Source organism: Anomaloglossus baeobatrachus, chromosome 6, assembly GCF_048569485.1.
Source record: "Anomaloglossus baeobatrachus isolate aAnoBae1 chromosome 6, aAnoBae1.hap1, whole genome shotgun sequence".
Taxonomy (NCBI): domain Eukaryota; kingdom Metazoa; phylum Chordata; class Amphibia; order Anura; family Aromobatidae; genus Anomaloglossus; species Anomaloglossus baeobatrachus.
Genome location: NC_134358.1, coordinates 399,207,085 through 399,351,263, shown reverse-complemented (window position 1 = coordinate 399,351,263; position 144,179 = coordinate 399,207,085). Strand labels below are relative to the sequence as shown.

The 144,179-nt window shown below is 45.2% G+C and overlaps 1 protein-coding gene across 1 annotated transcript; it reads left to right on the top strand.

Moving 5' to 3' along the window:
* Positions 1-25,410: 25,410 nt before the first annotated feature.
* On the top strand, positions 25,411-129,806 carry EPDR1 (ependymin related 1). The gene is made up of 3 exons (XM_075315125.1): positions 25,411-25,710; positions 83,970-84,178; positions 122,113-129,806. Exons 1-3 carry the CDS (start codon positions 25,448-25,450, stop codon positions 122,301-122,303), a joined length of 663 nt encoding a protein of 220 aa, XP_075171240.1. The 5' UTR covers positions 25,411-25,447; the 3' UTR covers positions 122,304-129,806.
* Positions 129,807-144,179: the final 14,373 nt, after the last annotated feature.

Here is a 144,179-nt window from a genome sequence, read left to right as displayed (position 1 = left end):
TGGTGACAGGTTCCCTTTAAAGTGAACCTGTCAGGTGCAATATGCACTCAGAGCCAGGAGCAGTTCTGGGTGTATATTGCTAATCCCTGCCTAACCATCCCTGTATACACTAGCATAGATAAAGAGATCAAGAACAAATATTTTTAAAGATCTTATATCTTATGCTAATGAGCGCGGGGACTAGTCACAAGGGCGTTACTTCACTTGGCTAGTCGGCTCGCATAGCATGTTAGCATGTTATTACGCCCCTGTGTGAGTACTAACACGCTATATGAGCCGACTAGCCAAGTGAAGTAACGCCCTTGGGACTAGTCCCCGCGCTAATTAGCATAAGATATAAGCTCTTTAAAAATACTTTTTCTATAGATGCCTTTATCTATGCTAGTGTATACAGGGACAGTTAGGGAGGGATTAGCAATATACACCCAGAACTGCTCCTGGCTCTGAGTGCATATTGCACCTGATAGGTTCCCTTTAAAGGGAAACTGTCACCAGAAATTTAGCAAAAAAAATAAAAGATTCACCTCTGCAGCTCCTGGGATGAATTCTGGAAAGGTTCCTGTTGCTATTGTGCCCCCTTTGAGACCTAAAATAATACTTTATGAAGTCTTACCTTTTTGTATGCAAATCTGTTTTTATGGTCACGGGGGCGGGCTGCCTGGCGTCCGTTATTCCCCCTCCTGCCGTTGTACGCCGTCCCCCATTGCTCATTTCCATACATGAGGATGCCTTCCTCATGTAACTGTCCTCCTGAAGTTTTATGCATGCCCAGTGCCACTCTCGCGGGAGTAAGCACTGTGCAAAGTGTGAACGCTTTTGAGGTGATTGCGCAGGCGCGAGATTATGGGCGGCGCTGTGATTGTCATCAGCAGCGTCATCCAAGTACCCGCCCATAATCTCGTGCCCGCGCTTCTCACTCTGCCTCCACCGTTATGCGCAAGCACTGGCCATATGAACCACGTTACCTATTACCATGGGCGCGAGATTATGGGCGGCGCTGTGATTGTCATCAGCAGCGTCATCCAAGTACCTGCCCATAATCTCGTGCCCGCGCTTCTCACTCTGCCTCCACCGTTATGCGCAAGCACTGGCCATATGAACCACGTTACCTATTACCATGGGCGCGAGATTATGGGCGGCGCTGTGATTGTCATCAGCAGAGTCATCCAAGTACCTGCCCATAATCTCGTGCCCGCGCTTCTCACTCTGCCTCCACCGTTATGCGCAAGCACTGGCCATATGAACCACGTTACCTATTACCATGGGCGCGAGATTATGGGCGGCGCTGTGATTGTCATCAGCAGAGTCATCCAAGTACCTGCCCATAATCTCGTGCCCGCGCTTCTCACTCTGCCTCCACCGTTATGCGCAAGCACTGGCCATATGAACCACGTTACCTATTACCATGGGCGCGAGATTATGGGCGGCGCTGTGATTGTCATCAGCAAAGTTATCCAAGTACCCGCCCATAATCTCGTGCAAGCAGTAATAGGTAACATGGTTCATATGGCCAGCACTTGCGCATAACGGTGGAGTCAGAGGGAAAAGTGCGGGCACGAGATTATGGGCGGGTACTTGGTTAAAGCTGCTGATGACAATCACAGCGCCGCCCATAATCTCGTGCAAGCAGTAATAGGTAACATGGTTCATATGGCCAGCACTTGCGCATAACGGTGGAGTCAGAGGGAAAAGTGCGGGCACGAGATTATGGGCGGGTACTTGGATAACACTGCTGATGACAATCACAGCGCCGCCCATAATCTCGTGCCTGCGCAATCACCTGAAAAAGCGTTCACATGCGCAAAACTTCGGGAGGACAGTTACATGAGGAAGGCGTCCTTGTGTATGTAAATGAGCAATGGGGGACTGCGTAAAGCGGCAGGAGGGGGAATAACGGACGCCAGACAGCCCGCCCCCGTGACCATAAAAACACATTTTCATACAAAAAGGTAAGACTTCATAAAGTATTTTTGTAGGTCTCAAAGGGGGCACAATAACAACAGGAACCTTTCTAGAAGCAGCCCAGGAGCTGCAGAGGGGAATCTTTTATTTTTATTGTGAAATTTCTGCTGACATGTTCCCTTTAACTGGTAGAGGAGCCAGGATAAAGCAGAGCTGAAGCTGTTGGGAAGCTAGGACCCAGCAGCTCTGCTCCACAGGCAGGAGACCACTGATCGGTAAGCTAATAGAAGCCTGCAGATGTCACTCTGCATAGGTTATTGTCACTGCTATCTGCAGGAGAGAGAAGTGCTGATTGCACGGTCTCCTCAGCTTCCTGACTCCCCGCGTGTCTGCAGCAGTGAGAAGCCGCACACGGGGAACAGAGAACAGCTGCAGACAAACGCAGGCTCCGGGACTGGGGGGGTCGGCTCTGGTGCAGGGAGGGGGGGCTCTGCTGCAGGGGGGGTCGCTCTGCTGCAGGGGGGTCGCTCTGCTGCAGGGGGTGATTCATACCTCAGCAGCAGTCACAGGAGTAGGTGCGCGCTCGGCTCTGTAATGAATAGTAGAAGGGAGAAACAGCGAGGCGGGGCTACAGTGGGTGGGTGGAGCCGGGACAAACAGCCTCACGGGCGGGACCCGGGATCAAAGGCTCAGAAGAGGGACTGTCCCGCTGTATCCGGGACGGTTGGGAGGTATGTCCTTGACTACTGGCTGCCTGATTACATTGACATTCTCTGTTGCAGGGTGCAGCTGTAGCCATGTAATGTCCTCTGCACTGTCAGTGTCTGGTGTCACAGTGTGGACCTGTTTATGCTGTTTGCTTGTTTCCAGCCTGCAGACATCTGAGAAATGATTCTTCTTGCCATATAACCTGCAGGTTTCACCATATGCTGCACACTTGGTCTTGTCTCTCTCATGTCTCTTACCACAATATTTGCAGTGGATCGTGCTTATAGGGGAGCTTGGTCTCGTCTTTACTTTCACAGATACTGCATGTACGGTACCTCATCATCATTATTATCACTGGTGCCTGACATCATCTTCAGGTTGTGCTTTGTCAGCTCCGCAGCCCTGCAGATTTGCATGCATTTCATTAAGCTCAGCTCTTCCTCTCTGAGTAATCTTTCTCTGAGCCGAGTGTCTTTTATGCCACATACAATTCTGTCTCTTATGAGGCTATCTCTGATTTCCCCAAAGCCACACATTGCAACCAATGTCCTCAGCTCTGTCACATATCTATCTACATGTTCATCATCCTTCTGCGGTCTTGTAAAAAACTTGTATCTCTCCACAGTTTCATGTCTCTTTGGGTCACAATGCTTATCAAATGCCTCCACAATGTCTGCTAGGACTAGGTGGTCTGTGTCTGGCAGTAAGGTCTGGGCTAGTTCTCTGCATTTTTCCCCAATTAAGTAATAAAACAGCTTTACTTTACGTTTGTCATCACTGGGGGCCACTGTCAGATCCACATACAGAGTAAACTCCTCTTTCAAGTGTCTCCATGTTTGGGATAGATTACATGATGAGACCTCCAGTTTCTGAGGGGGCTTAAGACCAGTCTCCATCTTGTAGTAATGACAGGAAATCTGTACTCACAGTTGCTATGATGTTCTGTACACTCCCAGTCTCACACACAAGTTCTGAGGATTTGCAGGTGTGTTACATAAAGGTTCTGTGCCCAGCTGCCACCATGTTCTGTTGTTGTGTCTCTCAGTAATCACACTCAGTGGAGATCTTCAGGCTATTTATTAGGTGGTATTGTCAGCCATTACATCTCCCTCTGCTGCCTGCATTCTGTCTGCAGTACCAGCGAGTTCCCACTTGCTTGTGGTGAATACATACAAGTAGTGAGACCCCTAGAGGCCCCTAGAGGCCATACAACATATACATATTGCTACATACCCCATAGCCCTGGGGTGAGTCATACTGTAGGTATAGTTTGAGAGCACGTATATGTGAATCAACCACATCTTCAACAAGAAGCTTTATTTTCTATGGTCTTGATGGCAACAGCTGATGTGCATATAAGTTTCTTACAATGAAAATCTGTGTTTACGGTATTACTGGGGACTCATAGATGTTAGTTATATCTAGTGGTGGGTATAGCAAGACTATATGATGCCTCAGCCTCCAAGACTTCTATCATTCAATCTCCTACATCACGGTTTCCCTTTCTGCAGATTACCACCATGCTACACCAATAAAAACAGTTGAGACTGATTTCTGGAAAAGAGTCTTCAGAAGACTGAGCTGCACATGACCCTCTGGGGAGTGTACCCTGGCAATCAGGGTTATAAATTGCAGAATACCACCAATGCAATACAGGTGGATGTGTAGCTCCGCACAGGGCAGGTGTTTTAATCTACTCGTTACCAGGCCAGGGTTGCAGAATCTCTGCATTGTCACGGGGAGGTCTGGCCCGGTTCCGTTACCCCGAGGCGTACAGGAAGGAGGATTGGAAGGTGGCAGGGAGGATGGAGATAGTAGTCGGAGGTTTAGGAAAGTCTTTAAGGTGATCGTGATGCCATCTATGGTATGCAGCCAGGGATAGGGGCCGCCGCTGCAAAGTCTCTCGCTGGCGCAGATGTTAAGTGCAGCCAGGATGGTGTCGCTCCCCACAGGCAGAGTGGGATTACCCCGGGGAGGATGGCGGGGTGGTGGTAGTCCCCGTTGGCTCCGCAGCGCTGAGAGTCGGCACTGGTAAAGGAGAGGGAGAGACAGGGGCTGGTGTTCCAAGTCCTTTTACTCACAGGTTGTTTAGGCGCTGCCCCAGAGTACCATTCTCTGCTACAATGGGGGGCTCCAGTCGATCCCGGATCGGTCGGCGGTTACCGCCGGTGCCCATGAAAGTCTGTTAGTGAAGTGTCCTCTGTAGCTATCTGGAACCCGGGCCGAACCTCCTGCTCCAAGCCACGGGCCCACGAAGAGAGATAAACACTAACTGCAGTTGTCAGTGCTAGATATCTCTGCTTTCTGAAGTGTAATGTCTGCTCCCCTCTGCTGCTGTTGAATTCAATTTCCTGGTATATATCTCTGCTTGCTGAAGTGTAATGTCTGCTCCCCTCTGCTGCTGTTGAATTCACTTTCCTGGTATATATCTCTGCTTGCTGAAGTGTAATGTCTGCTCCCCTCTGCTGCTGTTGAATTCCATTTCCTGGTATATATCTCTGCTTGCTGAAGTGTAATGTCTGCTCCCCTCTGCTGCTGTTGAATTCACTTTCCTGGTATATATCTCTGCTTGCTGTGACATATGCTATATCATTTTTACATTATGTTTAATACTTACTGATGTATGACTGTATCTTCCTCTTTGTAAATCTGATGGTGGAAGGTGTGAATCTGTGTAGACTAGAGTCCGGGCAGGGGTCAAATGTTCTGTTTCCTTTGATTCCTTAATCATTCCCTGGTGTGATCAGCATTTGTTAATTTTCCTTAACAAGCTGAGCTCCCATAATCTCCCTCACCTACTCCTCTAGTCTGCCCTATATATCTGGGGCTGTTCTAAGGGGTGCATGTGTGCGGGTGTATGCCATCTTATGCAAAGTGCCAACGTTGCTAAGTGCTGGGCAGTTATTTCAATGGCAGTTAGTCAGGGCAGGAGTCAGGTAAACTAATCTTTGATACTCTGTTTCCACCATGACTATTATTTCCATCTCTATCATCCTATGTGCCTTTACTGTCCACTTTCACCGCCCTATCCCCCCTCCATCACCACTCATCCACATCAATCCCTCTCTCCTCCCTTCTCCTATGTACAGCTCCCAGGCCCTTTTCACCTATCTGAATAACCTCAATCCTTCATGCTCCAGGGTATCACACAAAAAGACATGCCACACGTCCAAAAACCATCTGATCTTTCTCCTTCTACTCCTACTTCTATCAGGTGATTTCTCCTAATCCCGGTCCACCCCATGCTAACTTTACCCCCTCCCCCACCTCCCATAGAAACCCTGATAATCTTATTAACATTAGTTGTACACCCTCACTTCCCTCTTTCTGCCCTCTGGAATCCACGGTCCATATGTAACAAGCTTCCTTACATCCACAACCTCTTTCTCAATAACTCTCTTAACCTACTAGCCCATACTGAAACCTGGATTCAGGATTCTGACACTGCTTCCCCTGCTGCAATTTCTCATGGTGGTTTACACTTTACCCATTCACCAAGACCTGGAAACAGACATGGTGGTGGAGTCGGCTTACTCCTGTCTCCACAATGCACTTTCCAAGTCATCCCCCCAGCTCCATCACTCTCATTCCCATCCTTTGAGGTCCACACCATCAGGCTCTTCCATCCCCTTCCCCTCAGAGTAGCTGTCATATACCGTCCACCAGGCTCACCCACCCAGTTCCTTGACCACTTTTCAGCCTGGCTGCCACACTTCATGTCCTCTGAATTGCCAACTCTCATCCTAGGAGACTTCAATATCCCCATGAACAGCCCCTCCTCCCCATCTGTATCCCAGCTTCTATCTCTAACCACCTCCCTTGGCCTCTCACAGCTCTCATCCACTGAGACACATGAAGATGGTAACACCCTTGACCTGGTCTTTTTCCGCTTCTGCTCAATCTCTCACTTTGACAACTCACCTCATCCCCTTTCTGACCACAACATCCTCTCCTTCAAGCTCACAAACCCTCGTCCGCCCCAGCACACTACCACCTATCACACATTCAGAAACCTACAGGCCATTGACTCTCAGACACTTACAGACTCTCTACACTTATCACTATCCCCTATCTCCTCACTTTCCTGTCCAAATCTGGCTGTAAAGCACTACAATGACACACTCAGAAGCACCCTGGACCAAGTAGCACCCCTCACCCTCAGAACCTCCAAACCCCTAGTAAAACAGCCTTGGCTCACATCATAAACTCTATTTCTCTAGCGATGCTCTAGGAGTGCCGAACGCTTATGGAGGAAATCCCGCACACCAGAAAACTTCATCCACTACAAGTTAATGTTAAGGACCTACAACTCTTCCCTTCAACTTGCCAAACAGACCTACTTCACCACCTTTATCTCCTCACTATCCAACAATCCAAAAAAGCTCTTTGACACCTTTCACTCCCTCCTCAGTCCCAAAGCACAGACCCCTATCACAGACCTTCATGCTGATGACCTGGCCTCGTATTTCACAGAGAAAATAGAAAACATCCACCAAGAGATCAGCTGCCAGCCACCAAGCTTTGTGAATACCATCCCTCCCCATATCCCATCAAGCTCACTTTCAACATTTGACCCAGTCACAGAGCAGGAAGTCTCCAGGCTCCTCTCTTCTTCTCATCCTACCACTTGCCCTACTGATCCCTTCCCCTCACACCTTCTCCAGTCCCTCTCTCCAGTTGTCACTACTCACCTAACTAAAATCTTCAATCTCTCTCTTCTGGTATCTTTCCTTCCTCCCTCAAACATTCTATCATAACTCCATTATTAAAAAACCTTCTCTTGATCCGTCCTGCACAAGCAACTACAGACCAGTCTCCAATCTCTCCTTCATCGCTAAACTCTTGGAGCGCCTGATGTACTCTCGCCTCACCTGCTACCTCTCCTCTCACTCTCTTCTAGATCCTTTACAGTCTGGCTTCCGCCCTTTACACTCAACAGAAACTGCCCTTGTCAAAGTGACCAATGACCTATTGACAGCAAAACGTAACGGTGACCACTCTCTGCTTATTCTTCTTGACCTTTCTGCCGCCTTCGACACTGTTGACCACCATCTCTTTCTCTCTATGCTCCATTCTATCGACCTAAAGGACACTGTTCTTTCCTGGTTCTCTTCCTATCTTTCTGGCCGCTCATTCAGCGTATCATTTGCTGGCTCCACATCTTCTCCTCTTCCTCTCACTGTTGGGGTCCCTCAAGGTTCAGTCCTTGGCCCTCTTCTTTTCTCCCTGCACACTGCCCCAATTGGAATGACCATCAGCAGATTTGGCTTCCAGTACCATCTTTATGCTGATGACACACAGCTATACACCTCATCCCCTGAGCTCACCCCCGCTGTACTACAGAACACAAGTGACTGCCTGACTGCAGTTTGCAACATCATGTCTGCTCTCTATCTGAAACTTAACCTTTCCAAAACTGAACTTCTGCTTTTCCCTGCATCTCCCAACCTTCCTAAACCTGACATCTCCCTCTCTGTGTGTGGCACAACAATAAGTCCTAGGCAGCAAGCCCGCTGCCTGGGGGTTATACTTGACACTGATCTCTCCTTCACCTCCCACATACAATCTCTTGCCCGCTCCTGCCGCTTGCACCTCAAGAACATCTCTAGAATCTGCCCCTTTCTGACAATGGAAACGACAAAAACCCTCACCGTGGCCCTGATCCACTCTCGTCTTGACTACTGTAACTCTCTATTAATTGGTCTACCCCTAATTAGACTTTCTCCTCTACAGTCCATCCTTAATGCAGCAGCCATGGTCACCTATCTGGCTAACCGCTACTCGGATGCCTCTGCTCTGTGCCAGTCATTGCACTGGCTGCCCATATATCACAGGATCCAATTCAAGCTGCTTGTTCTCACCCACAAAGCTCTCCATAGTGCAGCACCCCCCTACATCTCCACCCTCCTCTCTGTCTATCATCCCACCTGTTCTCTATGCTCTGCAAATGACTTTCGACTAACATCCACACTAATTCGAACCCCCAACTCCTGAATCCAAGACTTCTTCCGAGCTGCACCAAACCTCTGGAACGCTCTACCCCAAGAAGTTAGGACAAATCACAACTTACTCAGCTTCAGACGCTCCCTAAAAACGCATCTTTTTAGGGCGGCCTATCACACTCCCTAGCCAAACTAATTTCACCTAATCCCTTTACAACTTCTCAGAACATAACCCCACGTCAAACTCCATGGCACCCAAATGCATCTCAAGGCTCTGGCCAACTGGTCCAGGAAGCCATTATCTATCCCCCATTTCCTTGAGATGGCTGGATTGTCATTGTAAATAAGCACTTGTACCTTGCCCACCCCCCATCTCATTGTAGATTGTAAGCTCTCATGAGCAGGGTTGCCTTTTTTTCCCTTTAAATATTGTATCTTCTATAATTGTTGCTTGTTTGTATATGTTTATGTATATGATATGTATATGTATATGTATATGAGCCTCCTGAATTGTAAAGCGCTGCGGAATATGTTGGCGCTATAGAAATAAAGATTATTATTATAAATAAAGATTATTATTATGTTATCCCAAGCTGTGCCCAGGAAGGTACTCTCTAAAGTGCGAAGGTTGTGCCTACTTCTACCCCATGTGGTGCCCGTCCCAGTGGTCGTCCTAGCGACTGGGGAAGTCCCATGCTTCGTGATGGCTGGCTCCTATGTCTGCCCTAGTCCAACCCCCTGTGAGTAAGCACCTGCTGTTGTTTGTATGTGTTTTGTGAAGGCACCTGCAGGTTAACCCCATCCTAACCCGGGATAGATATTACCCCTGAAAAGTGGTGTAATGCCCTGTGGCGCCTGAAGCCCAGGGGCGCCATAGATGCGGCCACAGTTAATATAGCCAGAGCTTCTGGCATTCTGCCAAGCTAACTTTGGGACTATGATGACCCTAATAGGGACATGGATCTATAGCTTTTAGTGACCATTTCATGAAAGCTTGGTTCTGCAACTCGCATTTGTGTAGTAAGCTAGGTTCTGGTACCATATCTATACAGTAAGCTTGATTGTGTTCCTGCTTCTATATAGTAAGCTCTGTTCTGTACTCATCTCTATATACTAAGCTTGGTTCTGCTCTCATATCTGTGTAGTAATCTTGGTTCTGATAACCTGTCTATACAGTATCCCTGATTCCGTTGCCATTCTATGCAGTAAGCTCGTTTCTGGTACGGCATCTATATAGTAAGGTCAGTTCTGTTCCTGTGTCTATGTAGCAAGCTCGGTTCTGTTCCCATCTCTACGTAGTAAGCTTAGTTCTGCATCTGTATCTCTGTAGTAAGCTAGGTTCTGTTTCCACCTCTATGTAGTAAGCTTAGTTCTGCACCTGTATCTCTGTAGTTGTAGCTTGGTTTTGGTACCATATCTATGCAGTAATCTTAATTCTGTTCAGTATAGTTTTTTATCATTTAATTAGTTAAAAAAATTCAGAAGTTTGTCAAAAAAATAATTTCACTTTTGTCGCCATTTTCCGAGACCCATAACATTTTTATTTTTCAGGATTTGGTGCTAAATGACTGCTTATTTTTTGCGTCCTGAGCTGACATTTTTAACTGTAGCCTTTTTGGGTAGATGCTATGTTTTGATTGCCTAATATTGCATTTTGTTGCAATGTTGTGCTGACCACAAAAAAAAATGTAATTTGGTGCTTTGAATTTTTTTATTTTCAGTTACGCAGTTTAACGATATTATTAATTTATTTTATATATTGATAGATCGGACATTTCTAAATGCAGCAATACCAAATATGTGTATATATTTTTTTTTATTATTGTTTTATTTTCAATGGGACAAAATGGGGGGGTGATTTGAACTTTTGCTTTTTTTTTTTACTTATTTATTTATTTTTTTTGTACATATTTTTAACCCTTCAAACCCGGACGATTTTCCATTTTTCGTTTTCATCTTTTGCTCCCCTTCTTCTGAGAGCCCAACATTTTTATTTTTCTGTAAATCTTCTCATATGAGGGCTTATTTTTTGAGGAACGAGTTGTACTTTTGAATGAAACCATTAGTTTTACCATATAGTGTACTGGAAAATGGGGAGAAAAATCCTAGTGCGGTAAAATTGTAAAAAAAATGCAAGTGCACGATTGGTTTTGGGGTATTTTTTTTCTACCGTGTTCATTATATAGTAAAACTGATGTGTCTGTGTAATGTATAGGTTTATCTAAGGGGTTAAAAGAATCAGAGGTTTGTCCCGAAAAATAGTAGCTCTTTTGGCAAAACTTTCTGAGACCCATAAGGTTCTCATTTTTCGGGATCTGGAGATCAGTAGTGGCTTATTTTCTGTGTCTTGAGCTGATGTTTTTATTTTTTCCATTTTTGTGGGGATCCTACTTTTTTATCGCCTGTTATTGCATTTTCAACACATTTTGCTGCGACCAAAAAACATATTTTTGGCATTTGGAATCTTTTTCTCGGCTTGTCATGTACCAATCAGATTAACTGATTTTAGATTTTGAAAGATAGGACATTTCTGAACGCAGCAAGTAGATGTTTTACTTTTTAACTGTTTTATTATCAACGGGGTGAATGGGGAGTGATTTGAACTTTTAGGTTTTTTATTTTGTCATATTTTTTAAAACTTTTTTTACATTTTTTATTCTACTATTCCCCCTAGGAAACTTTATGGAGCAGCAGACTGATCGCTTGTGCATTTCTGTGATCAAAGCTGCACAGGTCCGATCAGCAAAAATGCACTATTCCTTTAAGAGCTCTAACAGGAAGTATGTTATGATTGCGTCAGGGTTCATCACATGACCCCGAGTTACCTTGACTGCCTTTTGCTACCTGTGGTCACATCACGGGACCTCCAGTGGCGACAGGGAATGACATGATGACCTCCGTGGCCATTTAAATTACACTGTGACATTTTGACAGCGTGATCTAAGTGGCAAGTAGGAGCCGTTGGATCACAGATCCACTCACACCTGTTAGCCCCACATGTCTGCTGTTCAAATCAGCAGACTTGTGTGGGGATCACCTCCAGCTCACTTCAACAGCCGGCGGTAATTACCGCAATCTGATCGATGATGTATGTCATTGGTGGTGAAGGGGTTAAAACCTTTTTTTTTAAAAAAAATTTTATTGATTTTACTAGTCTATAGATATAGCTAGGTAACCCAGCACAAAAATAACGCCTAAAAATTAACTTTTAATAAATATAGTTAAAATACCAAACAAACGTAAAGTGTTACCCTTTAGTATTATAAGGCAGATCAAACCACAGAACACCACTATTAGAAAAAACTACAGCGAATCTTACACAGGTCAGTAATTATCCCATATAAGCAAAAAATGGAACAATCTCTCCAGTCTTCAGTGGACATGATAATGTGTCCCTTTTCACTGTCAGACAAATTCGGCAGATCCCCCGGTCCTCCCAGGTATTAATTTAGGATTTAGTATAATTGTCAACTAGACAATTTACGTCTGGATTCCACTCTCGAAGCGTTTTCTCATCTTCACGAGAGCGATTAACGGTGTGTCTGAATATACATTTACTGTCCAAGATAGGACCGACACATACCGTGTGATCCCAACATCATGAGCGCATACATGTATGCGCACCTGATGTCGGGATCTCACAGCATGTGTCGGTCCTGTCTTGGACAGTAAATGTATATTCAGACACACCGTTATATGGGATAAATCCATTTTTTGCTTATATGGGATAAATACTGACCTGTGTAAGATTCGCTGTAGTTTTTTTCTAATAGTGGTGTTCTGTGGTTTGATATGCCTTATAATACTATAGGGTAACACTAAGGATAACACCACATTACTTGTGGCGCATGCTGCGCATGTTTGTTTGTTTGGTATTTTAACTATATTTATTAAAGTTAATTTTTAGGCGTTATTTTTGGGCTGGGTTACCTAGCTATATCTATAATTTAATACCTGTATACCCTATCCAGTGGCTATTTGTTTATTGATTTTACTAGTCCTCTTTGCGGACAATGTTTTCTGTACTGTCCAATGCTTCAGCATCCTTCTGAACAGCAGACAATGCTGATCTCCTGTGAATACTGGTGCTCAGCCGGCATTCATAGGAACTCCATCTTGACAGTAGCAGGGGTCATCAGCTGATCCCTGACTGTCATGACAACCCATCCGCACTCCATGATCATGTATTGGGGCTGCTGATGGGCACGGGGAATGGTGTGCTCCCCGCTGGCACGTGTTAGATCACGCTGTCAAACCCTTCACTAGTAATCAGGCTTGGATGGATTTCCAATTCACCTGTGAGTGTTAGTTGATCAGATCAGCCATCATGTGCAGGGAAATTTGTGAGCTCAGCACATCAGTTTCCTCAAAGTAAGGGACATGACAAAAGCCATACTGGTGATAGTGTGGAGGAAGGGGCTGAGGGGAATGAGATGGAGGAGCAACAGGAGATGGTTGCCTGTGCTACAGAGGGTACTACCAACATCAGCTCCTCATCTGTTCATCATAGTTGGTCTGAAAAGGAGGAGCGGAGGAGGAGAGGGAGGAGGAGAAAGAGATGGAGAGTCATCCATTTGGTGATGACAGGGAAGTCTTGCCTGTTGGGACTCTTGCCTGTTGGGAGTCTGGCAGACTTTATGTCCCCCTGTCTGTCTTGTGACTATCACGTTATATGCATTTTGGCTAACACCGATTACTGGTTGTACACCCTTCTCGACCCATGTTTCAAGGAGAATTTTCCTCTCTGCTTCTTGCAGCGCACGGGGCTACTAAAATATCAGTAGAAGTAGTAGTAGTTGAAGAATTAGTCAACAAATTTCCATCTGACAAACCTGGTGGCAGAGTTCAGAGTTCTTTGGACAACCAAGAAGGAGAGAGGAGGGAGACACACTGCAGGACCAACAGAGCCAGGGGAACACAATCAAAGTTCTAGGACAGTTTCATTAGATCCTCCCATCACACGGTCCCTGATTCACGACTTACTCTTAAGAGGAGGGAAAATCTTATGAAGAGAGAGAAGAATTACCTAGTCCCCGTCCATCCGTTCTCCATGAGTCTTCTATGTCCTACAACGATTGGACATCGAAACTGGATACGTGGCATGATCTGTCCTTCTATGCCTTAGATCCTCTCTCATAATTTTTCAAGGGTTTCTATGATGCCCTAATACATAATTTGTAGAGGCCTACCTCAAATAATCTCTTACATTGATATACATGTATATTCTTCCCAGGTGTACATGTTTTTCAGCCCTTGCACTTAGTGCATCAGCTTTACCTGTGTAGGAGTTCCACTCCTTCCCAATTATAAAAGAAATGTTTTCTGAGACCTTTATATTAGTCTCTTCCAGGGTGTATCAGTGGCTCCTTCTAATTTTTGTCAGCCTTTGCACATAGTGCATCAGGTTTAACAGTCTAGGAGTTCCAATCCTTAATAATTGGAAAAAAAAATATTTTCTGAGGCCCTCCTATACGTCTATTACAGAGTGTATTGGAGTGTCACCCTATAGTTTTTGGCAGCCCTTGCACATAGTGAATATGCTTTAATAGTTTAGGAGTCTAACTCCTTACAAATGAGGAAAATATGCATTCTGGGTCCCTCCTCTATATCTCTTCCAGGGCGTACTGCAATGGCACCTTGTAACTTTAGCTAGGCCTTGCACTGAGTGGATAGGCTTAACCAGTTTTGGAGTCAAAATGTTTTTAAAATTGTAACAGAATTGAATCACAGTCCCTTCTCTACATATCTTCCAGGATCTACTGCAATGCCTCCTTGTACACCATGTGCAGAATTATTAGGCAAGTTGTATTTTAGAGGATTTTTTTTATTATTAATCAACAACTATGTTCTCAATCAACATAAAAAGACAAATAAATATCAAAGCTTACTATTTTTGGAAGTTGGAGTGTTTTTTTTTAGATTTGGCTATCTTAAGAGGATATCTCTTTGTGCAGGTAACTATAAGGCTATGACCGCACTTTGCGTTGTGCTACTTGCAGTTCAGAACGCACGTTTTTGCCTTAATTGATTTAGCCAAAGTTGCCTTTTCCAGAAATTTAGCGCTAAAAACGCATGCGTATTTACCGCGTTTTCGATGCGTTTTCAGCCCTTTTTACATGCTTTTTCACCTGCGCTTTGACAGATGCATTTTGAACATCAAGACACTGCTAAATAAAGTTTACACAGTCAAACAGAATGAAAAAAGAGAAAAAAAACCAATACATTTATAATTTGTGAATTAATAAAGAAAAAAGTAATATATCATGAAATTATAGCGGTTTTATAATATTTAATGCTAAAATAGCAATAAAATCAATATTTTCTTTAATTTAATTGTCGGACAATGTTTGTGTGTAAAGGGACATATTATTCCATTATTTTAATGTCAGAAAAGCATGCGTTTTTGAAGACCAAAACGCATGTTTTCTGCACCTAAAAAGCAGGTAAAATGCAGGAAGTTTGAAGTTTCTTGGTTTTTGCCATTTCTTATTGACTTCAATGTTAGCAAAATGCACCCAAAATGGCAAAAACAATTGACATGCTGCTTCTTTGAACACATGGTTTTTGCCACAAATTATGCAAATTAAACACAGCATTTTAAAACGCAAAGTGCGGTCTAGAAATCTACATTTTCCATACACTATTATGGAAAAGCAAAACGCATGCCTTTTGGCATGAAAACGCTGCAGTTCAAAACGGACCTAAAAAGCAGCTGAAACGCAGGTGGAAACGCAAATTGCGGTCATACCCTTACAGTGCAGAATTATTAGGCAACTTAATAAAAACCAAATATATTCCCATCTAACTTGTTTATTTTCATCAGGTAAACCAATATAACTAAAATACCATAGCAATCCATTAGGCACAAAACATAATCTCAATTGGAGAAAACCACGGAAAAAGCAATGAGAATAAACCGTGGAAGGAGATGCACACCACAGGCAGCATTCAAAAACAGGAGGACAAAAAGTGGCTAATATGCAAAAGGTAACAAGTATTTATTAATAAATACTTGTATTTATTAATACCTTTACAGACACGCGGCACAGGCCGCGCCCATCGCAGTGCCGCGTGTCTGTAAATAAAAACGATCTTTAAAAATAAAAAAGTTATGTGTGAGAATGAAGCGGAGCAGCTCGAGTATAAGTTCACAGAAATGGCCATCCCGGTTGGTGTTGCCCAGGAAGAAGCGGACCGCTTCCAGGCCGTCCTCGTGATTAATGCTCGTATACAAGGCCTCGATGTCTGCTGTCACCAAAAGGGTATCAGTATCCACAAAAATCCCGTCGACCCTATTCAGGACGTCCGTCGTGTCCTTGGCATAAGATGGTAAGGTCTCAACAAGTGGCTTTAAGTAATAGTCTATAAATCGACATACTGGATCACAAAGACCATCAATGCCAGACACGATCGGACGCCCCGGCGGGTTTTCGGGATTTTTGTGGATTTTGGGCAGAAGATAAAATGTCGGAATCTTTGGAAAGGTTACAACTAAGCCATCAAAGACTTTTTTAGTAATAATACCATCCTCGAAAGCTCCAAGCAGTATCCGGTGGAGTAGATCGGAATAGGGGACCAGAGGGCTCGACTCCAATCTAGAATAGGTTCGTCTATCGCGTAACTGGCGATATACCTCTTTCTCATATAGGCTATTAGGCCAGACCACAATGTTGCCTCCCTTGTCCGCCGGTTTTATCTGGACGTCATCCAGATTTTGCAAGTCACGAAGTGCTCTCCTCTGTGCATGGTTAAGATTGTCAAATCTACGTCTTGTTGATAGGACTTTGAATTCATCAGAAACAAGTCTGGTAAAAATCTCAACAGAGGAACAGAGGGACAAGGGAGGAAACCGTGTGGATCGTGGTAAGATAGAAGGTGGAAAACCACCTTGTTGGTCTACCTGTTGTTCAATCAGGAGGTCTTCCAAAGCCTGGAGAGCTTCCTTTTCTGCCCGGTCGATAGGGTTGTAAGACAAAGGGTTTTTAGAATGTAACTTTTTCAACAAGACCTTGCGAGAGAAAATATGGAGATCTTTCAGAGCTGTAAAGAAATTAAATGAATTAGTGGGAGAGAAACTAAGGCCTTTAGATAGTAATTCAATCTGGGTTTGAGAAAGTGAATGTGAAGACAGGTTAATTACCTGTAAAGTATTTTTATGTTGTTGTCTGGTCATAGGAGGATCAGTTAAAGGTCTAGGCGTATCTGCCTGCTTCTTCTTATATTTCCTTTGGGGTATAAGCATCCTATTACCGGATGTAGAGGGATCATATGCCTCTATGGAAGATTCCTCACCTGAGGTGTACGACCGTGTTGAGGTAGATCTGGAGCGTGATCGGTTATGGTTAAATCGTCTAAACGGTCTAGATCGGTCGGATGACATCCTCCATTTATAGACCCTGTTGGATTGCAAATCTAATTCGTCTCGATGAAATTTTTTTATTTTACTATCCTTAACTTCTTTCTCTGTTGTTGCCCGGCGGGTATCATCTATGTTTATATACTTAGCACATTATTTTCAGCTGTTACCTTCCCGACGTGGATGGTGTGTTTGTGCGCATGCGTGGTCCGCGCTTGGCGTCCTGGCTTGCCCGACGGCGTCTCCCAGGTAACGGCGTGCAGGATTGGGAGCCATGTCTCCTCTCGTGCGCGCCCTGCCTGACGCCGTGCGCGCATCCCCGGCCGCCTGCGCCGACCGCGCATGCGCCGACTTCTTCACCATTCATTGGCTAGTAAAGATCATGTGACTGGTCACCCGGCCTATTTAGCACTTCCGGTAATGGAGAAAACCATATCCCTCACGGTCTGATGAAGCGTGTTACTCCTTACACGCGAAACGCGCGTTACCCTTCCTAGGGGGTATCCAGACCTCTGTCCTCTGCACCACTGGCACTTTATTTTTCTACTCCTGGTTAAATTGGCTGTACTGGGTATGTTCTCTAGACTGACCATGTATTTATGCTGTTATTGTATTGCATTTTACCATTCCAGCCATTTGTGCAGTATTTTGTATTAATTGTGATATTATCTACTGTGCCAGTTTGATGTCATGCCTTCCCATCTTCTCCACGATATTTTCTTGTAATGAATTGCTTACTATTTAATAAATACTTGTTACCTTTTGCATATTAGCCACTTTTTGTCCTCCTGTTTTTGAAACCAATATAACTGCACAAAATTTACAAATAAACATTTCTGACATGCAAAAACAAAACCCAAAAAAATGAGTGACCAATATAGCCATCTTTCTTTATAATGACACTCAACAGCCTACCATCCAAAGATTCTGTCAGTTGCTTGATCTGTTTACGATCAACATTGCATGCATCAGCCACCACAGCCTCCCAGACACTGTTCCGAGAGGGGTACTGTTTTCCCTCCCTGTAAATCTCACATTATATGAGGGAACACAGGTTCTCTATGGGGTTCAGATCAGGTGAACAAGGGGGCAATGTCATTATTTTTTCATCTTTTAGACCTTTACTGGCCAGCCACGCTGTGGAGTAGTGGGATGCATGTGTTGGAACATTTGCCTGCATGAAAATCATGTTTTTCTTGAACGATACTGACTTCTTCCTGTACCAGTGCTTGAAGAAGTTGTCTTCCAGAAACTGGCAGTAGGTCTGGGAGTTGAGCTTCACTCCATCCTCACCCCAGAAAAGGTCCCACAAGTTAATCTTTGATTATACCAGCCCATACCAGTACCCCACCTCCACCTTGCTGGCATCTGAGTCGGAGTGGAGCTCTCTGCCCTTTACTGATCCAGCCTCTGGCCCATCCATCTGGCCCATCAAGAGTCACTCTCATTTCATCAGCCCATAAAACCTTTGAAAAATCAGTCTTAATATATTTGTTTGCCCAGTCCTGACGTTTTATCTTATGTTTCTTGTTCAAAGGTGGTTGTTTTTCAGCCTTCCTTACCTTGGCCATGTCCCTGAGTATGGCACAACTTGTGATTTTTGATACTCCAGTAACGTTGCAGCTCTGAAATATGGCCAAACTGGTGGCAAATGGCATCTTGGCAGCTTCATGCTTGATTTTCCTCAATTCTTGGGCAGTTATTTTGCGCCTTTTTTGCCCAACATGCTTCTTGCGACCCTGTTGGCTATTTGCCATGAAACGCTTGATTGTTCGGTGATCACGCTTCAAAAGTTTAGCAATTTCAAGGCTGCTGCATCCCTCTGCAAGACATCTCACAATTTTGGACTTTTCAGAGCCCGTCAAAACTCTCTTCTGACCCATTTTGCCAAAGGAAAGGAAGTTGCCTAATAATTAAGCACAACTTATATAGGGTGTTGATGTCATTACACCCCACCCCTCCTCATTACAGAGATGCACATCACCTGATTTACTTAATTGGTAGTTGGCTCTGGAGTAGGACAACATGCATAAAAAGTATCATGTGATCAAAATACTCATTTGCCTAATAATTCTGCACACAGTGTAGTTTTAGATAGGTCTCGTACTAAGTTTGGTATAGGATGTATTTAAACTGTGTCCCGTTCAATATTTAATATAGCACTAGCAGTTTATCTTTTACATCAGTTAATGAATTGTTTGTTACATTAAGACTTTCTATTTAATAAATATTTATATTTGGGCAAAACATACTTAGTTCATGGTTTTTTTTTCATGTCATACATTTTTCTATGGAACACAGTACATATACAGTATGTATACAATACAGTGTTGGAGTTGAGTGCCAAGGTTCCACTAGTAACATCAATTCCGGGGGCCCACTATTCAGCTACCAGAAAATATTACATTACCCTTATTCTCAAATGTATATAATAATAGACTTAGAAGTTTGTTGAATGATGCAATGCTGCCTTTGTATGTATATAGAAAATAAAGTGGGAGGCCCAATCATGCACAGGGGCCTACTGAGGGATTTACCGTTTCCACTTTGGGTCAGACAGAGCCTGTACCTAGAGTGCTCCGCATAAATGACTACACCCCAATAGATTTGTTAGAAAACCTTTTGTTTCCTTGCAGAATCTACATTTTTGATGGGAAACCATCCCACAAAATACTCCCACAAATATGAAGCGTTGATTGCAAGCAAGATTTGTTATATTGCATTCTCAGAAAAGTAATTTTCCTAACAACTTCATTTGAGACCATTCAAATTTCATGCTGCGAGGCAGCGGGATGGGTATATGAGAAATTACACAGGTAGTAAACAAGTATACTACTTAGTTGAGGCGGACTACAGCCATCTCATCAGCTATCACCAAAAAAGGGAGAACAGTACAGAACATCAAAAGTACACTTTGCTACACTATGCTACAGTCTGACTGGTCTCCACTATTGGAACCGCTTGACTACTTTGTTTACTCACAGTACTATCATGAGAAATCATCTCACTCCAGAGACAGCAAGGTTCGTAGGCGCGCACTTGTCCAGGCAAGACAAGAGGGAACTTTTCTTCTTTTCCGGCATGGGGCGGTTGGGCTACTCCATGCGACGTCTTCTCTTCTTATGGGTAGTGGCCTGGCTGAAGTTTGGGTTCTCTTATGGTACAACTCGCAGAAGTCTCGCAGCTGGCACCGTACAGTCAGGGCCAGAAATATTTGGATAGTGACACAAGTTTTGTTATTTTAGCTGTTTACAAAAACATGTTCAGAAATACAATTATATATATATATAATATGGACTGAAAGTGCACACTCCCAGCTGCAATATGAGAGTTTTCACATCCAAATCGGAGAAAGGGTTTAGGAATCATAGCTCTGTAATGCATAGCCTCCTCTTTTTCAAGGGACCAAAAGCAATTGGACAAGGGACTCTAAGGGCTGCAATTAACTCTGAAGGCGTCTCCCTCGTTAACCTGTAATCAATGAAGTAGTTAAAAGGTCTGGGGTTGATTACAGGTGTGTGGTTTTGCATTTGGAAGCTGTTGCTGTGACCAGACAGCATGCGGTCTAAGGAACTCTCAATTGAGGTGAAGCAGAACATCCTGAGGCTGAAAAAAAAGAAAAAATCCATCAGAGAGATAGCAGACTGCTTGGAGTAGCAAAATCAACAGTCGGGTACATTCTGAGAAAAAAGGAATTGACTGGTGAGCTTGGGAACTCAAAGAGGCCTGGGCGTCCACGGATGACAACAGTGGTGGATGATCACCGCATACTTTCTTTGGTGAAGAAGAACCCGTTCACAACATCAACTGAAGTCCAGAACACTCTCAGTGAAGTAGGTGTATCTGTCTCTAAGTCAACAGTAAAGAGAAGACTCCATGAAAGTAAATACAAAGGGTTCACATCTAGATGCAAACCATTCATCAATTCCAAAAATAGACAGGCCAGAGTTAAATTTGCTGAAAAACACCTCATGAAGCCAGCTCAGTTCTGGAAAAGTATTCTATGGACAGATGAGACAAAGATCAACCAGTACCAGAATGATGGGAAGAAAAAAGTTTGGAGAAGAAAGGGAACGGCACATGATCCAAGGCACACCACATCCTCTGTAAAACATGGTGGAGGCAACGTGATGGCATGGGCATGCATGGCTTTCAATGGCACTGGGTCACTTGTGTTTATTGATGATATAACAGCAGACAAGAGTAGCCGGATGAATTCTGAAGTGTACCGGGATATACTTTCAGCCCAGATTCAGCCAAATGCCGCAAAGTTGATCGGACGGCACTTCATAGTACAGATGGACAATGACCCCAAGCATACAGCCAAAGCTACCCAGGAGTTCATGAGTGCAAAAAAGAAGAACATTCTGCAATGGCCAAGTCAATCACCAGATCTTAACCCAATTGAGCATGCATTTCACTTGCTCAAATCCAGACTTAAGACGGAAAGACCCACAAACAAGCAAGACCTGAAGGCTGCGGCTGTAAAGGCCTGGCAAAGCATTAAGAAGGAGGAAACCCAGCGTTTGGTGATGTCCATGGGTTCCAGACTTAAGGCAGTGATTGCCTCCAAAGGATTTGCAACAAAATATTGAAAATAAAAATATTTTGTTTGGGTTTGGTTTATTTGTCCAATTACTTTTGACCTCCTAAAATGTGGAGTGTTTGTAAAGAAATGTGTACAGTTCCTACAATTTCTATCAGATATTTTTGTTCAAACCTTCAAATTAAACGTTACAATCTGCACTTGAATTCTGTTGTAGAGGTTTCATTTCAAATCCAATGTGGTGGCATGCAGAGCCCAACTCGCGAAAATTGTGTCACTGTCCAAATATTTCTGGACCTAACTGTATATCTTCTCACTCCATGCTTATTGATGATGAAGCCAGGCTAGCTGGTATCATGAGTCAGGTTCCTCTCCTCCCATAGTTACATTTTTGTCTTTCTCTCCTTGATGTGTAACTGCCTACATGCGGTTTCTACTCCCTGGTCTCTGCCCTATTGCATAAGTGTTTGGGTTTATTCTATTGTGGGCTTTGGTGTGGGTTGTAATTTTCAGACTTTTTAATCTAAATTCATGTAATCCCCCTCTGGGGGGTTTTGTTCATGTATTACTGTTTTGTATTTCATATATAATGTGCATGCCGGTCTATACTTAAATACGTCTTGCATTAGGGGTCTGATTACAGGTTATTACCTCAGCTCTATTATGGGAACACATGGGTAGGATTTTTTGTGTTTTTTCTGATATATATGAGCTATTTGCTCTTGTGACAGTTTATAAAAGCTTTTAATACTGTGTCTTATGTGAGTTGTCACTTCTTAATAAATATGATTGCACTTTCAGCAGTCTCAGTCCTTGCCTTTATTGCATTTACTACCTAAGGTTATTTTGGTGCCTTATATGTACCTGTCTTCCTCCATTTTTTGTGCATGTTCTTTATGTATATGGCACAAAAAATAAATTTATCTTAACATGGTGCGTTCCTATTTTGTTATTGCGGATTCTTTTCAGCCAGCACCCCACAAGATCTAACCATGTCCAAAGTACAACCACTCATAAACGTCCTCAGTCTGGTCTCTCTCCTCACAGACTCTTTCCCACACTTTTTCTGCCGAGTTAAACCCCACACAGTCCAGAGGAGGGGGGGAGTCAGCCAGTCCAACACACACCTTTAACAGGAGGTACTGTTCCCTTAGTTACCAAACTGTAATGCCTGCCTGGATCCACAGACTCACACGGGCTGTAATGGACAGGCTAGAGGGAAGCCACTCACCAAGCAGGACCCCTAGAACCTGAAACCCTTTAACCCCTATACAGGGATTTGGAATTACACAGGACCCTGGAGATCACTACCAGTGGTAGGCTGCAGTCCGATGAGAGTAGTAGCCAGGCAGGGTCAAACCAGGAAATGCAAAACCGGGACAGAATCATGCAGGCAAGGACGTAATCAGAAAACAAAGCAGAAGTCAAATCCGGATCGGGCAGCGAGGTACATAAACGGCAGGCAGGAGGGTAGTCAGGAAACAAGCAGAAGTCAAAACACCAAAATCACAAAACAGAATAGAGCGGGACAGGAACAAGGAATACAGAACTATCTCTGGCAGTGGTCAGCAGACAGGAGGGGAAATAAGAAGGGTGTGGTGTCTTCCCATTGGTTGTAGCTGAATGATGGTAACTTCAGCTGAAAGATACACACCACCTACAGTCAGCTAGTGGTACTGCAAATCCCAAGGAAACCCAGCTCAGTGGATGAGCGGAGCCTGCGCCCATCAGCGCCGCTAGCATTGACTCCTCTCCCATCCCCAGCACTATCCACGGCAGGAACAAGGCGTCGCCTGGTGATCAAAGCAGAAGTCGCTGGAGTGGAATCCGGTGGCGACGTAACAAAAACATGTGGATCATTATCGTGTGCAAAAATGAACATCTACTAAGAGAATGGAGCATCTTCTCTTTTAATCTAGAGCAGAATATCTGGGAATTCATTATACCATCAATGAAATGTAGCTCTCAACACCAGCAGCAGTCATGCAGCCCCACTTAAAAACACTGCCCCCACCATGTTTCACTGTAGGCATCAGGCAATTTTCTTTGTACTCTATCCTCACATTTGCGATGCCATGCAATTTTAAAGCCATGAGTTCCAAAATCATTTATCTTGATCTCATCACTGCACAGTATAGAGTTCCAGTAGTTTTCATATTTTTCAGCATGACACCTGCAAAATTATAGGATGGCTATTTTGTGTATGGGCTATATCCTTTATGGATGACACCCTTGTGTGCCATTCCTCTGCAGTCTCTGCTGTATCGTGTATGTTATGTCATGGGTTTTTACTTCCTTAGGCCCGTTTAACATGTCAGTGAAAAACACAGACGTTCTTCACTGACGTGTAAAACACGCACATGTCCCTCCGTGTGCTGTGATTCACAGCACACGTGGGTTGTCTAAGTGCAATCCGGGCTCCGTTCTCCGTGGTCCGTGATTGCACATAGAGATTAACTCTCCTGTGCCCGCTCCCGCTCTCCTTGGTGCTGAACGCTCCCGCGGTGCAGCATCCGGCTGGCGCTGACCCCCGCAGCAGCTGCTTCCGGGTCGGCTGTGTCGTGCATTCATGAATATGCATGACAGTAATGAGCCGGCTCAGAAGCAGCCGGCAGAACAGGCTGCAGAGAGCGCCGCTGAAGCCAGGTGAGTAAAAATGATTTTTATTTTATATGAACTTTTTTTCTGGCACGTGTTTCACGGATCACACCACTGCGTGGTCCGTGGGACATCAGTGATGCCAGAAAAAAATGGACATGTCTCCGTGCGGCAATCACGGACACGCGGGTACGCCGCACGGAGACACGTTCAGTGAAAAATCACTGATGTGTGAGCAGACCCATTGATTATAATGGGTCTGCATATGTCAGTGATTCTGGTACGTAGAAAAAAAAGCACAAACGTACCAGAATCACTGACGTCTGAAACAGGCCTTAGCTAGCTGCATTAAACTTGCATGTCAATTTTTTTCAACTCTTCTCATCAGATCACACTTCTGTGTAGGTGTTAACTTCTGTGGTGGGCCTGGACGTCTCTGAGATGGTTACAGTTCAACCTTTGTTACATTTTTGTATCATTTTTGCTACAATATTCTGACTGATAAGTAAAGCTTTGCTGATCTTCGGACACTGTTGCATTTCTGAAAAACGGGATGAAAGTTATTCAGTGGCCAAGTGTGTCTGCTGATCTGAACCTAATCAAACATCTATGGGCAATTCTGAAAAGACAAGTTAAGCATAACTCTCCATCCATAATCCAGGCTCTAAAAGAGATCGTTCTTGAAGAATGGAAGAAGATAAATGTTGCAATATGTCACCATCTTGTTCATTTCTTGCCTTGAAGGCTCAATGCTGTCCTTAAAAATCATCGAGACCATACAAAATACTTGATGCAGTAGTTTTTGATGTGGGCTATATTCATATTTGCATCAACTAATTTGAGTAAAACAGAAGATTTTATAATGATACATTATTAATCTTAATTCGTGGTTTTGGTTAAAAAATGTAGTTAGAGACTCCATTATGTTAAATATTAAGCTAAATCTGGGTCTTTCTTCCACCTAGGTGAAGCATCATGTTTTTTGCTTGGACGCCTTGTGTACTTCATCCATTTTTGCTATTTTATATATCCAGATGTAATTTTTGGATACTGCCCTAGCAGTGATTGCACCACTGACATATTCTTTTTCCTCTTTAAATCTATAGAATATATTCTAGAATATATTCTTCAATGTGCAGATGAAGAGTAACTTCATCTTAATCAGTTATAATAAAGTATATATATAGTCTGCACATTCTTAAGAAGCAGGTTTCCATGTAAGTTTACTATTCTAACCTACACATAAATAGATACAATTGATGCTCTGTTCTCTTCTAGCCCGTGATCAGGGCGTATTACATCACTGTATCCACTCTGCGCCCCTCCTCTTGCAGATAGTCTGTAAAACCCAAGGAGGGAGGGGGAGGGTAAATCAGCTGACTGGAAGAGGTACTGATGGAGAACAGACAAGTGCACCGCTCTTGCAGCTTCATAATGCAGGCCCTTCTGCTGCTCATAGCAATCATCCATGTAAATACTAAAGGCATATCTGTATCAGTACCCACTATTCCATGCAAGGCACCCCTACAGTGGGAGGGCAGGACAGTAGTGTATGACCACAACACTGGTAGAAACACCAGGGCCATTGTCAGTTATGATGCCCAAATGCAACGTATCCGGATCTTGGAGGAGAGAAAGAGCTTGGTGCCCTGCAAAAGGTAGGTCTTATTAGAATATAACCTTCAACAGCCCCAGTTTTGTTGCAGCTATTGTTATGGCTATCTTATCATCCCACAAGTTCTGTTCATGACTCTGTTACTCAGCAGTTTATTACGAATTACAGCGCGTATTCCAACCAGTTCACACAATGTTCTATTTGCATATTAAGTATTAATACTTATAATGTTCTAATCTTTGTATTTATTAAACATGTTGACAAGATATATTTATATAATAGGGGAAAAAATATAATTGGTGCAACTTATGCATCTGAACAGGGACCCAGGAAGCCGGGGCGCCCACTTCCACCTCCAAAGCAGGCGGAATATTGTATTATGATGAGTTATTGCACTGCAAAAGGCCCATTTACTGTTCTGGCACAGGGGTGCTTTTCAGTGATGTAACTAAAGTCTGATGATTCCCAGTGAAACATTCTGGACCTGGGGGTCCCCTTCTCTAAAAATATATGTTTTGCCCTCCACCCCCACTATATAGTAATGTGCCCTATCCTGTACTAATTTACGCCATCCTGGGTCACTTTCATGTGTGTGTGTATATATATAATATATATATATATATATATATATATATATATATATATATATATATATATATATATATATATAAAAATATATATATATATATGTTCCCTTCCTTTCATATATGTCCCCCATCCTGATATATATGTCCCCCATCTTGGTATATACAGTTGTGCTCAAAAGTTTACATACCACAACAAATTTTTTTGCTTTCTTGGCCTTTTTTCAGAGAGTATGCATGATAACACAAAATCTTTTTTCCACTCATGGTTAGAGGTTGGGTAAAGCTATTTATTGTCAAGCTACTGTTTTCTCTTTTTAAATCATAATGACAACTACTGGCTTCTGTATGGCCAGAGGAATGTATTGTGCCTTTTGAACTCCTATCCAGCTGAAGTTGGTTCTGGGGTTTGAAGGTCCCCCTCCAGCGACCGCGATAATTAGGCCTTGGTCCTTTTCTGTCTTAAGACTTGGCATCAAACTTATTAAAAGTGGTTTCTGGGTTAAAAAAAAATATTTGACAAGAAAAGCACCACCTATTGTTGAGCGATATCACTCTGGTGCTTCTCTTTGGTCTGTTTTTGACTGTGCTGCAGTGAGACAAGCAAAGTGGCATATGGACAGTCATGGGCTAAAGTGTTGGCACCCTTGAAATTGTTTTAGAAAATGAAGTATTTCTCCCAGAAAATTATTGCAGTTACACATTTATTTCCTTTGTTTGTATTGGAATCACACACACAAAAAAAAACCCCAAAAATAGAGGAAAAAAGCTATATTGGACACACAGTAATTTAACAGAAAACCCTTAAAATGAGCCAGATAAACATAACATTTGGTGGCACATCCTTTAAAATAAATAACTGCAGTCAATTACAGCAACTGGAATTTTGGACCACTCTTCTTTTGCAAACTGCTCCAGGTTTCTCCACAAGCATTCAATGGGATATAGATCAAGACTCACTGCTGCCACTTCAGAACTCTCCAGCGCTTTGTTTTCATCCATTTCTGGGTGCTTCTTGAAGTATGTTTAGGCCCATTGTCCTGCTGAAAAACCCATGACCTAGGACGCAAACCCAGCTTTCTGACACTGGACACTACACTGCAAATCTTCAGATTTGATGATGCTTTGCACACACTTAAGGCACCCAGAATCAGAGGCAGCAAAACAACCTCAAAACATCTTTGACCCTCCACCATATTTGACTGAAGGTGCTGTTTTCTTTTCTTAGTAGACCTAATTCCATTTTTGGTAAACAGTAGATTGATGTGCTTTACCAAAAAGCTCTATTTTGGTCTCATCTATCCACAAGACTCTTTCCCAGCAGGATTTTGGCTTACTCACATACATTTTGGCCATCGGCAGTCTATTTTTTTTTTAAGTGGGATCCTACTGGGTCTGCTGCCATAGGGTTTAATGTCATTTTAATGCCGACAGATAGTTTATGCTAACACTGATGCATTCTGAGCCTGCAGGACAGCTTGAATTTCTTTGGGTCTTGATTGGGACAGTTTTTCCATCATTCAGACTAACCTGCATTGCAACCTTTTATTATTTTTTAACTATCATCCACGTCCAGAGAGATTAGTTGCCATGGTTTGTAAACATTGTCATAATGTTGTGCATCGTGGACAAAGGAACATCAAGATCTATGGAGATAAACTTGAAACCTCAAGTTGCTATTTCTCAACAATTTTAGTTCTCAAGGCCTCAGATAGTTCTTTCCTCCACTTTCTGTTCTCCTTGCTTACAGGGGCACACAAAGACAACAATGTAAGGACTGGGTCAACGTCACCCCTTTTCATCTGGTGTAAGCAGGTATTGTCATAGTACCCACACCTGATACTTGACAGAGATGACATTGAATGAATATCATATGCTTGAAAGAAAGTTGTGAGAAAAAAAAATTGAAATGTAACCTCCCACCCATTTTTGAGGTTTTGTGTGAAATTAGGTCCAATTTGCCTATTTTTTTTCAGGGGGTTTTGTGTGTTGTTCCAATACAAACAAAGGATATTTTCTGGGAGAATAAACTTCATTTTCTGGAACAATTTCAAGGGTACCAACACTTCTGACCATGACTGTATTGGCTAAAAGTCCATATCACATAGAGATCCCTTCAACCTGACAGCAGCATGATGTAGGGGCAGAAACTTTGATTTTAGCAATGTATTATGTATTGGGTTGCTTGCTGCATTATTGACAAAATCACTGTTTTATCTTCTGAGTTTTTGAGTGCTGAGCTCTGTATAACCCCTCCAACACCAGCTGTCTGTATACACTGTGCAAGGCTTGAGTTATACTTATCTCATGAGTATGAAAAACTACATCACTACAGGCAGGCCCGGCGTTAACACCCGGCAAACCTGGTCAAATGCCGGGGCTCTGAGCTGCCGGGGGGGGCCCACTCACGGTGGCAGGGTGGCCAGGTGCCCGCGCTGTCACCGGCTTCCCCCCCCCGCCGAGGATCGCACAACTGCATCGCAGTTGCCGATACAATTGAAAGCAATGGTGAAAGACGGAGCGGTCACTCCCTCTGTCACCATTCTCCCCACTGTGTCTGACACTGTCGGCGTTCTGAGCCTCTGACAGCTCAGCAGCAGAGAGCGGTGATGTCATCACTGCGCGCGGACAGCGGTGAACAGCCATGCCGAGGAGATTGGAGCCGCGGGGGAACGTGGAATAGTGACTATTTATGTAATAGTGGTGGCCAGACGACCATGGAGCTGCAATAAATGATATGGGGCTGTGTACTACATGGAGGTGCCTAATGCTATCAGGATCTGCACTGTGCTATATAGGTGCTGTATACTACATGGAGGTGCCTAATGCTATTGTGGCGCCCCTGAGGCTTCCGTCGCCACAGGAACATTGCACCCCATCCAGCGGTGTGATGTCCCATTCTGGGTAAGGAAAGGAGTGAACGCCGGTCTGCAGGCAAATCTGCACTACACCCATTGTTAAGTACACATAGGGACCAGGGACAGTGGCAGCAACCCTCCCATGCTGCATGCTGGGAGGGGCCGTAAGACCCATCCCTGCTCCCACAGGGTGGTAGCTTAGCAACTGGGTGGGTGGGAGAAGCCAGCCAAGTGTAGAGTAGAAAGGAAGGTCAGAGTTTAGTCAGTCTGTCAGAAGGAAGGAGTGTGAGGAGGTCTGCGGGAGGCAGAGGAGAAGGAGAGACAGTAGGAAAGAGCTCTAGTCAGTCAGGAGCAAAAGAAGAAAGTGACGCTTCCTTGTGAAGACCCTGGGACTCAGAGGGTCCAGGTGACACCAAGTAGAGAAAAGAAGGGATTCCAGGGCCACAGATAGCTTTCAGGCTCGTGGCCTGTTCCACAGGAACATCGGTGGAGGGATCAAGCTGCACACAGGGGACGGTCCCTAGAAACTGGAGGAGGAAAAGTCATCTCCAAAAGTAAAAACCGAGGCCCAGGGAAAGCAGCAAGCTCCCCGGGCCACAGCCCACAGCAGAACCTCTGGAAAGGGGGTAAATTACCGACAGGCAAGCCCCTGGCCCGGAGGCTGTAGTGGAGGCCGAGCCAGGTTCAGCCAACAAGAGCATGGCTTAAGGAGTCAGCTGAAGAAAGGAACACATAGAGGGGTGCACCGGCTTTCATTTCAGGATCTACTCAGGATCGGCGGAGGTCCCTGACAGTGGGTTCCAGCAGTCCAAAGGCACCAGTGTGCTGCAGCCCAGGAACTGTGAGTAAACATCTTGAAATTGCACCCCCTGGTGTTGTCTCCGTTATTCCGCCTGCACTATTCCATCACTGCATAGACACTTACAAGCACCAAAAGTTGCCCCGGGGCACCGCTCCACCTGTGGGGAGCAGGACCATCCAAGCTGCCATTCCACCAGCCCCGGAGGCCTCATACAGCAGCGGCGGCTTAATAGCCACAAACCACAGGTGGAGTCACGAATAATACAAACTTTAATCACCCCCAAGTCACCAGCCATATTAATTGACCCCACCAGGGTACGGAGTCGGGCCCAGCCACCACTGACGTCCCCCGGACTAGTCCGGCCCGGCACCGGGTGTCCCATAGCCCTGGGGTGGGCGAGTTACTATCAGGGTCTGCACTGTGCTATATAGGGGCTGTATACTACATGAGGATGCCTAATGCTATCTGGGACTGCACTGTGCTATATGGCAGCTGTACACTACATGAGGGTGATTAATGCTATCTGGGTCTGCACTGTGCTATATACGGGCTGTATACTACATGAGGGAGTCTAATGCTATCTGGGTCTGCACTGTGCTATATGGTGGCTGTATACTACATGAGGGTGCCTAATGCTATCTGGGTCTGCATTGTGCTATATGCAGCCTGTATACTACATGAAGGTGCATAATGCTATCTGGGTCAGCACTGTGCTATATGGCGGCTGTATACTACATGAAGGTGCCCAATGCTATGTGGGTCTGCACTGTGCTATATGGCAGTTGTATACTACATGAGGGTGCCTAATGCTATCTAGGTCTGCATTGTGCTGTATGGCGGCTGTATACTACATGAGCGTGCCTAATGCTATGTGGGTCTGCATTGTGCTATATGTGACCCGCCCACCCCAGGGCTATGGGACACCTGGTGCCGGGCCGGACTAGTCCGGGGGTCGTCAGTGGTGGCGGGGCCCGACTCCGTGGCCCTGGTGGGTGTCAGTTAAAATGGCTGGTGACTTGGGAGTAATTAAAGTTTTTATTTCGTGACGCCACCTGTGGTTTGCAGCTATTAAGCCGCCGCTGCTGTGTGAGGCCTCCGGGGTGATGTTATGGCAGCAATGGTGGTACTGCTCCCCACAGGTGAAGCGGTGCCCCGGGGACACTGTTGGTGCTCGTGAGAGTCTATGGTGTTGTGTGGATAACACGGTGCAGGGCCGACAGGCAACGAAAGAAACAGGCACAAACAACAGTCTCTTTACCTTCTCCTCTTTTACTTCACAAACGGTTAGTCCTGGGAGACCGTTACAGGTGGTAGAGGGCTCCGGCCGGCCTGGAAGTAACTGAGATGTCGTTTTGGCCAGATGAGTATGAGGCCTACTCCTGTTCTTTTCCTTACTGTGATAGGACCCTGCTCTGTGAATTTAGCAATGGCCCTCTTGCTGCTGGGACCGGTGGTACGTCCATTTCCCTCTGTGGTAGGCCGCGCAGGCCCTCTTTGGTGCTTCTCTGCTGGAGTCCACACCGGGCCCTGTTGATGCAGCTGTACCTTCGGGCTGTTTATGGGCCAGGTGCTTGCAGCTCTCCTGCCCTTCGAATTCGGCTACCAGGGAGTATTTTAGGCCCTGGTGGCCACAGACTCCGATGTCCGAGTCTCTTCTGTGCCTCTCTGCTCCTCCTGCTTCGATGGGCCAAGCTGCTCCAGCTCTAGGCCCCAGTTCCCCAGGACAGCACTACTCTGCGTCTGCTTGCTCTGACTTCTCTCTACAGACTGACCACTAACCCCTCCCTCAGGTCAGGCTTAAGGAATGCTCCCTGGAATTCCAGGTTCAGAGCTCCCCCTGCTGGCCTGAGGGAGGAACTGCGTTGGATGTTAAACTTACTGGCCAATAGACCTCCCAATTACCTCCAGGCTCAGCATTAACCCTTTGGAGGGGCAATGCTGTTGTGGCGACCAGGTCCTGGGGCGCCACACTCCCCCTTAGTTAAACTCAGTTCTCCCGGACTGAAGAAAACAAAACAGGACATAACATGTTACAACCTTAAACAACTATAAGAGTCCAGTGTGGCTCCCTGCCGGGTGTCCATTACACTGCTCCATGGGGGACCCGCCGCGATAAAACCCCCAACGTAGGCTCTGGGCGTGCGTCAGAGCATTGCTGACCCCACTCTATGCACGCCGGACGGGTTTTTCTTCAGGGGTGCTGAGCACACTGGTGCTAACTATGTACAATTAGAGTGTTGGCCATAGTCCAGTGGCCCAATTGTCCATTTACTTAATCACCTAAAACAAAACATTACATACAATTCATTTTCCCATAACTATATACATTCTAATAGGTACTTTTTCTTTTTACTCTCTACACCTTGGAGGGGGCTGTCCCCGAGTGCTGCGTTGGGACCTGCGTAACTCTGGTGTTAGTCCCTGTCTATTTGGAGCGTTTGCTACCTCAGCACTACGGGTAGGCCTAACCCTGATAGGTATGCGTGATGATTGCCTACGTGGTCTGAGAGTCGCCAAGGGTACGACAGGTTCACCACTGACAGGGAGTTGATTCTCCTGTTCCACTGCTGGCGTGTCATCTTGTGTTGGGGCGGACAGTTCCTTAGATGGATCTGGAACCTCTTCTGTCTCTGGCTCGACCAACTGCGGGAACGTCAAGACTGGTACCACTATGGCATTATTTATTCGGGTCCAAGTTTTGGGGAATTTGCCAAGGATTGTTTGTATCATCTCTTCCTCTTTTTCTTGAATTTCTTCCACTTCTTTTTGGATTTTGCACCGCTCAGGGCATGCTTTCAGGCGGTCTCTGGACACTGTTTGATAAGTCTTGCCTTCATCTTTGCTTATGAGGCATACCTTACTATTGTCAAAGTTGGAGGGAATAATGGTGTAGGGTTCATTCTCCCACTGATCATCTAATTTATGCGCCCTCCGCTTTTTCTTGAGGACCTGTTCTCCAGGTGCTAAGGGAGTTGCTGGGGCTGTTTGATTGTAGTTCTGCTCTTGTCTCGTTCTTGCTTGGGACAGGCTCTTTTCTACGCATTCCTGGACTTTGCGGTACTGCTGTTGTCGCTCTGTATCCCAATCTTCTATCTCTTGAACCGCTTCAGGTGACACAGTTCCCATCTCAAAGTCTACAGGTAACTTGCCAGGTCTTGCTCGCATCAAGTAAGCAGGGCTGCAGTTGGTCGAGTTTACTGGGATATGGTTATACAGGTCTACCAGATCTGGTAACTTCTCTGGCCATTGGTTTCTTTCTTCCAGAGGTAGAGTCTTGAGCATATCAATAACCACATGGTTCATCTTCTCACACAATCCATTGGTTTGGGGGTGGTACGGTGTTGTTCTGATTTTCTTACAGCCGTACATGTTACAGAACTCTCGGAACACTTCTGCCCCGAATGCAGGACCTTGATCAGTCAGTACCCTTTCCGGATAACCGTGAGGTCGACAAAAGTATGCCTTAAATGCTCTAGCTACCAGGAAACGAGAGTAATGGTCCACAATGGTACACATAGCCTGACCGGCTTGGTGTTAACTTCACGTGGTCCAGCGCCACCAACTCCAGGGGCTGCTTCGTGACAATTGGCTGTAGGGGAGCCTTCATCATCCTTCCGCCTCAGGTTACACGGACCACAGTCTCGGCACCACTTCTCGACTGTCTTTCTCATGTGCACCCAGTAGAACCGATCGCGGAGTAGGGTCTCCAACTTCTCCCACCCGAAGTGTCCTGCTTTATCATGGTAAGCTGCTAGGATCATTGGAGCATCCCTCTGTGGTACCACTATCTGCCAGACGAGTTCATTCGTTCGCCAGTTGACATATGTCTTGCAGAGCTTGCCTTGGTAGGTGAACAGTCGTCCACTCCCCTCTCCTTCCACAGCTGCTGGGCTTCTTGTGGAGCGTCTGGACCGAGATGGGTCTCAGCTTGTGCTAGCTTTTCTTTGACCAATTGCACGGACGGGTCAACGTTCTGTGTCTCTTCCCAATTATGGTGGAGTAATGGGTTGACCGAGACCTCGTGCTGGCTCGAGCGCTTCACTCCTACAGCATGCTCACACTGGGAAACACCTTGGTGATGGAAAGCCGGTAACTCTATCTCTTCGAGTTCATCCAGGTCTTCTCCAGACTCGGGTAAGTGAGGCATTCTGGACAGCGCATCAGCGTTGTTATTCTTCTTGCCAGCCCGGTACTTGATGGTAAAGTCAAAGTTAGACAGCCGGGCCATACATCGCTGCTCCAACGCACCTAACTTGGCTGTTGCCAGATGTGTCAACGGGTTGTTGTCCGTGAAGATGGTGAACTTGGCCGATGCCAGATAGTGCTTGAAGCGTTCAGTCACTGCCCAAACAATAGCGAGGAACTCCAGCTTGAAGGAACTGTAGTTTTCTGGATTCCTTTCTGTGGGATGAAGCTTCCTACTGGCGTAAGCTATCACCTTCTCTCTGCCTCCCTGCACCTGGGACAGAACTGCTCCCAGTCCCACGTTGCTGGCGTCTGTGTATAGTACACACGGCTGGCTGTAGTCAGGGTAGCCCAGAATTTCTTCCCCCGTGAGAGCCCCTTTCAGCCGGACAAAAGATGTTTCTATTTGGCTGTTCCATTCAAATGGAGGGCTTTGCTTCTTAGCCTTCTTTGGCTGGCCCACCAGGGGATCTTGAAGAGGCGCTGCTATCTTGGTGAAACCATCAATGAACCTTCGGTAGTAGCCCACCAGCCCAAGGAACTGCCGCACCTCCTTTACCGTGGTGGGTCTTGGCCAGTCCTTGATTACGGTGACTTTCTCCGGATAAGGTGCCACACCTTCTGCGCTGACCACATGACCCAGGTACTGTACCTTTGGCTTCAAGAGGTGACATTTGGACGGCTTTATCTTCAGGCCATACTCCGGCAAGGACTCGAACACTTCTGCTAAGTGCCTCAGGTGGTATTCGTAGGTCTTGGAGTAGACTATGACGTGATCCAGGTACAATAGCACGGTTTCAAAGTTGTGATGGCCCAAGCAGCACTCCATCAATCTCTGAAATGTCCCTGGGGCATTGCAGAGCCCGAACGGCATACAATTGAACTCGCAGAGACCCATTGGTGTCGTGAATGCAGTCTTCTCCTTGTCCGCCTCTGCCACGGGAACCTGCCAATACCCACTGGTGAGATCCAGGGTGGAGAAATAATTAGCTGATTTTAAGGCTGTTAGTGACTCTTCTATTCTGGGTAGTGGATAAGCATCTTTATGTGTAATGTGGTTAATTTGTCTGTAATCTACGCACATTCTCATTGTACCATCTTTTTTCTTTACGAGCACTAGTGGAGCTGCCCAGGGGCTACAACTATCTCTGATAACCCCAGCCTCCTTCATTTCCCGTAACATTTCTTTGGCACGCTGATACTGTGCTGGGGGTACAGGGCGGTATCTCTCTTTAATGGGATGATTATCACCCGTGGGGATTTGATGTTTAACCCCTTTTACCTGCCCAAAATCTAGGGGGTGTTTGCTGAAGACCCGCTCGTACTCCTGTACCACCCGGTAAACCCCATGCTTTTGGTGTGAGGGGGTGGAGTCGGTGCCCACATGTAATTTTTGGCACCAGTCTTCCAGCTGTCCCTTGGAGCCATTGTCTTCCGCCTGGTCGGACGGGATCAAGGGTTCCACTGCTTTGATGGTATTGTTACTGACAGTGTACAGTTTTGCTACAGTGGCGTACCGGGGCAATTTGGCTCCTCCTCCCCACAATTCAGGACACGGACGGGCACTTTTCCCTTGCGGACGTCTGCTACCCCTCTGGCTATCAGGACTCCAGGCCTGCTGTCTGAATACACCGGTTCTACCAAGGTCTGGTAATCTTGACCCTTGAGGCCTATTGCTGCCCGACACCATATCAACATTTCACTTCTTGGGGGTATTGCAATGGGGAGGAGGTCACTTACCCTCACACTGCCAATTTCTCCTCCGGCCAGCTCTACCTGCTGCCTCCTCATCAGGGCTCGGATTTTGCTGCAACAAAATTATCACTTCGGCAATACAGTTTTCCATCACATTTGTACCAATGGTTAGAGTGGGTTAGATTCTTTGCGATCAATATCTACAATTATCATCCCCTGACATGGCAATTCTACCCGCCCCACTTTAATGGTTACTTCCTTGTACCCAATTTGAGGCAAGGGCTGACCATTACTGGCCACAATTGTTAAATCATCATCTGGGCCATGGTCAATGTCTGAATCAGCCCAATATCTTTTGTACAGTTTATAAGGGATGGTTGTTACCTGGGACCCCGTATCCAGGAGGGCATTCAAAGGGATGCGTCCTCCCACATACTTGCTGCGACTGGGGTTTGAGCCGGGCTTCCTTACACCTGGGGATTGGCTCCTGGCCCCAGGTTCGGCCCATTTAAAGGACAGTGTCTTGCAATATGGCCCGCCTGGCTGCAGCAGCTGCAGATTGGTTGTCCCGTTGAATAATACCGGTCTGTGTCTTTTCCTCGGGTCGGCGGAATCCTCCTCTGTCGCATCCATGGGACGTCATCTGGGCTGGAGGCCAACTCGATTCTTGCAGGCGATGGGGTCACTTGTAGAGACTGCACGGTCTTGGCAAGGGCAGCTACAGTCTTGGTCAGCTCCTGGACCTCCTGTCTGAGCTCTGCAGTGGTATCCTTATCCAGGGACTGCGCCTCAGCCCCTGTAGCGGCTCGTGTTGCAGGCACCACCCCTGGGTACATGATAGCAAGAGGCCGGAGGGGTACTGGGTCATTCGGTGTAGATTCTCTCAGTACCCGGATGGCCTGGTCCTTAAACTTTGCAAAGTCCAGAGCAGGGTTCTGCAGGACCATGATACGCAGCTGGGTCCTGTGGGCATCTGACAGGAGCCCTTCTATGAACTGCTCAGTTAGGAGTTTGTCTTCTTCACATACACTCTCGGGGTCCACCTGTTTAATTGCTTTCAGGGCCTCCTGCAAGTTTAAGGCATAGTCCCTTATGCTGTCTGTGGCCCGTTGTTTGCACCCAAAGAATCTCATCTTTATTTCTGCTGCGGTGCGGGTGTCAAAAGTACTCTTTAACTTGGCCAGTATCTGGGTTGCTGTCCCTTTATCTGTATCAGGCCAGGACTTCACTTCACGCTGGTCCGCGCCAGCTAGCTGCCCCATTAATATGCCCACCTTCTGGCTCTCAGTCAGCGGATACACTCTAAACAAGCTGTGCAGCCTTTCTCTGAAGTCGCTCAGGGTATGTAACTCCCCGGAGTACTGCGGCAGCCATTCTGCTCCCGGGATGTACGGCATTGTGATCGGCATTACCGGCGCTACAGCGGGGGCTGGGGCGACGGCGACTGGGATTACATCGGCCGGTGCTGCTTCGTCTTGAGCTACTACAGCCACCTGCTCTCCCTCTGTGTCGGACATCTTCCTCCCCCTTAGTGGACCTTACCAGGCTCCGCTTTCTTTTTAAAATCTCTTCCGTGTAGCGCGGGGTTAACGACCCTCCGCTCTGATGGCGCGCTCCCTTCGCGCTCTTTTTCGGGCATGCCCCCCTTCTTCCTGCGCTCAGCGAGGCTAATGGCGGCGGCAGTTGTCAAACAGTAACACAGTCTTTTAAGCCCAGTTTCTGCAGGCGCACAGTACCCAGTGGGACCGGGCATGAAATCCTGTTTGTGATGCCAAAATTGACTCGCCCACCCCAGGGCTATGGGACACCTGGTGCCGGGCCGGACTAGTCCGGGGGTCGTCAGTGGTGGCGGGGCCCGACTCCGTGGCCCTGGTGGGTGTCAGTTAAAATGGCTGGTGACTTGGGAGTAATTAAAGTTTTTATTTCGTGACGCCACCTGTGGTTTGTGGCTATTAAGCCGCCGCTGCTGTGTGAGGCCTCCGGGGTGATGTTATGGCAGCAATGGTGGTACTGCTCCCCACAGGTGGAGCGGTGCCCCGGGGACACTGTTGGTGCTCGTGAGAGTCTATGGTGTTGTGTGGATAACACGGTGCAGGGCCGACAGGCAACGAAAGAAACAGGCACAAACAACAGTCTCTTTACCTTCTCCTCTTTTACTTCACAAACGGTTAGTCCTGGGAGACCGTTACAGGTGGTAGAGGGCTCCGGCCGGCCTGGAAGTAACTGAGATGTCGTTTTGGCCAGATGAGTATGAGGCCTACTCCTGTTCTTTTCCTTGCTGTGATAGGACCCTGCTCTCTGGATTTAGCAATGGCCCTCTTGCTGCTGGGACCGGTGGTACGTCCCTTTCCCTCTGTGGTAGGCCGCGCAGGCCCTCTCTGGTGCTTCTCTGCTGGAGTCCACACCGGGCCCTGTTGATGCAGCTGTACCTTCGGGCTGTTTATGGGCCAGGTGCTTGCAGCTCTCCTGCCCTTCGGATTCGGCTACCAGGGAGTATTTTAAGCCCTGGTGGCCACAGACTCCGATGTCCGAGTCTCTTCTGTGCCTCTCTGCTCCTCCTGCTTCACTGGGCCAAGCTGCTCCAGCTCTAGGCCCCAGTTCCCCAGGACAGCACTACTCTGCGTCTGCTTGCTCTGACTTCTCTCTACAGACTGACCACTAACCCCTCCCTCAAGTCAGGCTTAAGGAATGCTCCCTGGAATTCCAGGTTCAGAGCTCCCCCTGCTGGCCTAAGGGAGGAACTGCGTTGGATGTTAAACTTACTGGCCAATAGACCTCCCAATTACCTCCAGGCTCAGCATTAACCCTTTGGAGGGGCAATGCTGTTGTGGCGACCAGGTCCTGGGGCGCCACATATGCAGCCTGTATACTACATGAAGATGCCTAATGCTATATGGGTCTGCATTGTGCTATATGGTGGCTGCTTAATGTTATATGGGGGTTGCATAGTGCCATGTGGGGGCTGCATAGAGAACTATGGTGGCTTCATAACACTATATGGAGGAATATGGGGGCTGCATACTACTATACCCCCAGAGTTGTATGTCACCTCCAACCCAGTGCTGTATACCCACTCAGAGCTGTGTATACTCCCAGAGCTGCATGTCACCTCCCCACCTCAGAGCTGTTTGTCCCCCCACCCCAGAGCCACTGCCCCCCTCTAGAGCTGTATACCCTCCCCCTCTGGAGCTGTATGGCCCCCATTGCTGTATATCCCTTTCCTGAGTAATATGTATGCCCCCAAGTAATGCGTATGTCCCCAGCCTCTCTTGTGATGTATATACAGCAGTCTTAGTGTTCTCTATGTGTGGCCATGTCTGTTAGTGACGACCACTAACCAGCGTGGCACAGACACATGCCCAGGAGAAGCTGGATGGAGACAAGCGGGGAGATGAATGAGGCTGTTGCTGGCTTCCCAATATTAGAAATCTCTCTAATGTGTCTGTGTGTGCATGTATGATGTGTATCTATGTATGTCAGTGTATACGACTGTGTCTAGATTTTTGTCTATTTATATCTGTTTTTGTGAATTTCCCTTTAAATATATATGTGTACGTATGTGTGTATGTGTATATATCTGCGCATGTCTATGTGTGGTGGGGCCCACTGAGACGCTTTCGCCCAGGGCCTACAAAAACCTGGAGCCAGCCCTGACTATAGGTTTACTACTTATCTATTGATAATTTCCTGCTGATAAAAAAGGGATTTTATGAAAGCTACCCGAAGCTGCCCAGTAAGTGACACCGCTGAAATCAGGATATCTGCCCCTACAGTATGCTGCTCTCAGATTAGGCGATACATTCCTCATAATATATTCTCTTTAAATCATGCCACAATCTATTACTCTTGGACAAAAGTAAGAGGCATAGAAGTTACAGTACAGTTGACAGAATACTATGCCACCTTTTTATTGATCATATTATACAGTTCTGTGCAGAAGACCTTTCATTTGATCTATGAGACTATGAGGCAAGAGACAGTTGATAAAGTTGTTCTTTTTACACCTCTGTTATTGTGCCTGATGATCTCCAGTGGCAGCTGGATGTATACAGGGTACAGAGAGCAGTGCCACAGCTCCATACACTGTTTAGTGCTACAGTTGGTGACCGCAGTTAGCTGCACATTGCAGAGAATTGGAGCTATGATCCAGTACCTGTCAAAAGACACTAAGCAATGTATAGCACCCTGATATTCCGATAAATACTCTTTTTAGATGTGACTTCCACCGGAGCTAACAGCTGAGAATTGAAGGTGTCAGATGTTAAATCCCCACCGATCCAATATTGATGATGTACAGTGGGGGAAATAATTATTTGATCCCTTGCTGATTTTGTAAGTTTGTCCACTGACAAAGACATGAACAGTCTATAATTTTAAGGGTAGATTAATTTTAACAGTAAGAGATAGAATATCCTAAATAAAATCCAGAAAATCACATTGAAATAAGTATGTGATCCCTCTGGCAAACAAGACAATACTTGGATGCAAAACCATTGTTGGCAAGCACAACAGTCAAACTTTTTTTTTTGTAGGTGATGATGAGTTTGCGCACATGTCAGGAGAAATTTTGGTCTACTTTTCTTTGCAGATGATCTCCTTTAAGATTTTGAGGCTGTTGCTTGGCAACTCAAAGCCTCAGCTCCCTCCATAAGTTTTCTATGGAATTAAGGTTTGGAGACTGGCCACTCCATGACCTTAATGTGCTTCTTTTTGAGTCACTCCTTTATTGCCTTGGCTGTATGTTTTGGGTCATTGTTGTGCTGGAAGACCCAGCCACAATCCATTTTTAATGTCCTGGCGGAGGGAAGGAGGTTGTCACTCAGGATTTTATGGTAAATGGCTCCATCCATTGTCCCATTGATGCAGTAAAGTAGTTCTGTGCCCTTAGCAAAGAAACACCCCTAAAATATAATGTTTCTGCCTCCATGCTTGACAGTGGGGAAGGTGTTATTTGGGTCACAGGCAGCATTTCTCTTCCTCAAAACACGGCAAGTTGAGTTAATGCAAAAGAGCTCAATTTTTGTCTCATCTGACCACAGCACCTTCTCCCAAGCACTCTCAGACTCATCCAGGTGTTCATTGGCAAACGTCAGATGGGCCTGCATATGTGCCTTCTTGAGTAGTGGTACTTTGCAAGCACTGCAGGATTTTAATCCATTACGGTGTAATGCGTTACCAATGGTTTTCTTGGTGATAGTGGTCCAAGCTGCCTTGAGATCATTAACAAGTCCCCCCCGTGTAGTTTTACGCTGATCTCTCCCCTTCCGAATGATCCTATATACCCCACGAGGTGAGATTTTGGTTTGTGCCCCAGATCAATGTCGATTGACAGGCATCAACTGTTTAGTGCTCTCTGGTTATCAGTTTAGCAGGTGTTAATTCCTGCTGGCTGGTAAATTGCTATTGAGGTCACAGGTTGCTGACATCCTATCACAGCCGCCTCTGTCATATAAAAAATGGTGGAACTTAACCTCACATGCCAAAGATAGCTCTAGCATTGCTTCAGGATTATTGGTTTTTGTGCTTGGTGATCCAGTTGTTGGTGAACTGTTATTTGCAATATGGTATGCTGTGCAAATATCCTCATTTGTTTATTTCCTCCCTGTACTTTATTTCTCCTTGAGCACGTATTGTCTTTTTCTCTGTCTGTTCTTGTAGTGAGTATGAGCCTTGGTTTTCCCCTGTCTAGTGTGTTTGAGGGATTTCTACTCCTGTCCCAGTCCTCGCCAGGGGTGAGGGAGAGCGGGAGTTAGACCAGGGCTGTTCAGGAGTTAGGGCTACGCTGGCAGTCCAGACCTGGCTACCATCAAGCCTACCTCCGGAATAAAAGATAGTTTAGGGCCCCTAGTCTGAGGGCCAGTCTAGGTGCCCTTACTCCTGGTTACCGTGACACACTCCTTCTAAATGTAAATGTTTTTTGATGCCCTACTCTATGTGTGTTCCAGGGTGTATTGGAGTGCCTCCTAATATTTGGAAGAACTTGCACCTAGTGCTTATGCTTTATCAGTCTAGCAGTCTCACTGCTTCCAAATGGGGAAAAAATGTTTCCTGAAGCTATCCTCTATGTGCATTTCAGAGTGTATTGCAATCACTCCTTTCAATTCACTCCTTGATAGGCCTTGCACTTAGTGCATACGTTTCACTGGTCTAGGAGTCCCACTCCTTACAAATTGAAGAAAATTTCAGAAATATCATACACACAATTTTAGATTGAAATGGAAAACTGCTGCATTTTTCAAAGATGGAGCATATCAATTCTGTCAGAGTTTTTGCAGTGTTTTTTCACCATTAATGCAATGATTGTATAAAAATGCAGCAACAATTCTATGTTTAAACCTTGCCTAAAGGGTGGAGGAGATGTTTTTTTCTCTTTTTTATTTTGACTCATATACAAGTACTTACACAGGAAAGAATGTTTCCTAACATTTTTTCCTGGAAAATCCATGTTACCTACAGTTTGGTACTTTTTATTGTAAGTCCGTAAAACTCACATAATACTCTAAACAACCACCCGAGCATTTCAATTTGCTCGATTCGAGTACTGAGCACCCGAGCATTTTAGTGCTCACTCATCGCTAACAATAGGTAATTGTGACTACTTTTTTTGATGTTTACAGATTAGTGATGGGCGAATATAACTTTTTGTGTTCGGAATATTGGTAACGAATCCCAAAGTACTATTCCGGTATTCGTCATGAATAATGAACCTAACACAAGTCAATGGGGAATCCGAACATTTTTCATGAAGATTTCCCAGAAAAATGCTTAAGTTCACCATTGACTTGCATTCGGTTCATTATTCGTGACGAATACCGGAATAGTACATTGGGATTCGTTACAAATAATCCGAACACGAATAGTTACTATTCGCCCATCTCATATTACTGATATAACTTTGCTCACATGGGATTTTCACCTTTCTGTTTGTTATAAATAAAAATGAAGCTTTGCTTGGCGTTCATTGATATTTTTTCATTTTTCTGCTCTAATCATTAGCGTGACCCCAAACCAGAGATTCATTTTAAACATCCTTTATTTCAAGTCATTTTTTTCACCATAATAGGATTTAGGGAAGAAATAGTTCTGCATAACACCTAGCAACTTCGAAAACACAAGAGTTTAGTTGAGATCTGTTCAATATACCCGCTGCCTAGATATTTTGTCTGTAAAACAACTATGTCCCTTGGGCTGATTGAAGTCTGGTTTAACATTCTAAGAGATCTCAGTATTTCAATATTTCAGAACTCAAATTCTATCAATACGTATTTGAGAATTCTGGCACCGAGTGTAAGGAACATTTTATATTAGTTCCTGGGAACTTCATATTGATACTGATTTCAAAATTAAATTTTAATCACCCATCTTAGATTTTTGGTCCAAAATAAATATTGATATTTCTTTGAGGAATATGTTCCTGTTGTATTTCTACTCCAATCACATATTTCCAAATTATACACTTCATCTTTCTTTTCTAAAGGAAAAAAAAATATTAAAACCAGGGACAGACGTTATGCAACAGTGATTTGATAAAGCTGTCAACATGTTCACGTTTATCAACAGGTCATACAATCATCAATCTTTTTTACTTTTCTCCATAATTTGAAGATACTTTGCACCCATGAAAAATGAGTAAACGTCACTGAAATCATATCATAAATCATTCATAGTTCTACATGTTCTACATGTTGCACTCAGATTAAGTGGCAAAAACTTGGTAACAAATTCCCTTTAAAAATGAATAAATCGGTGTAATTGAGATATAACTTTGCATTCATTAACCCTCTGCTAAACATGAAAACAAAAAACATATGGTTAAATTCAGAGAGAACCCTTGCCAGAATGGCCATGTAGGCAATAAATCTAGTGGTGGTCAATATATATTAGCTGACCTTATTTATTTTGAAAAATACAAAGCTTGTGTTATTTTCCTCTGTTGCTACATTGTTGGGACACCATGCTTTTGCTCATATACAGCTTTTGATACTTGGATGCAGTAGGATTTGAAGGAAGATTAGAAAAATCTCCTTGTGGACAGTGACGTCTAATTTTTTTGGTTCAGATGTTTAGCAGTTCATCTACTGGGACCCCACTGATGCTAAGAACAAAGAGCTTACAGAACCTTCGGCTAAATTGGAAAAGAGATGTGGTTTTTAGATGGGTCATAAATATAAGATTGGTGGGGGTCTGACACCCAGCACCAACACCAATTATCTACTATCATCTCTAACAACGACAAGATTAAAATGGACCAGAACGCTACAGTGCTGTGGCTGTTTTTATGGCTACCAACTGTGCTGATTGAAGATAATTGGTAGGGTCTCTGGTGGATCTTATATTTATAACCTATCCTCATGTTAGACAATCCCTTTAGACCAAGGAGACTTTGTTAAATGCCAAGACCTCCACTAATCAAAAATTAATGATGATCATAAATAGAGGTGAGCGGATCAAGCAAAATTCAAATTTGCCTGTCTGTGCCTTTTTCCCCCCTCAAAATTAGTGGAGACGTTATTCTCCATGAATTTAATGTCCCTTACTATGCTCTATTGTCTCTTTAGACCCCAGAACATAAAAAAACATAATATGTAAAAAATCCTTCTGCTCACCTTACCACTCAACTCTTCAGCCTCTCTGCTACTCACCGCCACTCGTCTAGTCTCTGAAGCATCTTCTGGTCCCCAGTTGCTTGCATTAAAATCTTCAGTCCTCTCACTCAGTGCCAGACTTACTGGTATTATGGTCTCCTGTTGGGTTCTGCATAGGTATTAGTGAATAGCTCCAGCACACAAAGGGAACAAATGCAATAAATAGTGCAAAAGTGTTTTTATTGATTTTCTGCAAAAAGGCAAAGCACCATAACCAAAGCAAAGCCCAATGTTTCGGCTTGTGATAGCCTTTATCAAGGATTTGCATTTTGTAAGGTTGAGGGAAATCAGACAAGTTAGTCGGCTCTAGACCATATCTCGGATAAGGTGTCTGGATTTGCAGAGACTTTGCATATTGATGCAAGAGTCAAGAATAAGGTGGGTAGGGTAGAAAGAACGCCTCAAACAGCCAGTGGGGATGAGGACAGGGTCCCAGAAATTAAAGGTGGTAGCTCTTCTCACCATACCCACCTCACTCTTGATTCTTGCATCAATAAGCAAAATCTCTGCAAATCCAGGCACCTTATCCAAGATATGGTCTAGAGACGACTAACTTGTCTTATTCCACTCAACCTTACGATATGCAAATCCTTTAGAAAGGCTGTCACAGGTCAAAACGTTGGGCTTTGCTTTGGTTATGATGCTCTATCTATTTGCAGAAAATCAATAAAAACACTTTTGCATTATTTATTGCATCTGTTCCCTTTGTTTGCTGGAGCTATCCTCTAGTATTTATTTAGCCCCTTACTCCAAGCACCTTTGTCAGCAGTTGAGCCAGGCCCTATCCATTTTTGGGTTTTGCATAGGGGCATGGAAAGTCAACAGCATCATGACGTCACAACGTGCGCCGTGACATTCCTGGACGTCATGATATCTGGATGTCTCTTGTTCAGTGCAAGTGTACTGAAGATTCCATCATAAGCGGAGAAGACTCACAAGATGTGGGAAGAAAGAAATTGGAGGTGGTGAGTAGTGAATGGTCAAAGGTGAGTATAAAGATCTTTGTTTTTTTAACATTTTGATGCCACATTATGGCATTATGGCAAAAATGGCAGCCAGCGGACAAAAAAATATTTTTCAAATGCATATATTTATAGAATCTGAGTAAAATTCAATTCCACTCAACTTTATTCTTCTATCTCTAATCATGAATCAATATGGTTGTCAAAATTTTTTAAAAAAATTAAGATATGACCATATAAAGTAATTTAAGGTCCTTGTCAATTCCATATATCATGCACAGAGGAAATTTCATAGGTTGTTCCAAAATGTTTAATAATCTAAGGATGTCTAATCCCTTAGAAACTTTATACAACAGCCATTACCAGGCCTAATTTCATAGTGCTGCTTTATTATTATTATTATTATTATTATTTATTATTATAGCGCCATTTATTCCATGGCGCTTTACAAGTGTAAGAGGGTATACGTACAACAATCATTAACAGTACAAAACAGACTGGTATAGGATGAGAGAGGACCCTGCCCGCGAGGGCTCACAGTCTACAGGTTTTATTTCGATATTGTTGTAGAGTAAGATCATGTTGCAAGCAGTGTCCAAATCTCCATATTAACATACAGTTGGGTTATTGAGATAAACTTTTGTAGGCTGATGATAGCGGTGATCACAGTCTGCTAACAGGAAGGAGCTGGCTATGTTTTCCTTCCGCCCCTCTGTCTTTCCTCTCACTTGTGATTACGTGAAGTGGGAGACAAAAATGTGCTTGAGAAAGCAATGAAAACACAAAACGTGTCCCCTGTGGGAAAAAATAATCACATTACAGTGGAACCTTGGTTTACGAGAACAATCCATTCTGAGAGTTTGCTTGTAAACCTAGTTACTCGTCTAGCAAAGCAAAATGTCCCATAGGAAATAATGGAAGCAAACACACACACACACACACACACACACACACATACATATTATGCTCACCTTACCCTCCGTTCCCTCACCAGCATTCTGGTTGTTGTAGTCCGCAGGTACAGGATGTGTATCGGGTAACCATTGTGACTGATGCCGGAGCTTCTGCTTTCAACGCTTCAGCAGCAGATGTCATACGCAGGAGCCGATTGCCTCTGATTTGCCAGCGCGCTGGCGTCAAAGGCATGAGCCGCTTACCTCTGATTGGTCAGCGCACTGCCTTTCAGAAGCGGCTGACAGCGGAAGTTCCTCCATCGTCGCGATGCTTACAGATACGCATACTGTACCTGCTGACTACAAGAACCAGGAGGCCGGCGAGGGAATGGAAGGTAAGGTAAGCATATGTGTGTGTGCATACGTGTTTGTTTGTGTTTGTGCAGATTGCAAGAGTAGGTCAGAGCGCAGGAAAGTATGGAACCGGAAGTGTGTGCGGTGAGTATTTTCTCGTAAACTGAGTTACAAATTTACAGCAAGCTTTGCTTGTTTAGCGAAATACTCGCACACCAAGTTACTTGTAAACTGAGGTTCCACTGTATAATGTTTCTTTTTATTAGGTTGAGCCTTAAGTTTAGGGTCAATGTTAGATTTTGGGGTTAGCTTTATGGTTAGGTGTTCTGACTAATAGCTTTCAGCTCTAGTAAATGACTGTAGTCTTGCCCTAACATCAAAAAGTGCACAACAGCTGATTAAAAAAAGGAAACAAAAGTTGAACATTGTAATAATTATGAAATCATATATGTTTTATTATAACAACAATTTGCATTGCAGAGCAAGCTTACACTGGTTTGTGCTATGGAAGAAGCTCCAGTTACATACTTTGTAGGCACAAATGCAGAAGGCAGCTGTCAATTTGTGCTGCCAAATATTTTTGGGGGGATCAGCAACAGTTTTTTTAATTGTTTACCAAGCAACCCGCAAATATGTGTGACATAAAAAAAATTATAAAGTGTGTGTTGAATATGGGCATTGTGAAAAAAGATATACCGTACTTCCAAGTCTATACTAGTCAAGTGCAATTATGCTACAGTGTTAGTCCAAAGGCAGAGTAAAAAAATGATTGTCTTATTCTAAATTGTTTACCAATATCATATACAGCCTTATAGAAGAAATCCCTTCATCAATGACCCATCGTCAGAAATCTAATATTTGTGACATTATAGACATGCAGACCTTACAGTAAAGAATGGATCAAGTCTAAGATTTCCAGACATGACTGGCTTGACTTTTATGGGAGCCATCTAAATCCTGCCTTAGAACAATTTTTTTACATTTATCCTATGGCTTAAAAAGTTTAGATATATCATGTCATATATCCAATTTTTGAAAATGAAATGTCCTTACATTTATAATATTTCAATGTGTTTTAGACCATATACTTGTTTAAAAAGAATACACAAGCATAGTTGATATCCACGTAATCAGAATAATTAAAGAAATAAATCTAGAGGGAAAACAAACGTTAAAACTTTATTTAGAAATTGTTACAAGTGAAGATATTTGGGGAGGTTTTTTTCCAAACTTTTCTTTCTAAGGATTACTGAATATAATATACAGGTGGTTGAACCCCTACACTACTTTATGCTATATGTTGTCTATCTGTACTGTGAGAGATGTGTTATACTAAACATATGGTGTTGATTGTTATAAACGTGTGTTAATATGTAAATGCTACTAGCGGAGTGTAGTGCAGAGTCGGGGCTGTTTACCAGTAGGCGCCACCTAGTGGGCGAGCTGGAACAGCCATAGATTAGATTTCTGATAGGACACGGTTAAGTCGAGGTAGAGGAGGAGTGACAGGTGGCAAGAGGGATGGCTAGTAGTGCGGGTCTTATGAGGTGACAGTTCTGGATAGGATTCTTGTAAGAGAATATGTGGTTGTGGTGTCAGGGCCAGTCAGAGAACCCGGAGGTAAGCTCAGGAGGTCCAGAGCCTACAGTTCACCCTGGCGGGCATATAGGGTCGTGGAACTAGACAGCCATCGGGGCCCAGAAGTGTATGAAGGTGTCCGGAAGAAAGGGAAATGGAGACACAGACCTTGCAGCTTGAGGACCCGTTCCAAGATATTGGGGAACAGGATGAGAAATAGAACCCCAGAAACAGTAGTCTCAGAATTGTGAGGAGTGAGGCCATGTCTGTCATAACGGTGTGAAGAATAAACTGAACAAGTTTGGTTGCCCATCTGCTCCACGGGAGGATTCTGGCCTCCCTAAGCTCGCCTTAGGACACCTGCGTTACGGTTTGACAGGTGTACCGCCCCAGTCAAACTCCCCACCTGCCACCTGCGAAGTTTGGTTGCCAAGTGAACTGTAGTGTTGCGTGTGTTACTATTTCATCTACAACAAGTACCTGCCTCAAGAAACCAGTAAGTATCATGCACCCCAGCTGAAGTCACACTCGTACAGAGAGTCTTCTTCGCGAAGGAGCGTGGCACCTGTATGCCTTCCTTCAATAATATAGTCTAAAACAAAGCCCTGTTTGTCCTTAAAATATTAAAATATTAAATTAATGGGGATAAATACAATTTTTACAGTTATAGCCTGTTAAAAATAAACCCTAGGAAAATTGCTAGACCCAGAATGCATACAGGATGAAGGGGATAAGAAAGCTTTGAATCTGTTTGGTGTCCCCTAGTGTCTGGTGATTTCACAGTTGTACGCAGTGGGTCATCGTATTCCTTTTTTACAATAGAGCCTTCACACCCTTTTTCCAAACTTTACAACAAAACAACAAAATGGGATCATCAGTAATAATATTATAGCAAGGTGTAATACATGTCTATAGGACAAATGACTAAGCTCCTTTTTAGGATTACATATGATCATAAAGAGTATGTATTTGCTCTGGAAATTGTGGTAGAAAGCAGAACCAGAAATGTGGATTGTTTGAACTGCTGCTGGTCCACAGGTTGATTACCCTCATTCAATTGGACTTTTACAAGTCTTTACTCCCTGTGGTTTTCAGGCACAATACTTATGTTAAATCATTGTGATAACAAACCCTAAGCTTTGTGAGGTAAGAATCCACTAATTAATATAAGGTTGGTATCACAAGTCTGACATTTAGGGGCACTTTGCACACTACGACATCGCAGGTGTGATGTCGGTGGGGTCATGTCGAAAGTGACACACTTCCTGTGTCGCTCTCGACATCGTAGTGTGTAAAGCCTAGATGGTACGATTAACGAGCGCAAAAGCGTCGTAATCGTATCATCGGTGTAGTGTCGGCGAAAACCATAATTACCTTGCTGCAACGGTCCGATGTTGTTCCTCGTTCCTGCGGCAGCACACATCGCTGTGTGTGAAGTCGCAGGAGCGAGGAACATCCCCTACCTGCTTCACCGCGGCTCCTGTCGGCTATACGGAAGGAATGAGGTGGGCGGGACATTTACTTCCCGCTCATCTACGCCCCTCGCTTCTATTGGCCGCCTGCCGTGTGACGTCGCTATGATGCCGCACGGCCCGTCCCCTTAATAAGGAGGTGGGTCGCCGGCCAGAGCGACGTCGCAGGGCAAGGTGAGTGCATGTGAAGCTGGCGTAGCGATAATTTTCGCTACACCAGCTATCACCACATATCGCTGCTGCGACAGGGAATATGGCACTCGGCCTCGCAACATCGGCTTGCGATGTCATAGTGTGCAAAGTACCCCTTATGGTCATAGTACAGACTAGTATATCTGGACTGGCCAATGCTTTCCTGACCTTAACTTAGCCTCAAAGACATACAAGACCCTTTGACTTTGGGTGAGGAGATGCACAGTTCGTTTATACATTGAGGCCCATATTCGGATCTGTTAATAAGGTCTTACTAACATTTGGCTGGCCGTTCGGGACTCAGTTGAGGACTATTATCTTAATGTCAGAAAAATAGTATTCATTTAGACTTTCCCAAGGCAGGGTTTTTTTTATAACCACTTGAACATCAGAGAAATAGAATGTGTTTAATTTAGTGGTAACATATATTTTACTTGTAATTGGCAGTGTTTATGTGACGTCTAACAACATTCATAATGGAGAATTTAGCGGAACAGGCGATCTTACCAATCCCTTCTTTTCAGGTCAGATCCTTAAAGACAAACTGATAGCATGCCAAAAAGTGCAATCTGTATTCTTTTCCAACCACCGAGTATTTCCTTTGGAGCATATTGGAAACAGTAGTATTTAGAAGTATGCCAAGGTAGAGAGCTGGGGTGTAATATAACAATAAGTACTAAGGAGTATCTGCTCTCTTCCTCTTTATCGTTGAAAGATAGACGGATAGAGTAAATAATTATTCACTAGTAAGACATTGTAAGATTATTTGAGACTGTCAGAAGGACCAAGGACAAGTGAGACCCGCCAGCAGACCATCCAGCATATGGGGCACCCTACTCAATCCTTTCACTTCCAGGGGGGTTTTGGACATTTTTGCCTTTTGGTAGCCAGGACAGTTTTTACAGTTTTGACATGTACAAATAAAAGCTAAATTGCAAAATAAAAAAAAAAAAAAATTCTGAAAATAGACTTTTGATACATTTTCAAAACACTAATCAGCACTTAATTTAATAACCGTCTTTTGCACCTTCATGCAATTTTACGTTCAAGTGAAATTTTTTGGGAAAAATTTAAAGCTGGAAAATTCAAACCTGGTATCTGTCACTGTACATAATAATAACTTCAGAGTTACTTTACGTATCTCATCTAGCCACATCAGATCTCCTGCTCTTCGGACCTGACACCCATAATGTTGTGGTGCACCATCACATTTTGGGTGTCAGGTCCGAGCATTCCTATATGAACAGTTTTCTGGAAAGTGGATTGGTCATCCTTGGCCAGTTGAATGGCCACCAAGGACCCCCTTAGACTTTTATCTTTGGGGTTATCTGAAGGCAATTGTCTATGCTGTGAAGATACACGATGTGCAGCATCTGAAACAACAGATACGTATTAGCATTTCTTCTGTGGTGTTGCTATCAGTGTGTCAAGAGTGGGAGAAAAGGGTTGCATTGACAATCCAACACAATTGGCAGCACTTTGAACACATTTTATAAGTTCTGCCAATTGTGTTGGATTGTCAATGGATGTGACTTTTTTTTTATCACTTTTTATTCCACATTTTGTTAGACAACATGACATTTTATCACATTGTTTAAAATCAAATCCAATGTAAACCCTTTCACCCCCAGGCGTTTTCCATTTTTCCGTTGTTATTTTTTGCTCCCTTCTTCCGGGAGCTGTAACTTTTTTATTTTTTCGTCAATCTTGCCATATAGGGCTTATTTTTTGCGGGACGAGTTGTAATTTTAAATTAAGCCATGAGTTTTATCATATAGTATACTGAAACACAGCAAATAAATTCCAAGTCCAGAAGAATTGCAAAAAAAAGTGTGATGGCATAATTGTTTTTGGGATATTTTATTCACTGTGTTCCCTATTTGTATACACCAAACATGTATAGCTTTACTTTTACCTAAGGGGTAAAAAAAATTTCACAAGTTTGTCCAAAAAGTGGCTCATTTTTGTGCCATTTTCTGAAACCTGTAGCGTTCTAATTTTTTGGGATCTGGCGCTCAGTGACAGCTTATTTTTCGCATCTCGAGCTGATGTTTTTAACAGTACCATTTTTGCGTAGATGCTACATTTTGATTGCTTGTTATTGCATTTTGCGCAAAATTTGCAGTGACCAAAAATATAATTTTGGCGTTTGGAAACCGTTTACCAATCATGTTTGTTAATTTTATATTTTAATAGATCGGGCATTTCTGAAAGAGGCGATGTCGAATATTTGTATATTTTTTTTAACCCCTTAATTTTCAATGGGGCAAATGGGAGTTAATTGGAACTTTTCGGTTTTTTTAGGTTTTTTTTTCATTTTTTAAAATGTAACTTTTTTTAATTTTACTATCCTCCTAGGGAACTATAAGGATCAGCAGTCTGATCATTTGTTCATTTCTGTAGATCACAGATGCACAGCTGAGATCTGCTGAAATGCTGCTCCCCTCTTGCAAGGAGCGCTCTCCCGGCAGTAAGAGTAAGTGACTCATGATAGCTACAGGATTCATCACATGACTATGTGCTACCATGGCAATCATCGGCTCCATTTGACAACATCAAATGACTTCCAATGGTGGCGGGTGAGTACGCACTTACCACTGTGGGCATATACATCGGGCTTTTACATTTTGACATCGCGATGTAAGGGGCTAACAGATGCGGGTGGATCAGGTGCTGATAGCCTCATGTCAGCTGTTCAAATCAGCTGACATGTGCGGGAATTACCCTGACGCGATCCATGACGTACCCAGTATGTCATGTGTCGAGAAGAGGTTAAAGAAAATAAAATAATGTTCTAATGCAGGGGTGTACACCAATCCTAAGGGCCGCCAAAAATTTAAAGGGGTACTTACAGGAATACATCACCAGAATTATTGTAGGTACGTGAATACATCACCAGAACTGATTTGGAGAATTTCTGCTGCAAAAATATCAATGTCAACATACTCCAACTAACACAGTTTTTGGAGAAGTAACTGTGCAGAAACTATTCAAATCCTTCTCAATCTCAAAACACCCAGTTTTGAGGGTTTTAGAATTGTAATATAGACATGTAGCATGTCATCTGACCTGTTATGGATTGCTACATGTGTAGATTAGAATCACTGTCAGAACATTAGAACCATCATCAGTACATGAATAATACACTAGAGCCACCATCAGCACATGAACAGAGCTCCAGAACCACCGTCACTACAAGAATTCAACACAAGAACCACCATCAACACATAAATACAGCATCAGCACCACTCTCAGTAAAGTAATATAACACCAAAACTACCATCAGTACATGAATACATCAACAAGCTTAGTACAGAGATTGCATTCTGTTCTTCCACATTCCCACAACTCCATATTGTCTCCCATAACTTCATGTTGTCCTTCCACACACCAACACCATACTGTGCCTTTAAGTTCACACAACTTCTTACTGCTTCCCCATGCTCCCACAACTCCATATTTTCTTTCCATGACAGAGCTCTTTGAGGGTTTGGGGTTTTTTTGCTTGAGAAACGGTAGTTTTTATTGTTACCATTTGTGGTTCTTGATGGCTTTTAAAGGGAATCCGGGGTCTCTTTGCCTACATCATGCTGCTCTCAGATGTGTAATCAAAATATTCCGTATAATATCACCATGAGTACTGTAATAACATGCAGGTCGAAAAAAAAACAATAAGATCCCCCAAAGATTCAAATGAAAGGGATAGTGACAAACTAATAAAATAAAATATACATTTTTATTAATTTTTAACATTAAAAATATCAAGTGCAGAAAAAATAAAAAACATAAATACTGGACCGGATCAATTTCCCAAATTTTAGCTGCGGATTAACCGGTTTTATAAAGTGCCTAGTTCAGTGACCAGATGGTAAAGGTTATGTACAGTATATCCTAGATATAAATGTGATTAAAGGTCATCCCCAAACTTAACAAGTGCCAAAAATATATGGATAAGTCCAAATTATAAAAATCATTATAGGGGTTCAATACCTATACCTATATGAGGAAAACTTTGCTTGAAACGCGCGTTGGGGTACAGCGGTATTCAGGACTTGTGACCATCCTAAGGTATTGAACCCCTATAATGATTTTTATAATTTTGACTTATCCATATATTTTTGACACTTGTGAAGTTAGGGGATGACCTTTAATCACATTTGTATCCAGGATATACATAACCTTTACCATCTGGTCACTACTAGAGATGAGCCACCCCCCTAGAGTTCGAGTTCGGTTCGTCGAACGGTGCCCCGTTCGACGAACTGTTCAATGAACCGTTCGACGAACCTCTCAAACCCCATAGGAAACAATGGGAGGCAATCACAAACACCTAAAAACACCTGGAAAACACCCTCAAATGTGTCCAAAAGGTGACAAACAACTCCCAAGACAACACAAACACATGGGAAAGTGACAATGACATACTCCTGCGAAAACAAAACAGCTGGACGAGGAAAAAGAAGACGAGGCACAGATATAGGCATGGCATGCCCTTCTAAAATCATGTAAAACACAGCAAGCAGACTCCAAGCAGAGTCTCCCTTTTTATTCCAAAAATTGGGCCACACAGACACCCCTTCAGTGGCAGTGTACCCCTGTTGTACATTTCACAGGTAGATTTGCATCAAGCACATTCCAAAATACGCCAGCAATAACTGTCCCCGGTATGACACCGGGGTAGGTAGCAAAGTCTTTGCTGAACCATGACTTGTTCATCTTGGCTCGTTTTTAAAAACACAGCAGGGGGACTCCAAGCAGAGTCGCCCTTTTTTCCAAAAATTGGGCCCCACAGACACCACTTTAGTGGCATCACTTGTGCCCCTGTTGTACACTTCACAGGTAGATTTGCATCAAGCACATTCCAAAATACGGCAGCCTTAACTGTCCCCAGCATGACACCGGGGTAGGTAGCAAAGTCTTTGCTGATCCATGACTTGTTCATCTTGGCTCGTTTTTAAAAACACAGCAGGGGGACTCCAAGCAGAGTCACCCTTTTTTCCAAAAATTGGGCCCCACAGACACCACTTTAGTGACATCACTTGTGCCCCTGTTGTACACTTCACAGGTAGATTTGCATCAAGCACATTCCAAATCCACAAGCCTTTACTCTCCCCAGGATGACACAGGGGTAGTAAAGTCCTTGCGGATCCATGACTTGTTCATCTTGATGAACGTTAGTCTGTCCACATTGTCAGTGGACAGACGCGTGCGCTTATCTGTCAACACACACCCAGCACGAAAAGATCTCCAAGGCGTAAGTGGAGAGCTCAGGCCATTTTTCAAGATTTGAAGCCCAAAATGAGCAAGGCTCCAGTTGCAAGGTAATGGCATCGATGTTCAAATGGAGATACTCCTGTATCATCCTCTGCAGCCGTTGACTATGTGTCCGACTTCTTGTCTCTGTTGGCCTTGCAAAGGATGGTCTAAAAAATTTATGAAATGATTCAATGCTGTGTGACGTATCAACCGGCTGTATTACAAAGGGCTGGTATGTTTTGCAGAAGCATGGGTGCTCTGCAATGTGAAGTTGGCTGGGACCTGTGGTTCCACAGGATTGCATTACATGCAGAGCCATGTAAGGGTGTGTGATGCTGATTACACACTCCTTACCACCTGTGGGTGTGGCTCCAGGGGTTAAAGCAATCCTGTCTCTGAACCTAGGCGGAGTGTGTCTAGGGCAGTCTAGATAGAGACTAGCTCCAGACGTCCAGTGTGTGGACTGGAAACAAGTGAGAGCAGAGCCGGGAGCTCTCGGTGTATCAGCCTGTGTGGAGGCTGAACACAAGGCTCTGATATTGAGTCTGAGGTGAGTGCAGCCAAGCCAGGCCAGGGCTGTAGGGCAGAATCTTTCCAGGAGGAGACACAGACAGGGGTCTGCAGAGGGCCCTGGGTGCTGGAAGGAACCTTGGCTAGGGTTGTATGCTGGCAGGAGCCAGAGAGTGGGGAAGTTGCTAAAACTTCCATTATGGACTTATTGTTTATGTTTGAGGGCAGTTTATGCTGAGTGTTTTTAAATAAACTGCCGGAATTTCTATGAAGAGACTGTGTACGTGTGTTGCTGAAGATACCTCACACCGCTGCAAGCGAGTGGAACCCCCACGTTGCAGGGCGTACGTTACATATGGTGGAGGTAGTGGGCATGCGGTCTGGTTGCTAGGGGCAATGCAGCCCGGTTGCTGAGAGTAACGGTCTAGGACGTATTCCTCTGGATACAAGTGGTTTGCGGTGGATCGGCGGGTCCACGAAAATTTTTGTCTGCGCACTCAAGCAGCTGGCGGTGGATCGGCGGGTCCACGAACAGTGACAGCGCTCTCAAGCACCTGGCGGTGAATCAGTGGGTCTGCAGGGTTCTGTGCTGCAGTGGCGAGAGACCAGTGACTGGAGGTTCCAGGCCAGCCGGAATTGCGAGGCTCTGCTTGGTGAGCAGTGATACACCACAGGCTGGAGATCCTGGTTGTACGGGCGGTACAACCCGGAAAGGTTAGTGGTTCTCTAACCCCCCCTGTCTTTGACCACCGGGTATTACCCATTGGAGCGCCCCTCCTGTTCCTCTTCTCGTTGCAGCATGAAGGGGCTCCTGAACCAGCTGCTGCAGAGCCAGCAGCACCAACAGCATGTGCCAGGAGGTCCAGTGACAGCAGTGGGGGCTGAATGCCAAAAAGAGGGAATGGTCCCTGCGGACGTTGTGGAGGAGCTGTACCAGTTCCTGGTCCGGGGACAGCAGGAGCTGTCAGTGTGTGGCGATGTCGCAGCCATGGACCAGTTTGAGTGTTCCCTTCGGGGCCCAGTATGGACACTAGGTGCCCAGGGAAATAAGGGCGAACGGTGTGAACTGGGGGCTAAGGACATTGCATGGAAACCCCAAAAGGGGGCGCAGTCCCAAAAAGGGTTGGTTGCCCAAAAGGGGGCGGAGTCCCAAAAAGGGGTGGTTGCCCAAAAGGGGCGGAGTCCCAAAAAGCGGTGGTGACCCACCAGGGGGTGGAGCATTCACAAGCCGAACAGGTGGACTATAGCAAGGGGCAATGGGATTCACCTTACCTATGTCCTACCTGCGGTATAGGCTATCCATCCGATGTGAGGCCACAGAAGTGCTCCGTGGACTTGAATGGGATAAGTGTGTCTGGTCTGTTAGACCCGGGTAGCCAGTTGACCTTAGTGAGACCCATGTCCGATCTCCATTTTATGGTGGGTAGGACAATAGAAGGACGTTGTGTGCATGGGACCACTAAAGAATATCCTCTGGCCAGGGTGCTGATTTGGACGGCCAGAGGTGTGGGGCGCCCTGATGTGGGTATAGCTCCAGATCTGCTATATCCGGTTGTCATAGGACAGTACTGTGAGTTCTTTCGGGACTTATGGAAGACAGAGGCCGGGACCGATTGCACAGGAATAAGTCGTCTCCCGTCTACAGAAGCCTCTTTTCCGCAAGAGGTTATACAGGTTCCCGGTGGGACATTGAGGTACACTGAGGAGGAGGTACCTCCACGTAAGGACAGTCCTAAGTTAGGGGTGACCAAAGATAAGGGGGGACATGCCCAACTTAGTGACATGACCGTTAAAGTAACAAATGGTAGTGTGACCGTTGAAAACGGGAGAGCTCCAGACAAGGGGTCCGATACCTGGTTAAGTGGGGATGTGGTAGTCCAGAACACCAGGGGGAGTGACGATGACTCCCGAATAGACACTGACTTTACTAAAGTGACAAATGAGTACAGTGACAGACTGATGAGCAAAGTGGGGAAATCCTCCTCCAGTTGCCGAAGGCGCAACAGGCGCAGAGAGGCGAAGCAAGCTACAACCTCAGAAAATATGGACCAGGTAGAGTCGGACAGCAAAATCATGCAAAAGAAAGTTGTGTCTGTGCTGGAACTGACACATTGTAACGACAGAATTCAGCAGGGTGAAATTGCAGGGAAAGAACCGACCAAAGAAGTAATGGCGGTGTCTTCTATAATTTCCAAGCATGAAGCTGGTGGTCTGTCAGATGAAAGCGCTGTAGGAGATGACATCCTACAGAGTAATATAGGAGAAGTAAACCTAGACAGTGTTGGTGGAGTACAAATCCACAAAGGTCCTGGTGAGCGGACCGGTAAGCTACCCAGTGTTGAGGTGCTGAATGTTGAAAATGGTGCCAAGGTTCTAAAAAGAACAAAGTACCGTGCTGAAGGGCATGACACCCTGGTAGAAGGTGATGTTGTAAAGGCCGAAGAGAAGGCAGAGGGTGACACTGCAGAGACCGAAGAGGAAGTTGGAGGGAATGCAGTGAAGTCCCAGACACGGCTGATGCTGTAAAAATGGAAAGAGCCTCTGAGGAAGAAGTGAAGATCGGACCAGAGGTCTCATCCAGAACTGAGAGCCTGCCTGACTTGCTTGGTATAGAGAAGGTCGTGGGTAAGAAGAGTAAGAAACCCAAAGGTTCTGAAGCTGAGACCCAAGAGAGGGGTGACTATGACAAAGTTGCACCCCATGGAAAGGCCGGAGGTGTAGAGGTAGAAGAAGCCTCGGAAATAGTGTGTCATAGACCAGAGAGGTCTGCAAGTGAAGACTCAGTCAAGAGGATAAGCAAAGACCATCTGCAACAAGAGATACTTCTTAGGCAGGCTACTGAGAGTCGATTAAGGGAGCTGGAGAAAGAAGTGGCTGAGCTCCGAAGTCACTGGGCAGAGTACCAGTCCAGGTCCCAGGTAGCTTTGGAACAGATGGAGCAGCGAGTGTCGATCCTGACCAAACTTGTTGAAGCAGGGGAGGCCCAAAAAGAGCTGACTCTGGAAGCGAAATTGGACAAGCATGTGGAAGCGGCAGGGATGAATGAGACTTCTGTAGTCAAGTGCATGGTGGATATACCTGAGGACTTAAGAGAAGCGTGTGCCATCGAGTGCATGCATGACTACTTTAAGAGAGCTGTGGAAGCGTGTGAGGTCTACTGTACCCCAAAGGCTGAACAGTTAGTGATATTGTCCACCAGTGAAACTACTGGGCAGCGGGTGGCTATTCTAAAGGACATGCACTTCAGATGTGTTCGTATGAAGTGGCAGGTCCAACTGAAAAATGAGGAAGCCACTAGACAGCTAGAGTATAAAAGGAAAGCGCAGAGTCTGGCGGAAGATATCGTCCAAGTACCCTGGGCTCTGGTGGGGAGAGTCATTGGAAGAACCGGACGAGTCATGCAAGACATGGTGAATAAGGCGGGATTGGCGAGATTAAGAATCCCTGCTGCTAATGAGAGCAAGGTACCCAGGGAAGCTGGTATGGTTCCGTTCGTCTGTGTCGGGACTGTAGAGAGTCTTGGAAACATTCGAAGCCTTCTTGGATATCGGGTAAACCATGTACGTGACATGGAGCGGTTGAGGCAAGAAAACCTGAAAATTGAGGAGCAGCTTCGTCAACGGTGTGGGGGACAGCAGCCGTCTTCTCCCCGTTGTTGAGAGGAAAGAAGTGGAAGATGGCGTGTCGGTCCAGTAGTTAAGACACGCGATAAAAGGAATCTCCGACAGAGAAGTACCCTGCGATGTACTGTAGATAGTGGCCGCTATGAGCTTAGAGTTCCCGACAGTAGCCCTGGGGGTACACGAGTAAGCCTAGGTTCTGACAAGACTGTAGGTTTGACTAAGAATGTGTCTCAACTACTGTGACCCTGGGAGGGGGTCGGGGAGAGAACGGTCCGGAAAGGGGACGTCCTTTAACCCTAGGTTGACACGACAGGGTTTGGTGACAGTGTCGGGCGATGTCTCAGGGACTTATGCTCTTGGGCACCTTGGACGGCCCTCTCGACTGGTGGGGCATGGCGCGGGGATACCCTGTCTCGGGGTCCCAGGTCGTTGGCAAGTGTTCTCCCCTACGGGTTTGAACAGAGGGGGAGGGTATGTGACGTATCAACCGGCTGTATTACAAAGGGCCGGTATGTTTTGCAGAAGCATGGGTGCTCTGCAATGTGAAGTTGGCTGGGACCTGTGGTTCCACAGGATTGCATTACATGCAGAGCCATGGAAGGGTGTGTGATGCTGATTACACACTCCTTACCACCTGTGGGTGTGGCTCCAAGGGTTAAAGCAATCCTGTCTCTGAACCTAGGCGGAGTGTGTCTAGGGCAGTCTAGATAGAGACTAGCTCCAGATGTCCAGTGTGTGGACTGGAAACAAGTGAGAGCAGAGCCGGGAGCTCTGGGTGTATCAGCCTGTGTGGAGGCTGAACACAAGGCTCTGATATTAAGTCTGAGGTGAGTGCAGCCAAGCCAGGCCAGGGCTGTAGGGCCGAGAGACAGACAGGGGTCCACAGAGGGCCCTGGGTGCTGGAAGGAACCTTGGCTAGGGTTGTACGATGGCAGGAGCCAGAGAGTGGGGAAGTTGCTAAAACTTCCATTATGGACTTATTGTTTATGTTTGAGGGCAGTTTATGCTGAGTGTTTTTAAATAAACTGCCGGAATTTCTATGAAGAGACTGTGTACGTGTGTTGCTGAAGCTACCTCACACCGCTGCAAGGGAGTGGAACCCCCACATTGCAGGCTGCAACGTTACATCTGTTACGAGCAACAGATACAGTGCTGCTGGTACGGTTAGACTGTTGATGACGAGACAGTCCCATGTTTGTCAAGTTACAACTGGGAGATTCACTCTGTGCACCACTGGTGTTTGGTGGAAAAGCTGAGCTAAGATTGAGTAACAGCTTCTGTTGATACTCCTGCATACGTGCGTCCCTTTCTATGGCTGGAATTATTTCACAAAATTTGGACTTGTACCGGGGATCTAATAGTGTGGCAACCCAGTAGTCATCATCACTTCTAATTTTGACAATCCCAGGGTCATGTTTTAGGTAGTGCAGCAAGAAGGCACTCATGTGTCTTGCGCATCCATGCGGCCCAAGTCCTTGCTGTGTTTGTGGCATAGAGGTGCTAACTGTTCTTTCTTCCTTTGACATCTCCCCCCAACCTCTTTCAACTGAAATTTGATTAAGGTCTCCCTCATTTGCTGAGTCTTCCATGTCCATGGACAGTTCGTCCTCCATTTCTTCATGTTCTCCTGCACCTTCCTCAACATTCTGCCTGCTACCATGCGCCCTTGTTAATCCCTCTCCCCCATCGTCCCATGCCTGCGGCCTTGGTGATGATGAACATCTGGACCTTGGTAATGTTGTTGTTCCTTGCACATATGAATTCTCCTGTACTTCCTCCCCTTCCTGTTGTCCTACCCCCTGACTCCGAATAGTGTTTAGCGTGTGCTCCAGCATGAAAATGTCTGGAATTGTCATGCTGATAATGGCATTGTCAGCGCTAAACATATTCGTTGCCATGTCAAAACTGTGCAGAAGGGTGCATAGGTCCTTGATCTGAGACCAATCCATCAGGGTGATCTGCCCCACCTCTGCATCTCGATGGCCCAGGTTATACGTCATGACGTATTGCACCAGTGCTCGGCGGTGCTGCCACAGTCGCTGTAACATGCGGAGACTGGAGAGTCGAATTCCAGCGTGTCAGCACATCGCATTTCAGGCGATAAACCGGCAGGCCGAAAGACTTCTGGAGCGATGCAAGTCGCTCAGCTGCAGCGGTTGAACGGCCCTGTGCAGAAGGCCATCTAGGCCGGGATAGTGTGTTAAAAATTGCTGGACAACAAGGTTCAACACGTGAGCCATACAAGGCACGTGTGTCACTTTGCTCAGGCGAAGGGCCGCACCCAGGTTTGCAGCATTGTCGCACACGGTCTTACCTGGCTGAAGGTTGAGTGGAGACAACCATTTACGAAACTCGGACCGCAGAGCTGCCCACAACTCAGTAGCTGTGTGACTCTTATTTCCAAGACATTTCAAACTAAAGACCGCCTGATGCCGTTGCGCTCTGCTGCCAGCATAGTAAGGAGGTGTGCGTGATTTCTTGTGCGCAGTTACAACGCTGGTGGCCCGACCAGGTAGACTTGGGGCACAGGTGGAGGACCCAGTCAAGGTTGAGGAGGCAGAAGCATTGGAGGAACTTCTACATATAGAGGATTGACGCACAAGTCATGGGGACGGCAAGACTTGTTCTCCATCCCCTTCTCCATCTATCACCATAGTTACCCAGTGCCCAGTCAGCGACATGTAACACCCCTGTCCATGCTTACTGGTCCAAGTATTGGTGGTGAAATGCACCTGTTCACACACAGAGTTTCTCAAGGAAGCGGTGATGTTGTGAGCGACATGCTGGTGTAGCGCAGGCACACCTTTCTTAGAGAAGTAGTGGCGACTGGGCATCAGGTACTGGGGCACAGCGACAGACATAAGGTCTCGAAAATCCTGTGTGACCACCAGGTGGAAAGGCAGCATTTCGGTAGCCAAAAGCTTACAGAGGGATAAAGTCAACCTCTTAGCTTTGTCATGGGTCAGAGGAAATGGCCTTTTATTTGTCCACATCTGAGGGACAGAGATCTGGCTGCTGTGTGGAGACGGTGTTGAGTAGTGTGTCCCTGGAAAAATGCAAGCTTGTGAGGAAAGTGCAGGCGGAGACATGATGTTGCCTTCATCCAAAGTTGGTGCTATCGATGTCTGAGAGAGCTGTACACCCGCACTTGTTTCCCCTTCCAAACCAACTGACGACCTACCAAGCAAACTGCCTGTTGCGGTTAGAGTGGTGGAAGGTGTGCGTGGAAAACCAGGTGTGACAGCTGTCCTCACAGTCATAGAAGATGAAGAGCGCGCGGTTGCACTGGAAGGGGCAGGCGGTGGTTGGCCCGCTACGCTAGGCCGCATTGCAGCACAGTGAGCTTCCCACTGGGAATTATGCTTGGTATTCATGTGATGATTCATGGAAGAAGTTGTCAAACTGGTGAGCTTTTTGCCTCTACTTATAGATTCACGACAAATTTTAAAGATCACATGATTTGGGAGATCCTTTGCAAGGTCCAAAAAAGACCAGGCTAGGCAAGGCTTAGAGGACATGTGACCTGCAGAGCCAGCCCCAATTGTGCTCAGAGGCAGAGTGGTGGCTGAGGATGCAGTTGTAGACGTGCTACCAGTACTCCGACTCTGTCCAGGTGCAAGGTGACTTTGTCGTCAGTTGCATCCTCCTCCACCGCCTCTGTTGATCTCCTCAAGTGCCTGACTGTGGGTTGACAGTAAGTGGGATCTAGAACTTCATCATCAAGCGTTGTGTTTGCACTCCCCTCGCCCTCAGTCTGGCCTCTTCCTGCCCTGACTGAATATTTAAGTTGTCATCCCAATCTAGTATCTGCATCTCATCGTCATCAGTATGTTCCTCATTGTCTCCACCAACAGGTGTTACAGTTTGTGAATGAGGGTCTACATTATGCTCAGAAACTTGGTCATCAGTGCCTGAATCTGAGTCACAAAGCTTCTGGGCATCACTGCAGACCATTTCCTGGTCTGTAGTCACTGTAGCGTGGGAGCAGACCTCTGTTTCCCAGGCTATAGTGTGATTGAACAGCTCTGCAGACTCAGCCATCTCTGTTACACCATACTGTGCAGGGCGGGTGGAGACTTGAGAGCTGGGAGAAAGCAAGTGTGATTGGGATGACAACTCAGAGGATTGTTTTTTTTTATGTAGTAGTTGAGGTGGAGGAGAGGGCACTTGTTGGAGCACTTGAGATCCATTCAAGCACGTTCTTTTTTTTGTGCATCATCTACCTTTCTTTCAGTTGTTCGGGTCCGTAAAAAAGGGAGCACATCGGATTGTCCACGAAAAGTAGTAGACATCTTACTTTTGCTGGAAGATGGCCTATCTTCAACAGATGTTAATGTAGCTTTGCCACCTTCCCCACGGACACAAACTTTTTTTCCTTTTCCAACACGCCTGTTCCCCTTTCCACCAGCATCTCTCCTTTTGCCACTCATTTTGTTAGCGACAAGATTATCCACTTAAAATGTGGTAGCAAAAATTGAGAGGGGGTGTAGATTGCAGAGGTGGTCTAGCTTTATTAACAGCTGAAGAACCAACAATGACTATCCCTCACAATGCAACTATGGCTCTAAAACTGGCAGCACTGTTTGCTATTAAAATAGCGTAGCAAACATGAGCAGGAGGGTAGAATGCAGAGGTGCTGGAAATTGCTTGGCACCAGTGGGACAACAATGGAGTATAGCAGCCACTTTTTGGATGCCACTAAGTTTCAGCACTGTTTGCTATAAAAATAGCGTGGCAAAATGTGCATGAGGGTAGAATGCACAGGTGGTGGGACTTGCTTGGCACAAGTGGGACACTAAATTAGTATAGCAGACACTTTGTGGATGCCACTAATTTTCAGCACTGTTTGCTATAAAAATAGCGTAGCAAAATGTGCATGAGGGTAGAATGCAGAGGTGGTGGGAATTGCTTGGCACAAGTGGGACACTAAATTAGTATAGCAGACACTGTGTGGATGCCACTAAGTTTCAGCACTTTTTGCTATAAAAATAGCGTAGCAAAATGTGCATGAGGGTAGAATGCAGAGGTGGTGGGATTTGCTTGGCACAAGTGGTACACTAATGGAGTATAGCAGCCACTTTTTGGATGCCACTAAGTTTCAGCACTGTTTGCTATTTTACATAGTTACATAGTTACTAAGGTTGAAAAAAGACCTAGGTCCATCTAGTTCAACCTATTAAAATAGCATAGCAAACATGGGCATGAGGGTAGAATGCAGAGGTGGTGGGACTTGCTTGGCACAAGTGGGACACTAGATTAGTATAGCTGATACTTTGTGGATGCCACTAAGTTTCAGCACTGTTTGCTATAAAAATAGCGTAGCAAACATGGGCAGGAGGGTAGAAGGCAGAGGTGCTGGAACTTGCTTGGCACCAGTGGTACACTAATGGATTATAGCAGCCACTTTTTGGATGCCACTAAGTTTCAGCACTGTTTGCTATTAAAATAGCATAGCAAACATGGGCAGGAGGGTAGTATGCAGAGGTGCTGGAAATTGCTGGGCACCAGTGGGACAACAATGGAGTATAGCAGCCACTTTTTGGATGCCACTAAGTTTCAGCACTGTTTGCTATAAAAATAGTGTGACAAAAGTGGGCAGGTGGGTACAGTGTCCGGGTTCTGTGGGTCAGTGGACAGGAAAGGAAGCCTCACTTTCTATCCTTCCTAATGATGAAATGCAGCAAGGAAGGTACACAGATGCTATCTAAAGCTGTATACAGCGTTTCCATGGACCTGCCTTTCAGCTATGGTTCTGAGCCCCAGGAAATCAGCCCTGAAAAGGGCTGAAATAAACCTCTGTCCCTAATGTGTACAGCGCTGTGTGTGTAGTGTGTGTAGCGTACACAGCAGGAGTGGTGACAGGAGCTGCGTTAGCGGTGACCGTCACACACACGCAGAAGGCAGATAATGGCGCCGTGAGGGAAAATGGCCGTATTTTTAATGCAAGGACATGTGACATTCACAGCCTATAAGAAAGCCGCGGAGACACCATCACGTGTTTCTCAACGCTGGCAGGAAACTAGCCAGGTCTTTCACCTGGAAGGAACAACCACGGGAAGGGCAGTCTCCAGTCAAGGAGACCACCTATACCAAACATGGTATCCATCCACAGACAGCCGTTTTGGGGTATTTGCCCCTCATCAGTGTGGAGTAGGAATCTTATTTGCATACTTCCCAGGGGGCAATGCTCTAGAATCACTGCGTTGAGAAACACGTGATGGTGTCTCCGCAGTGGATATGTTGATCTCCCTAAGGTCAACAATGCTTGCTTAAGTAGTCTTTTACTAGGCATTGCCCCCACTAGCCAGATTCCTACTCCACACTGATGAGGGGCAAATACCCCGAAACGGCTGTCTGTGGATGGATACCATGTTTGGTATAGGTGGTATCCTTGACTGGAGACTGCCCTTCCCGTGGTTGTTCCTTCCCGATGAAAGACCTGGCTAGTTTCCTGCCAGCGTTGAGAAACACGTGATGGTGTCTCCGCGGCTTTCTTATTTGCATACTTCCCAGGGGGCAATGCTCTAGAATCACTGCGTTGAGAAACACGTGATGGTGTCTCCGCAGTGGATATGTTGATCTCCCTAAGGTCAACAATGCTTGCTTAAGTAGTCTTTTACTAGGCATTGCTCCCACTAGCCAGATTCCTACTCCACACTGATGAGGGGCAAATACCCCGAAACGGCTGTCTGTGGATGGATACCATGTTTGGTATAGGTGGTCTCCTTGACTGGAGACTGCCCTTCCCGTGGTTGTTCCTTCCCGGTGAAAGACCTGGCTAGTTTCCTGCCAGCGTTGAGAAACACGTGATGGTGTCTCCGCGGCTTTCTTATTTGCATACTTCCCAGGGGGCAATGCTCTAGAATCACTGCGTTGAGAAACACGTGATGGTGTCTCCGCAGTGGATATGCTGATCTCCCTAAGGTCAACAATGCTTGCTTAAGTATTCACAGCCTATGACACATGCCCTTGCTTGTCTGGCAAAAAGTACACTTAGCTGTGTGTCTGGGATTGGCTGACATGCTGGCCCGCCCCACTGCACGCACGCTTAGGAAAAAAAAAAATGGCGATCGCCATTATCCCAGCAGCACTGATCTAAACGCGCCACCCCCGCACACTATACACTGAAATTTGATAATAGTGTGAATCACAGAGTAACTCACACTATTACAGTGAAAAGCCAGCTAGTAACTAGCTAGGCTTTTTGCTGATCGAACCGTTATCGAACGTAACTCGAGCTGTCGAGCTTTCAGCAAAAACCTCGCGTTCGAGTTCGAGCTCGAGCACCCCCCAAAATCACTCAAGCATGAAATTGGCGAACCTCGAACCTCGAACATCGCTCATCTCTAGTCACTACACTAGGCACTTTATAAAACGTGTTAATCCGCGGCTATAGTTTGGGAAATTGATCCGGTCCAGTATTTATGTTTTTTATTTTTTATGCACGTGATATTTTTAATGTTAAAAATTAATAAAAATTTATATATTATTACTAATTTGTCACTATCCCTTTCATTTAAATCTTTGGGGGTTCTTACTGGGGGGGGGGGGGTTTGACCTTGGCTTATTTTATAGTTTTGGTGATAAACATGGCAACACCACACATTTACAGTTTATTTATAACAAATTTGCTTTCTCACAATAAATTTCCATTTAAACTTTTTAGTGTTTGTTTTGCCATGATCAAAAAGCTATAACTTTATTTTTTTAGTTCATGACTTTGGGTGAATGATTTGTGACGTTTTGATTGCTTTGTAGGCAGTTCCTTTGAGGCAAAGTAATTAAAAATACAAAATCTTCATTTCTTTTGTATTAGTGCCGCCCCTGCAGCAGTCGGACTGCTCGGATCCGGGGTTGCTGTTGCTCGAGGGACTCCAGAGTCGGGGGCTTGCGGCCACCCAAAAGGGGGAGTATTTATAGGGGATAAGAGTTTGTGACGCCACCCGTGGTTCGCGGTAAGGGGAGTACCGCCGCTGCCGATCGGAGTACCCAGGGGAGATGGCGTGGGGCAGCCAGATGATGTCCCATCCATGGGTAGGGGAGACCCCGGGACTCTAGAGATATAGGTGGCGGATAGCGTGGTGCTAGCTATGTGGGCAGGCAGGACGCAGGGAGAGTAGTGTACTCACTCAGGCTGTGTGGGTGTTGGTGCAACCATTAAGCAGGCTCTGACATAGGAGTAAACCAAGTTTCTGGGTGCCGCTGCTACTCAGGGGAGCTTGTCCGGGAATCCGTCCCCGCTGGTATTGCTTAGTGGTTCGGACCCTGCCTCCATGCACATGTATTTAGATGTTTCTGAGTGACCCTTCGGCCTGAAGCTGTCAGGGTCCCGCTCCCTATATTTGAATAGGGGAGCTGTGTTCTCGATGGCTGACACTTGGGATTTCAATGGGCCGCATCAGCTGGAAATCCCTATCCCCCTCGTTGTGTTGGTGCCTTCGATCTCTGAGCTCTTGGGGAAATTTCATAAAGAGACTATCCTCCACAGGTGAATTACCAGGTTGCGCGGAGCTACTCCCTGATATAGGGTCCTGTACCCCGCCGTGCTTGGTACCGGTCTGGTTACTGGACTTTCCGGTGCCGACCGTTCTTCAAAACTAAGCCTGGGCATCCTTCTCCAATACCCTGCGACCGGGTCTCAGACTCCTCCGGTCCCAGATCACCATCTGCGACCCAACCAAGGTCACACAGGGAGCTACAACTCCCTCAGCTCCTCACTCTCTGAGGGCTACTACTGTTCTATGTCCCTCCCACCAGTCTGCCTGACCCCTAGGCGGGTGGCCCTTTTCCAGCTAGACAACCCACTGGTGTGCCTGAAAGGGAGTGGTGTGAGGTGTGGTTAGGATTTGAGTGCTGATGGAAGCAATACCAATAGTTAGGATCCCAGAACCATGGAGGGTGAGTTCTGCACCATGAGACACAGGGGTGCAGTTCCCTGTAACACCCTGATAGAGTCAGGGGCGTCACATATTCACTGGGAGAGCTAAGTGGCAAGCTAGTTTTATAGATTGTGTAGTTATGCACGCAACAATGTCAAGTATCTGTACTTTTTTTTCAATATTAAAGGACTTTTCAGGTGTGATATATAAAACCTAGTGTTATACAGGGACAGAACATCACACATCATCACTCTCCTATCTCTGCAGCCTATCAGCAACCCCTTTTCCTTCATACTGACTGAAGTAGGGGGATGGACATTTTAATGAGCTATATCTCAGCATTAGGCAAGGGTCACACTAGCATCGGATGCGATATGCTAATGTCACTCTACTCAAATAATTAATCACTTTCCTAATATAGATCCTAATCAGTAAAAGTTAGCTGCAATTATAAGCTCAGTGCAATATAATATATGGATGACTATGGAGTGGGCATAATAATATATGGAATACTATGGTTGGTGCATTATAATATATGGAGGACTATGGGGGTGTATTTTAATATATGAAGAACTATGTGGGCTGCGTTGTAATATATCGCCGACAACAGGGATGCATTACAATATTTTGTGGGCTATGGTGTGTACATTATAATATATGGAGGACTATGGGAATGCATTATAATATATCGAGGACTATGGGCTGGATTATACTGTATGGAGGAATATGGAGTATATAAAAAAATGTGGAGGATTAGGGGGTACATTATAATATAATGAAAACTAAAGGGTGCTTTACCCGCTAAGATAGCTAGCGATGTCGTGCGCGATAGCCCCCGCCCCCGTCGTTTGTGCGACATTTGGTGATCGCTGCCATAGCGAACATTATCGATACGGCAGCGTCACATGCACATACCTTGTCAGCGACGTCGCTGTGACCACCGAAAAATCCCTCCTTCAAGGGGGAGCTGCGTTCGGCGTCATAGCGACGTCACTGCGGCATCACTAAGCGGCCGTCCAATAGCAGAGGAGGGGCGGAGATGAGCGGGCGGAAAATCCCGCCCACCTCCTTCCTTCCTCATTGCCGGTGGATGCAGGTAAGGAGATGTTTGTCATTCCTGCGGTGTCTCACATAGCGATGTGTGATGCCGCAGGAACGATGAACAACATCCTACCTGCAGCAGCAATGATATTTTGAAAAGGAGCGACATGTCAACGATTTTTGATGCTTTTGCGATCGTTGATTGTTGCTCCTTTGTGTCACACGCTGCGATGTCGCTAACGGCGCCGGATGTGCATCACTAACGACGTGATCCAGACGATATATTGTTAGTGATGTTGCAGCGTGTAAAGCACCCTTAAGGAGTGCATTACAATATATGGAGAACTATGTGTGCATTATAATATATGAATGATTATGGGGTGTATTTTATAGTATAAAGAGAATATGGAGGGTGCATTATAATATATGGAAGACTGGATGGTGCATTATCATATGTGAAGAACTATGGGGTGCATTATACTATGTGGAGGACTATTGCGTATGCGTTATAATATATAGGACATCGTAGGGTTCATTATAATATATGGGGGACTATGGGGGTGCATTAAAATATATGGAGGACTATAGGAGTGCATTATACTATATGGAAGACTATGTGGGGTGCATAATACTATACGGAGGATTATGGGGTGCATTATACCATATGGAGTACTGTGAGGTGTATTATACTATATGGAGAATTATGAGGGGTACATTACAATATATGGTGGTATATGGGGTGCATTATAATATATGAAGGACTATTAGGTGTGCATTATAATACATGGATGACTATGGAGTGTGCTTTATCATATATGGAGGACTACGGGGGGGGGGATTATAATATGGGAAGGACTATGGGTGGTCCGTTATAATATATTAAGGAGACTATGGGCTGCATTATAATATAGGAAGAATTATGGGGGGATGCATTATAATATATAGAGGACAAATGGGGTGCATAATAAATGGAGGACTATGGGGTGCAATATACTATATGGAGGAATATGGGGCATATTATACTATATGGTGGAGGAGGACTATTATGAAAAAGCGACAAAACATAAAAAAAATCTAAAAGTGGTATCGCTGTAGTCATACTGACCCAAAGAATAAAGCAGTTTTTTCAGTTTTATACAGTGAACGGTGTAAAAAAAAACAATTTCTACATTGCTGTTTCTTCATGATTTTGCCTCACAAAAAGTGAAATAGAAGGTGATCAAAAAGTATTATGTAGCCCAAAGTAGTGCCAATAAAAACTGCAACTCATAGTGCAAAAAAAGCCGACTCTGTTGGCAGAAAAATAAAAAACTATATACTTCACAATTTGGTGGTGCAAAAAAACTTAATTTTGTAAAAAAAAACAAAAAAACTTTTTGTGTGATAGTAACCAAAACTAAAAAAAAACCTGTATAAATCTGTTTATCGCTGTAATCATACTGATCTGAGAAAAAAGACCGCCTTGTCAATTTATACTGCTACAAGATATAAGGCATAAAAGCTTTTAATTAAGCTAATCTTCATAATCTTCACCTGTTGTTGATTTGTTCATTCTGTCTCCCAAAGATCACAGTAAGGCGTCCCTCACATTTATACTGCGCTCTACGCTGAGTGCTTACCTTGGGGTTTGCATGTAAATTTCTGACATATATCATTCAGACAAAATTCCCAATGGACAAATCACTCTAATAAGGCAGAGAAAGTCATTTTGAACTCCCATCTGGCTTGTGGTTTAGCAGTTGCTATCTTTTTACATTTTTTTAGGCATACACAAAAACGGTCAACCACAGTTTTGTGCACCTTTGAAAAGGACACCGCAAAACAGAGACCAAACACAGTCCAGAGTATCACTGCTCCCTCATTAGTGAATGTATTTGTCAGGGTACTCACCTTAATCACATAATTAGGAGATGTATATGGAAACCCTAATGTAGATAAGCACAAGATAAATGTGAACTGATCCAATATGTTCTATACCCAAAATTGTCACCAATCGCATTCAACTCAACCCACAAAAAAACAAGTTCATATTCAGGTCTGTCATTTTTAATAGAAATATAGAGGGCTTCCTCATTACAGAGCACAAAGGCTCTGAAACAGCACTATGGCTCCCCCCCCTAAAAAGAAATAAAGTAAAATCTGCACTCCCAAATCCAAATGCCCTCCTCCCTTTTCGGCACCACAATGTTAATACACCACAGTTAACGTCCACATATTTGGCATTGTTGTAGTTAGGAGAGATCACTTAATTTACAGTGTGTGTCTCCAGAACCACGAGCTGAGTACAATGTACAGGCACTACAATGTACTAGGCACTACAAGGGCTTACAGTCATATGAAAAAGTTTGGGCACCCCTATTAATGTTAACCTTTTTTCTTTATAACAATTTGGGTTTTTGCAACAGCTATTTCAGTTTCATATATCTAATAACTGATGGACTGAATAATATTTCTGGATTGAAATGAGGTTTATTGTACTAACAGAAAATGTGCAATCCGCATTTAAACAAAATTTGACCGGTGCAAAAGTATGGGCATTCAACATAAACGTGACATTAATATTTTGTAGATCCTCCTTTTGCAAAAATAACAGCCTCTAGTCGCTTCCTGTAGCTTTTAATGAATTCCTGGATCCTGGATGAAGGTATATTTGACCATTCCTGTTTACAAAACAATTCCAGTTCATTTAAGTTTGATGGTCGCCGAGCATGGACAGCACACTTTAAATCATCCCACAGATTTTCAATGATATTCAGGTCTGGGGACTGGGATGGCCATTCCAGAACATTGTAATTGTTCCTCTGCATGAATGCCTGAGTAGATTTGGAGCGGTGTTTTGGATCATTGTCTTGCTGAAATATCCATTCCCTGCATAACATCAACTTCGTCACTGATTCTTGCACATTATTGTCAAGAATCTGCTGATACTGAGTTGAATCCATGCAACCCTCAACTTTAACAAGATTCCCGGTGCCGGCATTGGCCACACAGCCCCAAAGCATGATGGAACCTCCACCAAATTTTACTGTGGGTAGCAAGTGCTTTTCTTGGAATGCCGTGTTTTTTTGCCTCCGTGCATAACGACTTTTTGTATGACCAAACAACTCAATCTTTGTTTCATCAGTCCACAGGACCTTCTTCCAAAATGTAACTGGCTTGTCCAAATATGCTTTTGCATACTTCAGGCGACTCTGTTTGTGGCGTGCTTGCAGAAACGGCTTCTTTCGCATCACTCTCCCATACAGCTTCTCCTTTTGCAACGTGCGCTGTATTGTTAACCGATGCACATTGACACCATGTGCAGCAAGATGATGCTGCAGGTCTTTGGAGGTGTTCTGTGGATTGTCCTTGACTGTTCTCACCATTCTTCTCTGCCTTTCTGATATTTTTCTTGGCCTGCCACTTCTGGGCTTAACAAGAACTGTACCTGTGTTCTTCCATTTCCTTACTATGTTCCTCACAGTGGAAACTGACAGTTTAAATCTCTGAGACAATTTTTTATATCCTTCCCCTGAACAACTATGTTGAATAATCTTTGTTTTCAGATCATTTGAGAGTTGTTTTGAGGAGCCCATGATGCCACTCTTCATAGGAGATTCAAATAGGAGAACAACGTGCAAGTGGCCACCTTAAATACCTTTTCTCGTGATTGGATACACCTGCCTATGAAGTTCAAAGCTCAATGAGGTTACAAAACCAATTTAGTGCTTTAGTAAGTCAGTAAAAAGTAGTTCACAAAGGCAGGGAACCTGTGGAAAAAAAGCGCATAGGGTCTTACCCTGATAAACAGGGGGTATAATGACGAGTAATCCTACTCACCGATTAAGGTTGTGAAAGGCACAACTCCTGTAACCGCATATATGGATCAACGGCAGCAGTACCCCGATTGGCAGATAACAGAGAGAGATAGTGGAGAGGGGCTTTAGAAAACCGCGCCAGAGATCCCAGATGTAAGCTTGAATCAATGTATTTTTTATTTCGGCATAGGTCTACGCGTTTCAGGAGTCTCAGCTCCCTTCCTCAGGACCAGCAAGCACAAGATACATCAAATTTGATGTATCTTGTGCTTGCTGGTCCTGAGGAAGGGAGCTGAGACTCCTGAAACGCGTAGACCTATGCCGAAATAAAAAATACATTGATTCAAGCTTACATCTGGGATCTCTGGCGCGGTTTTCTAAAGCCCCTCTCCACTATCTCTCTCTGTTATCAGTAAAAAGTAGTTAGGAGTGTTCAAATCAAGAAATTGATAAGGGTGCCCATACTTTTGCACCGGTCAAATTTTGTTTAAATTTGGACTGCACATTTTCTGTTAGTACAATAAACCTCATTTCAATCCAGAAATATTACTCAGTCCATCAGTTATTAGATATATGAAACTGAAATAGCTGTTGCAAAAACCCAAATTGTTTTAAAGAAAAAAGGTTAACATTAATAGGGGTGCCCAAACTTTTTCATATGACTGTATTTGCAATTTTTAATAACATTCACTGCGTTTGCCTCCATGGGTGTTTTCCAGAGACAAAATCGTCACTACACCAGTAAATGAACTCACAGAGGGGTGTAATTTCCAAAATGTGGTCACTTGAGAGGGTTTCTGTTTCTGCTATTCTGTCACTTAGGGGCTCTGCAAATGGAATACGCAAACTATTGCTGGAAAATCTGTGTTCCAAATATCAAATGGCTCTCCTTCCCTCCCAAGCACTGTGGTGCGAGCAAACAGTATTGTCACATGTGGGGTATTGCCACATTTAGTAGAAATTGTGGTCCTTTTAAGGGCCTTTTTTACCTATTCCCCTTGTGAAAACTGGTAATCTTGGGATAAAACAATATTTTAGTAGTAAAAAATGAATTATTTATTCTTCACTGCCCAATAATATAAAATTTTGTGACACAACTGTGGTGTCAATATACTCACTGCACCCCTACATGAATTTATTTAATGATGCCGTTTGTAAAATGGAGTCATGTGTGAGGGATTTCTGCTGTTCTGGCACCCCAGGGGCTATGTCAATGGGACATGGCACCTGCAAACTATTGCAGCAAATTCTGAAGTCCAATTTGGCGCTCCTTCCCTTTTGAACTTTGTATTGTGCCTCAAATGTAGTTTTTGACCACATATGGGGTATTGGCGAATTCATGAGAAATTGTTTATCAAATTGTGTGATTTATTTTCTCTTATTACCTTTTTTTGAAAATTAAAACTTTTGGGCCAAAGCAACATTTTAGTGGAAAATTGTTAATTTTTTCATTTTCACATCCCATTGTTATTTCCATGAATCACCTGAGGGTTAAAATTGCTCACTACATCCAAATTTGACATGGCATCTGCAATCTATTCCAGCCAAAATTATGCTCTAAACAGTAGTTTTCAACCACATGTGGGTTATCAATGTACTCAGGAGAACACACAAATTGTATGGTCCATTTTCTTCTGTTACTGTTGTGAAAATGAAAAAATGGGGTTCAAGCAACATTTTTGTGGTAAAAATGTATGTTTTCATTTTTATGGCTCAATGTTATAAATTTCTGTGAAGCACACATGTGTGCAAGGCGCTCACCACACCTCTAGGTACAATCTTTTAGGGGTGTAGTTTCCAAATTTGGGTCACTTTTGGGGAGTTTACACCATTTATGCACATCAGGGGCTCTCCAAACGTAACATGGCGTTCCCTATATATTTCAGCCACTTTTGCACTCCAAACTTCCAATAGCATTCCTTCCCTTCTGAGTCCTGTTGTGCACCCAAACAGTAGTTTTCCACAACATATGGGGTATCAGTATACTCAGAAGAACTTGAACAACAAATTCTATGAACTGTTTTCTCCAGTTACCCTTGTTAAAAGGAGACAAATGGGGTAAAGCAACATTTTTGTAGTAAAAATGTGTTTTTTAATTTCTATGACTCAATGTTTTAAAATTCTGTCAAGCACATGTAGGTGCAAGGTGATCACCACACATCTAGATAAATAACTTGAGGGGTCTATTTTCCAAAATGAGGTGACTTATGCGGTTTTTCCACTATTTAGGCACATCAGGGTCTCTGTAAACGCCACATAGCGGCTGCTATCTATTCCAACCAATTTTGGCATCCAAAGTTCAAATGGTGCTCCTTCCCTTCTGAGCCCTGCTGTAAGCCTCTAAGCCTTCCTAATGTGGGATGAAAATGTGAATAAAAATGTTAACCTTTTTCTTACCCTTTACTTACAGTTTAAAAAAAAAATAAACCTCTGATACATGTAGCTCGGGGATGAGCTACCTTTAACCAAGGGGGAATGTGACGACCTGGCCTAGCAGGTCGTCACAGGGTATTGTGCAATCTGCCCTTATGTACAGTACCCACCTCCTCCTTGGTTACGGGTCCCTGACCTTTGGTGTTGCCAAGAACAAGCTAATCAAAATCCTAGAAACACTCTGCACCACACCCACCAGACACACCAGTGGCTAGCCTGAAGGGAATAGGGTTGGCCACTTGGGGGGTTAGTTAAGGGGAGGTCAGGAGTGTCAGGAGACAGTGAGTTGAGTGGTGACTCTCGAGAGGAGAGGTCAGGAGCTGGGCTCCTTGAGACTACTAAGTGGCAGCAATGTCTGGGCCTGGTTGGAGCTGGACCCCGGTCGCAGGGGATCGTGACAAGTGGCACGGACTGTCAAGGAGGACAGTCGGCGGACCTGTGCCATCACCGGGCAGGGGCCAGGGCACGACGGGGTACGTGGACCCTAGGTCAGGAAGAAGCTTCAGGCGTCTTGACAATTTACCCAACGAGGACGGAGCCTTCAAGATCCATTCTCCACCTGCTCCAAAATCGGGGTACTAGCGCAATGAGGGGGATAGGACTTTCCCACTACATAGTCCAGAAAATCTTAAGCCTTAGCCATACTGGTGAGAGGGACCCGATTTAGTTTTATGCTAAAGGGACCAGTTAGAAGAAAGGGTGCCAAGGAAAAGGTCACAGGCTAACAGGCAACACCAACGGGCACGGGATCCAGGCGTGCTCCCTCTAAATGGCAGCGGTGTCAAGAACTTTGGTTTACCTAAGTTGTCGGTGTCAGCGTTATTGGACTGAGTGAGTACATAGTGACCCTTACAGTCCCAACGGCACCTCCCCGTCTATATCACCGAGTCCCGAAGCATCCCCTCCTACCCGTGGAGGGGTTAAACACCTGGCTGCCCATATCAGCGCCAACGGGTACTCCCAATCGCAGCAGTGGTACTCCACCTTACCACACACCACGGGTGGCGTCACAAACTTTCCACACGCATCCCCTGTAAATACTCCCCTTTTATTCCAAGTGGCCACGTGACCCCGACCCTCGGGTCCGGAGACCCCTCGAGCGACTGCGGATCCGGATCCGAGTAGCCTGGCTGCTGACGCGGGGGCGGCACATGTGCATGCATTGCTCCTACTATTGTACAATTGCATGCCTGTTCTTAACTAAAAGCTGTCTCTTTTATGTCTGTACGCAATTCAATAGGCAAGACAGCAGGATCAGAGCGACAATGAATCACTCCCTATTCATGTCTTCAGGTCTCTGCAGCTAAAGATAGGTTAGTTGACAACAGGCAGTCTCAGGCTGACACTTGAGTGTTTTACAATACAGGATTATATTTAAATAAAATGATTTCCAGATTTCCTATTTCCCACATAATCTATCAAAAAAAGTGCAAAGACTATTTTATTATGAGAATACCACTTTAAGTTTTCCAAACTACATATCTTTTATGTTACAAAATAAATAGAAATCATAGGTGCATCCTAAAAACGAAAACATTATACATTCCTCAATAGAGATAAGCGACCACCCCGAACTGTAAAGTTCGGTGTTATACTGACACAGCTTTGTTAATGCTGACCACTAGTGTGAGCACAGACATACGAGGTGCTCGGCCCAGTGAGAACCATTTGCCGTGCTAGAATGGCTCGCACTGGTGTAAAATCAATTTTATCAGATGTACTGTGCACAAAAAAAAGAAAATAATATGAAAAAACACCACCCTCCCTCCCCTGGATGTGCTCTGTTTATGGTTGGCAGCATGTAGGTGACGAGCCTACCTGACAGTGACTTCCATTGGGGTTCAGGTCAAGTCCGGGTCCAAACCAAACTTTATCTAAAGTCTGGCTGCACCTGCTGAACCGAACTTCCATGGGTCCGTTCATCCCTACTCCTCAACATTAAAATTGCAAAACCAAGAAGGAAATGCTGTAGAAGGATCGAGTATGCAGGATGGACAGACATGTTCATGATTTGGGGACTATGAAAAAAATGGAAATAGAATTTTCAAAACATCTCGATTTAATCAGCATAGAGTAGGAGCTCTAGAAGCTGATATACACATGCGAAATCCCAATAACACCATCTTAAATAAATCCCAAACTGCCTATAAAAATAGGCCTAATAATGTTATCAATGGTTGTCTGAGGATTGTTCTACTATTCTGATTGCCCTGGGACACACAAATCATTAAGGCCCGCTGTGAACAATCTACATGGGCTAAACTTGCTACCATTGTCTATAGTGTTTCCAGACTTGTCTTTTCATCTTGCACATTATTTTTTTCACAAGGAGCTGCCAGTAGTGGATCTTGATGATTTGTGTGCCCAGGGCAGAAAAATTCCTCAAACAACCAGTAATAACCTACAGTAATATACAACATGTAAAAGAGTGTACGGTAAGTATGTTTATTTTCTGTTTGGTGCTCATACTTCATGCTGAATAAATTGAAATATTTTGAAAAGGTTGTTTCCGTTTTTGCATAATTTACATATGGTATCATTAACGCTATTAATCCTGTGATTTCCAAAATTCCACGACTTTTCCTTCTTGGTGATACAATTTGAATGTTTAGGAGTGTGGGATAAGCAGAACTTAAAAAATACAGTTTATTATTTTTTATAACGTTGTTTTTTTTTTAATTCACTAGTATCTGCAGCATATAGATATATTTCTAACCATCCATAGTGTGGGAAAAGGAAAGCGATCAGGCAGAGGAGAGGGAGAGGCTAGACTGTCTGGATTCCTGGACTCATTTCTATAAAGGGTTTTGAAGAATAAAAAGAGACTGTAGGAAATTTGAAATAAATAAAACAAGGATAAAGGCACAAGAAAATTACAAAATTGCTTAGTTCAATTGAAGGACACTATCCTTAAACTGATATATTTGATATTTGACTGAGTGAAGTTAAAGCTTGCTCCGTGCTACATTAGCCTTAGGAAGAGCTGCTATTATGTTCAGAAACCACAGCAATGTGTGGCTATAGCCTTTCATGGCAGAATATGCACTTTTTCCACTAGGAGATTTCAGAGTATGCATTAATAGCTATGGTTGAGTGTTTTGGTAATTGATCTTGATGGATGACACAAAGTAGCTGTTAAGATAATTGAAAGAGCATGTTCAGCTGCACTGCAGTTGGATTTCTTGTATGTATAAACAATGGAGCAGATTTATTAATACTGTCCATAGCATACACAGTGTAAAACTAGATATGCTGTAGAAGCACCAAAATGAACACCATGGAGTATGGTCTAATTTAGTATTTGCTAGTGCCTTGTTTTCAGTATACGTTGTACTCTAGTAACAATTCTAGCACATTTTATAAATGCACTTAGCCTTGCCTACTTGTCTAGACATTTTTTAAGTGGAGGGCAAATACAGTCTAATTAAAGGTGGCGCATGGCATGTGTGACAATTTTTTACCTTAGTTTTGGACAGAATTCTGGCACACTTTGAATAGTATTTCTGCCCCAAAGGCATTTATCACTGATCTATGTTAAATGTATATTTAGGAAAGGTCCAGTGACATAAGGGTCATTAAACTTTCCCAAGAGTTCCTCCTCCTCCTGCTTACCAGTGTAGGCAGAGACAGGCACTGTTCGCCATGGTGCAATCTCAGAACCACTGATGCTCCCTCTACATTTCTAGTACAATAATAACCTCAGCACTCAAATGGACAAGAGAAGATCTGAGAATTTTGAAAATTTTTCATTTGATAAACTGCAAAAAAGTGCACAAAAGGTATAGCAAACCCGACGTTTCGGCTTTACAAGCCTTTCTCGAGGTTTTGCATGGAAGCAAAGAGGAGACACGAGTCACAGGCAAACCTCCAAGTAAAATAATTTTAGAGGTGCCACATTTTTGCAGTACAGAACATTCAGCCAGGGATCATGAAATACAGTTTTGGGGAAATAGTGCCACTGCTGGTGAGAGCCTGGGGAGGAGGAGACGTCCTGGTGAGGCAGTGGTGGCAATGGAGATAGTGGCGTAAGCTTCGTGTATCCTCTTTCTTTCCACGCAAAACCTCGAGAAAGGCTTGTAAAGCCGAAACGTTGGGTTTGCTATACCTTTTGTGCACTTTTTTGCAGTTTATCAAATTAAAAATTTTCAAAATTCTCAGATCTTTTCTTGTCCATTTGAGTGCTGAGGTTATTATTGTACTATATTTGTTTACATCAATAGCACCTACCTACTGAGTGGTAGAGCCTGATTTACCTTATTTCCCTCTACATTTCTGTCAGTATCCAACTATAAGCTTCCATGTTGATGCTGGGTCCCACCAGCTTGTCTCCTGCCTTCAACCACTGTATTCTCCATGTTTCTTCTAGTACCTGCTACCATGTGCCAGCAAAAGTATTCACTGCCACTATCACCAAACTCATAGTTCTCCAGTAAGGCTGATGTACTGTTAATATGCTCTTTAAAGGACCATGAAAAGTCAGAGCAGCTTCCTAGATTCAATAATTGATATCCACCCCTACCCTTCTCCCTGTGTAGCTGATTTGGGACTCCGGTATATTCTCTACCACCAAAGCACCCTAAGCTCTGGAATGTTGCTATCAAGAGGAGAAGGGGTGTATAATGACATATACCACTGTATAACTGTACTGTTAAATATGACACAACTTTATGTCCAAACATACCTCCGAAATAAGTGTGGTGTGTACATGAACCTATTCAGTTTTAAGTCTAATAAAACAACATAATACATTGAAATATATCAAACGTGTGATATAAATAACTATTTCTGCCTATTTTCATTTCTGTATCCTACTGCTATTGGAACTCTAAACTTGAGATATGAAGGAATAAACAAAGGCAGTATTTACAATCCCCTTTATGTTCAATGTCCGTTATAATGTAATTTCTGACAGGGAAAAGGGAAAGAAAAAAAGGGTAAGAAAATGGAAACTTGTCATGCAATGATTTCAAATAGCTGCAAATATCTGATTGCACTAATTTCGCCCATAGTGAAATAAAGCTTGGGAAATGTGTCCTCAACGATCTCATGTGTTAAGGCCCCGTCACACTAAGCAACATCGCTAGCAACATCGCTGCTAACGAACAACTTTTGTGACGTTGCTAGCGATGTTGCTGTGTGTGACATCCAGCAACAACCTGGCCCCTGCTGTGAGGTCGTTGGTTGTTGCTGAATGTCCTGGGCCATTTTTTAGTTGTTGCTGTCCCGCTGTGAAGCACAGATCGCTGTGTGTGACAGCGAGACAGCAACAACTAAATGTGCAGGCAGCAGGAGCCGGCTTCTGCAGAGACTGGTAACCAATGTAAACATCGGGTAACCAAGAAGCCCTGTCCTTGGTTACCCGATATTTACCTTCGATACCAGCCTCTCTCACTGCCTGTGCTGCCGGCTCCTGCTCTGTGCACATGTAGCTAGCTGCAGGACACATCGGGTTAATTAACCTGATTTGTCCTGCAGCTAGGAGAGCAAGGAGCCAGCGCTAAGCAGTGTGCGCTGCTCCCTGCTCTGTGCACATTTAGCTGCAGCACACATCAGGTAATTAACCCGATGTGTGCTGTAACTAGGAGAGCAGGGAGCAGCGCTAAGCATTATGCGCTGCTCCCTGCTCTGTGCACATGTAGCTGCAGCATACATCAGGTAATTAACCCGATGTGTGCTGTACTAGGAGAGCAGGGAGCCAGCGCTCAGTGTGCGCTGCTCCCTGCTCTCTGCACGTGTAGCTCCGTGCAGTGGTAACCAAGGTAAATATCGGGTTGGTTACCGATATTTACCTTAGTTACCAAGCGCAGCATCTTCCACGCGGCGCTGGGGGCTTGTCACTGGTTGCTGGTGAGCTCACCAGCAACTCGTGTAGCCACGCTCCAGCGATCCCTGCCAGGTCAGGTTGCTGGTGGGATCGCTGGAGCGTCGCAGTGTGACAGCTCACCAGCAACCTCCTAGCAACTTACCAGCGATCCCTATCGTTGTTGGGATCGCTGGTAAGTTGCTTAGTGTGACGGTACCTTAAGTCTCAGGGGTTTGGGTAAATTCATCTTGAGTGGAAAGTAGGACAGTAGTTTAATGTCCAGACAAAAGGAAATGTTAATAGCATCAATAATGTGTCCTTAGGCTGCTTTCACACTTCCGTGTTTTTCCATCAGTTGCAATCCGTTTTGTGACTTATGCAACTGATCCATTGCAGATAGTGGTAAAACTTTACAGGGCACCAGGAAAATAGTGGTCTGACATGTATTTACATTGAAATACTGAAAAGACTTTTGTTTTGTTGTGATGTTCATTTTAATCAAATGTGTCCCTAAAGGGGGCTTTACACGCAACAAAATATCTAACTATATGTCGTCAGGGTTACGGAATTCGTGACTCACATCCGGCATCGTTAGCGACGTCGTTGCATGTAACAGCTCTGAGCGAGTGTTAATGATCAAAAATACTCACCTAATCGTTGATCGTTGACACGTCGTTCATTTTCAAAATCTCGTTGGTTGTTGTGGACGTAGGTTGTTCGTCGATCCTGAGGCAGCACACATCGCTACGTGTGACACCCCGGGAACGACGAACAACAGGTTACCTGCGTCCTCCGGCAACGAGTTGGACGTGTCGTTAATGCAGCTGGTCTCTGCGCCTCCGCTTCTATTGGTCGGCCGCTGTGTGACGTCACTTTGACTGCGCACAAACCTCCCCCTTAACGAAGAGGTTGTTCGCCGCCCACAGCAACGTCACTAGGAAGGTAAGTACGTGTGACGGGTGTTAGCGATATTGTGCGCCACGGGCAGCGATTTGTCCGTGATGCACAAACGACGGGGGTGGGTGCTTTCACGAGCAACATCGCTAGCAATGTCACTGCGTGTAAAGCAGCCTTAAGATGGAGCTACAGTCATGGACAAAACTGTTTTTCACCCTGGAAATTGTTCTAGAAAATGAATAGTTTCTTACAAAAATTTATCGAAGTTACACATTTTTTGTTATACACATGTTTATTTCTTTTGTGTGTATTGGAACAACCCAAAAAATACAGAGGACTATTTGGTAGATTCAACATAGTTTCACAAAAAAACCTAAAAATCGGCTTTGGCAACTTTCTAAATTTTTTGGTAAGTGCGTTTGTTTCAAGCATGTGATGCTCCTTCAAACTCACCTGTGGTAAGTAAGAGGTGTGGGCAATAGGAAAATCACACCATTAAACCACATAAAAAGGGGAGAAGTTGACTCAATCTTTGTATTGTGTGTCTGTGTGTGCCACACTAAGCATGAAGATAAGAGAAGAGTAGACTGACGTTTGAGGACTTCAGAAAAAAAATTGTTGGCAAATATCAACAAATCTCAAGGTTACGAGCCCATCTCCAGAGATTTTTTAGCAGATGATGGCACTGTCACGGTAGCTTAAGTGGGTCACTGGACCTTTAAACACTTCTCTCATGTTCACAACCATTGCCAACAGTGGGGAGTGGCACTAACGGAGAAGGTATGGCGATCCTATGGAGGTGGTTTCTGGGTGCAGGTGTTGGAGCACCGTGATGTTTGTGCAATTACAAGCAGCCAGACACAAGGGTGAACCTGCATTAACATTTTACTGAAGTGAATAATAGCATACAGTTGGTTTCTAAAAGGCAAAGTAGCGGAAGTTCACTGTATAGAGTACACTTGGTATTTTGCCAATGAAAGTAGGTGCCTTCTCCTTATGAAACAAGCAAATTGGATCTCTCTGGGTGGCTGGAGTACAGTTCTCCTCACATGCTATAGGAGGACATATAATGCACAGTCCAGGTAATGCTTTGCTGATGGAGGGACCTACATGTGTTGGCAACCCGAGGTGACACACTGGTGGTATGGATCTACTCACAGTTTTGATACTACCATTCTCTATTGCAGGGGGTAGGGCAGACAGAGTTTGTGGCATAGAAGTCACGTTACACTGGTTTTGGCTGGAAGCACATAGGAAACCAATATGCAGGAGAGCTCATGATCTGCTTTATCTCTCATGGCTGTAGGAAGCTTCATTCCTTTTTGGAGCTGCTTCTACGAAGGAAAATATGTCTCCTCATCATGGACTGGGATAGAGATTCTGGGAGCTTCTTCTTTGGCTCCTGACTAGACCTGTTTTATCCAGTTTAGTGGACGTGTCAGCTCTGAGGTGGAGACTACTCCCAGCCGTTTCCATAGCAGCTTGTTGTGAGGAGAATGAACACCTGACTTTCATACGCATACATTGACCAGTAGATGGCAGCAAAGTACATTTAACAATCCCCAGTGTACGCACAGCATAACACAATTACATACTGCCTGAATCACAGGGCACAAAGTAATCCTGGCACACTGGAACAGATCTACTGCCACACGATAACTGTTTAACTCAGCAGCAGTAGAATTGGTACCGGGATACCACAAAATGTGTAATTGCAATAATTTTCTGAGAGAAATACATCATTTTTCAGAACAATTTCAAGGGTGCCATGCCTGTGCATCATCCTAGAGTAAGTATAAACTGGGATCTAATAATAAACCAACATTTTTCTTTTATCATTTAGGTTCTTTGAATACATCTATCTTTATAAAGATGCTGTGATGTTCCAGATTGAGCAAGTTACAAAAATTTGTGTGAAAAATTCTTTGACTGACCCATGGGATCCATATGATATTCCAGACAATTCAACTTATGAAGACCAGTACTACATTGGAGGACCTGGTGATCAGATAACTGTCCAGGAATGGTCTGACAGGAAGCCAGCCAGAAAATGTAAGGTTCGATAAAATTGTGTTACTGATTTATTAATAAAGGAAAAACCTAATTATTTATTTATTTTCAATATAGCAATTCTACAAAGGTTTAGTGTACCCATTATCCTACACTATGTGGTAGGTCCCCATGTGGTGAAGCACAACTGCACTATATAATAATATACAAAGTGCAGATAGCAGCTGCCTCGGTCTTTCTTGACAGACTGCAGCTGTGAGGTTATGACTATAGCGCATATACTGTAACTGGTTCAGTAAATCACTGGAGCAAACCAGTGATTGGCTGCAGTGGTAACATGTACTTTATTACTTTTTTAATGTAATTGTGATGTCACGCTGCAGCCTGTCGATAGACTGCAGTAGCAAAGAGCTGGCACTTGGGCAGAAGAAGATGGGTAAATATTTGTTTGCTTTTTTTTAAACTGCTTAAGTTTTAGAGGTAAAAAATGTCTTTTGACAAACTCCTTAAAGTAACTCTACAGTGCCACTCGTCACTGGGTTGTAACTTGACCACCTTAACCAAATTAATTTGCTCCAGTTTCAGCCTGTGTATATAGCTATATCTATAGCTATATATATATATATATATATATATATATATATATATATATGAAAATTCCAAACAAATTATTATAAGCAGGTACTTCAACTCAAACATGATACATATAACCAAAAAGAGCATGAGTATATTATACCAATTCCATCAGTCAAACCAATTTATAATAAAATATTTAAGACAATCAAAAAGGCAGGCTAGCTCACCCTATTACATCAGGTGTATATATATATATATATATATATATATATATATATATGAACGCCTTGAATAAATGTTCTAACAATCAAAAACAGAAGGGAAACCTATCCCCATGTATTGATGATCACGATTAATGATAGATGATATCGATTACCCCTATATGCCAACAAACAAATCCTTAATATCTATACCCAAATAATATATATATCAATATTAGAACAAAGTCACAATCACTTTAATTATTACATCAGTGGTTAACATATATTTGGAAATATATAGCACCTTGAAATTAAACAAATCAATTCTTTGATAGATATAATAAACTATATATATTTCTTATAGTAACCCCTTCATGACCGGCCGAGTTTGTGCTTTTCGGGTTTTTTTCGCCATTCTTCTTCTTCTGAGAGATGTAACTTTTTTATTTTCAGTGAATATGGTCATGTGAGGGCTCGTTTTTTGTGAAATGAGCTGTACTTTTAAATTAAACCATGAGTTTTACCATATAGTGTCCTGGAAGACAGCAAAAAAATTCCAAATGTGGAAAAATTGCAACAAAAGTGCGATTGCACTATTGTTTGTGAGATATTTTATTCACTATATTTTATTCACTATATTGTAAAACTAATGTGTCAGTGTGATGCCTGAGATTTGTGCCAGTTTGTAGACACCAAACATGAATAGGTATACTTTTATCTAAAAGGTTAAAAAGAAGTTTGTCCGAAAAAAGTGGTGTATATTTTGTGCCATTTTCCGCGACCCGAAGCATTTTCATTTTTTGGAATCTATGGCTCAGTGATGCTTATTTTTTGCGTCTTGAGCTGATGTTTTTAATGGTACCATTTTTGTGCAGATACTACTTTTTGATCACCTGTTATTGCATTTTGCTCAAAATTTGTGATGACCCATAAATGTAATTTTGGCATTTGGAATTTTTTTGCTGCTACGTCATTTACCGATCAGATTAATTGATTTTATATTTTGATAGATCAGGCATTTCTGAACGCGGTGATACTGTCAGGGCCAGGTGGACGGGCAGACCCAGGAGGTGGATCCACTGGGCCGAACTCCTAGATGTTGGTAAGGGGTCCGGTAGCTGGAGCACTATAGACAGCAGAACAGTCCGTGCACACGAGGATAACGGAGAAGTCCCTGGGACCACGGAGTCACTGGTGGTAGTCCGGGTGACGCAGCTCAGGTTCGGAAGCCGAGATGATGTCAAGCGGGGTCCGGAACCTTTGGAGCGAGATGACGGGTCACCGCAGGGATCCGAGATGGTACGGACTGTCAGGATGGCAGATGGACAGCGTTCGGGGTTCGGGATTCGGTCAGGACCGGATGGCGAGGCAGGCACGGCTCTCCAAGAGAGATAGGTGAGTATATCACAAAAACACCAGGAGACCTGACTCCTAGCTTAGGAAACACGAAGATCAGGCCCCGCCCCCTTGGACAATAAACCCCTTTATACCCTGTACCTGTTTTGCATCATTTCCTGTTAATGGACGCTGGCCCTTTAAGAAAGGGTCAGTGACCGCGCGCGCGCCCTAATGCGCATGCGCGCGGCCCGGGTGCCAGAAGCCAGGGAAGGAAGCTGAGAGGAGGACGCAGGGGAGCCGGCCAGGACCTGGGAAGCCGTCGGGCGCCGGGATCGGAGACCAGGGGGCCTGGGAAGGACGGGCACCGGAGGCTGGAGAGCGGGGAGCGTGGCAGGTGAGCCGGGGAGCGGAGCTGAGGACCCGGGGAGCGGAGCAGAGGACCCGGGGAGGGGAGCCGAGGACCCGGGGAGCGTGACAGTACCCCCCCCCCCCACGCCCCCCTCCCCGCAACCGGGACATGAAGGCACGGATCAGAGGAGTGCCCACGTTCTCCCTGGGCTCCCAGGACCTATCCTCAGGACCATACCCCTCCCAGTCCACCAGGAAGAACTGTCGACCCCGTACGGTCTTCATGGCCACGATATCCCTTACCGCATAGATGTCGTCATCGGCAATAGGTGGAGGAGCCGGACTGGCAGCAGCGGAGAAGGGACCAAGGACAACCGGCTTGAGCAGGGAGACGTGGAATGAGTTGGGTATCCTCATCGTGGCCGGGAGCTGTAGCTTGTAGGAGACCTCATTGATCTTGTTGAGGACTTTAAACGGCCCGATGTAGCGAGGACCCAGCTTGTATGATGGTATCTTCAAGCGGACGTACTTGGAAGCAAGCCAGACGAGATCTCCAGGAGAGAAACACGGAGGGTCCAGACGTCTCTTGTCTGCGTGTCGTTTCATCCGTAGGGAAGCACGCCCAAGGGACGCCTTGACAGAGTCCCAAATGGTTGCAAAGTCACGGGCTACAGTATCAGCAGCAGGGACATCCGAAGAAGGGGATACCGGCAATGGGACGGAGGGCTGGAGTCCGTAAACGACATGGAAGGGAGAGCTGGAGGACGACTCACTGATGTGGTGGTTATGGGAGAATTCAGCCCAAGGAAGACGCGTGGACCAGTCGTCGTGATGGGCGTTGACATAGTGACGTAAAAAAGAGGTCAAGATTTGATTGACCCTCTCCACTTGGCCATTAGACTAAGGATGGTATGCAGATGAAAAGTCCAGAGTCACTCCCAGATGTTTGCAGAGAGCCCTCCAGAAGCGGGAGGTGAACTGAGTTCCTCTGTTGGATACGATGTGTAATGGAAAGCCATGCAAGCGGAAGATGTGATGTATATAGGCATCCGCGAGTTCTTGAGCAGAGGGCAGTCCTGCCATAGGGACGAAATGAGCCATTTTAGAGAACCGATCCACCACGACCCATATGACTGTGTGCCCGGAGGACAATGGCAAGTCCGTAATAAAGTCCATCGCTATGTGTTGCCACGGAACTGAGGGTATCGGCAGAGGCAGAAGACGGCCATATGGCAGGTGTTTGGGCGTCTTGTTCCTGGCACAAGAGGAGCAGGCAGAGACAAAAGCAGCGACGTCCGTGCAAAGGGATGGCCACCAGTAGTGACGTACAATCGCACTCCAAGTTCTCTTCTGACCAGCATGACCGGCTGTTTTCGAGGCATGACCCCAGTGTAACACTTTTTGCCTGTCTGTCTCAGAGACATAGGTCTTCCCGGGCGGTATCTGGGCCAGGGTGACAGGGGCCACCGGAATGATTTTGCTAGGACAGATGATGGGTTGGGTAGTCTCTTCCTCCTGCTCCATGGGCATGAAAGACCTGGACAAGGCATCAGCGCGTACATTCTTGTCCGTGGGTCGGAAATGGAGCTGGAAATCAAACCTGGCAAAGAATAAGGACCACCTGGCTTGCCGTGGGTTCAGTCGCTGAGCAGACCGCAGGTATTCCAGGTTCTTGTGGTCCGTGTAAATGATCACGGGGTACACTGCTCCCTCTAGAAGGTAGCGCCATTCCTCCAGAGCCAGTTTGACTGCCAAGAGCTCTCGGTCACCGATGGTGTAGTTGCGTTCAGGCGCTGAGAAGCTCTTGGAGAAGAATCCGCAAGTCACCATCTTCCCGGAGGAGGACTTCTGCATGAGCACTGCTCCGGCTCCTGAGGAGGAGGCATCCACCTCCAGGGTGAACTGGTGGTTTAACTCCGGACGCTGGAGTACAGGAGAGGAGGCAAATGCCCGCTTCAGAGAGCCAAACGCGGCGTCGGCCGCCGGGGACCAGTCCTTGGGATTAGCCTCTTTCCTGGTCAAAGCGGAGAGAGGAGCAGTCAGAGCAGAGAAGTGAGGGATGAACTGGCGGTAGTAGTTGGCGAATCCCAGGAAGCGTTGGATTGCCTTCAGTCCAGAAGGAGGAGGCCAGTTGAGAATGGAGGAGACCTTCTTTGGATCCATCTGCAGTCCAGTATCAGAGATGATGTACCCCAGGAAGGGGAGAGAAGACTGCTCAAAGACACACTTCTCGTACTTGGCGTACAGGCGATTCTCTCTCAGTCTTTGTAGAACCAGTTATACGTTCTCTCTGTGGGTCTGGAGGTCCGGTGAGAAGACAAGGATGTCATCCAGATACACTACTACACAGACGTAAAGAAGGTCCCGGAAAACGTCGTTCACCAGTTCTTGAAAGACGGCTGGGGCGTTACACAGGCCGAAGGGCATCACGCAGTATTCATAGTGCCCATCGCGCGTATTGAACGCGGTCTTCCATTCGTCCCCAGAGTGGATGCGTACCAGATTGTAAGCACCCCGAAGATCCAGCTTGGTGAACACACGAGCTCCTCTAAGCCGGTCAAACAATTCGGGGATGAGCGGCAGAGGGTACTTGTTTTTTACGGTGATTTGATTCAAACCCCGGTAGTCTATGCATGGGCGTAAGTCGCCCTCTTTCTTCTTGACGAAGAAGAAACATGCTCCAGCAGGAGAGGAGGATCTCCGAATGAATCCCCTTGCCAGGCTCTCTGTGATGTAAGTAGACATGGCCCTTGTTTCGGCTGGAGACAATGGATATATCCGTCCTCGAGGTGGTGTTGTTCCAGGGAGCAGGTCGATGGCACAATCGTAAGGACGATGTGGCGGAAGTACCTCGGATTCCTTTTTATCAAAGACGTCTGCAAAGGACCAATAGGCCGAGGGCAGCCCCGGTAGGTTCTCTGGAACCGGAGGTCGTCGGATGGGTTGTATAGTCTTCAGGCACTTCTCATGGCACGAAGAGCCCCATCGGGTGATTTCGCCAGTGCCCCAGCTGACTGACGGTTCGTGTGTCCGTAACCAGGGAAGTCCCAGCAGGATCTGATGGGACATGTGTGGGAGGACGTAGAAAGCGATGTTCTCGGTGTGCAGGGCACCGATACGCAGTTCCACCGGCTTGGTGATCCAGGAGATGGTGTCAGAGAGGGGTCTCCCATCCACAGAGGCAATCACGAGGGGCTTGTCGAGTGGAGTAACAGGCACCTGGTACTTGTCCACCGTGGCCTGCTGGATGAAATTGCCTGCTGCCCCGGAATCGAGGTATGCCTCAGCCGTGAACCGCGTCTCTCCCGTTGTCACTTGCACAGTCCACGTAACCGGGTCTGAGAGAGTCCCAACACCTAGGGTGGCCTCTCCTACCAACCCTAGGCTTTGGAGTTTCCCGGCCTCTCTGGACAGGAGCGTAGCAGGTGTGTGTCCTCTCCGCAGTAAAAGCAGAGGCCCTTGGCGAGCCGCTCAGCTCGACGTAGTTCAGACTGCCGCACTCTGTCGATCTGCATGGGCTCGTGAATGGGAAGACCAGCTGTCGATGACTGAAGTACGGCGGGCTTCTGCGGAGGAGAGGAATGCCGTACCGGACGTCTCTCACGGGACACTTCCTTGGATCGCTCCTGAAAACGAATGTCCACTCGAGTCGCTAGGGCGATCAGGGCATCCAGGGTGGTCGGTACGTCACGACCCGCCAGCTCGTCTTTAATTCGCCCCGAGAGTCCTTCCCAAAAGGCGGCGGTTAGGGCCTCGTTGTTCCACCCGAGTTCGGAAGCCAAGGTGCGAAACCGGATGGCGTATTGGCCCACCGTCAGAGTCCCCTGACGTAACCGGAGAAGAGACGAAGCGGACGCGGAGGAGCGTCCGGGCTCATCAAAGGTGCCACGGAATGCCTGCAGGAACTCCTGGATGTTCGTGGTCACAGGATCCCCCTTCTCCCACAAGGGGTTCATCCACGCCAGTGCCTCACCCTCTAGATGGGACATGATGAAGGCGACCTTGGCTTGATCGGAGGCAAACAAATGCGGCAGCTGCGTGAAATGAAGGGAGCATTGGTTTAAGAATCCCCTGCAGGTCTTGGGGTCTCCGGCGTACCGGTGTGGTGAGGCCAAACGAAGTCTGGAAGTATCTGAAGATGTCGCCACGGGAGTTGGAGCCGTGGACTGACTAGTGGAAGCCCGGGATGCTGAAGACGTAACTGCCGCTTGTAGCGTGTTCAGGCGGGCGTCCACAGAAGACATGAATTGCAGCATGCGGGTCTGAGTCTCACGCTGGCGTTGGAGTTCCTCCTGTACGGCTGCTAGTGCTGCAGCGGGATCCATGGCCTGATCTTACTGTCAGGGCCAGGTGGACGGGCAGACCCAGGAGGTGGATCCACTGGGCCGAACTCCTAGATGTTGGTAAGGGGTCCGGTAGCTGGAGCACTATAGACAGCAGAACAGTCCGTGCACACGAGGATAACGGAGAAGTCCCTGGGACCACGGAGTCACTGGTGGTAGTCCGGGTGACGCAGCTCAGGTTCGGAAGCCGAGATGATGTCAAGCGGGGTCCGGAACCTTTGGAGCGAGATGACGGGTCACCGCAGGGATCCGAGATGGTACGGACTGTCAGGATGGCAGATGGACAGCGTTCGGGGTTCGGGATTCGGTCAGGACCGGATGGCGAGGCAGGCACGGCTCTACAAGAGAGATAGGTGAGTATATCACAAAAACACCAGGAGACCTGACTCCTAGCTTAGGAAACACGAAGATCAGGCCCCGCCCCCTTGGACAATAAACCCCTTTATACCCTGTACCTGTTTTGCATCATTTCCTGTTAATGGACGCTGGCCCTTTAAGAAAGGGTCAGTGACCGCGCGCGCGCCCTAATGCGCATGCGCGCGGCCCGGGTGCCAGAAGCCAGGGAAGGAAGCTGAGAGGAGGACGCAGGGGAGCCGGCCAGGACCTGGGAAGCCGTCGGGCGCCGGGATCGGAGACCAGGGGGCCTGGGAAGGACGGGCACCGGAGGCTGGAGAGCGGGGAGCGTGGCAGGTGAGCCGGGGAGCGGAGCTGAGGACCCGGGGAGCGGAGCAGAGGACCCGGGGAGGGGAGCCGAGGACCCGGGGAGTGTGACAGATACCAAATGTGTGTACATTTTTTTTTTTAACACTTTCATTTTTAATGAGGCAAATGGAGGATGATTTGAATTTTTATTTTGTTTTTTATTTTGTTTTAATTTTTAAAAATTTTAATAAACTTTTTTTTTTTTTTTTTTACTAGTACCCCTAGGGGGCTATAAGGATCAGCTGTCTGATTGCTCATTCATTTCTCCCGATCAGAGCAACACTGCTCAGACCGGCAGAAATGATCATCTCTTGTAACAGCCAGGACTCGGCTGTTTCTTACAGGACCTGAGTCATGTGAGCTACAGGAGTCATCACATGATCCTGTGCTACAATGACAACCACCAGATCCATGTGATCACGTCACATGACTTCCGGTATCGGCTTGCAAGTAAAGTTACATTTGAAGTAATCCTTGTAAATATTCCTCTTTTAAAAAGCGACCCCCCCCCACGGAACCAGGCACAGGGCATTACACCCGTGACACTTCCCAGTGAAACCAGACTTGGGACCGAGTACCCCATAGCCCTGGGGTGCGACATAAGCGCCGTTGTCGCTGCAACTACTACTGCAAAGTTCAGCTCATGCTGTCGACTGCTGAACTCGCTCAGTTTCCTTTTTCCTTAATTTCTCTGCCTGTAATTCTCTCATAAATCTTCTTTCCTTGACCTTGGCCAGCTTTTTGTCTAATGGTCTTATACTTCCACAATGAAATTTACCTCTTTGAGCAAGCAAATCATGGTCTTCCTGAAATTTTATAAGTTTCATGGCATCAGCATGAGAACTTTCAAACAAATCATTCAGTTTATTAACAATTTCCTTCTCCTTGAATTCTTGTTCACCGTTTAGCATTCTTCTTGAGACTCTTCCATTGACCAAACAGACTCTTCACCTTACTTATCACGTAATATTGTTGCCTTGTTGGGATTCTTGCTTTTTCCCAGAACTGAAGTACTTCTTTGGCTGTGACGTTTGCACTGGTACATGATGGTTGTGATTTTGTACAGTGCAGGAAATAAAACCTGGCCAACACCTGCCGATTAAAATCAAGACCGACTTCAAATTGCAGTCTAAGCGTAATGTGGTGAATTGGAGGGACAGCAGGCAGTAAGACAACTGCCTGCTGTCCCTCCAATTCATCACATTACTCTCACACTGCAATTTGAAGACGCCATTTTTTCTGACTACAGTGAGTAAACCTGTGGGAGGTCTAATTAGTAAACATAATAACACACTTCATTAGAGTTTGATACGTTGCTGCTAGGGATGAGGAAATGCCTGTGCATTCAGCTGTGCACCTTTTCCTTCGCCATTAGCAACCTATGCTAAAGACAGAGGGAGGGGCTACATCTGCAAAGTTTGTTGATTGGCTGCCCTTCTGACAGCGGCTAATGGATACAAAGTCGAATACACAGGGATTCGCTCATCCCTTGTTGCTGCAAATCAACCTAATATCACTCACCAACACTTGCAAATTAATGTTATAAATTAAAAAGCTCATACTGTATATAGGGGGTTATTTGAGGGCTCTTACTGCATATAGTGGTTTATGTAAAAACTCATAAGCGGGCTTTACATGCTACGAGAACGCTACAGCGATCTCGTTGGGGTCATGGATTTTGTGACGCACATCCGGCCGCTGTAGTGATCTCGTTTTGTGTGACTCCTAGGAGCGATTTTGGATCGTTGCCAAAACGTCCAAAATCGCTCCTCGTTGACATGGGGGTCCTCTCCCAATTATCGCTGCTGTCGCTGGGGCGAAGTTGATCCTCGTCCCTGCGGCAGCACACATCGCTACATGTGACGCCGCAGGAACGAGGAACCTCTCCTTACCTGCCACACGCCAGCAATGAGGAAGGAAGAAGGTGGGCGGGATGTTCGTCCCGCTCATCTCCGCCCCTCCGCTTTGATTGGGAGGCCGCTTAGTGACGTCGCTGTGATGCCGAGCGAACCGCCCCCTTAGAAAGCAGGTGGTTCGCCGGTGACAGCGATGTCGCCGAGCAGGTAAGTACGTGTAATGCTGCCATAGCAATAATGTTCGCTACGCAGCGATCTTCACATATCGGCATAACGATAGGGGCGGGTGCTATCACTCTCGCCATCGCTAGCATCGGCTAGCGATGTCGCAGCGTGTAAAGCCACCCTTACTCTATATAGGGGGCTATGTGGGGCTTATGCTGTATCTAGGGAAGATATTTGAAGGCTCATACTGTATATGGAAAGCTATGTGGAGGCTCATACTGTATAGAGGGGGCTATTGTAGGGCTCATACTGTATATGGGGGCTATGTGGGGGCTCATACTGTATAGAGGGGGCTATTGTAGGCCTCATGCTGTGTATGGGGGCTATGTGGGGGCTCATACTGTATATAGGGATTTCTGTGTGTGGACTCATACTGTACATAGGTGGCTGTGTGTGGGCTCATATGGTATATAGGAGGTGTCAGCATGCTTCTACTCAATATTAAGTGATATAATAATTTTATATTAATATTAATTCTATGTTAATATGAATTATTGAACAGAATTAATTTCACCATATTCATCCGCCTCTCCACAACAGTTATGGTCTCTCATGTGGCTCTTCTGGAAGATTAATTGCACACACCTACTCTATTATATATAGCACTATCTTATCTATAGCACTGTACATAATGGAAAACAAATTGTGCTCCTCTGTCTGGTCTTGCTTACAGGTCTACACCAGAGCACATATGTGTTAATCATGTGACCTATCACATGATCTTTCAAAGGGGATTACGTGACATGTCTTATGATACATCGGGTACTGGAGGGGGCCCCACACTTTCTAAACTGCCCAGGGCCCTGGCTACTCTTAATCCACCCCTGTTGCTGCATATTGCCACTGTGGCTGTGGGCCACATTCATGTGTTGGCACCTGAACTTCTTTCACAACCACTAATTGGACAACTCCTTTTCATTCTCCATGTTTGGCCCCATTAAAATAAAAAAGCTTATAATCACCTCTGGTGCCAACGCAGTACTAGCTTAATCATTGCTGGCTTCCCTCTACCTGCCTTCGGACATATGAGCAATGAACAGGAAGGGCGAACAGTGGCTGAACGATCACTTCCTGTTAAGTACTTAAGCTTGTTTTCTGCTGTTCTTATACCTCTATTTCTCTGACTAATTTAGGGGTATCCTTGGAAATTCCCTAAGTGAAATCCACTCTCCTTTGCTGGATGAAGAACGCACAGTCCCTTAGACGTCTTTTCCTGGTCTAGCCTTATGCAAAATCATTAATGACCTACAGGAAGTGCAGCCAAATTTGTTGTCACATTTGCATTAGTTTTCTCAAAAACTTACAATCCCAACAATGCTATTCTGTCATCATGATTAATATACCATTAAGTGGCATCACCTTCTTGGAAGATAACTCACAAGTGGTTATATTGCTTATATAGTTGAGTTGCCAAATATACTAGGAACCATTGGTCTTCTCTGTAGTGTTGTTGTAGAGCATTTGGATTTTAAACATTCTGAAAAACATTTTATCCATGAAAGGGTCTTATATTAACGTATATGCAATGCAATGGTTTCATCCTTGAGAAAGGGAACTTCCATAGTTACTCTTAGTGATTCAACCGTTGCTAAAATCAATTCATTTACTTCCAATGTCAGTGATCCCAAAGGCATAGCTAAATACTACTGGTGGATGTCGTGGAAAGTTGTTCAATATACTGAAATGTAGACAGTATGGGTCCCATGGGTAGTCTTCAAACCTTTGCTATGAATAGATTCACATACTACTCTGAGATACTAATCCAATTCATATTGTGCAAAGACTTTCTTATTTTCAGGTTTTTGTGTAATGTCTATACAGAGAGCCTTTCCCCCTGGTAAATGTGCACAGAGAGAAATGGAGAAACAGCTGTAAAGTGTCTGATCTATTTACCATGTTGAATGTGTGGGAACATACGATTTTGCCCAAAAACAAAATGGGTCATAAAAAGAATAAATATCATCGAAGACAGACACCTGTTTTCATCCACATCACCTCTATTGCTCTACTCTAAGCCATATGTTATCTGTGAAACTTTCCGTATAATTTCTTAAAATATAAGTAATGTTAAATCAGGATAAAAAATAAAGTAATACTGAAAATATAAAAAAAAACCTAAAAAGAATCAAGCATCAATGTAATTCTATATTTGTAAATATACACTTTTTTCTCCAAATTTGAATAATGTGATTATATTTTTTTATTTTTACCCTGCATAGCTTTTTATTCTGCCACTCGTCTGCAAATTGCTGTCGTGAGACTATTTTCGAGTTCTTATTTTGCTGTTAAATAAAACAGCCAGGTTGCCACAAGTCATGTGTGACTTGCATTGAAGATTAGGGCAAGTGAGTGTCTTGCAACGTGAGACAGAAAATGCAACTCATTTGGAAACATTTGTGAATGTGTCACAGGGTGTTGCAAATCGCAATGCAACACCATGGGAAATAATTAGATGTGATGTTGTGGTGCCCCTGAGCTTCAGGCGCCACAGGGTATTACACCATTTTTAAGGGGTAATATCTATCCTGGGTCAGGAGGGGGTTAACTGCCGGTGCCTTCACAAAACACACACAAACAACAGTAAAGTGCCTTCCAACAGGAGGTTGGACTAGAGCAGACAGGGTAGATAGCCATCACGAAGCATGGGATTTTCACCAGTCACTAGGACAACCACTGGGGGCGGGCACCACATGGGGGGAAGTAGGCACAACCATCACACTCACTTACAGCAGACCTTCCCGGGCACAGCTTGGGATAACATCTAGGACTGACAACTGGAGTTAGTGTTTCTCTCTCTTCGTGGGCCCATGGCTTGGAGCAGGAGGCTCGGCCCGGGTTCTGGATAGCAACCGAGGGACACTTCACTAAAAGACTTTCACGGCCACTGGCGGTAACCGCTGACTATCTGGGATCGGCTGGAGCCTATGGTGGCGGAGATCGGTACTTTGGGGCAGCGCCTGAACTACCTGGGAGTAAAAGACCTGGAACTGCAGCCCCTGTCTCTGCCTCTCATTTTCCGGCACCGGCGCCCAGCGCTGCGGCGCCAACGGGGACTACCACTACCCCCGTTCGACCTCCATCATCCTCCCCGGGGTAATCCTGTTCTGCCTGTGGGGAGCGACACCATCCAGACTGCGACCCTCACCATCAGCCCCGGAGAGCAACACCCGCAGCGGCGGCCCATCCCTGGACGCGTATTACAGCAGGTGGCGTCACGATCATAATAGAGTTTCCTAACCGTCACTACCTCCCCCATCCTCCATTGTGCCTCTCGTGCATCGCCTTTCCTCCCCTCCTGTATGTCTCGGGGTAATGGAACTGGGCCAGGCCACCCCGTGACATCGCAGAAGATCTGCACCCTTGGCCCAGCAACGAGTAGGTTAAAACACCTGCCCCATGGGGCGTTACAATGATGCAATGCAACACTGCGATTTCAACATCACACTACAAATGATCCGCAGTTTGCCACAAGTTGCTTGTGACTTACATTGAAGTCTATGATAATTGAGTCAATTATGACTTGCAACTCATTTGGAAACATTTGTGACTCTGCGTCGCATTCACAAGATGTTGTAGGTGGCAATGCAACAATGCAAATTCAGAGTCGCTAAACCAATATCCCTGTATAATTCTAATCCTAAATACACAGTCAATATTTACCCAATTTTTCTCCATGAATATCAAAGGAGCCTATCAAAAGTTCTGCCATGTTAGGCCCCCTTCACACATTCGTGTTCCAGTGCTTATGACGCCCGTTTTCATACGTACCGGAAACACAGACATATGCAGACACATTAAAATCAATGGGTCTGCGCACACATCCTGTTTTTTCCATCATTTGACGTACTTGCATATCCATGTGCTCCGCATGGAGACAAGTCCGTTTTTCTCCAACAGCACTGAAGTCACACAGACCACACACTGAGGTGATCTGTGTGACATTAATGTGACACGTACCGGAAAAAACACATGTCTGAAATAAAATGGTTTTCTATTCTCACTTGTCTCCAACACTGCTGTCTTCCGCACTGCTGTCACTCGCTTTCAGGCCTGCTCATTATACTCATGGATATTCACTGCACTGCGGACCTGGAAGCAGCAGTGCCGAAGGTAACAGTGCCAAGGACAGGTGAGTAAAAAGTTGCCTGGTTTCTAGGTGTTATCATGGATAGCAAATGGAGAACACGTGTGCCAAAATAACGGCATACGGATGGCCATATGCACCTTCAACATTGACTGTGAAAAACGTCTGTCTTTATCATGGACATGTGAGGGGGGCCTTATTCGTACTGAATGCCACTTTTTACAAATGAGCATTTTTTTGCAATGTAGCTTGCAACTAACAGACTGTTATTTATTTGACTATTGGATTAGTTTTACATGTCAATGAAATTCATATATACAAATTAAAATCTAGATGACAATACTTCGCATTAATACAACCTAAAATTAAGGCTAAATTCACAGAATAGTATTTTCAGTCTGAGTTTTGTCCATGTAAAAAACAGACTTTACATGGGCAGCACTAGGACTAATGTTGTTCAATGTTCAGATGACAATTTGTTCATATACTGTATATCCAATGTCTGTATGAGAAAGTTGCAGTCACTTCCATATGTTGGATAAGACATACCTATTCAATACTATGGGTGAGCAAAAAAATAAAATATTGGATCCTATACGAGTCATCTGTATAGTATTAAATTATTAGGGTTATATTGTCATTATTATCATAAACTGCATTTAGTCTTGTTGTTTTCATTAAATCATTATGTACAAATATGGATGCTATTTGGAGGTAAAAAACAGACATATGACTTGCACATACACCTGTGTGCATAATGTATTATGCCAGTGAGTATTTTTACCACATCATTTTTATGCAATTTTTCCAGCTCCAAGCTGTATAATCTTGAATGTTTATTGGTTTGAATCATCAGGTGATGTGTATTTGTGTAATGATGAAGGGTGAGGTCTAAGAAGGATATTATCGCTCTTAAAGGAAACCTGTCACCAGAATTTTCGCAAATAAACTAAAAGAATCCCCTTCTGCAGCTCCTGGGCTGTATTCTAGAAAGGTTCATCTTGCTACTGGTCCCCCTTTCAGACCTAAATAAACACTTTATAAAATATTACCTTTTGGTATGCTAATGAGGTTTTCTGGCCACTGGGACAGGCTGTTTTTCGTCCGTTCCCCCTTCTGCCGCTGTTTATGAGCCAGCGCTAGTGCATAACGGTGGAGGCAGAGGGAAAAGCGCGGGCACGAAATTATGGGCGGCGCTGGAATGTCATCACCAGCGTCATCCAAGTACCCACCCATAATCTCGTGCCCGCGCTTTTCCCTCTGCCTCCACCGTTATGCACTAGCGCTGGCCATATCAACAACGTTACCTATTACCGTGGGCACGAAATTATGGGCGGGTAGTTGGATGACGCTGGTGATGACATACCAGCGCCGCCCATAATTTTGCGCCTGCGCAATAACCTCACCAGCGCTCACAATTTGCACAATGCTCAGTCCTGAAATAGTGCCACTGGGCATGCGCAAGAACTCAGGAGCACTGCGGAACATGAGGGCGGCGGCCTCATGTATGTAAATGAACAATGGGGGACAGCAAACCGGCAGGAGAAGGATAACGGACGAAAAACAGCCCGCCCCAGTGGCCAGAAAACATCATTAGTATACCAAACGGTAAGATTTTATAAAGTGTTTATTTAGGTCTGAAAAAGGGGCCAGTAGCAAGATGAACCTTTCTAGAATGCAGCCCAGGAGCTGCAGAAGAGGATTCTTTTAGTTTAATTGCGAAAATTCTGGTGACAGGTTTCCTTTAATCAAAATGTGCAGAATTATTAGGCATCTTGTTTTCCTCAGGCAAAAAGGAATACAAAAGATTTAACTGACAAAAAAGTAAAAAAAATAGTTAAAAACCTTACAGAAGAATGCAGCACTGTTGAAATTGGGGTGTGATCGCAGAACCACCAAAAGTCTTGTTGCAAATAGCAACAGAATGGCAGAAAACATGTTGAGAAAAACGATGTACATAAAATTCCAAACGTTGGAGGCAAATGAACATGAAGCGACCATTATCCCTCAAAGATGTCATATTCTAGAACTACAACCTCCTTGGAGTGCCCAGAAGTACAAGGTGTTCAGTGCTCAGAGACCTGGCCAAGGTAAGGAAGGCTGAAACACAACCACCATTGAAAAAGACACATAAGTTTAAATGTCAAGACTAGAGTTGAGCGCGGTTCGTGGTTTGTGGTTCGTGGTTCTCCAGTTCGCGGTTCGAGTGATTTTGGGGGCTGTTCTAGATCGAACTAGAACTCAAGCTTTTTGCTAAAAGCTTGATAGTTCTAGTTACGTTCGAAAACGGTTCTAGCAGCAAAAAGTCAAGCTAATTACTTGCTGGCTTTTCGCTGTAATAATGTAAGTTACTCTGTGACTCACACTGTTATGAAATTTCAGCGTATTGTGTGCGGGGACTGTGCATTCAGATCACTGCTGCTGGGATAATGGTGATCGCCATTTTTATTTTTGTCTTCCTTCCCTAAGGGCGCGTGTAGTGGGCGGGCCAGCATATCAGCCAATCCCAGACACACACACAGCTAAGTGGACTTTTTGCCAGAGAAGCAAGGGCATGTGTCATAGGCTGTCCATGTCACGTGTCCCTGCATTATAAAAACGGGTATCTGCCCATCTGGACGCCTTATCTGCTTTCTGCGTCTGGATGTCAGTCACCGCTGGCGCAGCTCCTGTCTCCGATACTGCTGTGTACGCTCTACACACAGCGCTATACAGAATAGGGATAGAAGTTTCTTTCAGCCCTTATAAGGGCTAATTACAGCAGGCTCAGAGCCATAAGTGAGAGTCAGGTCCGTGGAAAGAGTTTTTAACAGCTACAGATAAGAGCGTCTGTGTAGCAAAGGTCAGGGAGTTCCTTGCTGCATTTCACCATTAAGAGGGATAGAAAGTGAGGCTTCCTTTCCTCTACACTGACCCACAACCCGGCCACTGTACCCTCCTGCCCTTTGCAAACTCAAGCTCATAATTACTAAGCCATTATACTAGCAAAAACTGAGGAAACTTATTGGCATCCTAAAAGTGGCTGTTGGACTTCATTAGTGTTCCATTGGTGCAAAGATATTTGCAGCACCTCTGCATTGCCCACACAAACTCATTTTTACTAAGCTATTGTACTAGTAGACACTGAGGAAACTTAGTGGCATCCTAAAAGTGGTGTTGGACTTCATTAGTGTCCCACTGGTGCAAAGATATTTGCAGCACCTCTGCATTGCACACTCAAACTCATTTTTCCTAAGCCGTTATACTAGCAAACACTGAGGAAACTTAGTGTCATCCTAAAAGTGGCTGTTGGACTTCATTAGTGTCCCACTGGTGCAAAGATATTTGCAGCACCTCTGCATTGCACACTCAAACTCATTTTTCCTAAGCCATTATACTAGCAAACACTGAGGAAACTTAGTGGCATCCTAAAAGTGGCTGTTGGACTTCATTAGTGTCCCACTGGTGCAAAGATATTTGCAGCACCTCTGCATTGCACACTCAAACTCATTGTTACTAAGCTATTATACTAGCAAACACTGAGGAAACTTAGTGGCATCCTAAAAGTGGCTGTTGGACTTCATTAGTGTCCCACTGGTGGCAAGATATTTGCAGCACCTCTGCACTGCACACTCAAGCTCATTGTTACTAAGCCATTATACTAGCAAACACTGAGGAAACTTAGTGGCATCCTAAAAGTGGCTGTTGGAATTCATTAGTGTCCCACTGGTGCAAAGATATTTGCAGCACCTCTGCATTGCACACTCAAACTCATTTTTACTAAGCTATTATGCTAGCAAACACTGAGGAAACTTAGTGGCATCCTAAAAGTGGCTGTTTGGACATCATTAGTGTCCCACTGGTGCCAAGATATTTGCAGCACCTCTGCATTGCACACTCAAACTCATTGTTACTAAGCTATTATACTAGCAAACACTGAGGAAACTTAGTGGCATCCTAAAAGTGGCTGTTGGACTTCATTAGTGTCCCACTGGTGCCAAGATATTTGCAGCACCACTGCATTGCACATTCAAGCTCATTGTTACTAAGCCATTATACTAGCAAACACTGAGGAAACTTAGTGGCATTCTAAAAGTGGTGTTGGACTTCATTAGTGTCCCACTGGTGCCAAGATATTTGCAGCACCTCTGCATTGCACACTCAAACTCATCTTTCCTAAGCCATTATACTAGCAAACACTGAGGAAACTTAGTGGCATCCTAAAAGTGGCTGTTGGACTTTATTAGTGTCCCACTGGTGCAAAGATATTTGCAGCACCTCTGCATTGCACACTCAAACTCATTTTTACTAAGCTATTATACTAGCAAACACTGAGGAAACTTAGTGGCATCCTAAAAGTGGCTGTTGGAATTCATTAGTGTCCCACTGGTGCAAAGATATTTGCAGCACCTCTGCATTGCACACTCAAACTCATTTTTACTAAGCTATTATGCTAGCAAACACTGAGGAAACTTAATGGCATCCTAAAAGTGGCTGTTTGGACATCATTAGTGTCCCACTGGTGCCAAGATATTTGCAGCACCTCTGCATTGCACACTCAAACTCATTTTTACTAAGCTATTATACTAGCAAACACTGAGGAAACTTAGTGGCATCCTAAAAGTGGCTGTTGGAATTCATTAGTGTCCCACTGGTGCAAAGATATTTGCAGCACCTCTGCATTGCACACTCAAACTCATTTTTACTAAGCCATTATATTAGCAAATCTGAGGAAACTTAGTGGCATCCTAAAAGTGGCTGTTGGAATTCATTAGTGTCCCACTGGTGCAAAGATATTTGCAGCACCTCTGCATTGCACACTCAAACTCATTTTTTACTAAGCTATTATACTAGCAAACACTGAGGAAACTTAGTGGCATCCTAAAAGTGGCTGTTGGACTTCATTAGTGTCCCACTGGTGCCAAGATATTTGCAGCACCACTGCATTGCACATTCAAGCTCATTGTTACTAAGTCATTATACTAGCAAACACTGAGGAAACTTAGTGGCATCCTAAAAGTGGTGTTGGACTTCATTAGTGTCCCACTGGTGCCAAGATATTTGCAGCACCTCTGCATTGCACACTCAAGCTCATTGTTACTAAGCCATTATACTAGCAAACACTGAGGAAACTTAGTGGCATCCTAAAAGTGGCTGTTGGACTTCATTAGTGTCCCACTGGTGCCAAGATATTTGCAGCACCTCTTCATTGCCCACTCAAACTCATTTTTACTAAGCTATTATACTAGCAAACACTGAGGAAACTTAGTGGCATCCTAAAAGTGGCTGTTGGACTTTATTACTGTCCCACTGGTGGCAAGATATTTGCAGCACCTCTGTACTGCACACTCAAGCTCATTATTACTAAGCCATTATACTAGCAAACACTGAGGAAACTTAGTGTTACGGTTGCTGCGAGCACTGGAGACTATGTCCAGATTTCTTGCTACTGCACATGTGCGAGCGCTGGAGACTAAGTCCAGATTTCTTGCTACTGCACATGTGCGAGCGCTGGAGACTAAGTCCAGATTTCTTGCTACTGCACATGTGCGAGCGCTGGAGACTAAGTCCAATCTTGGAGCCATTGCACATGTGCGGGTGACATCATCGCTGACACGAGGTCACATGTCTCTGACACCTTTTATGCCGATTGGTCGCTGGTCATGTGCTTGTGACGTCTTGCTCGGTGATAGGCCAGCATGACGTCACTCCTGTCGTTCTGGCAGCGGATTGGCTCTGGTGTCCTCCATCTTGGATGAGGCACAGAGTCTATATAAGACCCTGACACACGCCGCATGGTGCTCAGTCCTCTTGGTTCATGCATATGAGTAGACGCTCTGTGCGCGTTCCTCTAGGCATTCCTCTGTCTATGCTAGGTGAGCGCTACCGGCAGGGTAGCGTTCTTATACCTTACAGCTTCGGCTGCTGTCCGTATCCTTACCTCTTAGGGGAGCGGACATAGGCAGGTGCCTGAGGCACATGGTCTGGCTGGGCCTTGTGATTCTACTCGTAGGTGGACGTTGCCGCTAGGGTAACGTTCCTTATACTGCGTCTGGCAGTTGTTCGTATCCTCGCACACTAGGGGAGCGAACAGAGGTAGGAGCTTTGTGCGGCTTACGCTGCTGTTCGTCTCTTTTGCACCACTAGAAGAGCGGACCTAGGCAGGTGCCATATCTAGTGGTTCGTGTCCTCGCACACTAGTGGAGCGAACGCAGGTAGGAGCTTTGTGCGGCTTACGCTGCTGTTCGTCTCTTTTGCACCACTAGAAGAGCGGACCTAGGTAGGTGCCATTTCGCACACATTGCCTTTGTCTCTGTGAATATTAACAGAGATCATTCCACACACCCTCCAAGTAAGGGAGGAATTGCTTTACTTACTTATTATATCGTTCTGTGAGTTAATAGAGGTATTGCACTCTGCCATAGTCTGCAGCAAAGTCTTTGCACGGTGGACCCTGACTGTCTGATACTCCTTTCGGTTATTATCAGACAGCCCCCCGTAACATTAGGACTGAGCCAAGGGTCTGGCAGTTATGGCAGAATATCAGCAGTTACACCGTTACATACAAGTACTTGAGTCACGGCTCAAGAGTATAGAGGATAAACCTCAGACCATGGTGACATCTGCACATGATCCTCGACTTGCTCTGCCAAACAGATATTCTGGCGATGCCAGATCATGTCGTGGTTTCATTAGTCAGTGTCAGATACACCTAGAGGTCAACTCTTCTCGCTTCTCTACGGAGAGGTCCAGAGTAGGCTTTATCATCTCCTTACTTCAGGACAAAGCCTTAGAATGGGCGACTCCCCTATGGGAGCGCTCTGATGTGGTTACTCTGAGACATCAAGACTTTCTTGATGCTCTTAAGGCGGTATTCATGGGTCCGCAGGTTACCCATGATGCGGCCCTGAGACTGTTAGATCTATCTCAGGGTTCGTTATCCACTAGTTCTTATGCCATTGCTTTTAGAACTCTGGTGGCAGAACTAGATTGGCCAGAGAAGGTGTTGATTCCTATCTTCTGGAGAGGGTTGGCAGGCTATGTCAAGGATGCCCTTGCTACTCGTGAGGTCCCTGCTTCTCTGGAGGACTTGATCACAGTAGCAACGAGGATCGATGTACGCCATAAGGAACGTAGACTCGAGGTCTCTTCCTCACGCCCTAAGCATCGGGCTATTCCAGTTGTTGAGGGTCCACTACCATCTTCCTCAGCATCTGAAACATCTCCCACTCCTATGGAGTTAGGTCATACGTTCTCCAGACTACGCAAGTCTGGTCCTCCTATATGTTACGTATGTCGTCAGGCTGGGCACTATGCCAACAAGTGTCCTAGTCGTCAGGGAAACTCCCTGGCCTAGTAACCATTAGAGGGGGGTTACTAGAGACGTCTTCTGCACCCTCTAAGTGTTGTATCCCAGGTCAGCTCTCGTTATCTGAGAATACATGGCCTATTATGGCTTTTGTGGATTCCGGAGCTGACGGGATTTTTGTGTCCTCAGGATTTGTAAAGGGACACAATATTCCCTCTATCATGTTAGAGGCGCCTATTCCTGTCCGTGTTGTTAATGGAACTATGTTGTCTGACTCCATTACATTGAGGACAGTTCCCTTGCGCCTTTCCCTGTCTCAGGGTCACATAGAGGAGATTTCTTTTCTTGTTTTGCCTGAGGGTATAGACGACGTCCTTCTGGGTCTTCCATGGCTTCGGACTCATGCTCCTCACATTGACTGGGAGTCTGACAGCATTATTAGTTGGGGTTCGAAATGTCAGTCCCGATGTCTTCCCTTACCACCTAAGGTCGTTGCGGTTGCATCAACTGATCTCTCTCCCATACCTACACCCTATTTGGATTTCGCTGACGTGTTCTCCAAACAGGGCGCTGAGGTTCTTCCACCCCATAGGCCGTATGACTGTGCCATAGACCTTATCCCAGGTTCGGTTCCACCGAAAGGCAGGGTTTACCCCCTGTCGATACCTGAGTCGGAGGCCATGTCGACCTATATAAGAGAGAGCTTAGAGAAGGGGTTCATTCGTAAGTCTGTCTCTCCCGCGGGAGCTGGGTTTTTCTTTGTTCGGAAGAAAGAGGGTGATTTGCGTCCCTGCATAGATTACAGGGGTCTCAACGCAATCACAATAAAGAACAAATACCCATTACCTTTAATTTCGGAGCTCTTTGACAGACTGAGAGGAGCTCAAGTTTTTACGAAGTTGGATCTGCGGGGTGCGTATAACTTGGTACGAATTCGAAAGGGTGACGAATGGAAGACCGCTTTTAACACCCGAGACGGTCACTATGAATACCTCGTCATGCCTTTTGGGTTATGTAATGCACCCGCAGTATTTCAGGACTTCGTAAACGATGTGTTCAGGGATTTACTGTTATCCTCAGTAGTGGTGTATCTGGACGACATCCTGATTTTTTCTCCTGATCTGGAGACTCATCGTCAGGATGTCGTTCGTGTCCTTTCCCGTTTAAGGGAGCACTCATTGTTTGCTAAACTCGAGAAATGTGTATTCGAGCAGTCCTCATTGCCTTTTTTGGGTTACATTATCTCACAAGAGGGTCTGGCTATGGATCCTGCGAAGCTCTCTGCTGTCCTGCAATGGTCCGAACCTCATTCCTTGAAGGCGGTGCAACGCTTCTTAGGATTCATAAATTATTACAGGCAGTTCATACCCCATTTTTCTACTTTGGTGGCCCCTTTGGTGGCCTTGACTAAGAAAGTTGCTAATCCCAAAGCCTGGTCTACTGAGACATCTCAGGCTTTTGAGGCAGTAAAAAGACACTTTTCAACTGCTCCCGTTCTTCAAAGACCCGATGAGAGTAAGCCCTTCCTCTTAGAGGTTGATGCCTCTTCAGTGGGTGCTGGTGCGGTCTTGTATCAAAAGAACGGTGCAGGTAGAAAAAGGCCGTGTTTCTTCTTTGCGAAAACCTTTTCACCGGCAGAGAGAAACTATACCATTGGGGATAGGGAACTGCTCGCCTTGAGATTAGCCTTGGAGGAGTGGCGTCACTTGCTGGAAGGAGCGAAACACCCTTTCCAGGTCTATACAGACCATAAGAATCTGACGTACTTACAAACCGCTCAGCGTCTGAATCCTCGCCAAGCCCGCTGGTCCTTGTTTTTCTCCCGCTTTCACTTCTCCATCAACTATCTGTCTGGGAGTAAGAATAACAAGGCAGACGCCCTGTCTCGCTCTATGCTTTCTACCCAGGAAGACATTGACGAACCTCATCTTATCCTTCCCTCCAGGGTTTTTCATACGCTCTCCCCTGTGACGTTAGACCAAATCCCACCGGGCAAGACCTTTGTTCCGCCTGATAGACAGAATGATATACTGTCATGGGCCCACACCTCAAAGGTGGGTGGGCATTTTGGTATTAGGCGGACACGAGAGTTACTGGAGAGGTGGTATTGGTGGCCACACTTAGCCAGCCATGTCAAGAGATATGTCGGTTCCTGCTACTCGTGTGCTCGCAACCGTTCATTACGGCAGAGACCGGCTGGGCTCTTGCATCCTTTACCAGTGCCAGATAGACCATGGGAGGTGGTAGGCATGGACTTTGTGGGTGATCTTCCATGTTCACAGGGACATAGATTTGTGTGGGTCATTACGGACCATTTCTCCCGGATGGTTCATCTCGTACCGTTATCGAGAATCCCATCTTCCAGGGTACTAGCCAAACTATTCCTCAAGCATGTCTTTAGGCTTCACGGGATGCCAGATCGTATCATTTGTGATAGAGGCCCGCAATTTACTTCCCGTTTCTGGCGAGATCTTTGTAGCCTTCTGCAAATTGAGTTGAATCTCTCTTCGGCATACCATCCGGAGACCAATGGTTTGGTTGAGCGTACCAATCAATCCATGATTATATACCTTCGACACTTTGTTGCTGAGAACCACGATAACTGGTCCTCCCTCCTACCCTGGGCAGAATTTGCCCTTAACAATTCGCTGGCTGAGGCCACTGGGCAGACACCGTTCGTACTCAATAATGGGCAACACCCTAGGGTACCGGTACCGTTTCCCGCTGCTGCACCTCCTCCTCTTGTGGCCGACTGGGCAACTAATGCCAGAGAGGTTTGGGATCGGACTCAAGAGTCGATCCAAGCAGCTAAGGACCGTATGAAGACGGTGTCCGATCGGTTTCGTCGCCCAGCTCCTGTCTTTTCTCCAGGGGACTTTGTGTGGCTCTCTGCAAAACACGTGAGACTTAGAGTGAGCTCTGTCAAATTTGCTCCTCGCTTCCTGGGTCCTTATGAGGTTCTTCGACAGGTAAATCCTGTAGTCTATCAATTGAAGTTACCTGTCCATCTTAGGATTCATGACAAATTCCATGTCTCACTGCTAAAGCCGGCTATTTTACCTCACGCTCGTGAAGTGCACTCTCCTGCCTCTGATTCCTCTCGCTCTAGCTATGAGGTACGAGCCATAGTTGGTTCTAAGATGGTTAGAGGGCGCAGGTTCTTCTTGATAGATTGGGAGGGCTATGGCCCGGAACATCGCTCTTGGGAGCCTGAGGAGGCTGTCCATGCTCCCGACTTAGTTGCCGATTACCTGCGTCGCCGGGAGGGGGGCCCTTGAGGGGGAGGTACTGTTACGGTTGCTGCGAGCACTGGAGACTATGTCCAGATTTCTTGCTACTGCACATGTGCGAGCGCTGGAGACTAAGTCCAGATTTCTTGCTACTGCACATGTGCGAGCGCTGGAGACTAAGTCCAATCTTGGAGCCATTGCACATGTGCGGGTGACATCATCGCTGACACGAGGTCACATGTCTCTGACACCTTTTATGCCGATTGGTCGCTGGTCATGTGCTTGTGACGTCTTGCTCGGTGATAGGTCAGCATGACGTCACTCCTGTCGTTCTGGCAGCGGATTGGCTCTGGTGTCCTCCATCTTGGATGAGGCACAGAGTCTATATAAGACCCTGACACACGCCGCATGGTGCTCAGTCCTCTTGGTTCATGCATATGAGTAGACGCTCTGTGCGCGTTCCTCTAGGCATTCCTCTGTCTATGCTAGGTGAGCGCTACCGGCAGGGTAGCGTTCTTATACCTTACAGCTTCGGCTGCTGTCCGTATCCTTACCTCTTAGGGGAGCGGACATAGGCAGGTGCCTGAGGCACATGGTCTGGCTGGGCCTTGTGATTCTACTCGTAGGTGGACGTTGCCGCTAGGGTAACGTTCCTTATACTGCGTCTGGCAGTTGTTCGTATCCTCGCACACTAGGGGAGCGAACAGAGGTAGGAGCTTTGTGCGGCTTACGCTGCTGTTCGTCTCTTTTGCACCACTAGAAGAGCGGACCTAGGCAGGTGCCATATCTAGTGGTTCGTGTCCTCGCACACTAGTGGAGCGAACGCAGGTAGGAGCTTTGTGCGGCTTACGCTGCTGTTCGTCTCTTTTGCACCACTAGAAGAGCGGACCTAGGTAGGTGCCATTTCGCACACATTGCCTTTGTCTCTGTGAATATTAACAGAGATCATTCCACACACCCTCCAAGTAAGGGAGGAATTGCTTTACTTACTTATTATATCGTTCTGTGAGTTAATAGAGGTATTGCACTCTGCCATAGTCTGCAGCAAAGTCTTTGCACGGTGGACCCTGACTGTCTGATACTCCTTTCGGTTATTATCAGACAGCCCCCCGTAACACTTAGTGGCATCCTAAAAGTGGCTGTTGGACTTCATTAGTGTCCCACTGGTGCAAAGATATTTGCAGCACCACTGCATTCACACTCAAACTCATTTTTACTAAGCGATTATACTAGCAAATTGTGCTGCCAGTTTAAGGGCCATAGTTGCATTGTCCGGGATAGTTATTGTTGTTTATTCTGCTGTCAATAAAGGTAGACCACCGCTGCAATCTACACCACCTCTCAATTTTTACTAACACATTTTAAGTGCACAATCTTGTCGCAATATAAATGAGTGGCAAAATGACAGATGCTGGTGGAAAGGGGAACAGGTGTGTTGGAAAAGGAAAAAAAGTTTGTGTCCGTGGGGAAGATGGCAAAGCTCCATTAACATTAACATTAATCTCAGCAGTTTGACAACTTCTTCCATGAATTGTCACATGAATAAATATCATATGCCCCAGTGGGAAGCTCACCGTGCTGCAATGCACATCCGCACACTCTTCATCATCTAGGACTGTGGGGACAGCTGTCACACCTGGTTTTCCACGCACAACCTCCACCACTGTAACCGCAACAGGCAGTTTGCTTGGTAGGTCGTCAGATGGTTTGGAAGGGGAAACAAGTGCGTGTGTACAGCTCTCTCAGACATCGATAGCACCAACGTTGGATGAAGGCAACATCATGTCTATGCCTGCACTTTCCTCACAAACCTGCATTTTTCCAGGGACACCCTACTCAACACCGTCTACACACAGCAGCCAGATCTCTGTCCCTCAAATGTGGTCAAATAAAAGGCCACTTCCTGCGACCCATGACAAAGCTAAGAGGTTGTCTTTATTCCTCTGCAAGCTCCTGGCTACCGAAATGCTGCCTTTCCGCCTGGTGGACACACAGGATTTTAGAGACCTTATGTCTGTCACTATGCCCCAGTACCAGATGCCCAGTCGCCACTACTTCTCTAAGAAAGGCCTGCGCTACACCAGCATGTCGCACACAACATCACCGCTTCCTTGAGAAACTCTGTGTGTGAAAGGGTGCATTTCACCACCGATACTTGGACCAGTAAGCATGGACTGAGACGTTACATGTCGCTGACTGGGCACTGGGTAACTATGGTGATAGATGGTGAAGGGTCTGCTGCACAAGTCTTGCCATCCCCACGACTTGGGCGTCAGTCCTCTGTCTGTCCAAGTACCTCCACTGCTTCTGCCTCCTCAACCTTGACTGGCTCCTCCACCTCCGCCCCAAGCCTGCCTGGTCAGGCCACCAGCGTTGGAACTGCGCAGAAGGAATCACGCACCCCTCATTACTATGCTGGCAGCAAAGCGCAACGGCATCAGGCGGTCTTTGTCTTGAAATATCTTGGAACTAAGAGTCACACAGCGGCTGAGTTGTGGGCAGCTCTGGTGACTGAGTTTGGTAAATGGTTGTCTCCACTCAACCTGCAGCCTGTTAAGGCTGTGTGCGACAATGCTGCCAACCTAGGTGCGGCCCTTCGCCTGGGCAAGGTGACACACGTGCCTTGTATGGCTCACGTGTTGAACCTTGTTGTCCAGCAATTTTTAACACAGTATCCCGGCCTAGATGGCCTTCTGAACAGGGCACAAAAACTGTCTGCTCACTTCCACCGTTCAACCGCCGCAGCTGAGCGACTTGCATCGCTCCAGAAGTCTTTCGGCCTGCCGGTTCATCGCCTGAAATGCGATGTGCCGACACGCTGGAATTCGACTCTCCACATGTTACAGCGACTGTGGCAACACCGCCGAGCCCTGGTGCAATACGTCATGACGTATAGCCTGGGCCAACGAGATGCAGAGGTGGGGCAGATCACCCTGATGGAGGGGTCTCAGATCAAGGACCTATGCACCCTTCTGCACAGTTTCGACATGGCGGTGAATATGTTTAGCGCTTACAATGCCATTATCAGCATGACAATTCCAGTCATTTACATGCTGGAGCACACGCTAAACACTATACGGAGTCAGGGGGTGGGACAACAGGAGGGGGAGGAACTACAGAAGGATTCATATGCGCAAAAGACAAAACATCACCAAGGTCCAGACGTTCATCCTCACCAAGGCGGCAGGCATGGGACCATGGGGGACAGGAATCAACAAGGGCGCATGGTAGCAGGCGAAATGTTGAGGAAGGTGCAGGAGAACATGAAAAAAACTGTGGAAAAAAGAAGCGCAATAGGGTCTTACCCCGGTAGATTGGGGGGGTATCAAGAGGGAAAAGTGGTACTCACCTATAGGGGTTGTGACAGTCACAACGCCTATAATCGCATGTATGTCACTCCACAGTCACGGCAGCGGTCCCCGGGTATGGCAGATAAAAGAGAGTAGTAGAATCGGGTGTCCAAGCCGCGCCAAATGACCAATCGATCATGGAAGTAGGAGATAATTGTAACTTTAATTGAGCATAAGTCAACGCGTTTCAGAAGCCACCGCTTCCTTCCTCAGGACAAAGATAGCAAAAGTACAACAAATCTGCTGCAAAGAGGAGCCTTACAGCTTTATATACACAGTAGTGACATCATGATCCACCCCTTTTTGAAAAAAATCGGCGGGAATCTTGTACATTTATTAAAAACAGGTAGCAAGGTATGTTACATGCATCCATTTTCTTAGTATATTTATCAAATTCATATAACATTGTCCCATGGATAAAAAAATTTATATATAAAGACATCAAATGATGAATAAAAATAATAAAGAACAAAAAACTGTGTGTTCAATTCTTTGGTGTCCATAGAAAAAACATTTATCTTATATTGGTGTGTAGATGTCAGTGAAAAATCCCCTGGAAGTGCCCCGAACACCCTAAGAGTAGTCGGGCAGCTCCAGAGGCCGGCATACTAAATGCTGATGGCCGTGTAACAGGTCGTGCCACAGAGCAGAGGTGGTGAGAAAGTGTGGGAAAGAAACCCTGGTTCTGAAGGAATCTATATACGTGCATAAGTATATATGTGAAAAGGGGGTATACATGAAAATATATTATCAGGAGAAATAGTGTATACATGGACTGAAAAATGAATAAGAAGAAAAGACCTATCAAATAGGAGAAGAAAAAATGAAAGAAGGAAGAAATGAAAGAATCCAGAAGAATTAAGGGTCGTGAACGGTGAGTGAGAATATATAACAGTACGGGGGAACAGAAACGTCAGCCCGATGGAAAGGACTGATCTCATAGTGTATATAGAAAACAGCGCTGTCAAAGAACCCGAGATGGCCAGCATGTGAAGGGGGTTCAAAGTAAAAAGGAGGGGGGGAGAAAAAACTAGAGAAAGCAATGAATAAAATCATCGCTCTCTGATGTTCGTGAGCTCAGATTAATTAAGGTCGAGAGCGTGGGAATAAAATAAGACGCGCATGCTCCTTACGGCATAGGGAGCAAGTGCATAATTGAAGTCAATTGGGGTGAAACAAGTTCACTAGCGTGAGAAAAAAGCCCGTGCGCATGCCCAAGGAGCATATTGCAAGTGAAGGGTAACAAAGCAAGAGTGAAAAAATATACTGGAGAATTAGAAAGGGGATAAGCACTAAAATTAGTAAGATTACTTTAAAAGATAGATTAAAATATAGATTAAAAGAATGCATTCAAAAATAGATAATACTATATAAGAATATAAAAATCTCCTAATGTAAAATTATTTAATTGTGAAAATTAAAATCAAAATCAATATAGTGTTCCCTAAATTAAAAACATATGCAAGTATAGTAAAAATATATATATATATATATATATATATATATAAATATAGCCAAATGAAAAAAAAAAAGGGGTCATCACATATTAATTGTATAGTGATCTCAATAACAATAAAGACAGAAATGTACATCGGGTAACATAGTAAGTTCCATAGACAGTAGAAAACATAGGAATATTATGTTTGTTTATGGTCTAATAGAATAAATCTGTCACCTCATTTAGACCCAAAGGTTTCAGTGTGTTCAATTTATAAATCCAGTAGGTTTCTTTTCTCTTTAGAGCCTCAATTCGGTTGTGGGAAAAAACGGGTATCTGTTCTATAGGCGTGATTCTAAGTTTGGACTTCTCTCTATGGTTTATAGTGATATGTCTTGAAAGTCCATGTAACATATAGCCTATTTTTACATTGTGCCTATGGGAGTTAAGCCTATTGTGCAGGGCCTGGGTCGTTCTCCCCACATATTGTTTCTTGCATTCACATTCAATCAGGTAAATTACGAATTCAGATTGGCAAGTCAGATGCGTTTTTATAGAAAAAACATCACCCCCTAAAACCGAACTGAAATGGAGCCTTTTGTGCTCGATGGAACTACAACAAAGACAATTTTTCATGAAGCACTTAAAGGCTCCAATCCTATTATTAATGGGCTCAGTGTTTTTCACCTCTCTCAAACGGCTAGGGGCCAAATGATTTTTTAGAGTTGATGCTCGGCGATATGTGACCCCTGGTTTCTCCGGAATAGTATCTTTCAAAAAGGGGTCATTCAGGAGAATTCCCCAATGTTTACTGATGATACCTTTAATTATATCACTGTCATTACTATACGTAGTCAGGAAATTGGAGGAATAATTATGCTTAGCCTCCCTACCTGGATGATTTTTGTGTTGTATCAATTCTATTTGGGTCAAATCCTTATTAGCTTGATACGCCTTTTTAATCAGTGAACGTGGATAATCTTTTTCTAAAAATCTCTCTTTTAAAATGTCGGCTTGTAGGTTAAAATCTCTATCTAGACTGTAATTTTTCCGTATCCTCTGAAACTGATTTTTTGGTAACCTTTTTTGGACCTTAATTAATCTGAGCTCACGAACATCAGAGAGCGATGATTTTATTCATTGCTTTCTCTAGTTTTTTCTCCCCCCCTCATTTTTACTTTGAACCCCCTTCACATGCCGGCCATCTCGGGTTCTTTGACAGCGCTGTTTTCTATATACACTATGAGATCAGTCCTTTCCATCGGGCTGACGTTTCTGTTCCCCCGTACTGTTATATATTCTCACTTACCGTTCACGACCCTTAATTCTTCTGGATTCTTTCATTTCTTCCTTCTTTCATTTTTTCTTCTCCTATCTGATAGGTCTTTTCTTCTTATTCATTTTTCAGTCCATGTATACACTATTTCTCCTGATAATATATTTTCATGTATACCCCCTTTTCACATATATACTTATGCACGTATATAGATTCTTTCAGAACCAGGGTTTCTTTCCCACACTTTCTCACCACCTCTGCTCTGTGGCACGACCTGTTACACGGCCATCAGCATTTAGTACGCCGGCCTCTGGAGCTGCCCGACTACTCTTAGGGTGTTCGGGGCACTTCCAGGGAATTTTTCACTGACATCTACACACCAATATAAGATAAATGTTTTTTCTATGGACACCAAAGAATTGAACACACAGTTTTTTGTTCTTTATTATTTTTATTCATCATTTGATGTCTTTATATATATTTTTTTATCCATGGGACAATGTTATATGAATTTGATAAATATACTAAGAAAATGGATGCATGTAACATACCTTGCTACCTGTTTTTTATAAATGTACAAGATTCCCGCCGATTGTTTTCAAAAAGGGGTGGATCATGATGTCACTACTGTGTATATAAAGCTGTAAGGCTCCTCTTTGCAGCAGATTTGTTGTACTTTTGCTATCTTTGTCCTGAGGAAGGAAGCGGTGGCTTCTGAAACGCGTTGACTTATGCTCAATTAAAGTTACAATTATCTCCTACTTCCATGATCGATTGGTCATTTGGCGCGGCTTGGACACCCGATTCTACTACTCTCTTTTATCAGGAGAACATGAAGAAATGGAGGACGAACTGTCCATGGACATGGAAGACTCAGCGGATGAGGGAGACCTTGGTCAAATTTCTGTTGAAAGAGGTTGGGGGGAGATGTCAGAGGAAGAAAGAATGGTTAGCACCTCTATGCCACAAACACAGCGTGGACTTGGTCCGCATGGCTGCGCCAGGCACATGAGCGCCTTCTTGCTGCACTACCTCCAACATGACCCTCGTATTGTCAACATTAGAAGAGAGGATGAGTACTGGCTTGCCACACTATTAGATTCCCGGTACAAGTCCAAATTTTGTGACATAATTCCAGCCATAGAAAGGGACGCACGTATGCAGGAGTATCAGCGTATCAGCAAAAGCTGTTACTCGATCTTAACTCGGCTTTTCCACCAAACAACCGTAGTGCACGGAGTGAATCTCCCAGTTGTAACTTGACAAACATGGGACGGTCTCATCATCTTCAACAGTCTACCCGTACCAGCAGCACCGTATCTGGTGCTGGTAACAGCAATTTTATTGAATCTTTTCATAATTTTTGTAGACCGTCCTTTGCAAGGCCACCAGAGACAACAAGTCTGACACATAGTCAACGGCTGGAGAGGATGATACAGGAGTATCTCCAAATGAACATCGATGCCATGACTTTGCAAATGGAGCCTTGCTCATTTTGGGCTTCAAATATTGAAAAACGGCCAGAGCTCTCCACTTACGCCTTGGAGATTTTGTCGTGTCCAGCTGCCAGCGTTGTCTCTGAACGTGTCTTCAGTGCTGATGGGTGTGTGCTGACAGATAAGCGCACGCGTCTGTCCAGTGACAATGTGGACAGACTAACGTTCATCAAAATGAACAAGTCATGGATCCACAAGGAATTTTCTACCCCTGTGTCATCCTGGGGAGAGTAAATGCTTGTGTATTTGGAATGTGCTTGATGCAAATCTACCTGTGAAGTGTACAATTGGGGCACAAGTGCTGCCACTCTAGGGGTGGGTGTCTGTGTGGCCCAATTTTTTGAAAAAGGGAGACTCCGCTTGGAGTCTTGCTTGCTGTGTTTTTAAAAAGGAGCCAAGATGAACAAATCATGTTTCAGCAAAGACTTTGCTACCTACCCCGGTGCCATCCTGGGGACGGTTAAGGATGGCGTATTTTTGAATGTGCTTGATGCAAATCTACCTGTGAAGTGTACAACTGGGGCACAAGTGCTGCCACTGAAGGGGTGGGTGTCTGTGTGGCCCAATTTTTGGAAAAAAGGGAGACTCCGCTTGGAGTCACCTTGCGGTGTTTTACAAGATTTTAGAAGGGCATGCCATTTCTATATCTGTGTTCCTCGTAACGCTGTTTTGTTTTCGCATGAGAATTTGTTCTTGTCACTTTCCCATATGTTTGTGTTGTGTTGTGAGTTGTTTGTCACCTTTTGGAGACCTTTGAGGGTGTTTTCGAGGTGTTTTTATGTGTTTGTGATTGCCTCCCATTGTTTCCTATGTGGTTCGAGCGGTTCGCCGAACCGAACGCAAACCAGACCTCGGTTCGGCGAACCGAGCTCGAGCCAAACCGCGATCGGTTCGCTCATCTCTAGTCAAGACTGAAACAAGAAATATCTGAAGACCGATTTTTATGCACTGGTGGACTCATGACAGTGACTCTTGACTAAACAAATGAGTGGGCCTGTGACTGCATCAGTAATGGCCACAGACTTTCTCTTTAGCTCAGAAGCTAACAAGGTGGAGATGGGGTACTGCTATGGATTCATATTTTTAAAGAAGAACCAGATGGACCTTTTCAGCTTGAAAATGTACTTAAAATAAACTCCCAAACTTACTGCCAGTTTTTAGAAAAAAACTCTTTTCAAGCAGTGGTAGAGAAAAAAGTCGTCATCTTTCAAGAAAACCTTGATTTTCATGTAGAACAATGTTCGATCGCATACATTGAAGTACTCCACTGCTTGGCTAGCTAGTAAAGGTTGTAAATATGAAAGAATAATGACATGACCCCTTCCTCAACTTGACCTAAACCCTAAAGAGAACTTGTGGTTTTGGGCTTTTCTTAAACAGGACATTCATGGTGAAGGAAATCACCTTTGAACAGTGTCTGGGAAGCTGTGGTTGGTGTTACCCAAAAAGTTGATAGTCTACAGATTAAGAAACTGACAGACTCTATTGATGGAAGGCTTATATAACTAATATTTATTTTGAAATGTCAAAAATGTATTATTGTACATTTTCATATATTTGGTTATTATTCTCACTTTAACAGATATAATTTAACGATTGCGATGGGCATATTTATGTTTTTCATTTACATGCATAGTTATTCTGTACACTAATAGTTGTCCTATAATTATGCACAGACAGATATTTTCCTAAGGCTTCCTTCACACATCCATGTCTCCGGTACATGTGACGTCCGTTTTCACACGTACCGGAGACACGAACACACGCAGACCCATTAAAATCAATGTGTCTACGCACACGTACGTGTTTTGCCATGGACCATGTGTCCGTGTGCTCCACTTGTAGACATGTCCATTTTTCTCCGGCAACACGGGTGTCACATGGACCACAAGGCTATGATCCGTGTGACATCAGTGTGACACGTACCGAGAAAACACACATGCCTGTGGAATAAAATTATTTTCTATACTCGCCTTCTCCACCGCTGCTGTCTCTGCCTCTGCTGTCAGGTGAGCAGAAATTTCCTGTTCTCCGTGTGTTATCACGGTTAGCACACGGCACACGGAGGGCAATATGCGTGGTTTTCATGAACATGAAAAAGAGGCCTAAGAAAGACAAAACCTTTTTCTTTTAGGTTTCAGGCCAATTAACCTTTTGTATTGATCGACAGCACTGTAGTTGGTAAAAACTAAAATCAGTGCTCAAAAATATAAATTGCCTAATAATTGTGCACACAATATACAGTGACTACAAGTAGTATTCAACCCCCTGCAGATTTAGTAGGTTTGATAAGATGCAAATAAGTTAGAGCCTGCAAACTTCAAACAAGAGCAGGATTTATTAACAGATGCATAAATCTTACAAACCAACAAGTTATGTTGCTCAGTTAAATTTTAATACATTTTCAACATAAAAGTGTGGGTCAATTATTATTCAACCCCTAGGTTTAATATTTTGTGGAATAACCCTTGTTTGCAATTACAGCTAATAATCGTCTTTTATAAGACCTGATCAGGCCGGCACAAGTCTCTGGAGTTATCTTGGCCCACTCCTCCATGCAGATCTTCTCCAAGTTATCTAGGTTCTTTGGGTGTCTCATGTGGACTTTAATCTTGAGCTCCTTCCACAAGTTTTCAATTGGGTTAAGGTCAGGAGACTGACTAGGCCACTGCAACACCTTGATTTTTTCACTCTGGAACCAGGCCTTGGTTTTCTTGGCTGTGTGTTTTGGGTCGTTGTCTTGTTGGAAGATGAAATGACGACCCATCTTAAGATCCTTGATGGAGGAGCGGAGGTTCTTGGCCAAAATCTCCAGGTAGGCCGTGCTATCCATCTTCCCATGGATGCGGACAAGATGGCCAGGCCCCTTGGCTGAGAAACAGCCCCACAGCATGATGCTGCCCCCACCATGCTTGACTGTAGGGATGGTATTCTTGGGGTCATATGCAGTGCCATCCAGTCTCCAAACGTCATGTGTGTGGTTGGCACCAAAGATCTCGATCTTGGTCTCATCAGACCAGAGAACCTTGAACCAGTCTGTCTCAGAGTCCTCCAAGTGATCATGAGCAAACTGTAGACGAGCCTTGACATGACACTTTGAAAGTAAAGGTACCTTACGGGCTCGTCTGGAACGGAGACCATTGCAGTGGAGTACGTTACTTATGGTATTGACTGAAACCAATGTCCCCACTGCCATGAGATCTTCCCGGAGCTCCTTCCTTGTTGTCCTTGGGTTAGCCTTGACTCTTCGGACAAGCCTGGCCTCGGCATGGGTGGAAACTTTTAAAAGGCTGTCCAGGTCGTGGAAGGCTAACAGTAGTTCCATAAGCCTTCCACTTCCGGATGATGCTCCCAACAGTGGAGACAGGTAGGCCCAACTCCTTGGAAAGGGTTTTGTACCCCTTGCCAACCTTGTGACCCTCCACGATCTTGTCTCTGATGGCCTTGGAATGCTCCTTTGTCTTTCCCATGTTGACCAAGTATGAGTGCTGTTCACAAGTTTGGGGAGGGTCTTAATTAGTCAGAAAAGGCTGGAAAAAGAGATAATTAATCCAAACATGTGAAGCTCATTGTTCTTTGTGCCTGAAATACTTCTTAATACTTTAGGGGAGCCAAACAGAATTCTTGTGGTTTGAGGGGTTGAATAATTAATGACCCTCTGAATAAACTTTTCACAATTTAAAAAAAAATAAAAAAAGAAATAACATTCTTTTTTGCTGCAGTGCATTTCATACTTCCAGGCTGATCTACAGTCCAAATGTCACAATGCCAAGTTAATTCCGAATGTGTAAACCTGCTAAATCTGCAGGAGGTTGAATACTACTTGTAGGCACTGTAAATTGTATACTAATGATAATACAGTTGAGACATCAACCCTTTTTGTGATGAAAATTGGTTGAATTTTTAACAAGCTCATGTAAACTTAGGCCGGTGTCACACGGTACGATCTATCGTACGATCGCACGAACGATCATACCCGCCCCCATCATTTGTGCATCACAGGCAATTAGTTGCCCGTGGCGCACAAAGTCATTAACCCCCTGTCACACACACTTACCTCCCGGACGACCTCGCTGTTGGCGGCGAACATCCTCTTCCTGAAGGGGGAGGGACGTTCGGCGTCACAGCGACGTCACACAGCGGCCGGCCAATATAAGCGGAGGGGTGGAGATGAGCGGGACGTAATATCCCGCCCACCTCCTTTCTTCCGCATTGCCGGCGAGATGCAGGTAAGCTGTGTTTGTCGTTCCCGCGGTGTCACATGGAGTGATGTATACTGCCACGGGAACGACGAACTACCAGCACGCAGAAGGAGGAACGACTTTATGAAAATGAACGACGTGTCAACAAGCAACGATAAGGTGAGTATTTTTGCTCGTTCACAGTCGTTCGGAGGTGTCAGACGGTACGATATCTCTAACGATGCCGGATGTGCGTCACGGAATCCGTGACCCTGACAACATATCGCCCGATATAGCGTACCGTGTGATGCCGCCCTTAAGGCCGCTTTACACACTGCGATATCGGTACCAATATCGCCAGCGTGCGTACCCGCCCCCATCGGTTGTGCGACACGGGCCAATCACTGCCCGTGTAGCACAACATCGCCCGGACCCGTCACACGGACTTACCTTCCCTGCGACGTCGCTGTGACCGGCGAACCACCTCCTTTCTAAGAGGGCGGTTCGTTCAGCGTCATAGCGACGTCACAGCAGCGTCACTGAACCGCCGCCCAATAGGAGCGGAGTGGCGGAGATGAGCGGAACGTAACATCCCACCCACCTCCTTCCTTCCGCATTGTGGCCGGGAGGCAGGAAAGGAGAGGTTCCTCGTTCCTGTGGTGTCACATGGAGCGATGTGTGCTGCCGCAGGAACGAGGAACAACTTCGTTACTGCTGCAGTAACGATATTTGAGAATGGACCCCCATGTCACCAATGAGCGAATTTTCACATTTTTGCGACAATGAAAAATCACTCATAGGTGTCACACGCAACGGCATCGCTAAAGCGACCAGATGTGCGTCTCAAATTCCGTGACCCCAACGAGATCACTTGAGCGATGTTGTAGCGTGTAAAGCCCGCTTTAGTCTTATACATTATGTGCAGGGTTAATAAGCAATTTGTATTTTTGATGATCTGACAAAAAACTACAGCTGCACTATTTTTTACAACTTTCTATCAGTGATGTAATGTAGCTTGGGTGGCCAACTGAGGAATACAATGGCCTTTTTTTGCCGTGTCCATGAGAAAAATTGTAAGGCATCTGTGATTTTATTTGAAGCTGAATAAACTTCTACAGATTATTTAGACTGTAATTGTCATCAGTTTACAGCGAATACAGATAATGTCTTTGTCACGATAGTGTTGCACTCTGCTGTGCCAGAGCTGTATCAGTCACCTGATCATGTTGTCTGCATTACCTATGGGAGGAGCTTTTCCTTCTATGCTTCATTCCCAGGAGCTCACCACTATATCAGGATGTCCCCTCCATCATCATACTGCCAGTTATAGATCTGCTCTGCAGTGTGCGCGGCTGGTTCCTGTAAGTGCTCTAGATTCTGTCCATTACTTACTCCAACCCTTCCTGACCTCCCTGACGTCTGTTCTGTCTGACCTCCCTGTCTCCCAGCTCCTCTGTTTTGTCTTACCTTCTGTGCCCCTCTCCTGCTCTTTGTCCCGTCCCTGTGCCCCCTCCTTCGGCTTGCTCTCCCTGTTACCAACCTCTGGTTTGGCCCTGACCCTGACTCCGCTTCCTCCCTTGTACTGTGCTTCCTCTCTAGCCTCTCACCCGGTTAGTGCGACTCCTCTTAACAACCATTCAGTTGCCTAGGACGCCATGGGCCTGGGCTCCCTATAGTGGTTATATTCGTTACAGACAGCTCTGGTTCTACAGTCTGATGGATCTTATTACACACACTGTGCTGACTCCCCCTAGTGGTGACATCACAGTCTTCATATCAGAATTATTAGCTGTAGACATAGATCACTTATTATCATAATGATTATGGTTTTTCAATGTGTCAGTAAAAAATATTGTCTGTCTGTGATTTTTTGATAAAATAAAAAGTCAAGTTGGCAACCCTAATCTAGCTAACGGGACTACATACTAATGTTGGATACTTTATGCCATAAATGTAATGTACATTGATATTATGAATTTACATATTATTTTAATATTTTCCAATTTACATCATTTTCATTCCCATTTTGTATTTGTTTTAAACAGATGAAACCTGGGTTGGAGTTTACACGGATAGGGATTGCTACCCTGTACAAGAAACCTACACCAAGAACGAAAGCATGACAACCTCTACACGATTCTTTGACTTACAGCTAGGCATAAAAGATCCTTCTGTATTCAACCCTCCAGGCAGCTGTCTGACAGCACGGCAAGAGTTAATGAGGGACGGCTGCTGAAACTGTTAGCGTTTACATGTCTACTTCTTACTTATATAGTATGACTTCTTACTTATATAGTATGACTTCTTACTTATATAGTATGGTCTTTAATGCTGTAATGCAAATGCTGATATTTAGGAAGCATAACAATTTGTGCAACACTTGACACTATATGTAAGAAGGCTTTCATGATATCTGCAGGAGGGGTGAGGATGTTTCATGTGCAAATTGCTAGATGTAATTTAGATTTTCTCATGTAATAATTGGTCAAAAGCTACAATTATAGCTTTGGGATGTACCCTAAAACAGAACCCACCGGACTCAATGGCCTATATCACAACTTTCCAAGGTTCTTTTCTTAGCAAAGATGCATTACAAAGATTTTCTTCTCTTGAAGCAATCTTTTTATTAAAATATGTCTCATCAAGATAATGATGCCCAGTCTGCACCATGTTCACTAACTATAAATGAGGTTGGTAAACACAGTATACATGAGAACATAAAGGGAACCTGTCAATAGATGTTTCGTATTTAATCAAGAAGCAGCATGATGTGATGGCAGATACCCTGATTCCAGTGATGTGACACTTATGGGGCTGCTTCTTATAGTGCCATTAAAATTATTGTTTTATCAGCAGGAGATTATCACTGGAGGACTAGTTCTCCCGTGCCATGTAGTCCTTTTGATCTGTATAAACCCACCCCTACCATTGATTAGTAGCTTCCTGACATGTACAGCCTGTGCCACACATATGTGGAAATCACGCACGTGCTGCGAGACACGTATTTTCCCTGTGTGTTGCATTTGGTAAGTACGTGTCTCTGGTACGTGCGGGCCACGTGTGTTCTCTGTGTGCTATCTGCGATAACACACGGAGAGCAAGTAATTTGCATACTCACGTGGTCCTTGCTGCTGTCCGTGGTGCTGATCTTCGGTCTCCAGTCCTGCCGACTCCCCGCTGCTGCTGCTTCAGCCGCAGTGAAGTGAATATTCAATGAGCATAATGAGTGGCGGTCGGCAGCAAGTGACAGCAGCGGCAGAGACAGGAGGGCTGGAGAAGGTGAGTAATGATTTGTTATTTTTTTTCTCTGACACGTGTCTTTTCTCCGGCGCGTGTCACACGGGACCACATCCACACTACATCCGTGTGGTACGAGTGCGGGCCGTGTGACACCCGTGATACCAGAGAAACGTGGACATGTCGGCGTGAGAAACACACGGACACACGTAAGTTCCGTTCAAAAATACTTACGTGTGTCCAATACATTAGGAAAACATTGGTCCACGTGTGTACGTGTCTCCACTACGTGAAAAAACTGCCAAACACGTACCGGAGGCACGAACGTGTGACAGAGGCCTACAGCATACATACAAAGCAGCAAATCAGTGCTGTGGGTAGAGTTATAAAGAGCTCATCATTCAGAGAACTGGAAGATCTGTGGCAGCAAAGAAAACAGTTATTTTATCAAAATGACTGGAAGCATCCTGGTAAGGCACACATCATTGGAGTAAAGGTCTCTGCCCAGTAGAGTAGCTACCGGGGGGCAAGAGATACGGTTACTCTGGGCCTCGCTATCACAGGGGCCCACCCAGAGCTACTGCTACTGTTAACTATATCAGTGTGTGCTGTATTGTAACATGCATGTTTTAGAAAGCAATATACTATATGTTTGCACAATTAAAACCACCATAATTCATGCAGCTGCACTTCTACAAAATATTGCACTAATGATAACATTTAAAGTCTGGGTTTGCCGAGACAACAATAAAATTTAGTGATGGCATAGTATGCTGTCATCGGTATCTGTATAACAAGCACATGTAAGTTATGAGATATGAAGATATTTTACAGGGTTTGTTGATATTCTACTATATACATCTGTTACATTGCTAATAATTAATAATAAACAATAGTCTAATATAAAATATATAATCTGACTACACAGAGACTAACTGTTAATTAACCAAACCATTATCCTCCTCAATTACAGCTGAAGAATCATGTTGATAATTTCCAGTGGCATCATTTTTGTGATCTAGGACCCTGTAAATTGTATTATATACAGAATTGTTCACAGTGTCTGTAATGCATGGTTATACAAAAATATACTGAAGCAACTCACGCAGCATATTGTGTCAGTGCAACAAATCTGATAACTGAAAGTAGGAAAAGGTGGTCAGGGTCCTCCTGGTTTTCACTCTTCAACCCCCATACAAGGATCTGGCCCTCTCTACATGGGTGCCTGGGTTGTATTTCAGAGGTAGTTGCTAAAGTCTGGAGGAAACTAAGAGGTTAAACCAAATAAGCCACGCTTGCACTAGAAGGATAGATATAGGGCCAGAATCAGATCCCTATATCAGTAATGGGAAGCTTGGGCAAACACCTGAGGGTTAATGTGAAGCATGAAGAAGTGTCAGGCAGTGTAAGGATCAAATCAGTGTGGATATCTAGGGTGAAAAATAGTGAAGAACATAGTCCGGTCAAAACATATAACTTCAGTCCACAGATTAAAAGGAGGAGATTTAAGGAGAACAACCCACGTACTGATTGGGCATTTGGTCAACTTTAATGATTTGCTTTTCAGCCAGACCACATAGACCCAAACCACTGTCAGATAAGCAGGGTAGGAGGTGCGTCTGCAGTAAAAACAGGCACTCTCAGGTCACTGATATTACGGGAGGAATTCATGACAATCTCAGAACCATATTGGACACTACGTAAGTAAGCAGTGTGTGTGAACGATACATAGCACATTCCTGATCCGGATTGGATCTTTGTGGGAAAAGTTTGGTTTAATATGATCAAAGAAGGGTATTTTGAGCAATATAGCATTCAAGTATCTGTCAATGTTACTATCTCTGCACTATGTGAAATAAATGTGAGGCTTTGTGAAATCCACTTGACACTGTGGCCTAGATTCAACATTTGCACAGGTTTTTGGGTTCTTGTCTTGTTTTATTTATGTCTGTTTTTTTCTTCAAAATGCAGCATGCAGGTTGAGGAATTTTGCTACTCTTTTTTTTATGTTGTCTTTGAGCTTTTTATGTGCCTTATGTGCATCATATACTGAAAGAATTTACAACAACATAGAGAAAAAAGTATGCAAATGCCTTGGGCTTGCCTTATAAAAGCCTTTACTATAAATAACACTAATAATAATAATAATGTTGTTATTTTTAATAAGGGTTTTTACACAGTGATCTTGAAGAATGTGTATACTATTTTATCCATGTTATTTTTAAAGCAAAATTTCTCATTGTCCTTTAAAATGTCACACCTTAAGGCTACTTTACACACTGCGATATCGGTCCCGATATCGCTAGTGTGGGTACCCGCCCCCATCTGTTGCGCAACACGGGCAAATCGCTGCCCGTGCCGCACAACATCTCCCAGACCCGTCACACATACTTACCTGCCCGGCGACGTCGCTGTGACCAGCGAACCACCTCCTTTCTAACGGGGTGGTCCGTGCGGCGTCACAGCGACGTCACTGAGCGGCCGCCCAATAGCAGCGGAGGGGCGGAGATGAGCGGGACATAACATCCCACCTCCTTCCTTCCTCATAGCGGCCGGGAGGCAGGTAAGGAGAGCTTCCTCGTTCCTGCGGTGTCACACGGAGCGATGTGTGCTGCCGCAGGAACGAGGAACAACCTCGTTACTGCTGTAGTAACGATTTTTGAGAATGGACCCCCATGTCACCGATGAGCGATTTTGCACGTTTTTGCAACGATGCAAAATCGCTCATCGGTGTCACACGCAACGGCATCTCTAATGCGGCCGGATGTGCGTCACCAATTCCGTGACCCCAACGAGTTCGCATTAGCGATGTCGTAGCGTGTAAAGCCCCCTTTAGTCTTCAGAAAATAAAATTAGACAGATTTTATTCTCTTCTAGGGCACTGGATTACAACAGTGCAAAAAAATTGCGACGGTTCAAAAAAGTCAGAATGATGACTAAAGGCCGCTTTACACGCAACGACATCGCTAACGAGATGTCGTTGGGGTCACGGAATTCTTGACGCACATCCGGCCTCGTTAGCGACGTCGGAGCGTGTGAAACGCAGGAACGACCGTTAATGATCAAAAATAGTCACCATATCATTGATCGTCGACACGTTGTTCTAATCTCAAATATCGTTGCTGTTGCAGGACGCAGGTTGTTCGTCGTTCCTGCGGCAGCACACATCGCTATGTGTGACACCGCAGGAACAAGGAGCAACAATGTACCTGCGGCCGCCGCCAATGAGGAAGGAAGGAGGTGGGCAGAATGTTACGGCCGCTCATCTCCACCCCTCCACTTTGATTGGGTGGCCGCTTAGTGACGCCTCTGTGACGCCGCACGAACCGCCCCCTTAAAAAGGAAGTAGTTCGTCGGCCACAGTGACGTCGCTAGGCAGGTAAGTATGTGTGATGGGTGTTAGCGATGTTGTGCGATTTGCCAATGACGCACAACTGATGTGGGCGGGTGCTTTCACCAGCGACATCGCTAGAGATGTCACTGTGTGTAAAGTCCACTTTAGACTTAAAGATTTCAATAAGAAAAATCCCGGCCATATTGTCAAATAAAAATATATCAAGAAAAATGAACTTCAAAAAGACACAAATTAAATAATGAATAAGACACAAAACATAAGAACATTTATACTCCAGAAAAAAAGGTACAAAGACATTGATGAATTAGGGTCTGTATTTGTTGTACGCTAGCTATCTCTAGATTGTATGGTATTAATTAAAAATGAAGAGCAAAACCTCTTTGTTTAGGTTGGAATGATCTCCTAAAATGTTGTGTCGTAGAAATAAAAAATAAATAAGAAACACTGGAATGATGGTGGGCCAAATTACAGTTTTGAATTGTAGTCCATGAGGTCTTAGCAATTCACCAAGATGTGTTCAGACAAGTTAAAATTCATCTTATCAGACCTTTGTATCACTAATAATATTATGGATCCACTCACATTTACCAAAAGTGCATGTCCAGGTTTATTACTAAAGAAATTTGTGTTTGCTACTGTTATATCCATATAAATGCTATCTTGTACAATCACTGGAGTTCGGTTGTGTATGATTCTTTGTAAATGCATTATGACTATACTTTCTAACCCCAGTATGAGATTTCCTCTTACCACCAATACATTTTCTTATTTGTTTATTACATTGACTTGGATACCTATACTAATTATTTGCATATGCTGTTATATGCATTACATATTTACTGTGGTGATTTCCATATACCTGCATAAAATTGACCTAAATCTACGTCAGATTTTCCCACAAGTCTTAGAAGTAGATTAACGAATGAGTAAGATTTCCGAGGGCTTCAGAAAAAGAGTTGTTAATGCTTATGAGGCTGTAAAAGGTTAAAAAACATCTCTAAAGAATTCGGACTCCACCAATTCATAATTGTATTTTGCACAAATTAAGGATATCCATGACCATTATTTACCCTTGGAATATCCATATCAAAGTTCTCACCCTAGTCCTATAGAAATATAGTGGAAGGACCAGAGGTGAGCAGTTCATGGGAGAAAACCCACCAGTATTACAGAGATGAACCCGCTTTGTAGGGAGGAATGGGCTAAAATTCCTAAAAGCTGATGAGCAGGACTAACCTGCAATTACTGGAAATGTGTGGATGCAATCATTGCTGCACAATGGAGTCACACCAGATATTTTTGACACTCATACTCAGGTGATATTAGACCATTTTCCTCATTTAAAAATTACAAAGTCTAATATTTTTTATTAATTTCTTTGATTTGTTTATTTGTATCTACTTTTAGGACTTACGTGAAAATCTAATACAGTTTTAGGTCAAATGTATGCAGAAATATCACAAATTCTAAGGGATTCCCAAACTTTCAAGCACCACAATATTTCTAAATATTTCTTTACATTTAAAGGGATATTGCCATCTTCAAAATCCTATCCCAATATGTAGTAGATGTAATAATAATATTACCTCCAATTAGAAATGTAGTATAGCTCTCCTGATTACTTATGTCACTTACCTCATGTGCAGGGCATCACAGTAGCTTAGGTATCCATAGTTACGACCACTCATAAAGGACAGTTATTTAGTTAGTTACTAGTGGTCATAAACATAGATACCTAAGGTCCTGCAATGCCCTGCACATGAGGTAAGAGACATGGCTATATCAGGAGAACTATATTACATTTTTAGTTAGAGGTATTTGCTAATATTATTATATTAATAATAATAATAATAGTAATATTAAACTACATATTGGGATAGGATCTTGAAGATGGGAATAGCACATCTTTTGTTCCCTATCACAATTTCACAAAATGCAGAGGAAAATGTCTGCTGCCCATCTTTCTGGCATAGTTTCTCTATTTCTCAAGACTAATCTTCATTTCTCTAATGACTTTCCTTTTCTCAGAACTATTTTATGCATAGAATACATTGGCAATCTAAGACACTCTTCTCCATGCACAATCATGGAAAAGAATGTATAAGACTATGACCGCACTTTGCGTCGTCCTACTTGCAGTTCTAAACGCACGTTTTTGTCTTAATTGATTTAGCCAAAGTTGCCTTTTCCAGAAATTTAGCGCTAAAAACGCATGCGTATTTACCGCGTTTTTGATGCGTTTTCAGCGCTTTTTACATGCTTTTTCACCTGCGTTTTGACAGATGCGTTTTGAACATCAAGACACTGCTAAATAAAGATTACACAGTCAAACAGACTGAAAAAAGAGAAAAAAAACCCAATACATTTATATTTTGTGAATTAATAAAGAAAAAAGTTATATTTCATGAAATTATAGCGGTTTTATATTTAATGCTAAAATAGCAATAAAATCATAATTTTCTTTCATTTACGGTAATTGTCGGATTATGTGTGTGTGTAACGGGACATATGATTCCATTAATTTAATGTTAGAAAAGCAAAACAAACAAACGCCTGTTTTCTGCACCTAAAAAGCAGGTAAAACGCAGGAAATTTGAAGTTTCTTGGTTTTTGCCATTTCTCATTGACTTCAATGTTAGCAAAACGTTGCAGAAATGGCAAAAACAATTGACATGCTGCTTCTTTGAATGCATGGGTTTTGCCACAAATTATGCAAATTAAACGCAGCGCTTTAAAACGCAAAGTGCGGTCTAGAAATCTACATTTTCCAGAGTCTATTATGGAAAAGCAAAACGCATGCCTTTTGGCATGAAAACGCTGCAGCTCGAAACGGACCTAAAAAGCAGCAGAAACGCAGGTGGAAACGCAAAGTGCCGCCATACCCTTAGACTATCAAAATTGGGACTGAGAATTGGAGGGACTGCTGTAGTACATTCAAAAAGGATGGTGCTTTGTATTTAACTCTGTAGCATTCATTTATTGGGATTTTTGTGTGTGTGAGCTAGAAGGTCCCTTTAATGTTTTCCATGATTTTTCACATGTGCTTATTATTTGTATTTGAAACTGTGTCAGAAAATGAATTGTCCATGAAAAGTATACTACAAGTTTATTATACCAATGTGAACTAATAAAATTTTAACTACTTTATTGGATGGTATATGTTTGTCTTTGACCAGCTATTCCATTAGTCTATGTTAACTATTCAGAGACAGCAAAAACTTTAAATAGTAAATAGATTGAGTACAAATGAACCGCAGGTCAGTTTACAAATCCCCTGCTCTCTATAGTTGACTAATCCAAAGAATATATGGATGCTGCTATAAAATACACAGGATGAACTTTGCCTTTTAATCTTTAGCATTCTACTGTGTCACGCCATGGAAGCTCTCCAGAAGAAATACTCCTATACAGTTGTGTAGGAAAGTGCGTTGTATTAGAGCAGGGGTGGGGAACCTTTTTTCAGCCGGGGGCCATTTGGAAATTTCTACCAACCTTCGGGGGCCGCACAAAATTATCAATGTGAAAATTACCCGGCTATATTTGGTCAATTAACTCACCCCTACTGTGGCGGCCGAAGCGGCTTCTCTTTGGTGCGGCTGTGATGTTGGATGATACTAATCATGTTTCTTCTCACAACTGCTTTTCTGTCTCGGTCTGAAGCGCAGTCAACTCTTTGTGATAATAATACTTGATAAATCATATACAACACATAGGAGACACTGGAGGCACACACAACACATAGGAGACACAGGAGGCACACACAACACATAGGAGACACTGGAGGCACACACAACACATAGGAGACACTGGAGGCACACACAACACATAGGAGACGCTGGAGGCACACACAACACATAGGAGACGCTGGAGGCACACACAACACATAGGAGACGCTGGAGGCACACACAACACATACGAGACACTGGAGGCACACACAACACATAGGAGACGCTGGAGGCACACACAACACATAGGAGACACTGGAGGCACACACAACACATAGGAGACACTGGAGGCACACACAACACATAGGAGACACTGGAGGCACACACAACACATAGGAGACACTGGAGGCACACACAACACATAGGAGACACTGGGACTGCTCTATATACATTACAGGAGTCACTGAAGGCACATACATCACTGGAGGGGCTGGGGGCATATACATCACATTGAAAACGCTGGGACTGACGTATACACAACAGAAAGGAAATGCTGGGACTGCTGTATATACACATCACAGGAGACACTGGAGGCACATACATCTCATGAGGAGCTATATATGCTCCCAGCCCCTCCTGTGATGTAAATGCCCACAGCCCCTCCTGTGTTGTGTATGTCCCCAGTGTCTCCTGTGATGTATATGCCCCCAGCATCTCCAATGTGATGTATAAGTCACAGGAGATGCTGAAGGCAAACAACACAAGAGGGGCTGGGGGGCATACACATAACAGGAGACGCTGGGGGGCATACACAACACAAGAGGTGCTGGGGGGCATACACAACGCAAGAGATGCTGGGGGGCATACACATAACAGGAGATACTGGGGGGCATACACAACACAAGAGGGGCTGGGGGGCATACACAACGCAAGAGGGGCTGGGGCGCATACAGAAAAAAAGAAGAGCTGGGGGACATACACATCACAAGAGGAGCTGGGGGCAAAGACATCACTGAGGGGGGCACAGACATCACTGGAGGAACACAACACTGGGGGTGATGCACAGCATTGGGAGGGCACACAGCACTGCCCCCCAGTAATGTCAGGGCTCTGCACACAGCACCTGCAGAGCCCTGACATTACTGGGGAGCCACAAACCTGAGGTGATAGACAGCATGGGGTGAGGGACACAGCACTGATCGTTGCACACAACTCTGGGGGGAGGGTACACAAAGTACTGGACGAGGAGCAGAGTGCAGGTGCGCGCACACAGCGCCGGAGACAGTGCAAGCCGGAGGGCAGAAGGGCGGGCAGATCGCTCTGAAGTTGAAAGGTGCGGTCACACCACACGACAGGACATAGGGGCAGGCACATCGCTCCGAGGGCAGAGGGGGCACATCGCTCCGGAGGCCAGAGGGGCAGGCAGACCGCACGAGGAGAAAGAGGGGCAGGCAGATCGCTCCGGAGGGCAGAGGGGCGGGCACACCACACGAGGGGAAAGAAGGGCGGGCAGATCGCTCCAGAGGGCAGAAGGGCGGGCACACCGCACGAGGGGAAAGAGGGGCGGGCACATCGCTCCTGAGGGCAGAGGGGCGGGCACACACACAGCACGAGGGGACAGAGGGGCGGGCACACACCGCTGATTACGCTACTGGACAGCGGGAGAGCCCATTGGTTCTCCCAAACAGTGCATGTGGTCATTTAAAGGGCTGGCAGCCCCAGCACTGCAGCCCCCGGGAATGTGCCCAGGGGCCGCATAAAAGGTCATGGCGGGCCGCATGCGGCCTGCGGGCCAGAGGTTCCCCACCCCTGTATTAGAGAGACCTGGAAAGATTAGTGATGGGACACTGCCCTCTGTTGGCCGAAAGAAGAACAGACTGGGAAACAAAAATCACCTAGGATATAGAAGCCTTGTAGTTTGTTTCTGGCGGGAGGCATTTCAGAGAGAGATGAGCTCTAAAAGAGGGAGTGGGAGAGAAGAAAGAACAAGAGCCCAGGAGATGACTAGAACGGCAGTTCTGGCGCGAAGGAGAAGCAGCGCGTGGATGTAGAAGACTCGAGGGGCAGAGAGAATACTCCAGAGGATAATGGAATAGGTAGTCCACAAGTCCTGCACCCCTGCACAATCCAGCAAGATCCCCAAGACCTCCACACCATCCAGCAAGACCCCCGCACCGTCCAGCAATACCCTCCAGGCCTCTGAGACCCCCGCTACACCTGTCAAGACCCCCACTACACCTGTCAAGACCCCCCAGACCCCTGATACGCCTGTCAAAACCCCAACTTTGCCTGTAAAGACCCCCAGACTGGACTACGTGGTCAAGCCACACACATCGCCAGTCAAAACAGCCACCCGTGGGTGAACCGATTTCGCCGGGCTGCTGTTTCCTGCACGGACGTACTGTACTTAATGCGGTGACTGTATTAATAGTGTTTGGAGCTTACCATACTGTCCAATTCAGTGACCGTAACACATAAAGACGGGAAGTGTAGTGTCTGGGGACTATGGACAGAGCCCCTGACATTTCTATACTGTTTCCCACAAGAAATAATGTGCTTATCTCTTGCCCTGTTAGGCTGAATTACATGAAATACTGTGTTGTTACTTTCTAGTGTAACCAGAAATCAAACTATTTTTCCCTTGTGATAACCTTCTTTTGCCTTTTGTTTCCCTATTCCGGTCAGTAAATTAATAAATGGAGTTACCACTGCTCCTCCTTCTCTGTGTGCTGTATTTTGAACCTGCCCTTACAGTTGCACCAATACCTGGTGATCAATGATCTGTTCATAAGAATCATTGTGGGTAGAGTCTTAGAGTAATTATACAGACGCTATGTTACAGCCATATTGTGGTAGTGTGATATTGTCCATAGTTTGTACATCAATAGATTAAGTAGCAACTAAAATTTAAATTTCCCCCAAAAATGGCATGTTAAAATGTTTTGTTCCTTGTAAACTGCTACTTTGTTCTAAGCGTATTGCTGTATGTACGTACTACATGACAAGATAAGCTTTTTGTACATAAATGATGAATTGGTCTAATGCATGGACATAAAATTGAAAAGTAAAATCATAGAAATATGTTTAACAGTTAAAGACATAACATTAATTTCTTAAGTCTTTCTGTGGTGAGGAAGGCTCATAACATTATGAACTGTTAAGTCCACACAGCCATTTCACTGCAGTTAAAATTGTATTTCCATAACTGTTCTGAAAAATGTTAACTTACGTGATTATCTCTATATTTCTATGTGGTTGATAGTTACATTTCCTTATTTCAAAACGGTAACTTGATGCAGGAAAAGAAAATCCTTCAGCCTCTTACAAATATTGTTCTGTGGCTTTGCCTGGAAAAAATGGATTTTACTTCCAACAGCAGGAACAACATTTTCTTGTTTTGTCTTTTAGCTATCATAAATACACCTATTAAAGATGCCTAAATACAGTGGTGCAACTAGAGTCTGATGGGCTCCAGTGCAAAATTTGGACCTGGCCCCCTCCCCGCAAGTTGGTCAGATGTAGGGGGCATTGCAATGTTCTTCTTGTCTCCCCTCCCCCTTCATTATGTAGCAATGTCCCCCATCCTGTACTAATGTCTCCTCTCCTGGGCCCCTGCTGCGCAGTATATATCTCCCCCATCCTGGTATATACATGTACAAGTTTGGGCACCCCTGTTCAAAATCGCTGTTATTGTGAACAATTAAGCAAGTTGAAGATGAAATGATCTCTAAAAGGCATATATTTAAAGACTAGAAGGTGGCCCGATTCTACGCATCGGGTATTCTAGAATTTACGTATTGTGTAGTTCATGTATGATTTTTGTTATATATATATATAGATGTTGTTGTGTGTAGTTACCAAGTGTTTGTGTAGGCGCTGTACATGTTCTGAGTGTCGCGGGGGGTGAGAGCGGTGTTGTATGTGTGTTGCGTGTGTTGCGTTGTTTGTGGAGCGCTGTGTGTCTGTAGCGTTGTGTGTGTGTGTGTGTGTTGTGCGGTTTGTGTGTGTGTGGTGTGTTTTGGGGGGAGGTATGTTTTGAGCAATGTGTGTGTTGTGCAGTATGTGCGTATATTTGTGTGTGCAGCGTTGTCTGTGTGTGTGGGTGTCTGTGTAGGGCGTTGTTTGTGATTCCTAGTGTGTGTGTGTTGTGCAGTGCGCGTGTGTGTGTGTGTTGGGGGGAGGTGTGCACCTCCCATCGTGCTCCATCCCCCATGCTGCGCACCCCCCATCGTGCTGCATCCCCCATGCTGCGCACTCCCAAACGTGCTCCATCCGCCATGCTGCGCACTCCCAAACGTGGTCCATCCGCCATGCTGCGCACTCCCAAACGTGCTCCATCCGGCATGCTGCGCACTCCCAAACGTGCTCCATCCGCCATGCTGCGCACTCCCAAACGTGCTCCATCCGCCATGCTGCGCACTCCCAAACGTGCTCCATCCGCCATGCTGCGCACTCCCAAACGTGCTCCATCCGCCATGCTGCGCACTCCCAAACGTGCTCCATCCGCCATGCTGCGCACTCCCAAACGTGCTCCATCCGCCATGCTGCGCACTCCCAAACGTGCTCCATCCGCCATACTGCGCACTCCCAAACGTGCTCCATCCGCCATACTGCGCACTCCCCATCGTGCACCATCCGGCATGCTGCGCACTCCCAAACGTGCTCCATCCGTCATGCTGCGCACTCCCAAACGTGCTCCATCCGTCATGCTGCGCACTCCCAAACGTGCTCCATCCGCCATGCTGCGCACTCCCAAACGTGCTCCATCCGCCATGCTGCGCACCCCCCATCATGCTCCATCCGCTTGGGAGTGCGCAGCATGCCGGATGGTGCACGATGGGGAGTGCGCAGTATGGCGGATGGAGCACGTTTGGGAGTGCGCAGTATGGCGGATGGAGCACGTTTGGGAGTGCGCAGCATGGCGGATGGACCACGTTTGGGAGTGCGCAGCATGGCGGATGGACCACGTTTGGGAGTGCGCAGCATGGCGGATGGACCACGTTTGGGAGTGCGCAGCATGGCGGATGGACCACGTTTGGGAGTGCGCAGCATGGCGGATGGACCACGTTTGGGAGTGCGCAGCATGGCGGATGGAGCACGTTTGGGAGTGCGCAGCATGGCGGATGGAGCACGTTTGGGAGTGCGCAGCATGGCGGATGGAGCATGATGGGGGGTGCGCAGCATGGCGGATGGAGCACGTTTGGGAGTGCGCAGCATGGCGGATGGAGCACTTTTGGGAGTGTGCAGCATGGCGGATAGAGCACGATGGGGAGTGCGCAGCATGGCGGATGGAGCACGTTTGGGAGTGCGCAGCATGGGGGATGGAGCACGTTTGGGAGTGTGCAGCATGGCGGATAGAGCACGATGGGGAGTGCACAGTATGGCGGATGGAGCACGTTTGGGAGTGCGCAGCATGGCGGATGGAGCACGTTTGGGAGTGTGCAGCATGGCGGATAGAGCACGATGGGGAGTGCGCAGCATGGCGGATGGAGCACGTTTGGGAGTGCGCAGCATGGGGGATGCAGCACGATGGGGAGTGCGCAGTATGGCGGATGGAGCACGTTTGCTCAGCCTCTCTCCTTCCAGCCTCCCTCAGCATCAGCCTCCCCCTCCCAGCCTTCCCCAAGATCAGCCTCTCTGCTCCCAGCCTCCTCCAGCACGCCGTGCTCCTCTGCCGACACTCACCCACACCCGATCGCATCCACTAACCCACACAACCGATCGCATCCACTCACCCACACAACCGATCGCATCCACTCACACACACAACCGATCGCATCCACTCACACACACAACCGATCGCATACACTCACACACACAACCGATCGCATACACTCACACACACAACCGATCGCATACACTCACACACACAACCGATCGCATACACTCACACACACCCGATCGCATACACTCACACACACAGACACTGACGATATTGCACATACGCGCTGATACTCACAACATCCGGGGATATCACATGCTTCTGGCCATGTGATCCTCCGTCAGGTCCTGGAAGCTCACAGCACAATATCGCCGCCGAGAAGCAAGCGATATCCCAGGATGTTGTGAGTATTTGGATGCAATGTGATGTGTGAGGTATGTGTGAGTGTGATCTGATTTGTGTGTGTGTGTGTGTGTGCTGTTATGTGTGTGTGCTGTTATGTTATGTATGTTCCGCAGCTGCAGGACCTTGATGTGTGGATGCGATGTGATGTGTGTGTGAGAGTGAGTGTGAGCCGGTGTACACTGGTAACTATGATACACATCGGGTAACTAAGGGACCTTAGTTACCCGATGTGTATAATGGTTACCAGCTTTCACGGCCTCCGTTAAGATCCCAGCATCGCAAGGTAATGTGTGGCGCTGCCGGGATCCTGACGGAGCCGGTGTAGAAGCAAGCGATATCCCAGCATGTTGTGATGTGTGGATGTGATGTGTGGATGTGATGTGTGGATGTGATGTGTGGATGTGATGTGTGGATGTGATGTGTGGATGTGATGTGTGGATGTGATGTGTGGATGTGATGTGTGGATGTGATGTGTGGATGTGATGTGTGGATGTGATGTGTGAGGTGAGTGTGATCTGATGTGTGTGTGTACTCACCTGGGAATCGGAGCCCCGTGTCAGTTAGGCCAGAGCGAGCGTGCATTGCGTGAGGGGGGCGGGGCCTGCAGAGAGCCGGGGCGAGAGGCCAATCCGTGTGGGGGGCGGGGCCATGGCGAGCCCAGCGGCCAATCAGCTTTGTGTCACCGTAAGGACACAATTTCGGAGCATGACAGACAGACAGATAGACAGACAGATAGACAGACAGATAGACAGACAGACAGACAGACAGACAGAATAAGGCAATTATATATATAGATTACACATTTCCATTGTATTTTAGGGCACAAAATAAAAACATTTTAAAAAAATACAAAAAGAGAAATTTTCCGATGCAAAGGTTTGGACATCCTTGGATATTTGTGTGCTCAAATAACTTTAACTAAGGTTTGAGACCTTAATTAGCCTGTTAGGGTTATGAGTTGTTCACTATCATCGTTAGGAAAGGCCAGGTGATGCAAAGTTCACAGTTTTATAAAAACCCAGCCTCCTCTAACCTTGTGTCAAAACAGCAGCCATGGGTCCTTCTAAGCAGCTGACTATCACTCTGACAATAAAAATGGTTTTCCGCCCACAAAGCAGGAGAAGAGTACAAGAAGAAGCAAAGCGTTTTCAAGGTGCCATTCAGTTTGAAATGTAATTAACACTATAAAAAACAATTGCAAGCTGTGATACTTGCCAAAGGGGTTGCTACTATGTACTGACCATGAAGGGTGCCAAAACATTTGCATCAAACCATTTTTTTTTTGTTGTTAATTTTAAAATGTAAAAGATCAATCTAATTTTCTTTTGCTTACTATACAAACAAAATGTGTCATTTTTAACTTTATGACTTTTAGAGATCATTTCATCTTCAACTTATTTGACTGTTCACAATAACAGTAATTTTGACCAGGGATGCCCAAAATTTTACATGCCACGGTATGTCCTTCATGGTAAGACACATCCTTGTATACTGCATATGTCCCCCATCCTGTATCAATGTCCCTCATCCTGGGTCCCTTAATGGTATATATGTCCTACATCCTGGTATATATGTCCTCATCCTGGGCCCCTTACCAGTATATATGCCCCCCACCATAGGCCCCTTTCTGGTATTTATGTCCTCATCCTGTTATATATGTACTCCATCCTCGGCCACTTGCTGATATATACATATATATCCCTCATCCTGGTAGTCTCCCTTGTATATGTGTCCCCCACCCTCAGCCCTGTGTGACAGCGTGTCTGACTTCTTTCAATCAGAGATGCTGTATATGTGTCTAGATTGCTGTGAAAATAAATAAATAAAAAAATTGGCATAGGCTGCCCCCATATTATGATATGCCCCCATATTATGATATCCAGCACAAATAAAGCGCCCCCAGCTGTACACTTATCTTGGTAGTGTATCAAAATAAGAGGTTTTCTTTTTTGTTTTCTTTTAAATGATTTAAATAAATAATTTCAAAAAACGATTTTGATACCCAGCTATGATAAAGCCCGACAGCTGGGGGCTGGTATTCTCAGAACCATACAATTGTTAGAGCAAACTATAGATGGTACAAAAAAAACAAAACAAAAAGGGGTGCAATTATAATAAAAATCACCCTCCAAAGGAGCCACTAAGGTCCAAAAACGTTTATGAAAGAAGGACTCCAGTAACATATGATATTAATAAAGGATATTAAAAAATTGTTGTTCGGTCTGCTGGAGCACTAATAAAGATATCTGCCAGAAAATTCTTTTAGAGATAAATCTTTAATAATGGTGTCTTGTAAACACAATGTGTTTCCACAACCCACTGTTGTCTTCCTCAGGTGATATCACCTGAGGAAGACAATAGTGGGTTGTTGAAACGCGTTGTTGAAACGCTCCAGCAGACCGAACAACAATTTTTTAATTCACATGTTCCCTTCAAGGGAAATTCAGCAGGAGCTGCTTTAAGGATAGGAGACTGCCCAGAGCAATATAGATTCTGCTGGATCTCGGAGACTAGAACTCCGTGACCTGCGGTGTCGGTGTAACATTATGGTGTTAGGAGACTCACAAGCCTGGATCAAGTCATCATACACACAGCGCTATTGTGAGGAGAAGCGGTACCGCCTCCTAGGAAAAACTTGTGCGGGGGCGCACAACCCTACAAGGTAAGCAGTGATAATAAGCAATATAACTTTATATTTCACGGGTGCTCCTCATTGCACCTCTCTTTCTTTCTTTATTCATATTAATAAAGGGTATGCACACATCCCATCAGAAATGGCATGCAAAAACAAAGTTACATCATAATTTTGTGGGAACACTGTGGCTCAAAAAATGGGTAAATATACAAAAATCCGTGCAGTAGTTTGTTTGTATCAAGAACACATGAAGCACCAAAGCCCTAGGGGGCACAGAAAAAATGTGGCCCACTCAAAGTTAATGTGTCTAACTACCCCACGAGGACCAATGGATCATCAGATAATGTACTAGGGGATTGCAAAACAATGATGGTTTATGTATAGAACACACAAGATACCAATAGTTAGTGAGGTACACAAGTTATGCCTCACAAACCAGTAATGTCTTCAACCATAACACAGGCAGTGAGGTATAATATATTTACTAAAGGGGAGGATATTTAATGGGAGGGGCCATTACTAGGTACCACTCCCAGGGCAGTGAGCAGGACTATGGCAGCTGACCCCCCAGGGCAAGGACGGACAGAGGTGTGGACAGGCAGTATTATGGACGTTCCTTGATTGCAGGTTTTGATGACTGGTTCTGAGTCTGAGTCTCACTTTGTTTTGTGGGACTCAGTTTATTAAATTGATTCCCTTTCCTTTGGGGAGGAGAAGGTAAATGCCAGGGTTCCTTCCAACAGCTCCTGACTCCTGGTCAGCTGTTTCCGGATCGGACCATGCCCAGGTCTTATATATACCCTCAACTTCCACAAGAGGGTGCCGGTTATTTCCTATCATTTGGAAGTTGAGCCAGGAGGCGGAAGGAGCTCTTGTTACTCTCAAAGTTGTGCTTTTGGCTGCAGACTTGGTGTTTTGCTGCAGCATTCTCAGATATGTTTGTTAATGTGTGGAAGTTACCCAGCAGACTGTTTGTTTCCGCCCCTTTGTGTGTGGTTGGCGTGTGTACGAGTTATTGTAGTATTACCCCTGTTTGTCTAATTTTGTTGGTGGGATGTAGTCTTCTGCTCATGCCCATTTTCCTTGGGTGGGGGGGCTGTAGAGGGGGGTCATAACATCAGGGACAAAGACAGGAGATAGGGCCTAGATTGGAGTCCCGGACCTCCCTACCATTAAGAGTACCTCCAGGTGTTAGGGGAGTGCAGGGGCCCCATCCTTAGGGTCATCATAGGCTTCTCGGTGTTTCCCTAGCAATCCTTGACAGGCAGAGTCACTGAGGAAGCAAATGCAGCCGGAATGGCTAAAGCTGACAGTACTGCCAATATGGATGGACACAGTCTCTAGTATAGCAAGGCCCTCTGGGGTAGCTAAGGCTGGTGGCACAGTCGGGGTGGATAAACACAATCTCTAGCATAGCAGGGACCTCCATGCTAGCTGAGGCTGATGGCATGACCAGGAAGGATGGACAAAGTCTCTAGTATAGCAAGGACCTCTGGAGTAGCTGAGGTTGGTGGCATGGCCGGGGTAGACAAACACAGGGTACTGATGGGACCAGGAAACAGGCAAGGACACTGTATACTGTAACGAAAGCACAGTGGATAAAGGGACCTGAAAACTAGCTGGCTAGGGCGTAGAACCATTAACTAATGGAACACGTTGATCAGGCACCTCCCACATAGTGGGAGAGCACCTTAAGTACCCAGTGCCTCTCAGCGATAGACTCAAAGGCATTTCCAGGGAATGATACCGTGGCCCTTTAAGAGAAGAGCAGCATCACACACGCATGGCCTAGGAGCACTCCCGTGCACACACCATGTGCATGGGCCCCGGAGGGGGAAGCAGGAAGCACCCATGTATAGGACTGGATAGCGTGATGAGAGCAGGCTGCCATGGTGAGTAAGAGTGCATCCTTGTGGGGAGAGGAGCAAGTGGTGCAGGGATGCCAGCGATACAATCAAGTACCTCTTGAGACACTAATTGCATTCCCCATCGTTGTCTTCTTGTGACCATGGCTGCTCAAATATTTAGCTATCACTAGCACGGAGTGTCTGAGTGTGGGATCAATAGTCTTATGGGACTTGCCATGGGGGAAAGAAAGAGGATCAAGGTAAAGATTATGTGGTCCAGACTCACGGCTAGTGAGACTTCACCATGAGTAAGACAGGATTGTGTTTGTAAAAATATTGGAAAGCATTATCTGCCATCCAACTGACCACCTGTTTGCATTATTCTGGCTTTAAGAGTGGTGTCCTGTGCCCCCTTGCAAAGTGGGGCAGGAAGATAGCTCTCATGGATGAGGGTGTTGGTTGTGCTTCCGCCGCAGGCACACTTTCACTTGGCCCCTGGCTTCAGCCTCAGCGTGCAGCACCAGCAACACACCCACTTTCCCGTTCCTTATCTCATAACTTAGGTATTTTTAATTGGGTAGATACCATATATGCTTGCAGTCTTTGTGGTATTAATGGAGAAAATATAATGTGTAGCCCTGAAAAGGACTTTTGGTTTCAGGTTGTATAGGTTGTAGCAGCAGTATAAGTATAGATACAGTTTTACAATAAACCCTGCCTATATGCCTGCTCTAGTCCTAAATTATCACTCATCCAGCAGCTATCCCTACAGTGAATTGAACAGGTATTAGTGGTTTTACTACAAGGAAGGACAGTATTTAGCTTCGAAAATGACTTTTGGTTTTAGGTTTCAGCAGCAGTATAACTATAGAAGGACTGTTTTGCAAAAAAAGTGCCTATATGTGTGCTCTACTCCAATCTTTCCCCACTAGATTAACTCTCCCTAATCTAAGTGTGCCGAGCATTGCACCACCAGGTCTTAAGATACCGTCACACTTAGCAACATCGCTGCTGAGGCACGACTTTGTGACGTAACAGCGATGTTGCTAGCGATGTTGCTGTGTGTGACATCCAGCAACAACCTGGCCCCTGCTGTGAGGTCGCTGGTTGTTGCTGAATGTCCTGGACCATTTTTTAGTTGTTGCTCTCCCGCTGTGAAGCACACATCGCTGTGTGTGACAGCGACAGAGCAACAACTGAATGTGCAGTGAGCAGGGAGCCGGCTTTTGCGGACGCTGGTAACCAATGTAAATATCGGGTAACCAAGGAGCCCTTTCCTTGGTTACCCGATATTTACCTTCGTTACCAGCGTCCGCCGCTCTCACGCGGCGAGTGCCGGCTCCCTGCTCCCTGCACACATAGCCAGCACATAGCCAGACTACACATCGGGTAATTAACCCGATGTGTACTCTGGCTAGGAGTGCAGGAAGCCAGCGCTAAGCGGTATGCGCTGGTAACCAAGGTAAATATCGGGTTGGTTACCCGATATTTACCTTAGTTACCAAGCGCAGCATCGCTTCCACGCGTCGCTGGGGGCTGGTCACTGGTTGCTGGTGAGATCTGCCTGTGTGACAGCTCACCAGCAACCCGTGTAGCGACGCTCCAGCGATCCCTGCCAGGTCAGGTTGCTGGTGGGATCGCTGGAGCGTCGCTTAGTGTGACGGTACCTTAATATAAGACCTGATGACACGATGTGGAAATCCAATTACATTAATCCCTGTAGCCAACATGGCTACGGCATTACTGTGTATGGCAGGAAATGTTGAGTTGCTGTTAAATAGCCGCAAAACATATGGGGTGGGGACACAAGCATGGCGCTTGAGCACCCTGATGCTCAATTGACTATCAAGCAGTGGCAAGTACGCTTGCACATCGCTACTAATTATCTGTTTTAATATACCTCTATTGATTTCTTTACCTATGTACTTGAACAGATAGTTGAATATCAACTGTCCTGTTCCAAATTTTTAATATATCCCGCTGCTTTAATGAAATCATATTACTTGTACAAAAGAATTAGCTTAAAACATTAGTTGTAAACTTTTAAAATTCACATATTCTAAGTATATTTGCAAAATGTAGATACCACCAAAAGCTACTGGAAATGATAACATGGGAACATAACTTGCCATTTAATTCCCCGCAATGACAAACTAGGAAAACATTGAAACAAAATAGATTGTCAATGGGCCAAGGTTTGTTGTATCTGTATTGATGTGGTTACTGACCACTTTTGAGAAATATGTTCAACATTAAGAAATAAAAAATACAATATAGTCCAAACTGGGTTTCTTTACCTTATCTTAACCTTTCCAAATTTTTGAATGAGAAACATGAAGGGAAACAATGTGTGACACATGCAACCACATGAACTTGGAACACCAGAAGACATGAAACCCTTTTGTGGGAAGGTCTACATATGACACAGACATTTTGGCTCCATCTAGATATAATTGATTTACAATAATAAAGTTCCATTTAAAGGAATAATCAAAACATGAAAACAATTAACCCACAAAACAGGATTACATTTTTTGTAACATATGGGCATTGAAGTAATTTCATGATAAACTATCATAATTACAATGCCTGAGTGTAATCAAAAAGGATTTAAACTATGGACAAAACATTGAATTCTTTCAGGAGACATGTTTCATGAAAGCATAATATCTTGTCGAACAGTGACCTCTGTGGTTCTGCCAGGTATAAGGGAACTCCAGGTGAGTGCCACAACACACAGAGTACACAGGGAAAACAATACAATGGGTAGCCCTGGTGCTAGGGAGAAGGGAAGGGGTCACTTTCTGCCACTTACCTGAGGCTGATCCATGTACTCTTTATCATTCTTCAATGGGTCTTTCTCCCTAACGCCAATCACGTGCCTAGGACCTCACTTGCTCTGAACTCACCCTGGCTAGTGAGAAGGCCAGCAAGATCACTAGTCTCACCACTGCAATTATACAACACAAGTGAAGGGAGACAGGCAGGAGAAAAATAATCACAAAAGGAAAACACTCCAAGCTACTAAAATACAGCTAAACACCACAGCTTCAACTGTCATGAGTACTAACTTCTTCTAAAGACTAGCTCCTTCCAAAGTGGTCAGCATAATAATGAAGAGTCTATCACCGGTATCCCATAGCTTTCTCATGAGCCAGATCAGACACCCCCATACTTTGCATTGACGAGGGGCAAGCACCCCGAAACACCGTGTCTGCAAATTGGGATTCTGATCTGGCTTATATATCCTGAGTCATATTGCAAAGGATTGTTAAAAATCCACTTGTGACTTTTAGGATCACTACT

Coding starts and splice junctions, on each gene's coding strand:
- EPDR1 (XM_075315125.1), top strand. CDS start 25,448: ATGGAGAACAGACAAGTGCACCGCTCTTGCAGCTTCATAATGCAGGCC. Junction 25,711..83,969: donor AGCTTGGTGCCCTGCAAAAG/GTAGGTCTTATT, acceptor TTTATCATTTAG/GTTCTTTGAATACATCTATC. Junction 84,179..122,112: donor CAGGAAGCCAGCCAGAAAAT/GTAAGGTTCGAT, acceptor TGTTTTAAACAG/ATGAAACCTGGGTTGGAGTT.